General features: G+C 39.1%; 1 protein-coding gene across 4 annotated transcripts; it reads right to left on the bottom strand.

Moving 5' to 3' along the window:
• Positions 1-47,629: 47,629 nt before the first annotated feature.
• On the bottom strand, positions 47,630-130,208 carry JPH1 (junctophilin 1). Of its 4 annotated transcripts, none has more exons than XM_088520325.1 (6): positions 129,698-130,208; positions 122,600-123,356; positions 78,571-78,689; positions 58,919-59,580; positions 50,228-50,323; positions 47,630-48,319 (listed from the first exon to the last, which is right to left on the bottom strand). In XM_088520325.1, the coding sequence occupies exons 1-5, from the start codon at positions 130,074-130,076 to the stop codon at positions 50,243-50,245; spliced, it is 1,998 nt and encodes a 665-aa protein (XP_088376451.1). In that variant the 5' UTR covers positions 130,077-130,208; the 3' UTR covers positions 47,630-48,319; positions 50,228-50,242. The 4 variants fall into 4 exon arrangements, with proteins under 4 accessions (XP_088376451.1, XP_088376452.1, XP_088376453.1 ...); XM_088520326.1 differs by lacking the exon at positions 47,630-48,319 and adding an exon at positions 49,351-50,112; XM_088520327.1 differs by lacking the exon at positions 47,630-48,319 and adding an exon at positions 49,351-50,053.
• Between the last annotated feature and the right edge of the window lie 13,971 nt (positions 130,209-144,179).

The raw sequence follows: 144,179 nt of genomic DNA, 5'->3' as shown, positions 1-144,179 counted from the left end.
TGCTGAGAAAACCGGCAATTACCAAAACATTGTGTCTTGAGCCTTCCCTGCTGTGTCTAGTGTTACCTAGCATTTTTGTTATCTTCAGGAAAATCGTCACTCTTTGAAATGCAGACTCATTCACTTTGGTGTTTCTGGATGCACAGGCATTCACCTTCATGTATCACTACTGTGTTTGTACCAGAACTATCCCAGCACTGGGTTAAAGTGCAGGTTGGGGAGAGACTCATGGAACTTGGATTGCAAAAGGGATAGTAGGCTGCTTACGCAAGACTGGAAATTTAATTTAGAGGCATGGCCAGCTTGCCACTTACTTTATGTCTGGTGTATTGTTCATAAAAACATGGATGTTGAGAATAAGTTAATGTGCAACTCACTCTCTCTTTCCTCCTACATTTTTACTAGCGCCATTGTTACCTGCTCTTTTTGAACTACAGAAATTACTTGGCAGACAGCCTGGTAGTGAGAAGGAGAAGCATATCCTAAACTGAGCCCAGCCTCTTTGCTCAGGGTAAACAGCACATGTACCAAGAAACAATCTTTATTCCAGTGGAAGAACAATAATTTTGATAGACAATGAATCAAGACGAGTGGTTCTGCAGGCATGAGGTGGCAAAGCCTGCAGTAGGGAGGTCTACCAAGGCTTGACGGCCCTGGGCCTCGTGACACCAGGTTGGCCCAGCTCTGGCTGAGGCTGGGGCACAGCTCCCTTTTGCTGACTCTGCCACAGGACGGTTATCTTTGACAACGGGACAGAGCCAGCAGCTGAGGTCAGAAATCCTGGAATGGCTCGGGGAGACTTGCCAGGTCTCATCTGTCAGCACCTTCGCTTTTCCATTGCATAGGCCCGCCATTTTCGGTGAGCAACTAATGAAGGTCTTCAAGTTGCGATTAGCAGCCTGACGAGGGAAAGCGGATGTGTGGATGCAGCTATTTGCAGCTGTTTGCAAAAGAGAAATGGGGAAATGCTCTTTGGTAAGGAGTATTAGCTACTGTGGGGAGGATCTGCTCTGGCACCTGGTTCGTGTTGTTGCGAGACTTCCCTGCACATCCTTTCCCTGAGGGCTGAGATGACCTGAGGATATTCAGTGCTATAGTTTTATTTCGTCCCCAGTGGGATCTTTTAACTGACAGTTTGTTTAGGTTTTGTTGTCTGTCCTGTTGCTAGTGTCACAAATAGTTTACATAATGGTCTTCAGTGAGCAAGTGGTAGGTACAGAAGTGCAATTCATTACCCTCAGGAAAGACAGGCTAATGGCTAAGGCACCTTCCCAGGCCTCAGGAAAGAGCAGATTCAATTACTCTGCTCTATGCAAAGCTCCTGCAAGAGCGGCTCCATCTGGGCTGCTTTACACACAGAAGTTGTAGACAAAAGTCTATTGCCTGTGCATCCTGTGTGTTGCAGACTTGTGTCTGCAACATAGCGGTCATTTGTCCACTGCTTCTGAGTGCAACATGCCTCGGACACACAAACAAATGTGGTGGTCTGGGAAAGGGAAGAAAGCATCTGGGAACAAGTATTGAATGGCCTTGAGACACACACTGCTTTCTCTTGTATTCAGAAAGAAAGGACTTTTGTCTTGGGGAAGAAGTAGACCACACCAATAAAACATCATCATCATACTGAACAAAACAAACTGCCAAGTCCTGCATTTTTATCATTTAAGTGAAAATATAGCAATAAGCAAGAATTAACCATCTGCAATTAGCGTTAAGCACTAGAGATTTAATAACTCCTCCAAACACTACAGAGAGAACAGATAACCAGCTTGTCTGCAATGGACTGAGCTTCAGACTGAAGTCCCAGAACATGTGTGAATAACTGAGTATGCAGCATTGATTTTCATCACGTAACTGTTTGAGCTGAATGAATAACTTACAGTGCATGAGTCTTGTGGTAAATTTGGCTGCTTACTTGGGCCATATAACATTTTATGAGCAAGACTTCAATGTTCAGAAAGTTATTCATTATTCAGTCTGAATAAGATTAGTAGGAACTTACCTTAGGAACAAAGCTGGATCATGATGGTGAATCTGTGGGGCAGAATCTGACCATGTATTAATCTTTTATGCTCTTTTCTCCTCCAAAGATTGAATCATAAATAGATCTAAAGGATCATTGAGTACTGGGGATATAACTGTACATAATACATGTATGTTGTTTTTGGTACATGGTTTGGCTGGTAGATGTCTAGAATTCTGTCAGATAGAGGCTCAAATATTCACTTTGAATTTTTTTTAAAGAGGAGAAGGACATGCTAGGCAAAGAAGTCCGATGGTAAAATTTATGTGTTCCAGGAAATGTTAAATGTTTTTTGGGGAGTTAAGGAGATCTGGCCCCGGTGTTATTCCAAAGCAAAATTGCAAGAAGCACTGATTGTTTTCAGTTTTGGCATACTAATATAGTTTTAATTGTGAAATATTTTGTGATATTTTTGCTGGATGAATTACATTTCTTCAATGTAGGGATGCTGTTGACACCCTCTCAAACTTCTGCCTCTGCTTTGTATAAAAATACCTAAGTCACTTAGGAGCACAAATTTCACTGATTTTCCAAGAGCACTAATGGAAGGTATACGTCCCAGACCAAGTGAGAGTTTCCTGGTTATCATTGCATGCAAGGTATTTCCCTGAGGCTCATGTCTTCCTTCTACCTGAGCATCTCAAAGGCTTTATTTCTTTTCTTTTTTTTTCTGAAACAAACTATTGAAGAGATGTAAAAAAATATACATTGATGCAGAGTTGTGCCTGAGCTGTTATGTCAAAAGCCTATCTGGAGGCTGTTGGGGCAGCTAGCTCAAGTATTTGCTTTGCACTCACCGCTTCTGTTTCCAAGCTTAGAGGGGGCCTAGGGAAAGTGAGAGGGTCTTTACGCTTTTGGAAAAGACACACCCGAAGTGATCTCCTTGATGTTCATGACAGTGAAGTGGAATGAACCTAAGTGTCCCTGTTAGCACCCTCAAAGTTTTCTGTGTAGGTAAAGAGAGAACGCGATGAATCGCGATTGCGTGTTCTGGTTTCACGGCTTTCCAGTCGTGGAGCTTCCTGGTCAGAAATGGAGTATATGCACAGCTTGGGAAAAGATGCCAGCTAGCGGAAAGCTGAGACCATTTTCTGGGGCCTTCCCAAGCTGGAATGTAGATTTGAATTTTGCGCTTAATCCCTTCTTCTCCAGGAGGCATCGCGGCAGTATTTGTCACGCTTTAGGGTAACCGAGTGACTTGTTTATCTGTCGTAATGAACCCTGCTGATTCTTCACTGGAGTGGAATTACATTCTGGATGGAGACTTGGGCTGTAGCCACATTACTGAACATTTGCTAGAATTTCCCCAGGTTGTTGCCCTCAATTTAGCGGTAGCAACGTTGTGAGCAGCAACACAGAAAAATCCGTGGAAGCTGTTGGCATTTTAACCACTATGTCATCTTGCTCTCCTCAGCTAGATGACACAGCACTGTAAATATTGTTTCCTCTCCAGCTGTGTGCGTGTCCCTCTGCCTGTTGGTGTTCCTGGCATAGCTTGAGTTAATTCTCATTGCAAGCATAGGTTGGACTACAAATCCTTATTCTGCCATACAGCAGCAAGCACTGTCTTTTATTTAAAGTTTATATTAAAGAAAGAGATCAAACACGATGTCTGTATTTCTTTGTGATTTCAGCATTAGAATTCAGGAGCTAGCGAGGAAGGAGTCCGTATTATCTTTTAAATGTGCTTGTTTTCTTTGTGTAAGGCTCTATACAGATATGGAGAAATGTGCCTGTGTTGGTGAAATGCTAGATGGTTTTCAGACACAACTCTAACCAGAGTGGCTGAAATGCCAGGGTAGGCAGCTCCGAAAAGCATTTATAGAGAGCAGTTATTGCTTAAGAGAGGAGTTGCTTACATGAAGCTAAAGAAGCAGTGGATTTTCAGCCCTGTTTTCGTAACAAAAATTTGAAATCTCATATTTAGCCAGGCTTAGGGGCAGGGAATTGGATGCGCTGTCCATGAGTGAAATAATAGCCTGGCATGTCCTCACTGTGCTGTTCCTCATGATCTTCAGCAGATTACACAGTCTGATGTCTTGCCATTCATGCCATGTGTGATTTGTGTCATCAAGGGAATCGTTTGGACAGAGGAAGAGATTTTAATTAGGAGGACAAAATTCCTTTGGGGTAAAAAAAGGGCTATATATTAGTGTCAAACTATCTCTTCTCAGCACAGCAAAGGAAACAGCATGGATTGAATATTTAATGTGAAATAGTGGGGATTATTTAACCATACAGAAATAACTGCATTTCTACTGATATTTCTAAGTCAGTTCCTTCCTGGGAATTTGTGAGCCCATATCTCTCTCTCACTCGTACATGCACAAATTCCACCCCATGGCCCTCAGCGAGACCCTTCACAAGCCCTGCAGCCTGCGTGGACTATGGACCGGGGTCATGCGACTGGGGAAGATTCACTTCTGTCACTGGGCTACTGTATGACAACTGCAGGGCACAGACCTTCCTCATTGCACTGTGGCTCTGGATTCTTTAAAATGAGTGCTAAAAAAAGACACAGAGTGAGAAAGGAAACCTGATCCTGTGCGCTATCCATTCCCTTGGAGATGGCAAGAGGGGCTCGGGGGAACTAAAGCGTAAATAGAGCTTCTTTGCAATGGTCACAGTTAATGCTTCTGTATGATAAGAGGAGAGTGAAAAAGGGGAAGGAGGTATGCAAAGCTGCTGCTGATGGAAACCCTATTACTTAGGCAATGTTATTCAAGAACAATTTATCTGTGAGAAAATATGACACTTGTAACGTAGCCAAAGCCTTTGCAAGCTGTAGAGCCAGCTGCATAGACTTGCCTGAGGCACCGAGTATGCCATCTGAGTAAGTCACAAGGAAATCTCTATTTAAATAAAAATAAAAAAATAGTTCATGGTTATTAGGCACTCTGTGTCCTGCCAGAGAGTTCTCTTTCTATATCAAGGGTCTGATTCTTCAGAAGAAGCACTTTTTGTCCTCTTTCAGACTGCTGACCAATTCAGTAGAGAGATAGTATAAGAAGGAAAAATCATAGTCATCTATGAAGTATCTCTGAAGTAAGGCTTTCTGGATTGTCCTGTATTTCAAAGACTCATTCATGGGAAAAAATGTGTGTGATTCACAACAAGCAGGATGAGATTCCTCTTGTTAAACTGCAGACATCTGCAAGGACTGCATCTGAGTGAGCAGTCAACTCATAATCTACAGAAATAAGGAGCAACCAGGGCCACCACTGCTAAAGTAGTTTGGATGTCAGTGTAAGATAAGTAGATTCGTGCCTGGAAAGCGCCTATTTCTTTCCACCGCCACAAAGAGGTATATTTAGATATCCCCAGAAAAGACAGGAGCAATGAATTCCACCATGAGTGACTACATAGTTTTAAAAAGGTTGACTCAGGAAGCCAAGATTACCATAACACATCCAAATTCCATCTTTCCATGTTTTATCTTTTTCACTCTCTGTGACAGTTTCTCAGTTTTCCCATCTATTCCTTCCTTTTCATCAGAAGACAATCCCCTTTTCTGAAATGTTTCTCTTCCAGTATCCACTAACTGTAGTTGATCAGGCCACTTTAACCCAGCTGTGCACTACTCGCTGACCTGGCTTCAGGCTTTCTGCAACCTCCTCGATAGCACCCTACCTACGTTGTGGCAGCCTCTTAGATTAAACTAGCCTACTTTAAAGGTGTCTTGTGCAGCACAAGGTGAGTTCTGCTGTGATGTCGGAGTAGTGTGTTGTGCATTGATAAATTGGGCTGACAGTACAGCTGCTCAGGAATATTTTGATGAATTTTTTTTTTGTTAGAAAATGACAGTTCATTGAAGCAAAAAGCACTGGTAGGAGTACACTAGTTTCAAATAAGTCTTCCCAGTGAAGCTTTCTGTGTAAGGCTGTGAGATATACACGGTCCAGGCCTGATGATTAGAAATGTGATTAGAAATAACTTCAATTCATGTCCCAAGGATTTTCCATTTAGATTTGGGAGTTGAGCTTCTCTCTCCCATGTGTAAGGTAATCTCTCTCAGCTCCTCTGGTGAGCGTGGAAAAGAGAAGAGAAAGTCTCTTTCTTCCTTTTCATGGAGAACTTTGAGAGTTGCCAGTTTCATCCAGATGTGATTGATTGTATTCGTTGATGACAACAAACATTTCCTTTAAAAATACTTCCGAAGAGAAAACTGCTGCTGTGAAGGAGACCTCTTGAGAAAAGTTAACACCTAAAAGCACCTGACACTTTCTAATAGAAAATTGATGAGCAATGCAGCTTTATATTTGACTTAATATGAACCAATATCCTTAGAAAAGTTTATTTGTATTAATAAGGATTCATGATGAAGTCCAGATAAGCTCAGTTCTAGGTGAAACATTGTTTGCAGTGTTACTTTTCCTGCTGCAAGAAACCTGTGCTGCTGAGTTATTTCTCTGAATATCTTCATGAATGCAACAGCAATGATGCCAGAAATGTAAAAGAGATATTCTGAAATAATATTGAGGCTGTTTTATTTTTTAACATGGGAACCTGTGTTGCGTCTAACATGCACAGACCCTTGCAGTGAGTTCCTGTTTAGCTGGAGATGCATACAAATGCTGGTGATGCTTTCCCCTGCTGGAAATATGCAAACTTTAGTTGGCAGAAAAAAATGAGATGATTGTGTTTAAAACCGTGTCTTGCCCCAAACAATCCAAGGGTTGTAAATTGACTTTGGAAGTTGTGAGGTGAAATATGGGTTTTGGAGCTTGTCTCTCTCTTCTTTGTTAAACATGCTAGTGACCTTATTGTGTGCGGTAGGTCCCCAATAGCCACTTCAGTTAGCATTCAGTGCTATAACTAGCTATAAAGAGCTTTGACAGAATCAATAATTCACCCATTGATCTCATGCATCCATTATTTTGTGTCTCTGGGGTGCCTCGTATGTGGAATTAACTAGCAGATTAGTGGGGCCGTGTCCTCTGACACCACGGGCTGCTTCCTAAAAGCCAAGGGAACACGACATCTGTCATGCAGATGTGAGGGGAGTCACTTCTCACCCAAAGGCCTGCGGTAGGCAGGACACAGCACCAGGGAAATGCACGTGGACCTTGTCACTATTGATTGTAGCCGACACAGTGCTCTCTTTAGGCACCCGCTGAGCTGCATAAATCTCCAGGGTTGACCTGTGCGGTGCTCTGCTTAAAGGCTTTTGGCAAGATTACATGTGTGTTTCTGAAAGCTTTGTCTGCTGGGCAGCGCAGGAGAGCACAGGGTGCAGGGTCAGAGCATCCGCAGCCCTGCATGCTCCGATAGCCCGGTGAGGGACGCAAGGCAGGTGGCAGATAAGGACATGCCCTTTTTTTCTGCAGGAGCAGCAGCCAATTGCCCCAGAGTCCAAGCAGCAGCGCCAGAGCTAATCACGGGACATTAGTGCATATCCCACTCAAACACTCTGCGTGGCAAGCACTCACCCACGGCCTGCCTGCACTTCTGCAGGGCATCCACGCTGTTCCTTGCAGCCTGGTCTGCAACATGGTTAGGGCTGTTACGTACATAACTATTTGACAAAGGACTGGCCTCAGGGGATGCACAACAAAACCATTAGTGGGTTTGTGTCACCATGGGCAACCTAAATTCTACTTACTTTTGCCTAAACTTTACTTTCCTTGCTGCCTGCTTACTGAAAAAGGCAGCTTCCTCCACCGTATCTCCATACCTCTTCAAGCAGTACAGTAATATTTGCCAGCAGGGGAACGTAGTCATATTCATCCGCACCAGGCCTTGCTAACCAGGAAAACCCTTGTCTCCCCAGTCTCCTTCTCCAAGATTGAACTAGGAAACTAGTTGTTAAGAAAAATAAATCTGAAAGTAGGAAATAAGTAAAGGAAAAAATACTGAGTTGCAGCTGTAAAGTGTCTGCATTTCTTTGCCCCAGCTTCCTTCCAAACACCTTTGGAAATGTGCCTATTTCATGCAAGCTGGATTCATATTTCAGGGTTTGCATGTGAACTACTACTGTGCTATAAATAAGCATCTGCTATAAGAGGGCCACGAGTTGATTTCATCCAACTTCTCTGAGCTTTTCACCTTTTGCTTTGCTTTTCACTTTTGGATTTCTATTGTCCAAGTCAATAAAGAGCCTGATCAAAGCAAAACCTCCTTGCCCTGTATCCCAAAGATAGCGAAGTTAAGACTTGGTTTACTTACACTATTCCTGTTGCTTAAATAGTGCTGTAATCTCATGCCAGTTCAGCTGTTTTTGTAGTTTTCATGTATCTTAAAACTCATTCCTCTCAGTTCTGAATGTCTGAGACTTATGAAGTAATTTATTTGACACACGTTCTCAAACATATGCATTTGGCTGGCTTAAGTACTACTTTCAGTGAAGCCAGTGTGACCTCTGTGTGTAGACAAGGCCTAAGCTCTGAGGAAACATAAGCAGAGAGGAATTCCTGAGCCAAAAGCTGGCAATACCGTGTCATTTCTCCTCCCTTCCTCCTCCTCCTCCTAATTTCACATCACAGATTAACAGCATCAACATCTCATGAGTGGCATCCTGCACGTATGACTAGCAAAGCTCCTATGATTAAGCCCCCTCTGGATTTTCATAGGAATCAAATATCTGTTCTGGGGTTGATGGTGAAAAATCTCTCTTTGAGACAGATCACAGCCCACCCTGAAAAAACTTTCTGTTCCTGTTACTAAGACGAAATCAGTCTTGCTACTGCAAACATTTTCTTTTCTTTTTTTTAAAAAATGAATTTTAAAATGAGATTTAAAGGGAGTAGCACAAATAATCCTCATGAAGATTTATTTGAATTTTTATTGCATTTATGAGATTCCTGTTGTTTTCCTTTATCTTGGATATTGCTGTAACATGCTGTTACATGTACATTCTTATATTTTTAAGTAGAATTATTAATTTAGGCAGGTGCTGTTGAATTGTCAGAAATAAAGTTCACACTCATTTTGTCAACTGCCTTACAGTATACACATCAGATTAAATAATCACAAGAAATTGCACCAGAAACTCGATTCGTGAGCCACGGAAAAAGTGCTGCTTTCAATATCTTCTTTCTGAAGCTACAATTTGGGAAGAAAAGGACTTGGCTGAAGGTCAGGACAGGGTCAGCTGAGAAAGTGTTCCAGTATAAACAGTTTGTACGATCTGATTGTATGCCATAGTAAAAAGAAGATTTATGTTAATTATATATTACGTATATTTTGACCCAACAGGCAAGGTCATACATATTTTTAACTTCCTTGAATACATAAAGGAGTAATTATTTCTGTAATTCTACAGAGATAGAGCAGATCAGGCTCAGGAATATAAACCTGAAAAGACTTAGATTTTGAACCTGAATTCTATGCTTTGGACCCATCATCGTTCTACATAATTAAGAATTGCAAGAGCTCTGACTATTTCCTGGTCCTCACTACTTCATTCAAGGGAAATAACATGAGGTACTTAGCAGAAATAAAATCTCTAATATGGCTCTTGTATTGTACTAGAAGAAGTAGCCAGGGCTGCTTTTTTTTTTTTTGGAGTTCAGGTATTTTTTCCTTTCTAAATATTTGCTGCACCAACATTATTCTTTGTCTAAATTCTAGGGTAGACCTGAATGCTGCTATTCAAGGATAAGGATTTTTATCTTCTTTCTTCTGTTAGAGTTAAATTCTATCTTTTCTTTTTTCTTTTTCTATTTAAGATCAGAAATTCTGGGTTGTTGTAGCTAAACTTCCAAATTCTGCGGTAGTCCAGAGGTCATTCATGCAGGACAGAGATATTTCATCTCCATATTACATGTTGCAGCATGAATAAGAAGACTCACCAGTTTAAGCTTCTTTTTGCATGTGTATGTTGGTATACAGAACAAGCAATTTGTCAGGTAGGTGTCCTCCTCAGAGAAAGATTTTGGGAGAAGAAAGCAATTATGCTATTTTCTGCCTGATGTTTTCATTGTGGACCCCATCACAGCAAATATATGGGGGTTAACTGCCTGTACTCCTATCTACACATGCAACTTTCAGGCTTGAATAAAACCTAGCTGTTCCCCAGAAAATAACCTTTTGATATTTTTTACTTTTATAAATTTCAGTTAATTTTCAGAATAAATTTACTCACGTGCTTGTGCTTTCTGCAAAGGAAGAACGCTGTCCACTCATTAAAGGTCTGGGAACCTCTGGGAACTATCAGTTTTGGGCTAAAGTTTAGGCTCTGGAAAATGAGCCTGTAAAGACCCTAAGGAGAATGAACTATTTCCAAGTTTTCTTCCAAGTTCTGTTTAAACAGTTTATTTCAAAATGTTCCTTCTAAGCATTTAAAGCACAAGAAGTGCAGTGTAGGGTTGCTGCTTGACACCAGAACTGACTGAAATGGAGATGAAACTTAATCACTATTCAAGTAGAGTGAAATATTTTTTAGAAAAGCAAATGACATGAATGGCAAAAGGCTGGTTAGATTTTAAAGAGACTCCATTATTATCAAAGATGCTTTTAATACAGGCAGTTTAGAGCAGCTTGTATTCTCCATCTCTATGTACATTTTTGATGTCTGTTTTCTCTAAAATCCTCGTGTCGTGGATCATGTTTTTGAATTTATATAACATCCTGCACAGCTGTTTCTAGTCCATGTCTGATGCTATTAGGAGCTATAGTGACGTATCTAACAATAATAATTTGTGCAAGACATGGTGGGAAACATGTTCTCCTGTTTTTTTTTTAAAAAAAAACTATTTTATCCTCAAAACTGTTTAAGGAAGCACTTGTGGAGACCATGCAGAGATAAGAAATAAACCAAGTAAATTTGGTGATGAGTTCCTTCACAGGAAAATGTGTTTTAGGGTGGGATGTATTCAGAGAAACAGAAACATGACACAAAGGCATTGAGCTCTTCAGGCAGTGTTTGCAGCCTGATGTAGCCTGACAACTATTGTATGTACCACAGTTTGGTAGAACTTGGTGCTTTACTATTGAGAGTAGAGGGCTTAGAAGGGATTCCTTGGACGGGTTGTGAGGAGTAGTTGCAATAGCCGCTTTTCTCTGAAAATATATTTTTTGCAGCTCATCATTAGCAGCCTCTTGCAGCCTACCCCATGGGGAGCTCTGTGTGTTGTTTCTTTCCCAATCCTAAAGCTGATCCTGATGAAGTGAGTTTTGGATTAGACTTACAGACAAAAGATTGAGAGGCCAAAGACTGACTGTTAGGCATGGTGTTGGCGGAAAATTCCTCAGGGAAGAAACCTTTTTTGCAGCCTACTCTTCCATTTGCAGCCACTTCACAGTCCTACTCTAACAAGTCTCTCTTCTAGGCCTAACCGTAGACGTTGGCCTCAGGTGAGACTTAGGCCCAGACTGGTGCATATGCTCCTCTGGAAAAAGTTCTCAAGAGGTAAATCACAGTCTATCCTTTCCGGTGACAGACCCTTTGCAAATCAATCCCATCAGAGCCCTAACCTTTGGCTCATCTTCTCCCAAGCCTAGTCCCAACCATGGGGATTGCCATGGCTGAGCAGTAGATCAATAGATCTAACCCTAGACACAGACTAGGTGAAAAAAGAAATTTCTGTGAAGAAATCATTTTATCTATTTTTGCACCCTCTATGCAAAGGGGACCTTGCTTTCTTTCCCAAATTTGACCTTAGCTTATCTTTGGGTCAGACCAAGGCCCTAGGGATAAGTTCTTCAAGGATAAATCCTTTTGAGCCTGATCTTTCATTTATCAGCCCCTTGGCAGCCTGACTTCAATGGGAGATCTGTGCTTTGCTTCTTTCCTAAACCTAGCCCTCACCATGTCTGCGGTAACTACAAATGTTATGCTGACCTCAGAGTACTCAAGTTTTTAAGAAATATTTTCAAGGAACAGTTTTAAGTTAAAAGTTGAAAGTATATTCTAAAGGGATGTGCGAATTCAGTGTGCAAGAGACCGTGGAAAACATAACTAAACATCTACCTTTGCTAGGTTAGGAATGTCAGTACCTAACCCTTATTGCCTTCACCAATGCATTTGATACAGTGAAATTAGTGAAATTACTAATTCCGTTGCACAAAAGGGCTGAAGAATCAGCTACAGTGAGACAGCTACAGGTTGTGTTGGAGCCTGGCAGACCAGGAAGATCCATAAGACCTGGTCATGGTTCTAGTCCTGGCTCCAGCTCTGTTTTATGTGTTTGCTAATGACCTCATCTCAGACAGTTTGCTAATGGAATTTGCTGATGACATAATTTTAGGACAGAGGATTCCTACAGGAAAAAAATGCTTGGTTCGATAAACGACATAAAAGAAATAGGAATCAATTTAACACTACAAAGTGAAAGCTGATGTGTGTAGGGACAAATAACAGAAGTTTCTTGAAATATATCAAGTTTACCTATTGAAAATTACAATAAAAAAATGTCAGAAACAACTATAACCCAATAATGTGATAGAGTCATGGGAAAAACACTGAAATGTATTAAATATGGCATTTCCAGCAAAGATTTCCATAAGGATTAGTTGCATATCAATAAGTTCCACTATACATGTCCATTACGAAGCACAGGTGGACCTCTCCTGCAGATTGTGTATTGTCCTGATCACGCAAAATAAAGAACTATGAATTCACAGTATAATCCTTGCAGAAAACAATATCACCAGGAAAGGAATGATATTAAAACATGTTACTTGTCCTAGCAAAATTAATTACTTTCTAAGGTAGAAGAGGTAGAAAGGTACTTCACTTACTTCTAGGAGACTTAAGTGTAGAAAGGCCAGGACAGAAAAGAATATCTTAATTCTTAAGAATAACTTAATATATAAGAATAACTTAATAAAATAATGTTTTACATTGGAATAAATGCATATAATAGACCATGACCAAACTGCAGGCTGGAAATCAGAAAGAAGTTTATAACTATTAGATGAATGAGGATCCAGATCTTAAACATTGAGTAGCAGAGCCCAAAATTCTACCCCTTCCCTCCTTTCTGTCAGCATTTGATAGAGATGGAGGAAAGAGCTGTTTGAAGAACTAACTGTAGTTGCACAGAAATACAGTCATGAAACATCAAATGTGATCTTATTGCAGTTCTGTTGTAATAGGTGTGTTATCAGTTCATTTTACCACTGAATACCACCAAAATGTGTTGTCTCTAAGAGATCTAAAAAGAAGCTCTTTTTCCATACTGTCATCCACTGAAAATCATGTCAAGAATGGGGACAGGGCTTAGGCTCCTGTGCCAAAAATTCAAGCGCGATGCCCAGCTAAATCAACAAGTGATATAACTGGACACATCTCCAGTGAGTCAATGGAGTTACACATGTGTAAATCAGCTGAACATTTCTGTATATTGGATTTGAAGGACAGCGAAAAACATACATAGCATGCTGGCCTCCCAAAAATATTATTCATAGTATCTTGTTAGAAACTCAGACAGGAACTATTAGACAACATCACATTTTGAAAACGTTATATATATATTTTAATTCAGCCAACTTGTCTTCTGTTTCACTGATGGGACAAGCAGAAAGAAGCTCTTCATCATGTCCTATGCTGGACTGCTGCAGACATCCAGCCTTTCTTAAAATAACTGTTGTTGCACCCTGATTAAGGAAGTTTACCTTCTCCAGATCCTGTTACACACGCTGTTGGCGTAACCCGAAGCACAGACATACATTATCCTTTACCTTTGTTTATGTAAGCCTGTCTTCTTTACAATACTGTTTAATCTACATAGATAATGTAAGTGTTTAAGATGAATAACTTTTATTTTGATTAGCTCAGATATTAAAATGAACTTGCACAAGAGCGATGATATTATTAATTACTAGAGCAAAAGCTTTGGAGAAGAGTCATTTATGCAGCCTACTGGCACAGATTTATCAGAGGATACTTGATGTCATTTAAGATCTTTCTGCATTAATGTTCCAGTTTTTAAACATATTTTACTAAGGGAGAGATATCTTACTTGTGAGGCAATGTTTACGCGGTACTATGTGATATTTTTTTTGAATCTAGAAACCGATCTGAAAGCAAAATAATAAATCCAGTTGTAGCTCTTTGCAATAACAAGATTTCTCTTAAGGCTCACTTATTCTTGGCTTTTTTGTTTTGTTTTCTTTTCTTGTCCTTGTCTCTTCTTTTATATTTTATAGCCAAAAACAAAACAAAATGAAATGAATAGAGTGAAAGAGAAAATAAAACCAATTTCTTTGTAATTGTTATACTTTTTCCAGGACCAAAGGGTAAAAATCTGTACTGAAAAATACCATCTTTACACAAATATCAGCTCTTCTTACTTTCATGAAAATATATATTTACCTCAATTGCTAACGTATGATTATTGGAAGCGGTGACTGTTTAAATATGGTTTATCCTATCTTCCACTGTGTAACAACATTCAATCTGTTTCACAGTTCCTAGTTCAGAAGTTCCTAATAAAAAACCTGCAGCTGCCTGGAATTTTGCTGTTTGCAAGCAGTAAACTTAGATCTCAGGCTTTTTTTTTTTCCCCAAGCAAACAGCAAGCGGATCTGTTCTGAGCAAACAGACTAATGCCAAAGCCTTTGAAAACTCTTTACAGATGTAAATCTCCGTATTTGCCATTTGCTCTGCCCGGGAGGGAGCCGGGCCCCTTTCCTGGGCTGTGGTGGCCGTGTTGGTCACTCGCGATGCAGCCGCGTGGACCCGGAGCGGGACGAGCTCTGCTCCCTTTCGGTATCTCTCACTGATTTAGTCTGAAGCGACGGTCCTTACCATATGGGAGGGTGCATATGTCTAAGGTCACTTAGGGGAATTCTGTTCCTTATTAATGAGAGCAGTTTTAAAATAAACCTGCCTGTGTGTAAGAAACTGAGTCAAGCAAGGCTACAAAAATCTCAAAATAGGCACCCATTTCTATCCCTGCTTCCCTCCTCCTCCAGCAGAAAAATGTTGTAAATAGGACTTTTCTTCCTGCGACTTTGGTGCTCACATCATAACCCTCAAGTTAAGGTTGCACTTTGCGGTATAGGTGAAAAGCTGTGTCTTCAGATGACGTATATTATGAAGCAACTCAGCACTCTCCAGATTTAATTCTGACAGGCAAGAGCAGGTGGATGCCACAAAGTTTAACCTTGGAAAGATGACCCCACATGCCTATTAATTTACATTTGATAGTTGCAAGATAAAGTAAAGATTAATTAAGGAACTTTTAGAAGAGGCACGGGGTGTTCAGGTGGAGCCAGGAATGTGCTGACACAGAAAGAGGCCTCCAGGTTTATGTTATTATTTTATTTTTCCCTAAGACCTTCAAGAGATTGTAAAGCTCTGCAGTAAAAAATATGCTCTGTGATAACCTGTGTCTAATGTTTCGTTGTGATGCCAATAAATTAAAAGGCGAGTGGCTGATCCCGGTTTACTACAGGGTACTGTGAGTCTCGGCATGACTCTGTCAGAGGCCAGGGCAGTGTCACGGAGACAGAGTGCCAAGCAGGTGAACTTGGAGGTATTTTGTCTTGCGAAATTTTGAAAAGAATGTTTTCCACCACAGTCAAGCTTGAAAACATGGGCAAACCCAGCTTTTAATAACATTTTTTCTTCCATTCTTTTTGTGCCAGGGATCGCCCATGCTCATCAGCACCAGGTAAACCTCCTTGTTTTTAGCAAGACGAATGCAGCTTGTCTGTTAAGCATCCTATCTGTCTGCTCTGCTGTTTTGCTGTTAGCAATAGCAATGAGGGCAGACGAGCTATTGCATTATCTGCCAAAAAGCCTGCACTGGCAAAGGAAGACTGAGAATTTCCTTCTTTGCTCTGACTCCATATATTCTTTGGCTAATGAATTATTAGGTATGAAGAATATATATAAAAAAAACAGTAAACCCTGGTGTAGAAGAGACTTTATCTGTGTGGTCTATTTTATGGCTGGGCAATTTTATTTTTTTCTGCTAAGAATCAAAAATAAACTCAGCTTCCCAAGAAATGGGGAGTTTTTTTCTTTCCAGCCAGCGAGTCTGATGTCTCTGCTATTGAGAGCAAACCTGGGTCTGCTAGGCTGTGCCTGCTTCCTGTCTGATAACTAACTTCTTCCCTATTCCATTTGCTCTCCGGTGCTGCAACCCCCTGCCTTGCACCACCTGGACTGCACACGTGAGTCGCTTGTGTGGGCATGAGAGAGTCTCTTGCTGTTGCGAGGAGTAAGGCATGTTATGACCCTTCGGGTCACCTTTGGATTAACCTGTCGGGTGACACTTCTGCTCCCTCGTTGGGTCATAGCCCATCCATTAAGACCGACTCTGCTCAGCACATTAGTGATTTTCTAAGAGCGGTGCTTGGCGCTGGAAAGCCGCCTTCCCCCGGGGTTTGGAACGTGCCGAGAGTGACTCAGAAACACCTGAATCACAAAGGAAAGGCTATATTTATACTTCCTCTCACTGAAACCTTCATCTTTTCATGCAAATCTATTAAGTTGCAACCAGGCCTGTTATCTCAGCCTGGAGGCCTCTCACTCGTTGCTCTGCTGCATCCTGTTCTCTCTGCTCTGCTTTGCGTCCCGGACATTATGGATCCCCAACAGCTAATGTATAGGGCGAATAACATGTACTTGGTTGTTTCTGTCTTTTGGTGCTCCCCACGTTTCCTATTGTAAGGTAACTGGGACACTTTGCAGGCATGAATTGTGTAATGTGAGTGAACAAACCTACCTGCATGTCAGTAATGTGGATTTTTTTAAAAACATTTTTTTTTTCATCCCCAACTTGCAGGCAAAAATTTCATCTGTTATGAAGTGACACGGTTCTGTAAAGTTCATTAATGGGATGCCATGATAGATCTGTCTTCCCACCCATAAATCATTCCCTTATTAATAGCTCATTAAATATTAAGACTTTTGTGTTAATTCAGGGCACAAATCTGACTTATTTTAGCCTTTCCGTGAGTCATGGTACAAGGTCACATTCTTGTTGAGCTTGGTTGTTATTCAGAGATTAAGGATATCTTCCTTTCGGGGCTTCTAATTTAAAGTGAATATGATTTCCACTTAGAGAAAGAAGAATTGTTCCTCTGAGAGGCTGAAAACCATGGGAAGCAGAAGAGCTCTTTTCATCAATAGACAGAGTTAGCAAGAAATAAATAGGTGATGACAAAAATAGGCAGGAAATTAGAAGGCATCTTCTTATAGAGGTTTTTTTATATATAGGAAGATGCATTGATAGTCTGCAGCTATGTGAAGCGTCAGAATCATAGAATCATAGAATCATAGAATGGTTAAGGTTGGAAGGGACCTCTAGTCCCTAGAGATCATCTAGTCCAACCCCCCTGCACACGCAGGGTCACCTAGAGCACGTGGCACAGGACTGCATCCAAGCAGGTTTGGAAGATCTCCAGAGAAGGAGACTCCACAACCTCTCTGAGCAGTCAGTCCAAAGAAATCCATAATGCATCCCAAAGCGTTGAAGGAGAAGCAAGTTCATCTTGTAGAAGTGAATGAAACATAAAGGCATTTGGTTCATTTGCAAAATCTCTTGGCATCCAGGCTTGAAGGGCCCTGGGGCGTCTCTGTGCTATGACTCGAGGCAAAAAAAAGGCAGTTCAGAGGTCACAGGTCTTCCCTCTGTGCTTCATCCATGGGCTCTTCTCCGGGGCAGAGGGAGATGCCAGGCAGGTCTGTCACCTCGCTCTTGAGATGTGGCTCTGGGAGTTGCTTCAGCCCTGGGACGGCTGATTGTGAGGAGGGAGATGAGCCCAGGGGAGGGCTGCCATGCAGACCAGGCCAGTGTGAGTTTCCTTTCTAGCATCTAACAAAATATAATATCTGAAAGTATCTTTGTAAATTGTTGTGGCCAGTCTGGAGGAAAGCAAAAAAAAGCTTTAAAAATATATATTTTTCAAAACTTTTTCATCATAGAGTGAAGGTACTTCATGATAAATTTCTGCTTTAAAAACATCTCCAAAGTGTATAGAAGTGTATGGCATTAAATTCAGTGACATGAAGCCCTGGCATGCTCTCTGCTTAAGGAATAGCAATTGTATAAGGAAGAGGGGCAGCAACAAAAAAGTGTTTCAAGGGAAGAGAAACATTTGTCTTTGATGGGGGAAAAGTAATCTGACATGCAGCAGAGACAGCAATGCTTTTAAAAGCTGCCCGGAGAGCAAGGCAGCTCCCTTTCCCATTTTCACTGTGACTTGTGAAAGACTCGTGAAGGAAGCTTAATACTTTAAGAAGCTGAAAGTCCTGCTGCCTCCATGCTGCTGAGCCCAGGGAATTAGCGGTCACCTCCAAGCCCCTCAAGATCACAAGTGAAGGTAAACGAAGCAACCCGTTTTTATGCAGTGGAAAAAAAGTAATAAAGTAATAAAGGCAGCATTAGGTGTTGCTGCATTAGGCATGGATTCCTGCAAAATAGCTTCAGGAAGCTGGCGGGAGCTGGTGCCAGGAGTATTGATTCAGCAGGGGACATGACAAGGACGAGGCTTACCAAGGGGGAGCTGCGGTGGGGCTGCAACGCGCTCCTCCAACAGACCAAACGTTACTAACTAGGCAGGTCAGCTGTTTAGGCAGCTTTTTTTCCTGCTGAATCTTTCTGTCTGTGGCATTCTCTCCTGTAGCTATTTAACTGGCCCTAACACTCATTTTCCACGATTTGTGTGAGAAGCTAAACAGAAGAGGTCACTGTGCGAGAGACCAGATTACCTGAGTCTCTTCCATAGCATAAATGTAATCTGGCTAGCGCAGAGTAGCCTTTGCAACCTTTCATTATTTTGTACACATAGGTTTTGAAAGCCAGTTATTACTGTTACTGCCACACCTCACTAAGACATTCCAAACTGCAGCCCGTTCTGCTTTGTGGATAAAACAGAATCATGTCACAGGAGCTAGAAATCATCAGAATCCTTTCCCAAGAACATGGAAAAAGCCGAAGTAAATAGAGGATTCTCCATCTATCTCACCCATTCAAGGGACTTCATAGTGAGCTCCAGGCTGGCTTTACCAAGGCAGCACAGGTGTTTGATGCGTGGTACTGTTACAGGCAGCCCCAGGGTCATGCACCTGCAAGAGAAAGATTCCCTTTGAAGGGAATTTTGAGAGAAGTGCTCAAGAAACTCTCTGTGAAATGCCTCTCTTAGTTGCGTTTTGTCTTGCTGTTTTGTCCTGCTTAGCTCAGTGAAAATTTGCCACTGTTGGTAAATAAACTGTTCAGGAACCTCTCATCTCATAAAGTCCTTTTTCAGGAATTACAAAAGGACCTGGGAACCCTCTGAAAGGCCTGAATCTCACTTAAAAAATGTTTTGTGGGACAGACAGGAGTTCTCTTTAGCACATTGGCAAGATGAACACTTGCAAAGTTGCAACTCAACTGTGGATGGGGAACGCTGCTTGCAGAAGACCCAAGTAATAGAGTTGAGATATTATATAATCATAAAGTAATACAGTTTAGTAATACAGTCTTAGAAATTTATGGTCACACATTGCAGGAAGGCATGGAAAGGATGTCTGCATTTGGTTATTTGCCCAGCTTTCTTGTAGCAGAACAGTTGGTAGAAAGGGAAACCAGAGGAGCTAGTGGAAAAGAGCATTTGTTTTGTAGAGCTGCTCCTCAGCCCCTTCAGTACCTTCAAGGAGATATTGGTAAGAGGAGTTTTCAAACTGCAAGAGCACAGTTTTTCTGGTGCTACATTTCCCCAAAGCCCATGGAGACTCGAGTGCTGTTAGGAGTTTCAAAAACTAGACTGGATTAAGTATCCTGGGTGTACCAGGGCTCCTAAAGGTGCTGGATTAGTGTGTCAAGGTTTTCTGGTTCCACCTCTATAGAAAGCTGCTTACTTTGTTTCTAAATATTTAAGAGAAGCTATTTTTGTACAGACTAAATAGGACCATATTTCTTGACATTCTGTGAGGAAGGAGATGGGGGAAAGGCAGTAGTTTAGCTAGTATCTTAAACAGAAGAGTCCTGTGATTCCATGGGAGGTGTCCGCATAGTGTCCTCATTCATAGAATTTATTGAAATTAAAATGGAATAAAGGCAATATAATGTAATATGGCAGAATTAGCAAACAGGGCAAAATACATCAGATTAATTTAGGCCCATGTGATGCCTCTGCAGCATACATTAGAGGAAGCCTTAATGGTGAGAGGGGCTGCAGCTTGGAGAGAGATGGTTGAAAGGAACCTTCTCCTCCCTGCAGACCCTTGATGCAGTGAGGAGTGATTTACCATCCGGTCCAGAATTTGGCTGGTTTTCCTGCTGCCTAGTGCTGTCTTGCTGCCCATTCCTGTGCCTGGGGGTCCCCTCAAGGCAGGAACCTCGGTACGAGGCCCAGGGTTGACATGAGGGTCGGGGAACTTCTTCCCAGCAAAGGCAGCTCTGAGCAGTGAGTCCAGTGTCAGTAGGTTCTAATTTGTGGGATCAGAGACCATGGGGCAAATTTTTATATCATGTTATATGTATATATATAAAAAAAACCCTTCCCTCTCCTCCCCCCAAAATTGCTGATATAATGAATCTAATTCACCACTCAGGTGGAGCGCAAGGATAAGCGCTTTAGCCAGTGCTTTGGTTTTCAGATTTTGCACTCTTACGTTACCTATCAGTGGGCCTCAGTTGTTTGAGGTTGCAAATAGCCCAAACTAGAGCCTACGGTAAACACCCGTGGACTTGCTCTTCATGAGCTTCCTTTTCTCTGGTCCTCGCTCAGTGCCCTGTTCCTGACTTGGCTATGTATGTAAATGTAATCACCCTATAACAAATATACACAACAGAAATTTCTGTAACTTTGTTTCTTTTTCCCTTCATTCTTTCTTTCCCAGTACTGTTCTGAAGTTCTCTATATCCATCACATGTGTTTTCCTAGCTGTTTTTAACTCAGTTGTCCATGCTTCCTGCAAATCCAATGCAGGATGTATATCTCAAAACTTAACTGCTTTGAATTAAATCTTTCAGTGTGCCATATACTGCTTTTAAAGCAATTCCTTTGAAACACGTACACAAATATACGTGTGCTTTTGGTGCTAATAAAGTGATCCTCTCACAGAGTGGGCTGAAAAAAAGTGCTGCTGGCCTAAAAGTGACATAAGTGAAATAATTTTTCTATATCTCATTAGGAAATGAGAAGGAAAAGCACTGGATACTTACTCTGAAACCACTATTGCAGTATGCTTTCGCTTTACAGTTTAGGACTAGTGCTATGCTAAGTTCTACTTTATAGCATAGCACAGTGATTTAAATAAGATGAAGAACAAATGTTGCTATCTAGTCCACATAATAATTTACAGTTGTGTGTGGTAACTAATACCTGATCAAATTCCTCAGTATGAGCACACTGACTCTAGTGAAAGGGCTTTGCTCTTAAAAAATACAGGCTTCACCTGAAACTAAGATTGAAACTTGAAGTAGAAACAAAGGCCCCAACAAGGACTGGAACAGAAATAAGCTCTGGAAATGGCTTTAGAAGTTTTCTAGGCTAGGAAGCTCTCAAATGTTCCAGTTGCACACTTTTAAAAATAAAACTGCAAGATCTACTTTAACAGTACTTTTTGCTAAAGTAAAAGTAAAAACAAAAGAATATGCATATTAGGATGATGAAATTAATAAAAGACCTCCACTCCTTATGACTGTGCTTTTATGCTTGCCTTTCAGATTTAGAAAATGACCTATTCTGTGTCTGGGATTTGAGGGATAAAGCCACGTTTTGCTGCAGTTCCAGAAGACAAACAAAGACTCTTTTGCAAAAAAAAAAAAAAAAAAAAAGGAAAATGTCCCGAGTGCCGTCCTGCCTGCCAGTCATTTCCAATTTCTTTTCAGATTACACTATTGAGTAACCAATAGCGAGGAGAGCAAAGGAGCTGCCTCAGCCTCAGCCCAGCAATGGTTCCCAAGCCGAGGACCCTGCGAGCTGTGTATTCCGAGGAGGTTTGTTGTGACTAATGCAAACTGATAGTCCTTGCAGGGGATGTCACAGCCTGCAGGCCATGCAAGTCCTGTTGTTTCCAGGAAGCCTGTGGAAAGCAGCCTGGCTTGAGAAGATCTGCTAATATTCCCTCTCTGGAAGAGAAATACATGCCAGCAATAATTAGCGTGGAAAAATTCTGTCACAGCATCCGTATGTGTTTTAAATACATAGATCAGGGTTGAAAGCAATCTTTGCTTTTCTTTCTTTTGTGTGTGTGTATGTTTGCTAAAGCAGCTAAATATTAAATAAGTCTGCAGACCTGGTGCTTTTGTGTTAGAACATGTGCAGTGCTGTCAGCGACACTGCTTGCTGCAGCGGAGCCTGAGACGGTGTGAACTTCCCCTTTGGCCTGTGTATCTCATTTTTCAGGGTGCTTATTTATTCATCCCCATCCCTCTTACCAGTGCCTTTACCTCTCCCTTGATGTTGTTCCTCCTAAAGAACTCACACTGTGGCAAATAACCCATTACCAAATGCATAACCTCTCCGTCTGCTGCACTGCTGCCTGCACTTCTCATGCCTCTTGCCCTGTTGCTGGTGGTGGAGACCTGAGTGGCCTCACGGCTTCCCCTGCAGGTGTTGGTGGTAAGAGGATGCTGATAACAGTAAAGCTCTTGCTGTGGAGTAGTGGGGAGGTATGACGTGCTCCTCGAGGAGCCCTGCTATGGGGAAACGTTTGGATGGTGGCGTGGAGCCCAGTATTTATTAGTCTGCAGGTACCATATAGGAGAAAGGTGCGTGTTCACGGCTGAGGGACAAAGGGAAAAAAACTACAGGGAACAACTTAGGCTAAGGAGACTTTGCGGGAGTATTTACGAATAGGAATACTTAATAAAAACATAGTATCCAATATGGGGTTTTGGGTATACAGTATAATAATATGAAACACAATATTAACTCTACAATACATCAAACCAGGCTCATCTCATGTCCTCAGTTCCTTCAAGAAGTAGCCTACTCTTCAAAGGAGTTTTCTTACAAGTGTTGACAAAATGGGTGGATGAAGGAGGTACTCAATTCACTTGGAAATAGGTCTACATGGATATTATAAAAATTTAGTGAATTACTTACTAGAGGAAGAACCGGCCAGAAACTGAAGCATCAAAAGTTCCACAGGAACTTAAGGAAAAATTTCTTAACAGTGAGGGTGACAGAGCCCTGGAACAGGCTGCCCAGAGAGGTTGTGGAGTCTCCTTCTCTGGAGATCTTCAAAACCCGCTTGGACGCAGTCCTGTGCCACGTGCTCTAGGTGACCCTGTGTGTGTGCAGGGGGGTTGGACTAGATGATCTCTAGAGGTCCCTTCCAACCTTAACGATTCTGTGATTCTATGAATGTTTATGGATTTCCATTCTTGCTAGGTTTGCTCTTCAGAAGACTCCATTGTTCGTCCTGACGTGAACAACCCCAGCTCCCTGCAAGACAGGGAGAACTGAGGATTTGGAAAACCTGAAATTGCAGAAAAGTTGGAATATTAATATAAGGCTGGGGAATAACTGAATGAACTATGAAAGAAATGTACAGATGGAACACCTTAAGTTAGAATCTTTTTTTTTTTTTTTTTAAGAAAAGATTTCCTTAAAGCTCTTAGAAACAAGATTTGGCAGTTACAACTGCTGCCCAGTGGCAGATCTTGCTGATCCTTGGTGCTGTTTTGCCTTATTTCATTAATACAGCAATCTTGTTATTAGAAAGCAGGAGTTTTTAACTGGAAAAAGATTGTAGATTAAAGGATTAGGGTAGAGGAAAGTATGTTGGCGACTAATTTTGTGTTTAGCACACAGGAAAAGTGATAGCTATTTGATATAAATCTCTTCAAAACCTTTCTGTGCTAAATAGCTGTAGAGAGAAGCAATACTTTTTAGAAAGTTGTATCTGAAGCAGTCAGTGAAAAAGTCAGTCTTCTAACCAAAAAACAAAACAAAACAAAACAAAAATGTATGACTTAAGATAAAAATGTGAAATGAAGATAAAAATGTGATACTTGGTGGGAATTGCAGTAAGTGCCTCGGGTGAATGGGCTCAGCAACGGGCTGAGGTCCCTGATGGGACAGAGTCTCCTGCTCCCCAGGGACACTTTCCTGGCTGAGCTCTGTGGCTGGAGCCTTGCTCGCCAAGCACTGCAACAACATGGCAGGTAAAATAACCCTCGTTTATTGATTTATTTGCCTCATTTTCGCCCTGAAAGGAAGCACAAAAAGCAGCAGAAATTAAGTGGGCTAAAAAGACATGCATGTGTTAATGTGCAAATAGAGATCATGCAAACAGCAATGCACTCGGGCTGCAATTGCATTTTACCATTCAGCAATATTTAGTTTTCAAATTCACAGTTTCAGAGTAAGTCTTAGGTTAAGGAAAATGAACGAAACCATCACTAATTACAGAAGTGTTTTTCTTAAAAATCCAATATGAAACTACCAATTTGGCTATGATGATTATCATTTAGGTACAAAAAGAAGCTGGATTATAAATTCATCTCTATGAATAATCACTTGTATCCTGTATTTGTTTTTGAAAGCAACAGTTTGCCACTTGACTGTGAATGGCATACACTGTTCTTTTTTTCTGATAATTTGCTATTTTGGTGAAGTATTACTTACTCAGTGTTTCTCAGAAGTGTTTTGGTACGACTGTATTTGTTACAGATGCTAAGAGTAAAAGTAATTCAAGATGATTGAATTACAGAATTATTGTAAGCATACTGCAAATGTCACTGTGACGGAATAACAAACTATAAATTAATGAGCCACAGACATCTGTTAGTTTCTGAACTGTTAGCATTATTTTACTGCAGTGAAGTGATTCTCATTTTTACTGTACCATTTTTAGGTTGTTTTAGTGCCATATGAGTATCTTTAGATATTTGGGGAAAAGTTAGAATAGAGTCACTTTGATGCGCAAAATCTGAATGACTTCTTTGATCTCCCTCTCTTGCTAATGTGCTTAGGTATGGTCTGTTCATACAGCAGCAGGACAGGAACTGGGCGACACTTTTGTCTGTGTGTGATGTAAGGCACTGGTTTTGGTTGTACAGTTGTGAAAACATTTAATGTCTCCCTCAATAATTCATCTGTTTGCAAAATGTCAACACTATCAGCTTCAGGTGTATCAGAGACTGCATGTCAGGGCCAGGTTATGGTACCTTCAGGCTGGAATTGGCTCTGCTTACTCCTCCTGACTCGGATCTGTGTAAAGCAATTGAGTTTCTTGACCCCATTATATAGCTCTTTTTATGGAAATCTCCTATCAGTAGGAGTGGACCATCCATTGCCACTTTTGCTGTGACAGCGCTGGCAGTGATTGCACATGGGCTGGGCTAGGGGTGGGAGGCAGAAAGGACCTGTGACCCCGGGATGCTTTCCGTGCGTTGGAAAACATGAAGGTGCCTGTGTGGGCTGTGCCGGGTCGTGCACGAGCTGCAGCCAGGCTCAGCGGGGCCAGCCAGGCCTAGCGTTGTGCTGCGGTGATCCCTGGGGCATGAGCCACATCATCTAATGCCCAAGTTATGGTGTTCACCATGGAAATAGTGATTGCAGTCCTTGTCTTCAATAGTGATTGCAAAGCCAATTTATCTATTCTTTTAAATCCTCAGTGCAGTTCTTTGGCTAGATCTAGGTTGTTCTTGAATTTATTAGATTCTCATGGAGACATTTCCTCCTATTTCTCCTACATTTTTAGCCCGAATAGACTGCATTGACTTATGTCTCCCCCTATATCGGAGTGTACTTGTTAGAATGCTACTTTAAAATATTCAGCTTGTCAATGATTTCCAGTTCTCTGGTTCATATGGTGGAATCAAATTCCACTGAAGTAAGTGAACTGCAAAGCACTGCCTTCTTTCTGCAACAAATATCTTTAGGCATCAGAATGGTAGTGAAACACAAGCAAGTGTAAGCCCCTGTCGTGAAGGGGGAGGAAGCCAAGTATGTTTTTGCTGAACTGACAAGCTGGGGAAGTCAAGAGACAACTTAATTGGACAACCGGCTCATAGACTGGATGAAGCCCTAAGTTACGTGAATGGCAAAGCTATCAATTCTTTTTCTTTTTTTCTAAGAAGTGTGGTATTTCTTGCAGCAGAAACAGCATATTGTAATTAGGGGTTGGGTTTTCCTGCTTTCACAGCTCAAGGGAAGGACTGGACTCTAATTCCAATTGACACAGCACAAATTAATTGCACTTTCTCACAGCACAGCTTGAGAAATTCTTTGCAGCTCACATTGCACTTTGTATTTTTCATCAGCTATGAAGAACAGTTGAAAAAAAATGGCTGCCTCATATCAGGCAAATAAAATTCTTAGATTCCCCCCCCCCCCTTTTCTACTTGTAGTCGTTTTTCTCCTATTTGCTTCTCATTGGCCTCCTTTGTGGCTTGTAGGCAGGTTGCTAATGAACAGAGCAGAGAAGCCCCTGGCAGAGCTGCTGCGAAGCCGCCGTTGTCAAACGATTGGCACTGCCGCGGAAGCGGTGCCGCCGGGGCTCCCTTACACTGCCTCGAAACATACGGCTCCGAGACCCTGCAGAAGGCAGGAAAAACAGGAGGAGGAAGGCACGGAACAGGAAAATTCCCCTTTCTTTAGGAAAAAAAAAAAGAAAAGAGCTTTTGAGGATGCGAATATTTTAAATACAAGTCATTTGTCTATTCTTCAGCTCAGGAGTTTTGAAGTCAGAAGACCAAAGGAAAACATTATTGTGATGGTCCTTTGAATTGTTACTAGAAATCTGGTTTTTGTTAAAATGCTGAATCTGAAATCTCCAGATTAAAACAAACTGGTATTTAATATCTAGAGAAACTGCAAAACAAACAAACAAAAAAATTTTTAGAATAGAGTGATAGGAGATTTTAGTCATAAATGTGAGTCATAATCTTTCTCAAAGGTTTGGGGGCAGGTTTTTGTTTGTTTGTCTGCTTTTTGATCTCTATTTTTTTTTAAATGTTGAGATTGAGCTTGGAACTGCTCTGTTTTTTAGTTGTCTTACAGACTTCTGTGGGAGTTCTGCTCCAGGCCTTACAAATAATAAGGAATGGGACTAAGAAATGAATACAGCATTTGGCATTTTAATTGCTGGTAGGAAGTTATGAGACATGAATACAATACATGAGGAAGGGAAAGCTGAATTCAGAATGTTCTCCTCGTTGTTTATGTGAGAGTTAAACTGGTGTGACAGCAAAATATGAGGTGGGACACTGCTTCCATTTTCTTAGAAACAATTTAAGTGTTCTTTTTAGGTGATTAAATTAGTTTTCTTTTAGTTACATTGCCTGTGAGCTGAAATTATATTGGATTTACATTGTAGAATGACATCCCTAGACATTCAAAATACATGAGTCCATGATACTCAGAAGTAGACTAAAAACCTGGATTTTTTTTTTTTTTACTTTCAGGAATTTCTGGATCTTGAAAATGTCACTTAAAAAAAAATATTTTCTCTGCCACCACAAGAGATAAGGGGTTCTCTTTATAAAATTAAACACCACAGGAGCTGAAGACTCATTGTCTATTCCTAGCACCTATGAGTGAAATAGCTATAAATATGAAATATTCCCAAACTTATAAGAACTGTCACGTGGGAGGTTGACATTTAGTTGCTACTGAAGGAAGGGTAAAGTCCAAAGAGTTTTTACCAGGCCATGGTTGTAAGGTTGACATGGAGTTTGATGGCTGAACTGCTCCGTCAATCTCCACCCAAGGAGCGGAGTATAAACTCCCACAGTCACAGTCACTTCATTAGTAGTCATGACTCCAATATACTCTCTTGCCATTCTCCTGTAAATATCTAATTAAAAGTTCATCAGCAGCAAAAGCCATGACACATAACTACAGAAAACCATGCAAAAAATGAGATATAATAGTAGTAACCAAGGAAATGTGTCTTTCTCCTCAAAGCTGTTTATTCAGCTGCTGTGCTCAGGAGAAATCCTTGCATGTTTGATTTGCTGAAAATGGAAGTCCCAGCTATCCAGTCATCTGCAGGCACTCAAGGAAAAGAAAGACTCATCCAGAGTGTTTCAGCCATTCCAAGAGAGGCACCCCAAATATACAGATTGAGCTACTGGATGGGGATCCCTCTCTTCTCTTGCCCATGTCTCCTGAGGAGCCCTGACATCTCATTTGGCTACGACTTTGCCATAGACAGCCTGGCTGTTGCTGACAGCTGCTTTTCTTCACACCTTTCCTTAAGCCCGGGATGCTGTTCCCTGGTGTTTGGGATGCAAAGATGTGTTATCACCTTGAGAGTCTTCCTTTTGGAGTTAGCCTAAGAAAAGGCCTCTACTCCCGTTGAACGGGACCCATTAGTTCCTAGAAAGCTTGTAACAGGCAGGTACTTGTGTTTGGTCCTTTTCCTACTGAACAGAGCTTCATATCCAATTTGTGGAAGAAATGTAAATAGTCAAACTTAGCAATTTGTATTAAAAAAAAGTAATTACAAAATGAAACTCCCACTGTCCTTAGAAATTTTAGTGATGATCATCTTTCTCAATAAAGTTTAGTGATGTAAAGACTTCTGTACACACCTGACTGTGCAAACCAGAAATCAGTGTGTCTTTACTTTTCCTAACATCACTTACTTGGTAGCCTTTCTTGCTGGGTGGGCATTGCCTTCGGGATATCCCAAGAGTGTTATTAGAAGTCTTAGCGTGATAATGCCGAAGTCAGTGTAGCGGCCAGCGATCAGCTCCCAGGGCACTAAGTGACCAACCTGCTCACACTTCCGCAAAGCAGGAGCTTGCGTATAGCCTGTCCCACCCCTGCTGCTACTTTGCAAAAAACTTCCGAAATGACTTTGCAAAGGGCTGTGGGTAAAATGAGCAGCTCAGTGATTGTGTTCACAGCCATACTTCCGGCCGGAGTAATTTTGGTAGCGTTTTCACCATAAATTTCTATTCTAACGCACAGTACTTATAAAGGAAACTAAAAATGTATAGCTTTGAAGAACTTATTTTGAGAATGCACTGTATCTTAGATAAAAAAACAGTACTATAGGCCTAGAAAAAGTTTCAGTCTAAATACTCGAAGAACTCTGCCAAAGAGGCTGCTTTCCTGATGCCAATTAGCAATGCTCATGTTAGATTCATTTCTCTGGTGCTATTTTGAGCACGAAAGCATCACATTTGCATTATTGAGATTCTGAATCCACTAACTTCAGTGATTAACTACCTAAGCCCTGCGGTGTGCTGTTGCATCGGGCCTCTACATTCATGTAGGCTGACTATAAAGAGAGGAACACTGTGCTGTGCTTTATGCAAAAAATGTGTGATTTGGACACACAAAAAATAATTCACATTGTGTATTTGCTCTGAATTACTCATGAGACTGATTTATCAAATTTCTGTCTTTATCTGTCTCTTTCTTATGCCTATCACTAAATACACCCACTTCTACCGTGAAATGCATCGACAGCTTGAAAGCTCGCAGCTTCCTACATAACAGTGTATGTCAGAAAGCAAAGAATATCATATTAAGCTGAAACTTCTGAGAGAATATCACTAATGCTGCATAGAGAGAACTTTTGGCTAACTCATTTGAATTAATGCCCCTCATTTTGGAAGCAGCGTCATGAGATCTATATTGATCACAACTGTCAGACTTCAGTTAGGAATGATTAAGACTTTGTAACTTCATCACCTTCCTCCTACACAATATTTTCCTTTAAAGTAAGATGCGAGCCTCTGAAAAATTTTATGAAGTATTTGTCTTTTTGAATTGCATAGAACAACTCAAGGAATACAGAAAGAAAATGTTCAGCTTGTTAGGGGAAGGTAAATTTCTTGCAGCAAAAACCCTGAATAAATCCGGTTCAGCATTTTGTCAAACTTTATCAGGGTTCTGCCACAACAACCACAATAGTAATACGTGACCTCTCACAGAGGATTTTCTTCTTGCAGTATCATGCAAACTATTGAAAAAGTATCATCCTAAAATGGACATAATTTTACCTGTCTTTCACAGAGGCCTCCTTATTAGACTATGTTTAATCCCTCCTTAATATTAGGCTCTAATGCATTATTTTGAAATTTATATTGCTTCAGTGTTTGTTACAGTGAATTTGAAGCCATCATCTCATTTGAAATGTGAGAATGCTCATGCGTTTTAACATAACCGACATTTTTCACCCAGGACATTTTGAGTAGGCTGCCTAATGAGGTAGGGAAGTTTTTGTTATGGAGAGCTATGAGGCTAAATGGGCTGAGAGCAGCACAGGCACCACTCACACAGCACATGTGGAACCAGCAGAAACAAACAGAGACTGGGAGCTCACCCCTGGAGATCCCTTACACACTGTTTATATAAATATATTTATAAACCATGATGCCATGACTTTGCTTACCGAGCAGATCGTTGCTTTGAATTGAGCCTATCCAGGCTATCTGGAAGAAATCTCCATTTGTGTAGAGGGGAGCTAAGTGTTAAAACTCTGGAAGCTGGATTATGTTCGACTGTTTTAGGGGAGGTGTCTTGGGTGTGTATTGGGTCATGACAAAACTCATAATCCTTCAGGATAATACTGTGTGGAGTGGATAAAAGCAACACCATCAGGAGGAGTTTACCTTGGAGATGGTCATTTGTATAGCTAAAACTACTTCCTACTAAATAATTGATATGTAGAGAGACTGACTGTACTTTTTGAGCTTAGCCTGGAATATCCTAAATTGCATTCAAACTTACTCGCTAGCTCTCATTTATGAGGAGCTCAGACTGATATTAACTTGAATGTGAAGATATATTAGATGAGATGGTCATCATGAAAATGATAAGAATTTTTAAATTCCTCTGTTCTAAGGATTGACATTACAGTCAATACAGTCAGTAATAAGAAAAGATTAGGTCACTTTTGAAGGAACTAAATCTATGTATCTGTTACAGAGTGATTCTTTGAAATTTTTCTTTTTATGCCATCATTTGCTAAGTACTACTAGATTAAACCAGACTAACCTCCATTCTCTCTTATGTTGCCAGTATAAACTGAAATACACACTCCTTTCCTGCTGAATATATGTATGGAATAGTTTATGCATTTCTCTTTTTAAATTATGCTAATATATGGGAAACAAATAACCCTGAGCCACCAGAAAATAACCTGTACTTTACATACTTTTGTGGTCATTATCGGGACCATTCAAAACTGTTCAAGTGTATTTTAAAAATCCAGAATATAGAGTATGGTCTTTGAATGATAAAGCTGACACTTTAAATGACAAACCTGTCCCAGGCAGATACAGTATTTTCATGTATGAATCCTTTCCTGGTTGTTTGTAAGAAAATGTTTTAAGATCTTTTCGGATTCTGCTGTCACAGTTAATTGAGAAAAGAAACCTCATTCAATCAAAACAACTGGACCATTCGAATCAGACAGTGAGGCAATATTTCATGTCAGCAATGGAGCTGTTAACTTCCCTGAAGTCATTAATAGCCTTGAGACAAAAAGTGAGCTTAGTAGAGCTACATGGGATTTGTTCTTCTGCAGAATTATTCTAAGCCAGAACTGTGGGGTGGCTTGAAGTTAATAGGAGTGGTACTAACAAAGGAACGATATGGGAATGTACTAGTGTTTTTAGTTCATAGACTTTTTTTTCACAGTACTGGAAAATTATTTTGCTGAATGCAATCAGTCTGCATCATTTTTTTTTCTGATATACCTGTGTTGGTACTAATGAAGTCTAAGTAATAAAAACTCTATAAAAGCAAAAAAAAAGTCAGAACATAAAAGCAGATCACTCAGCAAAAAAGACTACTCACACCATACTCTAACTGTAGCTTCAGTGAGCCAGTAAAGTGTTATGATCTCCTCAACTTATTTCTTTGAAGGTTCTTATTAACTACCCAGTTAACATAAAACATAGCCCTAAGCAAATGTAGCTTTGGCTTCCAGCTCTCGAGTCAAAACTCTGCCCATAACTCCAAAAGGGCTCAGCTGTTTATATACTGTTAATTACAGTAAGATTGCCAACATGTCAGTCCTAAAATTCCTCCGTACAACATGACTAAAATTTATTATTATCAAGTCCTGTTGCAATACTAGAATAAAGATGTGTGAACAAATTATCTAAACAGGAAACTATCTCAAAGCAATGCTAACACAGCGCATTAGTAAAAGCACAGTGGGCACGCTGGTCTTTTCAGATGCCTTCCTCAGTAATTCTCTTTAGCTTGATATTAGTTATTGCACCTGGTGTGATTTTTTTGTGTGTTGATACAAAGAAGAGTGGAATAGGACTCCAAACCTGCTCCCTGCAGGGGTCAGAATGGCAGTTACTTGGGAAAAAAACCCAGAGCAGTTAGGGGGTTCTCTGGCCCCTTTGGAGGGAGCTCTAGCTCATTTCTGTAGTGTGGGGCTTGTTTATGAGCAAGTTTCTGTATTCAGAGATAAGCAAAGTGCTTGAATGAGAAGCAGTGAAACAAAGCACTCATATGGATACCTTGTCATCTTGCAGGCCTAAGGTGGATGTTGCTTTTGATGTTCTCACCATGTCTGCTTAAGAAATTATTTCAGTCAATCTACTTGCATCTGAACTAAAGACTTGGGAAGTCTTGTCTGGAAAGCTGGAGGTGGAGGTTAGCTGGAGGGCTCCATTGGCTATAGAGCATCTGCTAAACTAAACTCCAGTGAAAAATGTTGAGGAGAACCTTTTTTTTTTTTTTTTCCTTTGTGAGAGAAAGTAGAAATTTCCACACTGTCAAGTCAGAAATGCCAAATAGGTCCTGGAGTGGGAGCAGGTTGTTTTTCTGAAGTGAGTAGATCAGTTATGCTCAGCAACATTTTCCTGCCAGAAAATCTTCTGGCAAGAGTCTCCTACCAACATCACTAGTTCTGAGAGGGGAAGCTGTGTTACCAGCGAGCCTTGGGGATGCCTCAGTGCAGAGAACGGTGTGATTTCATGACACCCCTGGGTTCAGATGATCTCTGCAGCCTTTCCGGTGGCAGATGCTTGGGTTTGGAAACGACGATGCCGGTTTGCTTAGCTCGCCAGCTGTATGCTGCTCCCTGTCCCTGTCTCGTGACTCCATCTGTTTCCCAAATTTCCTGTTTGTGTGCTCTTCTGGGCCGAAGAATTCATCCTCCCCCAGCAATCCCCACTGGGCAAAGCTCCTTCACATCATGGCCTTGCTCGCTTCCCTTGCTCTGACTTTGCAAGTCATGCAGATTTTGGAACAGTTTCCTGTGAGCCTCCCATCCTTCTTGCTGTTGAGGTGCCTTCTGAAACACCGACGAACTGGCAAAGTTTGCTAGCAAAAATATGAATCCTTCATTTCGTAGCCACAAAGCAATGAAGTTACGTTTGAAAGAAAAACATGCTTCTCCAAATAGACAAAAACAAAGAAATCAATACCATTTACTTGTATGCTTTACGAGGTAGATGCTGCACAAAATAAATATGCGGGCCTTCCAATAACAACGAGTTTGCCAGTAAGGTCTCCCCAGTGTCACAGATATATAACCAAAACTCTGCACCTACAAATCCATGTTGTGGGTATGGTTTGCTAGGTTAGCCAGCAACCCTTTTTTTTTTTTTTTGTGTGTGTGTGTGTGTGTGTGCGTGTGTCTGTGTTAAATGTAAGCAGGTAGCTCATTATATTTCATAAAAAAACTATACAGCTTTTATCAAAAATTATACATTCCCATTGCAGTCATTTGTTTGCACACTTCCAAACCCAGTCTATAACGTAAAGGGAGTTAATATGCAAAATAATGGTCATTTCTACCTACATTCATCTTCCTTTCTTAAAAATTCATTAAATTTTATGAGGATAAAATTTACTGCCGTTTGAATGCTGGTTAATAGCAGCTGATAACACTTTATTTTAGGTGTCCTATCATTATTAATATATCAGATATTCACTGTAATAATAAAAAAGTCATTAATTTATTTTGATCAATGCTATCTTACATGCTCCGACGGGCTGGTGCCCTGTAGCACCACTGCTACACTGCTACTGAAATTTTTCCTTAAGTTCCTATGGAATTTTTGGCCGGAAACTGAAACATCAAAAATTCCATAGGAACTTAAGGAAAAATTTCTTAACAGTGAGGGTGACAGAGCCCTGGAACAGGCTGCCCAGAGAGGTTGTGGAGTCTCCTTCTCTGGAGATCTTCAAGACCCGCTTGGATGCAGTCCTGTGCCACGTGCTCTAGGTGACCCTGCGTATGCAGGGGGGTTGGACTAGATGATCTCTAGAGGTCCCTTCCAACCCTAAGCATTCTATGATTCTATGATTCTATGATTCTATCTTACATGCTTTTGTGATTTAGCACAACTGATGTGTTCATTTGAGCCAAAGTACTGTTAATACCAGTGTTAAAATAATTCTCTTTATGCCTGAGCTCTGGGATATTAGTTGCACTGGTTGCTTCAAAGTTGCACAGTCCTGAACTAAGTATCCCAAAATGCTGAAGAACTTCAAAGGATTCTAATGCTTGAGTAATCCAGCAAGTATTAAGTCTCCCCGCCCCGAAAAGAGAATCATTTACGTAACTAATTAATTTGCCATAGTAAATAATCCGCTGACATTTACAATAAGCAGCCCTATTGGAGGGTGAAATAAATATTATGTTGCACGTAAAACTATAAATAGTAAGAATTTTGATGCCAGGCACAGTTTCAAAATACTATGGAAAATAGATGAGTGCTGGCTACGGGAAATAAATTTGTACGTCTCCGAAACCTGAGCATGTGAGCAGCGCAGCTCCCTCCAAATGTAACCACGGACCTGTGTAACCTCATGCGCAGCCCTTACTCATGCGGCACCACAGGTCAATGTATCCTATGTCTAAATAAAATGAAGTGTCTTCTAGCGTCTGACTATTTTATTGCTATTATTATTACTTTTTAATGAGCTTTAGCTTGTCTCAGCTGGAGGGCACCTATATGTGAAATCTGAGTTGAAAGGCTGAAGCGCAGGGTGGGTGTCCAGAGCTGACCGCACTGCGGATGAGGTGGGACCGGAGGCATGGAGCAGGAGCAGCGCAGCTCGGGCCCTTCCGAGCAGGGCTGGTGTGCAGTTTTGTTTGCTGTCGCACGTGCTGATCTTAGCTGGGCAGTGCGGTTACTGCCCAACGCAGCCCATCGTGCCCTCTTCCTGGTGAAGGTGAGGAAGACCTTTGTGTGGCTCGTTGACTTACCCAGGAATAGTCTCAGACATTCTGTCCACTTGCTCTGCTTCCAAACACCAAATGTTTGAATGCTTGAGTTAACATAGCTTTGTAGATATTATAGGTACATCTACCTATCTATCTACATATATATGAATATATTTATTAGGCCATGAGCCTGTTAGCACTGATTATGCAGGTGCCTCCTACCCCACGGCAGCTCTGAGCGCGACCACAGTGTCCCATGTGGCACAAGAAGCCCCCTCGGCTGCTCTTTTGCCTCACCCTCGTGCGTAAGCGGCTATTTGCTGCCTCTGGCTCCAACTGAGACCATAAAACTATTTTTGTGCCCAGGGGAAGGTGTCGAACAAGCTGACCCAAGTCATGACTTCCATAAAACTGCTCCCGATTAGGGCAGGGGGCCTTGGCCCAGCCCTGGCAGCCCTCGTGCAGCCAGTCGGCGGTGATAGGATACTGAAGGAACAAAGGAGATGTAGGTGGATGACAATATTTGGGAGCATGGAAATTCATAGGGATAAGTGGGAAAAAATAAGACAATTTAGCATCTGGACCAAGGGAAAGGCAGAAACCTAATGGAACAATTCAAAATGCCTCTATATTCCTCTAGCTGATCTTTAATTTAACGTGAAAGCAAGCTGATGTTTCTGACAGGCAAATTTAAGCAAAGTGAGAAGCCAGAGAACATCTGAATTTGTGCAGTAGATTACGAACAGGAGCCAGATTGACGTATTGATTTAAGTCTGGTTGGTATACCTATTAAGTACATTCTGTTATGATACTTGCACTTGTTATCTTTAGTCTCTTTGATATGCTTTGCTACTCTTCAGCATTTTTTTTTCCATTTGTTGTGGTTGTGCAAGTTAAGGTAGTGGTGCTGGTATAAGGCAAGATTTGAGGATTTAGGATTATTGCTTTGATAGGCCACTCACAAATCAAGGAAACTCACAATTTATCTTGCACATCTTCATTGCTTTATTCTTTTTCAGGCTCTTATTACAGAATATACCATTTCTATAAGGTTGGTTTTACTCTGCTTGAGCAGGTAATTCATTCTGTGTTTCACTCACGGATTTAATTAACATTATCACAGTTGCACTGGTTTTGCACTATATCCACACCATCCATCCTTCCTCCTATCCAAACTTCTCTCTGTGGAAGTTCATTTTATGATTTACTCACTGTGGCTGAAAATCTCCTTCGCATAAAATCAAATTATCACTCCATGAAATCCTTTGGCACCATGCTATGAGTGGATAGTGATGAAAGGAAATGGAAGGGAATGGTTTGCTGTCTTGGTGTACACATGGGGGATTGTTTCTCTCTTACCTCTTGTGTCAAGATCACATTTCAGCTAAGCAAAGGTAGGGCAGCAGACTGTACAGGGAAGGAAATATGAATCTTGGGTAACAGGGCAATTAATAGAAACTTTGTTTCCTTTCTTCTGCAGAACTGCCTGGTACAATTTAGTGTATTGCAAGTCTAAATACCCCAGTGGAGTTTTAAAAAGAAAAAGGAATAGTCTCTATGTCAGTGGTCCCAGCCCACCATGTGGGCATGAAGATGCTCTTCCCACGCTTATTGGAGATGTTAGGTAGCCCTTTCCTCTGGGAAGAGGGTGAATCCAAGAGTTATATCTGGTCCAGCAAATTCATGGAGCGCTCATCACAGTAGGGACTCCGGGGCCTCCCCAAGGGAGCCTCCAGCATGCAGAGGGGTAGGTGGGAGAGATGCTGGGACTTGGAGACACCCCAGCCACCTCCTACAGCATGCCCAGGATTAATGAGAATATTCACTGAATTATTCAGTGGAAAAGAGACCGATGCTCTCCTCTTATGGAGCATGCATAATGATGACGGGAGTTAGAATGAATTTTTACGTTCTTGTTTTGAGTTTTTCTTTGTTATGTCTGGTTTGAATCCCTGGGTTAGCATTTCTGGCTTGCTTTGTAGCTATTATTTCAGCTGTGGTTTAAACATACAGAATGCCCACTCTTTCATGTCACTCTTTCTTTAAATGGTTAATTCCAAGGTGAATATTTATTAAAGGGGCTGCATTTCAAAGTGCCTACGCAGGAATGGAAATCTCATTGGTCTTACATATTTTTAAATGACACAAACTTGTAGAGGTTCATTGTCTTCTCCTTCCAGTGAAATATTGCAAATGTTTTGCAAATGTTATCCCACATTTGTAATCGGGACGGCTCTGGTTTCTACTTCAAAGATGAACGTTCTCCACATTCACTCTGGTGCTTGCCAGGACCAGGGATCCCACAAAGGCCTGCCTGAATCCTGTTGAATATTTAAGAGCAGATTTATTAAAGACAAATATATTCAGGCACGGATTGAAAGGTGGTGAAACAGCAACATTTGAGAAATTTCATTCCGTGTTTAATCTGGATTGCGATCCAATCTTTAAGCAAAAATGCTTAAAACATTTTGACGGATGCGCACATCATACACTCAGCCATCTGCCCCTTCGTCCCCAAAACACAGGATTCATATGAGTATTTGTTTACTCATTCATCACAGAAACCCTATGATAAAAACAATGTTAATTATATCCTTAATGCAATTGAATTAACATCATAAATGATCTTTTTTATTAGCTTTCAAGTAATTATTTACAGCTTCTCCATATTCTGATTTTGTTTAGACGTTATAAGAGCCTAAATTTCCTCCTCTTTCTGGTGAAACCAGTGAATTTAACAGGAGAACCGAAGTCACCTAATGCTTTGATCCCCATGAACTTTTCAAGTAGATGGCTTTTCATTTTGAAGTCATATGATCCTGACAAGAATAGTCCCCGTGAAGTCAAGGAGAAATAATGCCCAGCATCTCCGTGTCCTTAAACAAGCTGTACATTGCAGATTATATCAGAGATTTATGGGTGAGCAAGAGGGAGATGAAGGAAAGGCTAAGGTTAAGGCTCGCATCTGTAACTTTCAAATCACTAACGAGCAGGGTGAAAATTCAGCCCTTTGAAGCCTCCCCGGCTGAATGTGTGAGTATTTACTATCTATCTGGCCCTTCTGCTGCTTCTCTTTGGAGCTGGGCCAGTAAAGCACATCTTGCGCCGACGTCCCTGTAGTGAAAAGGAAAATTAGTGTGGAGCCTCCTGCATATATAGAGTAGTAAAATGTTATATTTTGCTTTCCTCATTCACTTTTATTTTTAAGACTGAAAGGCCAAATCTGAAAATACAGAAAAAGGAAAAAAAAAATCAAACTTCAGGAAACTGATGTGAGACAGCTGGATATTTACATGTTACACAGAAATAGGAAGCTCCTTTTTCTGATCCGGATCTTTTAGTTATGTCATTTATCCAAAAGCACTAGTCAAATTTATTTCAGAATCAAATCAGAAATAATCAGTTTGTAAAAATTCCCATCCAGCTATACAACGTATTTTATTCCACTGCAATTGCATTTTCTATAGTCTCTGTATGGTAATGACACAAAATACTAGGTTGGAATATAAATTTTATACATTTTATACAAATGTGATCTGGGTGCAACACAGGTAGCTAAAAATGGCTTTTTTTTGATGTGGATATGCCACAAGTAGCATGTAGTAACTTAGTACTGCCAAGTTCACTTTTATGTTTAAAAATTTACATCCAATAAGAGAGAACAGCACTGTTCACATTTTCTTACCTAAATATTTCTCAGCTTTTTGCAGTGATTCCACAGCAGGACTCCAAATGCATTTCAGGTCTCCACTGATATTAACATTTGGATTCATATCTCATGTGTGACTCTAATTAAGCATGTTAATAAAATGAATGCACAACATATCTGTCAATGCCCCCCTTGAAATATTTCATGTGTTCAGAGGTGGGCTTTTGTTCAGTGCCGGGTTGCAATGAGACAGTCCAGGAGAATAGGAAATAATAACGCAGCCTGAAAGCTCATGTCATGCTAGCTATTTCATGCCAAATGCTGGTCTCGAGCACCTGGCAAGTACAATTCATTCATTCTCCAAATGTCAGTGGCCAGCGAGCTCCTGGGGACATTCCCTCCCCATGGGGGGACACTTGATAGGCGCGATCGGGCAGGTTTTGGCCGCCAGCCTTGTTCCCGAGTCACGTGGGTGAACTGTGAGGACGGCAGCGCACCTTGCTTCTGCTTTGTGCCTTGCAAGTAGCTTCTTCTGATATCCTCGATGTTTGTTTTCCTGTGCCCTTAGTATTTCACGATATCTCAGTGGGGATTTGGTGGATGCATTTTTGGAATCCTGAGAGCTCTCCGTAGGTACCCAGGCACAACAACTGTCTTCTGCTGTGACATGTAAAATATTAATGGAATGCTGTAGTCACCTAGTGTGTGAGGGGCTGGCGGGAGCGCGCGAGCACGCGGCTATGCCCAGCTGTGCAGCGGTGGTGCGTGCGATGCGATACGTACGTGATGCACGTGCCCTTACTCACCACAGCACCTCCAGGGATAAACTCCTAATCTGGGCATTGGTGGAGTGAGCATCGATGTGAGGAGCGCTCCACTTGGGAGCGGATCCATGAGGAAGATGGCTCTGACTAACCGCCTCACAGGGCTGCAGCCTCCTGCGTCTGAGTTACAGGTCGCAGCTCCGCACCACACACAGCTCCACTTGTACAGTTGGCCAAGAGTTGTATTTTCGCTGGAATCAGCATCAGTACCTGAAAGAAGCCTTGTCAGCCATATAGAGGGTGTTTGATGATTTCCAGTCGATTATTTGTGTACTGCTTGGCAAGCCAGTCCTTTAGGTGAAAGCTTGGCTTCTGGGTATGTAATACGACCATCTACAAACAATCTTTGAAGTTTTCCAGTTAATAAATGCAGCCTAAGAGCTCTTGTCATTTCCACTCAAAATAAATTCAAATAACTATTCTTCATATTGCCATAAATACATTTTCTTCACTGTTTTCAACAGCTCTCATTTTAGCTTGAAAAATGTGGAGATGAGTGAACTCAGGGTTTTCATATGCCAGATGATTAGTTAATAGTTATAAGGTGAATCGAAGGCCCCCCCCCTTTTTTTTTCCTTTTTCTTTCAGTCTTTATTTTTTTGTGTTTGCTTGTTTACAATATAGCATCTCACATCTATGTATGCTAAAGAACAGTCCACATCTGTGACAGCCATGGCTTTTCTTTTTTCTTTTCTTTTCTTTTCTTTTCTTTTCTTTTCTTTTCTTTTCTTTTCTTTTCTTTTCTTTTCTTTTCTTTTCTTTTCTTTTCTTTTCTTTTCTTTTTTCTTTTTTCTTTTTTTCTTTTCCTTTCTTTTCTTTTTTCTTTTTTTCCCTTTCCTTTCCTTTCCTTTCCTTTCCTTTCCTTTCCTTTCCTTTCCTTTCCTTTCCTTTCCTTTCCTTTCCTTTCCTTTCCTTTCCTTTCCTTTCCTTTCCTTTCCTTTCCTTTCCTTTCCTTTCCTTTCCTTTCCTTTCCTTTCCTTTCCTTTCCTTTCCTTTTTCCTTTCCTTCTTTTTTTTTTTTTTTTTTGATTTGTATGAGTTGTTCTGGACTTTCAATTTAAACAGTTATTAAAAACCTCTGATGCCCAAGTGAAATGAATGTTCATAAAAGTGTCCACAAGCATTAGCAGCAGGCTTTACAGCTGGATATACGCTCTACACATCCAGTGGTTTTTACCTAGCTGCCAGCAATGACATACAGACGTGCTCAGTCTACTGGTAAAGGCAAAGCTCCCATGTCCATGCCGATTCTCTGAAGGGTCTGTGCTGCTTTCAGGGTAACCGAAATGTTCATGCTTTCTGTCAAGAAACAGAAGAATTGCAGAAGACAGGAAACTGCACAACATTGGGCATGTGTGCGTATGTATGTAAAGAAACCCGACTTCCATGGAGGGTAGTAGATGGTCTTGTCTGGTGCATTCCAAATATGTATGAGGACCACGGGATGGACATGACCCTACTCAGCTACCTCACTGGAGCAGGCTTGTGAGGAGGAGGCATCATTTTGTAGCACAGTGTGTATTTGCAGTTGACTGGATTGTGGATCTGGAAGTTGTGTTTTTCTGGCATAGCACTGTAAGTAAGTAAGTCAGAAGGAGACTTTGGCTAAGAATTGTCCTCGATCCTGAATTTCTTCATTTTTAGGGAAAAGCTCATCTTCTCTCAGCATTACCAAGCAGGAGACATGCTGAAATGTATACGGTCTGAGAAAGGAAGCTAATGTTTTGGTCAACTGTTTGTTTGGGGTGGAGGGGCAGTATTTACAATCCTGTTTTACTGATGATACAGTATGCATTTACTTTGTCTGTGTTAACATTTCTACTACCACACAGTATGCATTAGCACTCTGGATGCAAATAACAAACCCATGAAAGAGTGCTAATCCTTATTTGTCAACAATAAGGGGACCACAATGATTAGCAGTGAATATGGCCATTAGGTGTCAATGGAGCATTCGAGTTTACTCTGGCTATGAGTCATCTCCCCTGAGGAAGCTGCATGGAAATAACAAGGATGATAAAAGACAGTAGAGATAAGAGTGAAGACTGTTAGCAATATTTTTGTAGCAAGCAGATGCTAAAATGTATTTCCAAATGTTACATAATCTTTTGTGACTCACAACAACACAGTCTATAGAGCATATGCAACATTTGGTACAGGAGGGAGTAGTTGTAAATACCAACAGCATTTTTGTAGTGCTAGATGTTCACAGAGAAGTAAATCTGTAGCTTTGAGTTAATGTTCTTTCAGATAGGAATCTTGCATGATTATATGATTATTTTTGTGTGTGTTTGTGTATTTTATCATATCTCTATTGATACCATATATTTTCCTTAGAGCAGTTCTGTGCAATTAGTCAATAAAATCTACTACTACCATGTGTTTGAATTATTGACTTCTTTCTGAGTGCAACTCAAGTCAGAGCCTGCTGTCACAGCAACATGCTGTTTTCTGCAGGTTTTTATATGTTTTCCTGAATGTGCAATGAAGAGGAGCCCTCCTGACAACTTCAATTATTTTCACAATTAAAAAAAAAAAGTATCAAAGTCCATTGAATAACTTCAGTTGAGAACGTGAAGGAGATGGACACTTGAAGGCCTGGAGCTTTCTTGGTGTTGCTTCTTGTATTCTGGTCTTCTGACTGTCTTGTAAGTCATCTCTGTTGGGCTTCATTGTGCTGTTCTTCAGGACTTCCCAAAGGACTTTCTTTTGCTTACAGTCCTAGAGTCTCCTCTTATTTGTGCTACTCCCTGCACTGCACTTCTTCCATTTATTAATTGCCACTTTGGTCAATCGTGTACATTTAATCAGTCCTTATAGTCTTGCCTCTAAACTGCTCAGAATTTCTTCTTGCTTCCATCTGTCTTGTCTTAGCATACTCCTACATTCTTATTATTTTTGCTGTACGCCCTCTTTTTAGTTTCTCTCCCCTCTGTCTAATATGTCCATGTCTGTGTAAAGCGTGTGTCAGCCTACAGGCCTGTAGTTGCCTTCCCAGACACCTGCCTGAGGTCCACATCCCACCAGAGCTGTCTAGGAGTCATGGAAAACAGGTAGTATGCGACACTCAGAGACTTTTCAGACTATCATCTTGTCCTGAGCGAAAATATGTCACACCTGAAATTCTACACTTCCCTTTGACATCCATTTCAGAATAATTAACCCTACAATTGGAAAAAATTTCTTTAGCCCTAACTTGGCCCTGAGTAGTTTAAACCAGTGTGTTTTTCTTATCCCATATGGGGTTTCTAGAGCAGCTGTTTAAGTCCTGAAGGTGGTTACTTCTCAATATACTACTCTCTTGATATTCTAACTTCCCCAGTTTCTGTTAAGTGTCAGATACTGTTCATTTTCTACATATTTTTCTCTCCATAAACATTTGTTCCCCCTTCTCTTAACATGTCTAGATCCTCCTCTGTTTCTTTCCTTTTTTTTCCCTCTCCCCTCTTTCTTTCCCCTTTCTTTCCCCCTCCCTCTCTTCCCTCTCTGTCCCTTTCTTCCTCTTCCCTTCTGTTTTTAATTTCAATGTGTCCATGCTTTGTTGCCCCAAAACTCTGCTTTGTTGCCCCAAAACTCTGCTCCATTCCTTGTAGCCACTTGGAATGGCAGGAATGCATGGATGCCATCTCCCGCAAAGTAAATTTATGTGGATTGCTCTGCTCTTTACGTAAATGTCTTTTTTAGCCCTGGTCCCCGTGAAATGCCGTTGATGCTCTTCTGTCTTCACTGTTTCCATGGCAGCAGAGCCCATCCTTTTATGACTTTCTAATCAGTGGCCTAAACAAAATCCAGAACTGTCATAATTAAAATGTAAGACGGTATACAGTATTTTTGAAGACTGGGTGGTATCATATGATAAGAAAGTACTTTGCAGTTAAAAATGGGCAAGTAATTAAGCACCATTATCTTAAATTATGACACTTATGAGGTATACCGTGGAACATAGTCCTGAATATAGCAGAATGGTAGCGTCAAATACAGTTAATGACACTGTTCCAGAAGTACAGAATGTAATCATTTAATCAACCCAGAGTTACTGCAGCCTGATCTTTAACTATATATATATATACTCTTCCTTACAAGCACTTCTAGTTCAGAGATTTTAGCTGTGTGTCTTTGCAATCAGATCCAATTTGGATTCTGACAGAGATTTCACACTTGGAGATGGTACTTACGAAAGCTAATCCAAAATCCAGATCTAAATTGTCTGAAGCCTCTGGCATATTTTCAGGTCAGAATCAACATTTTAACTGGCTTAAGTTTTTCAGCATGATTCCTGAATTCCTTCTTACCTCTACCCCCCACTTCCAAATGACTTTGACTAGTAACTGTGAAGGTGTTCCCCAGCTGGAAAATGTCTGAGCTTAGGTCATTAAGTATTGACTAAGGACTAGAAATATAGACACCAGTTTTTACAAATCTTGACCAAGATCTACATTTTGAAACCTAATATAGTATCTCTGCCAAGCTGCTTTTCAGTGAATTGTGCTATCTGTAAATTGAAGAAAGATGTGCAATTTCTTTCAAATTCATGTATTCCTCTCAAAGGAATGCAGGTATTATTATGGACTATCGTACAAAATAGTATTGTGAAACAGAAGATCAGTGATAATACTCTTTGATTATCTCCTGCATTTTTTGCCAGTTTGGATAAATCAGCAAAAACAGCAGAGGTCTAACCTATAGTTTAAAGCCTAGAATTCCTTTCTTTTGAATTTATTGCTCCCTTTTTAATTAAGATTTAAATTACCTGTTATAAAAGTAAAACCTAGCTCTTGCCTACATGCACATATCTCAATTTCCATAGAGCTGATTAATCACTATAAAATACCAATGACATATCAAAGCTCACCTAAGCGAGCAAGAATGAATTTGCAGCATAGGATTTACTCCCTCCAAAAGTTCACGTTTGCATATTAAGTTCCAATAATCACATCGCATAGTCACATCAAATCAAGTCTATGAAGATGACTCCTCAGTCTTCAGTGCTCTATTCAGCTTCAGCTCTATTTCCAGTCTTTTTCACAATATTGGACATTTGCGGTGAAGTTCATAACCCAGACAATTTCACATTTTTTCCTCAAAGATGACAGGGTTGTGTTTGTTACTACCAATGGCATTAGAAACCTCAAGGCACAGAGGTCTCAGACATTTTCTTGCTCTAATTTGAAATTAGAACACAGTTGCACAAAACAGCAGCAATAATATGCCAAGAAGTGGACTACATGAAAATTGTGACATGACACATATTACAGCATAAGAACTCCAATGGAAAAATCATCAATCATCAGAGCTGTATGAAATTAAATCCATTAAAATACGCTTAAAAAGGGAAAAAACCGTGAGCAGCTGGCATAAGTGGCTAGGGGTGTGGGGACAAGTATGAGTATGCAAAAGGGTCTGAGCTGAATTTCTTGAGGGAAGTGGGTGATGGGAGATAAAATTAAAAAAGAACGGTAGTTAGAGCACAGAAAATATGCACCCAGAACCATCTCATGGGTCATTAGGATAATCCTGTTCTTTTCCAACACTAAGAAAAAAAATCAAAACCTTCTTCTTGGAGAAATGGCACTGAACATCCTGCTAGGTTCTGCCTTAAATCTCTGAGATGGCCAGTCCCGAGTTATCGTGAAACACATCAGCATCAGCTCAAACAATCCAATTTAGATAACTGGATTAAAAACACCCACCCAATCCCTTCAGCTCCCTTCCCTCTCTCTTCCCTCCCCACCAGCCCCACCTCAAAAACAAACAAATTCTGTGACAGGCTTTTTTTACATTTTTGGTTTTATTGGGAAGAGCGGTTTTTCAGCTGCTATGGTGATTGCCACAACATACGCTATTTAGATAGATACAAGGTTTTACTTTTACCTCCCCATCTACATAACAAACATCAATATTTTGGACAATTTTCCCTAAAAGTGTGGTGTATGGAAATCATATTTACCTGCTTTCTTTTGCTATACATGAACACATAAAGAATAAAAATGTCCTTCATTTTTTATAGATTCTGCAACTAGTTGAGATGGTTACTGCAGATGGCTCAGTTATAGCATGTTGGCAGACAAGTTTTAATATAATTTCTTTTTTTTTTTTCTGCTTCTTTGAATACTAAACCAGAGAATGAGGAAATGGTAGATTCAAAAAGCTTCCTTAATTTGCCTTCTTTTCCCTTCCCGTTTCCTGAATTATATTCTTACAGGAGAAGCGTATGTAGAACTGTCTCTGTTGACTACATGGTCCAGATGAGACATGATTAGAAGCCGTAATATATAATCCATAATCATATTCTATTAATGAGAAATAGTCAAGAACGTTACTGTATTTCAGTATGCACTTGTAATGCTCCAGTGACAGCAGTGACTTTCTGCAGACTTTTAATGTTGCATCCAGGTTGTCTGCCAGAATCATTTAACGTATTTTACAACTGTGCTTATTAGAGCTTTTAATGGAGATGTTACATGTAATAAAAACTTCAATAAATAAGTTTTTCAAGTTTTGTAGTCAAACACTTATAAAGAAATATTTAGTCCTTTCAAAGTCAGCACCCAATTGTACTATTAGTTTTTAAAATATGCTTATATATCTGTAAGGTAAATTGCAATCGTATGTCGCTAAATCCCTACTTTCAATCTGAATCTTCCCTTCTCATTTTGGAACCAAATTCATCAAATTCCACCTCTTTTCATTTCTTCCTTTTCTATTTGATGTGAAAGTAAAGTAAAAGACTATATATCCTAAAAACTCATGATGGCAGTCTGGCTTTTTGCAAAGTTTGGCACTTCATCATCATTCATTTCATGTGTACACTATATATATATATACCGCTTAATCAGATAAACGGAATTGCCCCCAAAAAGCAGATCTCAAATTCAAAGATGGGAAATCATTGCCTAACGACATCTGTGGGCAAGCAAAAAATTGCCCCTGGAGAATCTTCCTGGCTGGAAAACATTTTCCTTACACTGAAGTTGGCTAAACTTTTTCCATGCCAGAGCAAATCTTGGTGCAAGAAGTGGCTCTGTGTGACTGTGCTTTTAATTTTCTTAGGCATAGCAGGTACTTTCCCAGGTTAACCCATCTGCATGCTAAGCCACTGGTAAAAATATTTCAGAGGAATAATGTCCATCTGCTTTCAGAAAACACAGCAAGAAAATGTTTTTCTAAGGAAATCTTTTGAGAATTATGAACACTAGTGGGCAGGGAATGATGTCATACTTAAATGACTATGAGAACTCTTTTTTCTTCTATTTCTGGGTAAACCCTTGCTTGTTGCTTTTAAGATTTATATATGCCCGAATACATTATCACATTCATAGAACTGAAGAAATATTTCATGGTAACTTTATATTCTTCTATCTGTGAATATGAAATCCATGTGGATGAAAAAAGTCAGAGAAAAAGACGTCTCAGTGATCTCACTTTGCCTTGACGTTACAGTTATCTCCACTTGCTGTTCTTGAAAATTTATTTTTCCCTATTTGAACCACCAAAAAAAAGTCTTTAGGGAATGGGAAACAAATGTAGAAACAAAAATTCTTAGTTAAGCTTCATGCTGATAGAATTATTTAAAAAAAAAAAAAACCCTCCTAAAAACACTAACACTTCTTAAACATTGGATAGGTAGTACTGGAAACTTACTCCTTTCCAACTAGCATTGGGATTTTAGTGCAGTTGGTTGGTAATCTGAACAGCACTCACAGAAAACAAAATCCTGTAGCAATTCACGGGCTCAGCAAATGTAGCATTACCACAGAGGTAGTGGTGAATTTTCCCAGTGTAGAACACTGGCTCACAATCTTCATGTTAATTTTGAACCCATAGAGAGTTGACCAGGAGGAAGGGCTATAGAAGCTGTTGATGCACTTACAAAAGCAGCTGTCCATGGACAAGTCACCCACTGAGTGGCTGATTATAAGAAGATTGATTAAACTGCCGTTACTGTAGTGGAAATATAATTTAAGACAATTTTTTTTTTTAAAGACACAAGACCCCTATGCCAGAAAAGAAGACACATAAGAAAATTTTACGTATTTTATTTTTATACTTCTGTTGAACACAATAACTCATGATGATTTAAGAGGGGAGAGCATTTCACTGATTCTCTTGGTTTCATTTCTCATTTGTTGAACTTGGTAGCATTTTATTTCTTCCAATGGAGGGAAGAGAAACTGGAAAAACTAGTCTGAAACTCTATTAATAACCAACTTAATTTTATTAGAGCAAATACAGTTGTGAAAACTGTACATTATACATTTTGGGTTTGAGAATTATAAATAGAGAAACTTATAGATAAAGAGTTCATTCTTTGACAGCAAGAAACTTTAAATAGACAAAATGACATTAAAATTAAGTACATTGGCAGGCTTTGTTGTGCTGTCCAAAATGTAGTGTACAGTATAACAACCAATTATAAATAGCCTTTCATGTAAAATACAGCTGTGCACATTTTAGAAAAATACCAACAATTTGTTTGAGCTTTGTTTTAAAAAAGCTTATAAATCATACATATTTATAAATGGTACTAACATGCTTACTTAAATTTATAAATATTTTCATAAGCTTTGTTACCCATTATTTCCAGAGCATAAAGTATTTTAAATAAACATTTAATAGGAATTAAATATGTCAGTTAGTTACAAAATTATCCCTCCCCGTAGGGAGAAAGGGGGGTGATTTCAGTGTTGGATCGAACATTTTGTCCATTATGTCAAGGCTTACACAGTAACTTTTAATTTTTTTTTCTTATTTAAAAATCACTTTCCTAAATTTAAAACACAATGTTATTTTTTTAAAAAATAAATATACAGGTTTTATTTTCATTTGCTCTCTTTCTGCTTTCTTCTTTATCCACACTGGTCAAAACACAGGATTCTCAACATACTTCTGTAAAAAACACCACGGTGTTACTGCCCTGCTTGGAGCTGTTTGGCTACACAATATTCAGTCCACACCTATAATACTTTACTAGGCTGCATCAAGAGATAGCTAGTGTACTTTTTATTAAGAGTGTTGCCCATTAATCCATGCAAACACTTACAAAGTTTACAAACAGCTTCAAAAACTATCATCTGTATGAAATATTTTCTAATAGAGAAAAAATAAACCATAATACAAGCCCTTCGCTTTTCATAGCTTTAAATTAAAATATTTACTTTCCAAATGACCACACCACATATATTTTAAGTAAATAAGCATGCTTTTGATTAATATAGGGTACAATAATTACAGTATAATGACACATAAAAGAAACATGATCACATCATCTTAACAAAGGGCTGTGAAACTACTTAAGACAAACTTTCCAAATGAAAAAATTTGAGGCTTTTTTAAATGCTGAGGTAAAATTATAAGTGGACTTCAAAGACACTGAAGGCATCCGATTGATAAACAATCACTTAACAGTTCTAAATGCTCTACCTGAATGTATTCAACACAAAGCTAGTAGTTTAAAGTTATGATGATTTATTATGAGCATTTGCTAGCTTAGCTGTCATTGGCACTGATTTGCACTCAGACAAGACTTCATTTTAATGGCTGGCAAAATACCTCAGTGCTGAAACATAATAATTCAAATCACCAATTATCACAGCACCAGATTTTTGGAAAAAAACAAATAAACAAACAAACAAACAAAAAACCAAAAAAGCAACCAAACTCAACATGCAAACCCTGTATCTTGTCTCTCTTGGATTACTCTGATATTCCACTTCCTCTTTGTAATGTGCTGCTACTGCCTGAAGAATTTTATGTTTTTATTATGAAAAAATTGCTTGTTAACAGCACAAGCATTTGAGGGTTTTCAGGAAGATATCAGTGACTGTAAATTTTGCAGTTATGGTGTATTACTTACTAAACCTTAAATTAAAAAGACTGTTGTGATTTAGGAAAACAAACTTAAGAACTGTATCTTCGGATGAAAATCACAGAGCAACGCTTTCACTTTCTGCTCCTGCTGCGAGGCAGAAGCGGTGACTTTCTCCAGGTTGGCCTACATACTACGTTATGGCTATACATCAACTTTCATAAACAGCGAATGAACAGAATCATGCACAGGCAAATGAAATTCAATCTCCCCGAGCACGGCAGGAGATGTTAAAAGCAGCAGGTAATGGAATAAGACTGGTGACTGATGCTGCTAACTATTTCTTCTAATGAGAGAGGAGTGAACGCTGGAATCACTTCCACAGCAACAGAATCCTCTGACCACATTCCTCTGGCAGTCGCTTGCCCATCTCCCCACTAAAAACATCAGACGGCAAAATAGTAAGGCAGCTGTTAGCTTCCATCAACAAAAAGTGCAGCTCCGAACATTTCCAGTTTAGTCACACTCTGCTGGAAGAGACGGAGAAGCCAACGCGCTCGAGCGGCGGGGCTGCTTCAGCAGGTCGCTCTGCGCGTTCCCGCCGGGGCTGCTCGCTTCAGCTCTCGGAGCACCCCAAGGCCACGAGCCAGCAGCGCAGCAGCCCCTGGCTGAATTCTCCGAGTTTCATCTCTCTCGCGTCCCATCCTAATCGCAAGCCTCCTTCCCTGTGTCTGAGTGTGACTGGCGCCATTTAAAAGGCGGATGACACAACTGCAGAGAACTGTGGGCTAACACCACTAGTTGTCATGACTTCACTGAAGGGTCAAAACAGTTACATAATTAAATAACTATGTTGAATCACATTCAGGCATAGCTAAAATTAAAGTAGGAAACATTAAAAGTATGCAAATAAATCTTTATAATTTGAGGAGGGGAGTCTTAAACTAAGGTGAGATAGTGATTTTATAGGAAAATGAGACCTTTCTTACCTTTCCTAATTCCAATCAAGTTAGAAAATGGACAAAAAGAATGGCTAGACCAATATTCAACAGCATTACCAGGGCAATCATGACTGAGTTAGAGCCCTGAAAATGAAATAAAACAAAGATGTTAAATCAGTGCAATCCTCCACACAGTGCACCACAATGAACACAATCTGACCGTACCATCGTTAGTACTTTTTGATCTTGATTAGTTTTTGATCTTACTAGTTTTTGATCTGAATGATTACATAAATATCAAAGCTACAAATTCTGCTCTAGATAAACAAGAAACATAGCCACTACTCTTCATATGCCAGTGTGCTAAATATCATCTCTGCAAAAAATGAACTGGATAAATACAGGTGCGAGCATGTTCTTAAACTGTTCTTAAGCCCATTGAGATAAACTGATAAGAGACTATACAAACAAATGAAAACAAGCTATAAAGATATAAACAGTATTAGTTTAAAACAATCCAATACAGAAGAAAACCTTAACTACTTTCAGAAATGCTTCTCATTCTTGCATAGGTTCCTTCTCTGCTGCTACCATCTTCCAAAATAGAGTAAGGACTTTGCTGGACTGCATCTTGTCTGCAACCAAATTAAAAACTGAATATGCAATTTTCAGTGTATCCACTGGAAAGTCCTCTTTTGATAACCAAACGGAAATAATATATTGACAGTTTCCTCTATACTAATTTCCTCAGAAATGTTTCTGCTAAGGATTAAAAACTAATTTTGATCTACTTTGAAACTTGGTGATGAATCCTTACCTTGCAGAACTATTTGGTGAGAAAGAGCAATGAGATATTCCTTCCCTTCCCAGCTAGAGCTAAGCTTAGAACTCTTAATCACTACATAATTTTTATTCTTTCTGTGAAGCCAGAGAACAAATATTTTATATTTTTAAGCCCTTTGGCAATGTTCTTAACATGGATGCTTCCTGATGAATGACTTGAAATAATGCACAGCTACTGGTTGCATCGGTTGATGGAAATCTTCAATTCTCCAGTCCTTTTAACATCTTTGATTTATTATGAAGAATTTCCACAGGTTATGCTTATATTTTGAAGTGCCCACTTACTGTAAGTTGAAAAGAAAATCCTCGTACTTTGGCAATACTTCCCTAAATCACAAAAAAAATCCACCAAAAATCTATGCGGACAACTATATTCTGAGCTAGCTAAAGATGACTGGTTTCTGTGAAAACGAATATATTTTATTAAAAATTATTATCCATTTTTTTCACTTTCTGTAAGAGACATACCTTGTAAAATTTCATTATGCTTAATGGGATTCATAATATTAGCTATATAATTACCAGAATGACAAAAGTACAAGAACTTGCTGTTACGAACTTCCTGCAGCCGTTTAAGAGCAAAGATACTGAATAGTATTTGTGTCATTTCTACGCCACATGGTCTAATCCAGAAAGAGTCTCATTAAACACTTCCTTCCAGAACACTCAGCTAAGGTGGTGGGCGAGATACGGACCACCACTATGTTCTTGAGTAAGTCTCAAAATATGCTCTGTTCCAGAACAAGTCACAAAATACACTTCAAGCACTGCTTAAAGCTTGCGGAAGTCTAAACCCAACAGGTACCTCAATTTTAGGTCACCGAGTTTATCTGATAGTCTTCAGAGTCACCTGTAAATATGAGTGATAATGGTACTAGCAGCAACGTTTGCTTTTGCTTAGTGGCAGAATATCTAAAATCCTCACTGGGCAATTGAAGCTAGGGCTTCATGCCACCTTAGTTGTAAGGACTGTGAACACCAGTTCTCACTTACCAGTGCTATGTTTTAACCATCAGGTCACAGAAATGAGGTGAAATCATGTTTCTTCCTTCTTACTGAATGTGATCTACTAGGGACACTAAGGGAAATGAAGCACGTGGGGACACACACATAAAAGAGAGCACACCTCTCGGTTACACTCTGAACCACAGAAGGGAAAGCAGCCTGGTTGTAGCAGCGTGTAACTCTAGGTTAATTTTTTCTGTCTCTTTTTGCTACAGACACAATTTTGCTAGCTTAAAACTTCTATGCTTTTCTATTGTGAAGGAAAGCTGAATTGCCACCAAAAATTCAGAACTGATGATTCCCATCAAATGCATTTGAAAACTGTGAGATCTATGCATGAAAGCCGTACTGGAAAGCTGAGCAACAAACATGTTTTACTTAAAAAAAAAAATGGGAAATCTCTAAGTTTTTCAGTCTGGGAATGCCAGCATTAAAACCCCTCTATCTAAGCAGTTTTGCAACCCCTCTGCCCAAAACTCTCATGATAAACCTCAATAGCACATGCATATTAACGCTATCTATCTTTTAACAGGGAGACAGCATTGTGATTAGAGTATTTGCACTCAGGAGTTCTGGATCCAGCAACTGTCTCTGATCTCTGTGTGACCAAACTTTGTGACCAAAAAATCTGATCTCTGTGTGACCAATCTTTATAGTTTAGCATCCCCACTTACAAATTTTACAATTATATTGAGCCAGGATTTGCAAGGAATTGTAAAGGAGATCTGTTTAACAAGATCTTTTACTGTATTAACATACCAGTAAAATTCACCTGGATTCACCTGGATTTGCATGTCTAACGCCTTGTGTCTTTGAAAATAAGATTGACAGAAATCAAGCTGATTTACTCCTACTGAATGAAACTTTGGGCCTAATGGGAGTTACTCCATAGAGGTCAATGGAGCCAGGAACTTTCTTCTGAAATTCACCCTAAACAGCACCCTGATAGCTGCAACACAGCTTTTGCCTGCACGGGACATTGGGACTACAACTCAAATAGCCCACAGTAGAATTAAGGGATATTTGTAGAGCACAGGGTTGTTCTGCTATGATCCATTACTTATTCTGTACACACCTATGAAATGAACATTTCATACTTTAAGACAAATCACCATAAATAAGACTTCAGTGTCCTGCACAGGCTTAAAATAGCAAAAGCCAAACTTAGTCCAAACAGTTCGAGAGTGACTAGAACAGGTGCAATAAGAAGCTGTAGCAGAAAAACTCCAGTCTTAAAAACTGCCCTTCCAACTTCCAGTAAGCCAACCCCTTCTGTAGCTAAAATACATACGATTAGCTTTTAATTCTGGGAGGGAAGAAAGTTATTTCCTAGAATGTAGTGCCAGGAAATAAAATGACTAGTTTTATAATCCCCTTGCATTAGGAATGTTTATTAACTTTAGCATAAAGTTCTTGCCCAGAGGTTTTGCAGGACAGACTAATACTGATCTGTTTTTCCTAACATCATGGCAACTACATCCTAAACTCAGTGCCTTTTAGGTAACAGAGAGATGATTGTAAAAGCACACTAAATAGTATTCAATACAACGCAATGATTTCAGACACAGACAGAACACAGGCTAAAGCAGTCTATATGTGGCTTACTGCTTGACCTGCAAAAACACCCTGACCATATAATATAACACCAGTGCCTGTGTGGCACCTGACCTAGGCCAGGGCACGTATCGGTCAAGTGAAATGTGTATTCACGAACAGACACCACAATATTATTTTTTCAGCTGTGATTCCATCCTGCTTTGTGCTCTAATCCAAGATAATCTCAAGTTACCTCCCATTCACAGGGGGCTAGGAACATGCAAGTTGATAGTGGGGCTACGGGCTGCTAACTAGTAAACAGAAACAGTTCGTACTGGTTTGTGCTAAGTGTCTCTCTGAATTCCTTCTACTGCAGTAAATATAAGATAATTTGAAGTTGTCTAATGCTGAATGAAAAAGGATGATTTATCTCACATTTACTAGGGTAGCTGCCTACATGCAAACAGCTATTTTGGAGCAGCCGACAAAAACTGACTTTGTCATATTGCCTTTATGTGTGTTTTCACCTTCATGAAACTATGACAAGGTCCTAGGGTCTTTCTTATGAACCCTGAAATGATTCTAAACTTTTAATTTTTGAACAGTTGCCTGTGTATGTGCAAATAAGCACATACAGAAATACATCTTTATATTTTATGTGCAGTGTAGGCTTAAGCACTTGATGATGCTTTTCAGGTATAATGAGAAATAGGGATACTTAAGGAATGAACACTTTTCTTATTACTAATTTATTGTGTGGATACTTTTCAATTACATTCTTATGGATGTATAATATTTACAGAAAATATGAAACCTCGATTTTATTACTATAACAGCTATTGAAGACTTCTCCACAATTAAAGTTGTTCAAAGTTCCTGATACAGACTGAAGTAAATGGGTATATTTCATCCAGACATGAGAAATAGGTTTGATTTAGATAGATGGAAGGAAAAAAAAAGTTAATATGTACTGTATCTGTTTTCCTAATATATCTTCACTGGAAACCAGAAGATTTCCAGCACAATTTTATACAGCACTTTCAGATAATCTAATGAAATGCTCAATAAATGTCATGCATCATTTTTTTTTGCATTCCAAAAACATGTCCTCTCTCTTTTCATGTTTCTTCCTAACAAATATATTTTTAAATATCAATAAAACGTCAGACAGATTTGTTTTCAGAACTACAGCAAAATTATTTCTCAGAATGAATATAAGGCAATAACATTAGTGACTAAAACAATATAGTTCCCTAATATAGCCCTAGAATTCTGAAGTCTCACAACACTCACGACTGTTTGGGATAAAGAAAAACAGACTAAATTGATTTCTCTAATCAATTTCTCTAATAATTGTGCAGTCTTAGTCACTGGGTAACTCCAGCTTACTACTGAGCTCAGTCCAGGAACATGCCACTGGTTTTCTGAATTTGGAAGGTGATACTGAGGATCAAAAAGAATAACCTCCAGGCAGCATTGACAGTCATTCTGTACCAAGTCTTCCCCTCTGTGCACTAGGCCAATGGTCTATTCCTTAGTGCCTTCATTATTGTAGGATTTTAAATATGTAAGCATGTAGGAAATGCATTCTATCAGACATATACAGACATCTAGGGAAAATACATATGACACAAATATCTACATATCCCTTAAAATGCTCTCATAGTAAGAATGACTTTCTACGCTCTAATTCCTTCCTTTTTGACATGCTGATAAAAAGAGAATGCAATTAGTGGGCTCCAAAGGCAGCACAGGGACAGTTCCCAGATGACCTGTAATGTCAGTAAACAAGCCATAGCTGATGTACAGTCTCTTATTACTCTTCCACCTTTTCTGATAACAGGCTACAAGCTCATAGCCCTTATCCTGGTTGTTCTGGAAGCCCAATTTATTGCTGTGTAGGTGCCCACCTGGCTTGTTAAGATAAAGATTCCCCCACTCCCAACCACTATTTGATTTGCCTGGTAGAGAAGAAAAATAAGGAAATTTTCTCACCATTTATTTCCACCAGAGCAGAACAAAAAATGCAATTCAAACTAAAATTCTAGGTATGGTCACTTGGCATTTACAAGCCTTGCAGCTTTGTGTTACCCAGTGTAGAATTAATTTTTATCTGTGAAGATTGAAAGCTTAAAGGGTTGACATCAGCTGTAATACAGATTTTCAGATTAGAAAACTGCTGTCAACAATTAGTCTGATCTGCATACAGAACTTCTCTGAGTATATCCCTGCTGAAATATAGGCCACCATTTTGGAAACAGTATCAAACTACTCAGGGACAGCTCCTATAAAAAAAAAAACCCTGATGTTACATTAATTTATCTCATTATGCCAACCTCAGACAAGACTTAAAACCTAAAATTATCCAGTTTTAACTCTCAGTGGCTAGTTGCTCTTATACATTAGCTTGGGAAACTTACCAAGTGCTCTTACAGAATGTGATTTAAAGCATCAAGCAGATTTTGTGCACTGAACCGCTGTTGAATTTGAAGACATGCTCCAATCCTTCTTGAGATTCTTCGTGGGACTTTCTCTTAAGCTTTTTGCCCCTTTAAATCTCCTATTTATCTTTTTTTATTATTATTATTACAGAAGTAGTAGCACTGGTGCCACAAACAGATAAGACAGTCTTCTCTTGCTTAATCTCTCCTCTTGGTAAATTTAAGGGTTGTACTAACTCTTCTGGTAGCAGCAGCAGATTGGGGCTCACAGTTGTCTCCCTTGTCTCTTGATTCACCACCCTTTTCCAGTTTGCCCACTGTGCTTCAGTATATGACCTTACATTTATTTAACTGCACTGAAACATGCATAGTTAGTTATATATCCATGCTTCTTAACAGGTAACTTGGTTCAGTTTGCATTGGTGATCTGTTGCCTTCATTATGAATCCGTCTCCTGGTCTCTCTGCAAACTTCATGGTTAACACTTTTATGCTTTTTTACATGTCACCAGTAAGAACGTTAGTAATGCAGCACTACAGATTTTGTGCAAGAATAGTCTCATCACAATAATACCAAATTATCCTTTTATTTTTTGAGCACTGCCAGCCTTTAACAATGATTTTAATGTGACATCTGGCCTTTGCATTACTCCAGCTCCCTTGTCAAAATAAATAGCTATGTAAAAGCAAACCAAATAACCTCCTAATTTCCTCTGTCATCTGAAGATGTCAAGCTAGTTTGACAAAATTTATCTTTACAAAATTTATCTTTAACATGAATGGAACTTTTATACCTCTTTATTTTTAAATTCTTTTTGAATGAATTCTGACATCAGTGTTTTATTTGTTTCACCTGAGATTAGTGCTAGTGCGATCAGTACTAGTTGGATGTTACTAACCGGGTCATCTTTCTATTCCATTTAAATAATAATGCATTCTTATTTTTCTGTTAGAGTACCAAAAATGTTTCAGAGAAATAATGTTTATTTAAAAAAATAAAAAAAGAATCACTATCAATTTCTCTAGACCTAGAGGTTATCTCTAGGATCTACAACTAATGTTTTCCTGAGTTTCTGTTGGCCTGGAAGTAATTTTGACATCAGACATTCTAAGTTCAGTATCTGGCTTTTTTTTTTTTTTTTTCTAACACAGAACAGGAACGCTTATTAGTTTTTTTCTCCTTTTTTCGTAACTATTGATAATTCTGACATTTCTAAGTAGTACTGAGAATCACAGTCACAGGGATCTGAATTAATAGTTTTAAATTTCCTTCTCCGTTTCCATTAGAAAAATCAATTTTTCCCTGTTAGTGTAGCAACCTAGCTTTTTCAGAAACAAGTATTTAAAACAGTATATATTTTGCTTTCAAAGCCTATGGTTAACACAGAGAAATAAGGAAATGAAAAAAGGAGAATTTTTGGACTGGGTCACATCAAAGGCCAGTGTTCTGCCCTCAAAAGTAGTCACATGTAGACATCCAGGGAAGAAAATGAGATCAGAGCACATGTATCTAGTGATACCCCCGAAGACTCTCCAGCCTCCAACAAATTATTGCTCAAGAATGTCCAGAGTGGTAGAGGTGGTGGTATCTTTGTATTCATAGTTCTTAAAGGACTTTTTTTCTTTAAATACATCTTTTTACCACTGGAGCCCACACACACTTTTAGCATTCACAACATTTGTGGATAGGATATCCACAGTTTTTTGGCTTTTTTGTTGTTTTGTCTTTGTTTTGAGCCTGATGCTTCATTTGATGCTCCCTAGTTCTTGTAGTGGGAGAAAGAGAGAACAGTCATGCCCTGGTCTCTCTGAGCTGTTCAGTTTTACAGAATTCTACCATATGCTCGTGCAGTTGCCCCTGTTGCAGGCAGAAGGCTCTTTATAAACTTAATTATTCATTTTCCAGATTCTGCTCTTTGACTTGGCTTCACCTTCAACTGACCTTGGAAAAGGCTTTTTGTTAATTTTAACGTACATTAAAACAACCAGAAATATAAATGGTTTTAACTTGGTAGATCAAAAGATATAGAGAACAACACATTCCATTTAAATCTGATCTTTAATAAGAACTTGTAGAAGGTCTGTACTGATGTTGTCTCACAACTCCTCCCCCAATACATAACTACTGTGTAGCTCATATGTCAAGACAAGGTGTTTGGCCTGAGATGTTCACTGGTCTGAAGTTGTAAAAATGCCACACATGCTGACTGGACTAGATCATACCGTATCACTTTAACTGAATGACAAATAATTCATTGTTATGAGCAGTTTTCATGTTTTTCAAAATTATCCTTCATTAGGCACATGAATAATAATCCCTGTGTTGATGCTATTTACATTCAAGTTGCATTGCATAAGTATATACAAGTTATAAAGCTCCTCATGGCAGCTAACAGTGAATCCTTTTGGCCCTGGAAATAGTAATGGAGATAATTTTTAAATTTTATTTTTAATTGGATTTTTGGAAGAAGCTCCAAAAAAGCAGTTATTTCTGTATCATTACAACATTTCTGTATCATTACAGAAGTCTAACTGTAAAACTGCTAGTACTGCACACTTATCCATTGAAATACAATAAATATCATTTAAAGGAAAAAAAAACACATTTGTGTGTATATATACACACTAACACAATTGGGGTATATGTGTATAATACTCTTGTGCTCATGGATACATTAAGGATTTCGGAAGTCTGAGAATATCTGGCCACCCACTGGCCCTTTCCCATTTTTAAGAAAAGATAATACTGGAATGTTTGTTCTCACTCCAGTCCAGCGCAATGGGTTCTATCTCACATTCCTATGGAGCATGAAATTTTGACCTAAGTCTGAGCTTCCCTTGCCTATAGGTTGGAAGGCTTGACAACAGGAGGCAAAAAGGCAGTGAAAAGTGAAAATGTTTCTTGCAGTACTTACCGAGCTGTTTTCCACTTTGTTTTCCACTGGTGAATGAGACTCATTATTAGCTGGATTCTTTGGTGCAGCATATTCTGGTTTCTTAATTTTTGTGTCAGGTTTGTTTTCTTTGGCGTCTGGCTTACCCCCAGATCTGGCAGGACTTGGCTTCTGTGCGGGCGGTAACCGTGCGAGTGCTAATGGTGACGGATTGACATACTCGTCTTCTTCCCTGAGCTCCTGTGGAAGCACTGTTGGATTCACTTTTACATAATAACCATGGTAGTGATCATGCAGCTCCCCGTTCTCAGTGCTGATGGGATTGTGATGGGCTGAAAACTTTGGCTGATGTTTCACAGCTATTTCCTCCTTCACCGGTGCTTTTGAATATAAAGGCTTGTTAACCGTGGGTGTTATATTCTCAGTGGCTAAAAGCTTTTTTTCTTGACTGAGTCTTGCCCCAGAGGTGGAGCTTTGCCTTTTCAGCTGTTTGGAAGGGGAAGGCTCAGAAGAAAGAGGAGGACTATGCCTTGGGCTGGCTTCTGGGGTCCCGGGCGGTGTAGTACCTTTTCGATAAAAGTGAGGTGACTCTTTTGGGGTAGGTGGCTTTTCCTGAACTTTTTCTTCAGATTTTTCCTTCATCTCCACTCCCTCTTGAAATTTTTGTTTGATATAATCAGGGCCTGAAAAATAGTGTAATAAAAATAATATAATTAAAAGAAAAATAAGAAAAGTAAGATTTGATTAGGATGTCAGCCTGGACCACTCTGCTAACATAGTAACATAACTAAAATTCAGTGACTTCTATACTAGTTTATTCAAATTCACTCAGTAGTTGAGGTAACTGTACTTTTCAGTAACTGACAGGAGTTGTTATCGGTCATTTTGTCTTTCTCAGATTTGCAAAGGGTCACAATATATAAACTGCCTCTGAATGAAGTAGGAGGAAATAACTTCCTCCTACTCAATAGGAGGAAGACTGACTTAGCTTACGTATCTGTCATTTTCATTTTCTTCTGAGATGTGTGCTCTGCTTAATTACTGCATTTTTCTTTTTAACTTCCACTGTCATGACCATAATATCTGATATTTAACAATCAGACTTTGTCTCCCTGATTCAACAACTTAGCATATGAAGATCCAGATTAACCACTCACATCTATAAAACAATCCTACTTGGAATCTGGAAAGACAGACATGTTCTCTCACATTCACTAGCGAAATCATGGAAGATCACAGAATCCTGGAATCATTATGGTTGGAAAAGACCTTCAAGATCATCGAGTCCAACCATAGGCCCTTCTACACCATCCTGCTATACTTGCAGAGCAACAATATTAAGACCATCTTTCCCCAAATCCTGGCTAGACACCCATGAGCACATTCACAACTATTGAGGACTTGCGTACCAGGGTTTTAACGCTGCTGCTCACAGTGAGACAAGCTGACCATGGTGCTTTGCTCCAGGTTTTTGTTTGATTTAACAGTTCAGTGGTAAGATGTGAGAGAACTCTCTATTTAAAAGACAAAATTACTGTAAATCTGCCTGTATTGTGGATGGCATTTTCTACATTTCTTCCTAGAAGCAACATCCCAGATTCCAGGAAGAGCTTCTGTGAGAAGTCAGAAGGTGGAAACAACAAAAATGCAGCAATCTTGCTATATTTCTTTTTCAACAATAGCTTCTGCCAAATACACAGCAACAGTTTTACATTTCTAGCTTTGGTAATATTGCTATTTTCCTTTGATTTTTCATCTTCTGTAACTGAGGCTTATTTGTGTTTTATGTCATGGAGAAATTCTGTGCCCAGAGAAGAATGACTGCACTCGTTTTTCTGCTTTTGAGTTTAGGAGGCTCTAGCTGTGTTAGGCAGATACAGTGTTTTTACAGATGTCAGAAATATATGCATCACTACACAGTGCTGAGATGGGAGGAAGGAAGAAGAAGCAGCATGAAGTTTTTGGAAGCTATTGAGTCATCCAATAAGTGAGTATTGCTGAGAATGAGAATTACTTGGCATGAAATTTGTTCTGGGCAGGAAAATCACAAGGTTTTTGGTATCTTTGAAAGCCAAGAATGGAAATAGGGAGTTGCTGAGAGAAGACTGGACTTCAGACAAGTCTGGATTTGTTCTTCATGTGATGTTTGAGGAGCTAAACCTGCACAAAGGGAGTGGACTATAGTGTTGGTTCCCATGGTATTTTATAACCTTCGCAATAAAAGAGAGAAGCAAAACAACACAAATTGGAAGCTGCATTATATAAAGTTACAGTTACAGTAACAATTTTAAAAATTTTCCATCATGTAGGGAATTTCCTTCTCTCTATTCTAACATGCACGGGATAATGTTCTTTAGAAGCGGAAATATTTTTAATGTGCAGAAACTCTGGGTTCTATTTTTTTCTTTTTTTTTAAATAAAATTTCCACAGAGAATAAATTAGAGAATAAATAAACAGAAAAAGCTAGGTAAAAGAGCCCAGCCTAGCATTGAAGACTAAGCCATGAAATTCTCAAATTGAAATAATTATTTATTATGGACTCATCTACATTAATCTGTTAGAGTATTCCGTCACAGTGCTGTAGTGTTGTATTCCCGCTTTTCAGCTTTACAGTGTCCCTAGGCTGTTCCAATGGCATCCGACCTGCACGGACTCTCTGCAGCAAGGTGTTCCTGCTGTGCTTTTTGTACTTGTCCTGCTTCTGCATTACTTAGAATCCTGTGACAGCTCTCCCCTGACCAACACAGGTGAAGATCTGATATTTACTAATATCTGACAGCCCCTGTCAGCGTGATGGCACCTTGCTAAGGGATACACCTGGGCCTTGGAGATATCAGCCTTCTCTGTGCTTTCCTATGACCATCTACTCGCCTCCCAAAGGGGACAGAGGGGACTCTGCCTTCCTCCGAGATCTCCAAACTCCTCTGCAAATCCTGAAAAAATCAGGGAATCAGGTTGCAGCTGCCTATATCTCCATAAGAGACTGATAAAGACAAAAATAAATAACATAACATAAAATAGCATAGCTTTAACTGTAGCTCGCCCTAGAAATTAATTTTTAGCAGGTTAGTAGTGCCATATTTGTACTGGGTTTTTGACAGAAATCAATCCTAAGTGACACTGAGCTGTCATGGAAGGTCATAGCCATCTGCCTCCAAGTCAAGTCTTAGGGTGTCTCCTCAGACATCCAGCATTTGTCTTAATGTAGCACAGAAACTCCACCACAAAAAATACACAATATGTGGCTACTGGAGATATATCCCTTGCCTCCAACCTTGCCAGGCAGGTCTTTCCAACACTTGAATTCTTGACTCTATGCTGAAGTTAGCTTTGGAGACTGTCCAAGGCCTTTTTAAATGTCTGTTCACTGTATTCTGTACAATCCGCTTATTCACCTGCCTGAATCACTGATTCCAGGCAGAAAGAACACAGTTCCCACACCTTTCTGAGGACTAAGAATACTTGTCAGGATTTATCACGCCCCTTTCCTTAGAGGCATTGTCTAAGCATGGGAGACTTGGCAACAGACTTTCTTTTTCTTCAGCCTAAGTGTACCCTAACGCATGAGACTAAAGGAAGCAGAGCCTCAGGAATTTGCAGAAGGAGTCATTAACATTTGATCCTAGAAGATGGCCCAGCTGTCTGTTCTTAATAAGGGAAAATGGTTTGAGGATGGGAAGAAAGTAGGATCAGATAATCTCTGTAATAAATATGGAGTTCTGTTCTCTAGTTTTTAGACCAATAAATCAGCAGATACACTCCTGTACATGTTTTTTTTCTGAAGGTGCCTGAGGAGAGCCTCGTCTGGAATGCAGGACCAAAAAATGTCTTATAAACAAGTAAAGATAAGTTTTCTTTGCGTGTTCTTTAATGTTGTCGGCTGGCCTAGCTACTGAATAACCCAAAAGGATCACCTCTGTTGACTGAAAGCTACATATGGGCCAGCTGGGTCCATACACAAGACACTGCAATGTCAGTAGTTGGATGGCACCATTGAAGTATGAATTAACCAGGAGTTGAGAGGAATAGTCTCTGAAAGTCAAAGGACTGGGTACACGTTGCAGACGTATGCGTGTGGAGGTGGATACTATAGTGAACTGGTATGTCTGAGTACACTCATAGTTCTTCCAAAGCTAAAATTTCATGTGGAGTTCTTGTGCAACATGTCCTTCCTCCTGGAAGGTCTCCAGTAAACGAGCTGACAGCATGGCCAGCCCTGTAAATGAGAAGAGTGCCTTGGTTCTGCCACGGCATTTTTTGAGAGGCGACAGCTGCATGCTTTTCCCCATGGCCTACTGAGGTATATATATTGTCAGCATGGGGCCATTTCAGGATTGTGACTGAAGCAGTGTCCCAAAATGTCATCTTGCAAGGCAGTGTAAATGCAGTCTGCGTCCCTCCTGCCTTATCATCTTGGGACTGAAAGTCCAAAGCTCAAAAAGGATGGCAGAATGCATCTAGCATAGTGAGGGAGAAAGCGTGCATATACATATTTATATATACTTGCAGTAGTTGATAGTCCTGCCTATTCAAACCAGCTGGTTTCACCAATTTTGTCTTCTTCTGGAAGAAAAAAGAGTGTTGAGAATATGGGAAAAGGATGGGACTGAAGGAGCATGAATTCTGGAGGGGCCTTGCAGTAGGACTGGTAATCCTTATAGGAACAATTCTGTAATTCATAGTCAATGCAAAACTCAGTAACTCACCATAAATCTTCAGTTTAATGAGTAAAGTGATTCCTCTATTCTCAAAGTTATTGAGGTAATATTATTTTTAAGTAAAAAAAGAGGCTTGTATGATAGCATAATAAACCAAATGAAAAGTCCTGATATTTTATGGTATGTTGTATGACACTGCATTTTCATGTAATTCAAGAACACTCAAATAATCCATTTCTGTAGTTTTCTGTTTCTATTCAGTAGTTACTATACAGTAACAGTTTCTATACAGTAGTTCTATAGTAATTTACAGAACTAAAATATACCAGAATAGTGAACTGAAAATAATATTATATAAACTAAAATATACTAGAATATAGTATATTTTCAGTACTACAGTACTTTTTTCAGTTGTTCTTAAAGAATAAATCCACTGTAGACTCTTGTGACTTTCCATGCACGCCTACACAACTTTGGACAAATTATAACTTCTTACTTGCAAAAAGGTACTACATAACAGATAATCAGGTTTAAGCGTTTCTTCGATCTAAAGTTATTTAACCTGGGAATTATGTTCATATCATGAAAATATTTCCATAGGAAATTTTTTACAGTGCCAAGTGCAATCCTTCTCAGCAGAACTATTAGGAGAAACTTCTCTAGATCATGAGGTCTCAAGGTGGGAGAGGCAAAAGCTTTTTTCTGACAGTAGATTTTTTTCTGAACTAAGTTTGGGCTTAGCACAATACAAAGGAGAGGCTCTCACCTTATTATGACAAAAAATGCCTCATCTGGCAGCCCTGGGCTCCCTCTGACTGAAGTAGGTTCCTGAAAGACCCTATAGGTAAGCACAGGCTATAGCACAGCCAATTCCCTTGGTGGAAGGGCACTCTCAGTTGTTAACTTGTTGGCTCATGCACAAGAGATGAAGGTCCTTCCGCTTTACCTCCTCCCATGTGTGAAGGCCTAGTCACGATTTTTAAATCACTAAAACGTAATTTGGATGCAAGGTGGTGTGGATCTGTGCAAAAATACTAATTTTGGAATTAACTAGCATTACCTAAGAGACTTTTTGTTTAATTAGATCACAATAACTTGCATAATTATATTTAAAACTCAGAAGTGGATGTGTTCTTTACCCTAGCGACCGGCTTTGCTCTTCTTCTATTTGTTTTTCAAAGGCATGTGAAAAATATGGCAAACAAAACACACCTACTTAATACACTGAAATAGAATTTCTCTTCCTCTGTGCAATTTTATATTACACTAAAAAATTCTTTATGTAATTTTTATTATGTTAAAAAATAGCTTATCTTTAAGAAAAAAAAAAACAAAACATTTAATCAATTCATTTTAACATTTCATTTTAACTCTAAATATTCAGCAAAAACTAGCACTGCCTAATGGGACTGTTAGCAGAGTTTTGAAGGAAAAAAAAATGGCAATACTTGCCATTCTGCATTCTGCAGGCTTCAGAATACAATACACACTATACACGTATAGTCAGGGCTGAAAGCATGTGATTCAAATTCAAGGTATATTAGATGTAATTATTAGGTAAGTATGCACTTATTTCTATCTTTTAAAGTAAAGTGCGCATTATGTGACGTAACTAAGCTAACTTTAGTGCAATATAAATAGTTAACTAATAACAATAGCTGTGTCTTGACCTACCAAATTTAATTCCTAGGTAATGAATATCATTATGATTAAATGTCACGGTAACAAGAAATTTTATGTCACACCAGTAGATAAGTTCTGTCCTGAAAGCAGATACTTCGCTCCCTAACTTTGTTTCCACATTGCTGGCAGAAAAACTCCTCAGTCTTCGCTGTAAAATCTGCAAAGTTTACCTGATTACCTGGGTGTAATGGTGACAAGATCAAGACTAGTTGCTGAATCAGGACAGTGCAGTTTATAGGCAAATTCCAGTACATACCATGCTGGTATTTATGTTAACAAATGGTTGAATACTATGTCTATAAAGGAGAGAGGATTTCTGATTTGAAAAATTTATGATCTAGAAGCGCAAGGCAAAAGAGAATAAAAAGGTTACACCAATAGCCCATTTTACAGCTGGAGGAACTAAACCAAAGGGAAATCTTAGCCTAAAGCACATGCTTCGGCGTAATCCCCCTGCACTCAATGGTCAGTTGTCAATAAAGTTGTCAATGAAGGCTTAAAGCTTTGCTAAATCCTTGGTAAAGTGATAGCCTAAAGTTGCACAAGAAGTCTTTGTCAAAACTAGGAATGGAATGCAAGTTTTCTGAGTAACCAAAAGTCAACATAGTTTGGCCTTAAGTCTGTCATGTGCCTCCATAAATGTCACCTTCCTGGAGTAACTGAAAGCTGTTTGCTGCAGTAGAATTCAATCACTGGTTTCACATGGGTTTGAGAGGTGGAAAGAGTAAATAATGATTCAGGTAGCTCATGTTTTTTACTGCATGTCATATCCTTGCACAAAACTAGGGCACAACATTGTTGAACCACTGACAGAAGGCTGTACCAGAAAAAGGAAAATAATTTAGTGTTGGTACTACAGATTCCTAAATACCATTTGAGGAATAAGCCAGTAAAAAAAAGCACAGGGTTTGTTATCTTGTGATGTGATCAATGGTTTTCCTAAGTATCACAGGTGGCTATAATATCTATGCTCTCATAATAAGATTTATTTGCTACTCTGATCAACATCTTTAAAATGTGGAAAGCCTGGTGATGCATTTGAAGATTAATTAATACAGGATCTATTTTCTTGCAAGCATCCAAAAGGCTCATGCTCATTGACTTGAAAATGAGTTTCTTATGTTAGGGCTTTTCAGGATAGGGTATCTAGTAAATAATTATTCCTCAGCATTCAGGATGGTAACTGTAGGTGAAAAAAAAAAGAAAAATAATTGTTCATCTGTTGGTTAGAAGTGCTTAAATGAGTCACTATGAAAGTGTAAATAACTATGTTGAGTAAACTTTAGAAAGACAATTTTTTGTTATTGCTTCATTGTGCATGGGAGTACTCAGAGAGGGGAAGAGCTATAATTAACATCATTAGTACCTCCTTTGCTTTATTGCTTTTTCAAAGGTTACATTGGTAAGAGGACAAAAAGCTTTTAACTGCTAGACTGCTGGCTTGAATTCAGCCCAAATGAATGGCTGGCCGTGCAGTGTCATGTGTGAAACGCGCTGATGAACTCAGCGCACCACAGCTATGGTTACGGTTATAGTGACTTTTGGCAGCCCTGTCAGCCATCTTGGCAGACACAACAGGGACTGAATGGAGCTGGAGATTAATGGCGGAGGACGCAGTCATAGAAAAATTTATGAATATAATCCAACGTGATTAAAGAGGTGAGAGTTCTCAGAGATAGGTTCCGTCTGGTTTAGATACGGCAGTTTAAGATGTGATCACCCCAGATGCCTACAGTACCCTTCTGATGGACATACTGATGGGCAGCTGTTTCATGGTTGCGTCAGGGTGCAGCAAGGAGCTAAGATTTCTGGAGCCAGACAGCAAGAAATGACTTGTCAGCCAAGTTGGCAGTGGGATTCTCCCATAAAAAGACCAGTGATGCCTATATATGTTATTTAATAATTCTTTAATTCCAAATGACATATGTAGGCCACGTTGCCCTGTTTTGGCAGCCTCTAAAGTTGGTTATGCCAGCTGGAATCATGGCTCCCCTTTATGGTATTGAGAACGCTCTACAGAATTAAATCATACATTTCATGAAGTTTAAAAATAAAGCATAACACAAAAGAGAGGAGAACTGAAACCAAAGGATGGTTGAGGTGAGTTGTTGAGGTTCACAGGAAACCCAGATTTGGATGGCTGTTTCAATTTTCAGTCTCTGATGGCAACTGCATATTCGTGAGTTATGATCAGCATTTTAAATGCCAGTAGGCATTTAAAGTAGATTCCTATGTGAGTGGCAAACCAAAAAAACACATTTTAAAATTCTACTTGTCTGCCTTACAATCCACCCCCCCCCTTTTTTTGCCCTCTAGACATATGAGCACTAGCATGGAAATACTATGGTTACCTAAGAAAGCCAATTACAGGACGAAGATAAGGGAGAAGACCATGTTTTGAATAATGTAAAAAATACTCTGAAATAATGTCTACTAATTGGGATACTTTGTAATCTTTCTTGATTTCCATTCAACTGCAGCTCCTTTCCTCCCCCTCACTTAAAAACACATTCCTTCTGCCAAAAATGCCTCTAGGTTATAGGCTCTGAGGGATCTAAACCTGTTGTTAATGTTGCTGTTTCTTTAAGCACTTCTTTTGTTAGACTTTCTTCTCCTGTTGCATTGGAAGCAACAGGGAACTGTGCCAGTATCCTCTCACTGGATCCATGAACGTCATGTAGGATGATGCCTACAGGTATTTATTTTATGGGACTGTGGTCATTTGACCTGGCAGTCTGCTGTCCTTCAAACCATGTACTACTGAAGTGACCTAAAAATATAATACAAAGATAGCACATAACGTGATCTTATGCTATTGTTACAGTCTGATAAAGTCGCAACATTCAGCAGTGTAAAAGTCAGTATACACAATATTTCACCGAGGACTAAGTTTAAAAGATAGCCCCACTAAACACAAGCAGGTTTTAAGGCAGCCTTAAATGTGACCTCTCATGAAATAAAGATAAGCTCCTACAACAGTTAATCTCTGGAAGAAATTGATTACTATGTGTCTCTCATAAATTCCCCAAATATAAGAATCCCTGTGTATCAAGGCTGCCCTCTCAGGTACCTTCTTTATCTCTGCCCAGGAAATAGTTTTGTGCAGTATCATAAATAACTTTCAAGTAATTTTGCTAGTGTAACCAACATTTTTAAAATATAAAGTAGTACATTACTTTCCTTTTTGACACCGGTGTAAATGATGTGGCTGTCTGCAAACCTATATCAAACACCTGCTGTCAGGCACTAGTCGAAGAGCTACAGCACTTAGTTACTTATTTACTGGCCACACACACACACATGCACACATGCTTGACCAAACCCAAATCCAAGTCTTAAGCCTCTCTGTTTATTCTGCTCTGATGTTTATACTGTGCAAGAGGGCTCTTGGTGTGGCCTGGGAACAGGCTACTTCGTTGCTGGTCGCTTTTCAATTCACGAAGAGAACCTGATTCTAAAATTCAAGACATCTGTTGAAAGTATATGACATTAAGAACTTCTTGAAAATAGTCAAAGCACTACTCAAGCACAAGGACTTCTAAAAACAGGAGTAGTAACAAAACTGGAAATGGACTTGCACAAAATGCAATGTCAAAACCTTGCAGTTCTAAAGGTAGGAGATAATCCCCAAAATATTAATGCAATTCATATCTGCATGAAACCTAGTTTGCTTCTTTTCCTCCTTCCTATCAGTTCCTGCAAATATAAGGTTGAGTCTTCCTGTCATTATATAATATAAAAACAGCAATGTAATACATAAACAGTATTTATTTTGTATTTTCAACAATTTTGCATAAATAATGAAAAATAATTATAGGTTCAGAGAATCCCTAAAATGAAACTTTCTTCCTCAAAAGTTTCTGAAGGCATCTTTATGGAGCAGATGTACATACACTGAAAAGTGTGAAGGGAGGAAAGAACAAACTAATGAATTGTAAAAACTGTGGGCAGTCAACATTGAGAACAGGGAATTTATTCTTACTTCAAGTTCAGTCTTGCTGAATTTCTCTGACTGCTTTAGTAAGTGACTGAAGTATTCATAACTGTACTTGCATGGTAAATTAAGATATGTAGGCCCTTTAATTTTGGATTCATTACCATTAGAAAAATTAAACAGATTTATCTCATCTGAGTGACAAAACCGAGTGTGACACTCTTTAAGAAGAGCTCTTCTTAAAACTTCAGTGGGACATAAGCTTGCGGACAAAGAAATCTATATATGACCAGTGACCATAATTATTGCACTGCTCTCTTTATCTACTTTAACTCTCTACTGGTCTGCCTCTGCTTTGACAAGATTATGTGGGTTGGTTGTTGTATTTAGGATAGACTTCATTTTTCAAGCAATATACGCACATTGTACTTAATGTGAGTGTTTCCAGCTAAATAACATGCTGTAAACTACTTGAATGCTTCTGAGCCTGCAGGTTGCTTAATACAAGATACACTCAGAGAAGTTTTCAGGTTTCGCAAATGTTGAAAGCCTTTATAGGAAAAAAAGAGCTTACTTCAGTTGGTCTGCACTGGGGCATGAGGGAAACTCCCAAGCCTGGGGCCAGAGTACATTTTACTGCTCTTCTCAAGAAATGTGAACCTTTCCCTGAAGAACTGGAAAAAAATCCACTGGAAAATTTATCAAATGCTAACTGCAGCAGTGCGGTTCTTTAAGCTCCTTTGTTTGAATCGCAAAAACGATGGCAAAAGCGAAAGGCTGTAATTTCACATTCATTACCACTGTGTACTCTAAGCAGATGCGTTATATATACACCTGAAGAGTCTGTTAATATGGTGTATTAGTCAACTTTATACAGTAAAATCAGATTTCTTATCATTTCTCTCAGCATGTCCAGATCTTTCTTTTTAGAAGATGCCGCAAGTCATACACAGTATTTCAGGTTCAGTGTCACTGAGGACATGCAGACGAGGGACCACTGCCTTCCTTGTCCATGACGTGCTGCTTCTGTGCACACAGCCTGAAATAGTCTTAGCTACTTCTGCTCCCCTATCACATTTCAAGTGCCTGGTTACGAACCTGCTCGTTTGTGGCATGGGATTGTGGCAATTGACCTCAACAGGAGCCTGTTCACATCCCATCTCCAGCTGCCTGAGTTCTGCCAGCCCTAGGGCCTTCTCGTAGCTCTCCTGAGGAGCGAGGCCCTGCCTGCCATTTAAAATTCAGTCACTTTTACTCTTGTGAACTACCTCGCATTTGGTGAGCAATGACTGCTGTAAACAGTAGCACTGGCTTTCTATGTGGAACCATATGTGGTGGTTTTACTGGGAGCTTTGTTTTTCTCTAACTTCTGTTGCAACAAACCATTTCACTACTGCCCATATATATAATATGCCGTTCACCATATTATACAAACATTCAACATATCATCAATAATATTTCGTTATTGATTAGTGAAGACTCTGATGAGAACACTACTAATTTACATGTCATTTCATTAGGTTTCTCTTTCCTTGATATTTTTTACTTGACACCTTTTTTTTTTTCCTCAAAAACCTCAGATAAGAATATTGGTATACACAGGAAAGCTGTCTTTCAGGACTTCATTTCATATACCTAGTTTTTTTTACATAAAATTTCTTATACAGCTAACCCTTCTAGTCTATCTCCACATATGCAGGTTTAAATAGATATTAAATCAATGAAATTACAGTAGTGCTCTACTGTTACGGATTAATCAGTTTTGGAATAAAACTGCAAGCATTTCCACTGAGTAACTTTAAACAATCACGAAGTTACATGATTTAGAGAAAAATGTCATCATTCATAGCTGTCAGGTGCTTTTCTTGCTAAAGGCATCCTCAATAGTATCGTTCTTTAGTGAATTTAATAACCAAGTGACTTTTTTTTTTTTGCCAGAACTCTTATAATTTTTGGCTCCTTTAAAATCTTTATCAGAAAAAGAAACAGCACCTGTGCTGATTCTCCCTGGATACCTCGTGAAAAAAAGTGAAAAAGCCCAGCCTATGCTCCCAGGTGCTCTAGACCTCAGCATTTCTTCTGCATGTGCAATGCGGTTTCCTTCTTCCCCTTCAGCTTTAGAAAAACACTTCAAAATGTGAATTTTTAAAGATGCAAAAACAGGCATCAAAACAAGAAATCTAAAAGGTATTGCTTTTTAAGTATGTTGTCTAATGAGTCTACTTGGAGGGGAGAGGGTTAATTCAATATTTTTCAGTATTCATTAAGCTGCATCACACTTCTAGCTAAACTGATTCCTTATATCTAGCAGTGGAATCACTTAAGGAGATTAAAAAACTGAAGTGGGCTAACAGAACTAACGGCTGCACACGAAATACAAAAATATGACCATCAGTTTAATTTTGGTAAAAAGAGAGTATGTTACCTCCTTAATCTTCCATTCTGTTCCGTTTTTTTTCCTCATATATTCTTGATCTTTGGTATTTTAGGAGAACCCCTAACCATCAAACCATTTACCACTCTGACCTTGTACTGTATTATTTCTCCCCTTCACCTCTAAGTTTTAATCTCTAAACTCTGTTTGCAATTCCCATTTAGTGCTGCCCTTCTTCAGATCTACCTCATACTCTTCAAAATTTGTCATTTGCTCCTGATGAATACCTTTCCCTCCTCATCTGTGGAGCCTCTGCTAACTTCTTAGTCATATTTCAGTGGCAGGTGGCTGTACTTGTCTCTAGGAACACTCTTCCTCTGTTAACTTCCATGATTCATCCTCTTATTTTGCCTTAAATTCCTTTAACTTTTAACTATACTTTCAAGGAAGAGCACATTACTCTGCTCTATCATTCTCTTCTTTTTCTCATTCAATTGTAAACCTGCTTAATCTCATTGCAAAAAACAATTCAACTACCAGTGTCATGCTATGTTTTAGTTCCATATTTGACTCCTGTTCAGATTAATCAGGTGACTACCTATTACAGAACCAGTATGTAGAAATCTCTATCCCTCCAATTTCTCACCATGAGCTTCTACACCACTGTGAATAATAGTTTGCTACTTTACATATTCAGGTCTATAGCTTGAATACTATTTTTTCTAGATCTCTCGCTACATTCTCACTCCTAGGTTGGGCAGAGAAGAGCACAGACCAGCAGTAAGCATTAATTGCTGATCGAGTAGTTTGAGACACTGTAGTCAATACAGCTGTGGAAATGTGGTAGTGTAAGCAATATGAGACATTAAAAATAAGAGCACAAACGTTTTTCAACAATTCAACTTCAGTGAGATTGAGCACTTAAAAGTTTTCACGGTACAGATATGTTAGCTGAATTTCAGCATGGAGCAAATATTTGTGATAAAACTGCAAATTGGATTTATAATATTCATGTTGACATGCTGTAATAATGCTCACATTTGATAGATCTTATTTCATTCTGTCCTCAGCTAATGGACACTGCAACAGACCAACACAGAAATATACTGGAGCAGTCAGTGGTTTGGTTCTGTGTACTTCTGGAATTAATGGCTCTTTTGGGGAGTTATAGAATAATACTGATCAGAAAAAGAGGGAGCAATTAAAACTATAAAGTAGCATGGAGTTCTCTCTCTGAACTCATAATTGTAATTATTGCACCCACAACAGCAGCTTCGATGGGTACCTTTCAAAAAGCTATCTCAGAATAACGACCCAACCACATTAGCACAGATTATTTGATTGACGGCTTCGTAGTTAAATTCTGTGGCCTTAACTAGGTAACCTGAAGTTCAATCTAGATATAAATTCAGTAGCTCAAGATTTAATGCAAACCTGTGAAAATTACAGTGATTCTATCAGCTTTGTCTACAGGAGACTGGTTCTCTATTATTGGTTTCAAATGTTAATTTGTTCAAGTCTAATTACACTTTTTTTTTTTTTTTTTTCTCCCAAGCAAAGGTGTCTTCTAACACCGGAGGAGAGACTTGGAATCTCATCTTGGAGAGACTGTGGAAGGATCCTGAGGAATGAAGGACACTCCTTTGCAGCCTGTCCTTCCCTCTGCCTCCGAGCAGGCTCTCTGGTCCCGGCAGCACTCGGCAACTCTGGGCTGCTGTGTGTGACCATGGGAGGAGATGGATGGGGGCACCTGCAACCAGAGCCTGGTGAGACTGGTGATAAATTTGTGAATCTGGTTGTGAAAACTACTATGACAGGAATCATAAGAAGAAAGGGGTGAAAGAAAATAGAACTTTTTTCTTATAACCTGCCTTCTTTCTTTATCAGATACAACACAAGTGTCTTAGGATACTTCTATAGGTTACTTAAACTTATATAGAAAGAGGATGAAAGTGATAAAACAGGCATAAAAGATGCCACAGGAAGAATCCAGACAACAGTTGTGTGAAGATGAGGAAGCCGTATGCTGAAAATTTTCAGAAAAAAAAGAAACAGACTCTTGTATGACTAAGAATAACTAGTGAGCTTCCGTATGCTTTAAGGCACAAACTAATGGGCTGGGTGCAATCTCCTAACTGTCATCTGGCAAAATGCTCTGTATAATTGGCTTTTTGAATAAAAATAACTGGCCTGGTCTACATGCGTTTAGCCAGTACGTTCCAGTTAATTAGCATCAGGCAGAAATCTCTTTCCTGTCCATATGGAGTTTGGTGGACTACAGGAGGTGGAGATGGTTAAGAGGAGGAAGATGGGGAGGATGTAATTCTTTTCGAGGCTACAGACATAACCCACTGGTCAAAAGAGAGTGTAAAACACAGTTACTCTTTATGGCATGAGAGACCATTAAGGATTTCCTTATCATAAGTTTAAAATGGTTTAACTGTTTCTGAAGCTAGTGATGGTTAGGTTAGTTAGGTTAATACTGATGCTCTAACAGAATCCCATCATTATTGGAAAAAATGTTGGAAAAAAAAACCTTTACAAATTGTTATTAAAAGAATAACGGTAAAATAGTAGTAGAATATCTTTGTTCTCTGCACATCTATTTCAAATAAACAGATTTTATTCATCAGTTACAGAAAATCAGTTACTGAATGTTATATGAATTTAATTTATTAGCAGATCTCTGTTCAACTCTGTATTTTTGTGATGGATACTGTTTGGCTGCTTGGATCATAACTTGACATCTTCAGTGCCCACAACTAGATTACCTATTGCTGGAAGAACTGAAGCTCCTGTCCTAGTCTAGTAGGATACCAAATATATGTTTCCTGGCTGTTATGCCAAGCAATCTGAGTACTTCAGGTTCAACAGCAACATAAATACTTTTACTGTAAGGAAAAAAGGAAGAAGTGTAAGGAATAGCAGTGACATAATCAGCAAAAGTTAGACCCTGGTAAGTATAAAATAATTTCCCTTTTGTGCGTTTCTTCTCGTACTGGCTGAAGCAGCCTCTTTCCCAGCTGCAGGTCAAAAGCAAAGACAATCTAGCTAAAGTGGTCTGTGAGCAGCATCCCTCTCCTGCTGTTGCCTTTTTCTGGGAGTTTCCGCCCTCCTTGTGACACAAAAGTTACAAAACTGGAAAGGAACAGGCTGCTTAAACCATTCTGTTGGTCTGCAACTTGCTTCTTGATTTCTCTCATGCCTTGTTCAGCAGGTCAAAGGCTGAATGAATTGTTCTGGAAAGACACGTACGTTCTTCAGGTTGCTGCCTGGCTAACAAATAATTTGCTGTTAAGTAATTCATATTCAATAAGTAATTAAGTAATTTGAATTTCTAGATATCTGCTGCTTCATGGTAAAATGCCCAGACTGCTCTTACCCTGCGGCAAAGTTACCGTAGCCCTCTTTAATTCTATCAGATTTTCTTCATTCAAACTGAAAGAGCATTATCGATTTCCTGTAATACATATATATGCACATGGACAATTATGGCACAGCTGTCCAGCCTGTGCAAGCTCATACTTGAGACTTTCCTCATGGTAGTGGGTAAACATAAGACTATATCCTAAAGACTTCTAGAATTCAGAATTAGTATGTCAAAGCCTCCATTAATCTTTTGGGAGACTAGAGCAATCTTTCTCCTTTTTACTGAGTGTCAAAAGCCTTTCTTTAGAATTACACCTTTGATACAGTACTTCTTATATTAGTCATTCACCTTTCTCAGGGCTTTACAAAGCAGCTGCTATTGTTTTCTCTAAGCAAAGAAAATCTCAAGCTGACCTTGGATGACTACCTTCAACGAGAAAATGACTCTGTTTTCATTTGTTTCCTGCCCTAGTATGCTCTCTTTTGACATCTACAAGTTTAGTGATGCCTGGAGGAAACAACAGGTCAGAGCTGGGGTTTCTCAAAATTCATTTTATCTGATGATAAAAAATGTTCCTGTGAAGTCTGGCCTATACAAAGACTGCCAGATTTGTTGTACCTATAAAAAAAGGTATAAAAAGAGGGTACACTCTGCAAGAAATGCCATCCTCATGCTGTTAACCACTAGTTAAATCTTTCCGGTAGAGCAAAAGTAGAAGCCCGGTCTTGCCCCAGTCTAGCATGAATTAACTTACAGGTTTTAATCTTGTAAACACTTACTTACACCATGGCACTGAACTTTTCAATCATGCTTGTTTCCTTATATACAAATATTAATGCAATTAATTACTGAGAAAGCTAAATCTCAAGACTTCTATGGTATGTCAATATTCATGACTCAGACCGACATTATTATTCTTACCTGGTGAATGCTACTTTGCTTCCTACAGCTTTGTTCTCCTTTCAATCTCCTCTCAAACTATATTACAAAGACAGAACCTCTTGGCAGTTCCTGATGAATGTCTTAATGAGCAAAAAAATTAAATGTGGGAGAAAGTAATTGGGAAGTGAGAACTGCCATGGTACAGTGAGTTATGAATATTCACTGTCATTATGAATTGTTTATAATACTAGGCTATATGGCATTGGAAGAAAAAGTTCTAAGACTCTGGAATTTAAAAGCTTTATCACAAGATTGTCAAATATTTAAATGGACTGACACTTCAGGTAGTGCAGCTATGACCCACTGTGAAAGAATTGTTTAACTACTGTTTACAACGGGGTGTCTTTATTTCCTATGGTTCAGATTTTTTTCTGTCTTTAAAGAGACTTGATATGTTACATGCATTTATTCCTTGCTGACAGCATACTTACTAAGCAATTCAAGCAAAGAGAGAAAAATTACACTTTCCCTCAATAACTTATTTTCAAGACAATTTAGCACAATAGAAACCTTCTTCTTAACTATGGTTATAGAGACTGAGGTATCATGAGTACATTACCTCTCAGTAGCACTAACAGAAACCTATACAGGTGCTGCAAAAATAAAAAGCTCAGCAAGAGAAGGAAAGTGAGAAACAGCTATTATTGAGCAAAAATGGTTAGCTTATTTTCAATCAAACATGAAAATATCATGAAAAAATGGTATTTGAAGAGCAGATCTTTTCTGCTGTTTGTATGAAGGAAAATAAATATTTTTAAAAATATTTATTTATTTTTATTTTTTATCATTAATGACAAAAGTCAATGCTAACCTTCTCCAATCACGTATGGTATGACATGCTGGAAATATTAACCAAACAACATGTGAGTCTCAGGGTTAATTGGGTCCAGTAGGGAATAATTTATTTGAAAAACATGATGTGTTCACTGAGCATGAAAGCTACGTTAGACATGCTAACATTGGAAACCTTCACAATGATGTATACATTTGATGTTTTGCTACTGCTTACTGGGATAACTGAAATGTACTCAGCATTCTGGTGTCTTAAAGCACCACTCAAGCAAAGGCAGTATTTTTTTTTTCAAATATGTGCAAATCCTGTATTTGGCCACCTTAAAATAATGAGGAAATCTGAAATCTAGATTCCAAAATCTGCTCTTTTGATAGCTGGCTTCCCAACTGTCGGACATTTCCACATAAAGAATGGAGTCAGAAGACTTTTTTACTTTATGTTACATCAGTATACATACATATACCTGGATTTGTGGAAGGGATATAACATCTTCCTTCTGCAATTGGAATAAAGATTTCAAATGAGAGGAAAATGAGAATCCCACACGTTTCCTCCCCAGATCTTAGCCAGTTTGTCCGCAATGCTACTTTGTATTTAGTACCAGCAATAAATAACTGACATATTCTTTATCTGGGGGATTTCTTGATGTCAGATTTTACACTAATACATTTTCATGTTTTCTCTAGATTGGTCTCTTAGGTACTCTATATATTTCTTCATTTCAAAGATCTGGCAGCTTTGAAATTCTTTCATTCCAAATGCTTTAATTCCCTACCATTTCAATAATCAAGTTTTTCTTTGACAGGGTCATAGTTACTAGTTATTATTTAGTTGGACTTAACATGCCTTCTTAATTTAGTAATTTTTAATTTACAATTATTTCCTTTGAATAAATTCCCGCTATAAAATGGGAGTTCATCAGTTGATGAAAGAAAAATAATGGACCACAAGTATGATGACCAGACCTTAGCATATGTACTAAAACAACTGAACAGAGAAAACCCCTCTCCAGTCTCTCCAAACCTAAAATACCCTTACTGATCTATGCAACAGAATAGTTGGAACTTATGAAAAAATGAGTTTAAAAGAATGTTTGAGCTGTCATTTATTTAGCAGACAAGTGCAGATAAGTTCTTGAGAGGTATAACAAGCTATCACTCAACTCATCTGATAGGTGAAACTCAGATAGACTTATGAAATTACATTAACACTGGACATATGAAGTTCCATTTTACCTATTCAATTCTAAGCTACAAAGCAGTACACAAAAACAGTAACCTCATGGAAAGACACCAGAGAAACACGGTAAAAACTCCACTGCTGCTTTTTATAAACACTTTCCAAACCATGTGATTGGTGCAAATGGGTTGCAGTGTTGAAAGAGGTGATGCAGAGGTAATTCCGTGAGTATGGGACCAGTGCTCCCCAGAGCCTCACAGCTAGCTCTGATAGAGGAGGATCCCCTGCCTGGTGCCAGGGGATGCGATATTCAGCATGCAGGCCCTTCTCAACCAAGACTGTTGGGATTTCTCTGGCACAATAAAAAGCTAAGAATCTTTCCCCTAATTACCGTTCCATAGAAATAACCTTTTGTTTTTTGATTTATATCCTTAAAAACATATTTTGTATGTTCAAAGTCTTACTTTGACATAATTCTGAAGAAGCTACTGATTTGAGGCATACCTGCATGTTTGATATGGATTCTTCGATATTTACATGACTTTTTAGAAAGCAGTATTGTCACCAAATGATTGTAAAATGAAAACAAAATCTTGAGCAACAAACACTTTTCACATGACTATTGATTCTGTATAAATGTCCATCTTCCAAGCAGAATACACTTTTTAATTCAGCACAGAAGCTTTTCACTCCAAGAAGAAAGGAGAACAGCTCCAAAACAATAATTTACTGCATTTACCTGGTTGGTAGAAGTTTGGTGAAAGTTCTCTGGCTACCGCTCTTGCAATATCACATTCCTGGCGAGCAGACTGAGCAGCCTGATCCGCAGCGTCAGCTTTAGCTCTTGCATGTGCAGTTCTGTACAGAGCAGAAAACAGTTATATGCAGAGGAGTCTTTTATGAATAGCATTACTAAAGTGAGAGCAACATACTGCTGTCCTTAGCTACAACACACTGCACTGTATAGTGCACTCTTGTGCCCATGAATGGCTACAAATCAGGCAAAGTATTTCAGAACCAACACACTTTTGTTCCTGGTTCTTCAGTCCTGCTCATCCTTGTATTACATTTACTTTGTTACACAATTTACACTCAGCTTTGCACAAAATTTCTTATTAGAAAAAAAATGGTATGTTTGAAACCTGAGATTCTGACCATTCAGTCAAATTTTCATAGACAGTATCGGAAATCAAAGTCCATGACTGGGCCACTACAATGATTCCTACACAGTGGTTGGTGAGACCAGGACACACAGAGGACAGTGAAATTAAACTTTACAACATGTCAAAGTTAGTGTTCAATGCTGGGTACTATATAAAGGTTTTGAATGGCCAAATTTAGATACATTGGTCCAAAAATATGAGAAATATGTCTTCTACAGTTCGACAGTATTGGAAGGGAGTGGGATGGAAAATACATGCCTGATGCTTCCAAGGCCTTTGAAATGGCGACACCTTTCAATACTTGTAACTCACTGAATTTCCATTCCAAAACATTCCCAAAAGGCAACTTTTCCTAAGTCCAGACAACACACTGAGATACTTTCACAAGGTAATCTGCCCTCTGCTTCTGCTTTCTCACTTTTGCTATTGCTGAGAGACTCAAGAACAGCCTCCGCCTTGCACTGTGCAACCAGCTGTTACCGCATGGCTGCATCACTGTTTGTCCCATCTTCCCTCCTCACTTCAATTTTTTAAATAGTCATCTGCTTAAAAATTCCTGATGGCATGATCTGTGTGCGGCTGTGCAGCACCAGCACACAGCCCAGAGCTGTCAAAGGGCTAGAACTGATGAGAAGCTAAACAGGGCAAAATGGCAGGGAACTTTTCGGAGCCCCCAGAGATACTCAGAGCATTTTAAAAATACATATATTAAACTTCATGACCTCAGGAATTTTCTCATATATTACCACAGGAAACTGTCTCTTCAGTAAGAATAAATTAGGAGGACTTTAGCTGCACTTGCCTGGAAATACTAATCAACAAGGAATCAAATAAATAAAAACTAAAAACATTCAGTGATCACCATATAAAAATTCAGTCTTCTTTTCATGGAATAGAGAGATCGACATGCTTTAGAACAAGATAGAATTAAATGTTCGCATTAACCAGACTAAACACCAAGAGATTAACTGTATGGCAGACTTCACACTTCTAAAACGATTTTTAATCCCATAGGGTACCAGTGCAAACACAGACAGAAAAAAAGCCACACAGACTGGTTCATCTATGAATGAACCAGCCTGGGGAAGATTTATTTAAGTTACACCCTCCCCAAAATGTGCGTGGGGAGACATGTTCAATGTTATTTCAAAACTCGGCTCGTCATAATTTACTGGATAATCATCAGCTCATGTTGCTTTCTCATCAGTCCCTCTTGGTTTCTGAGAAAGGAGATTATGATGAACAAATACGCAGTAACACCTTCCACTTGTACTCAAGATGGGGGAAAGAAAGCGTGAAATGAAATGAATGCACTTTATTATCCCATATATGTTCTGTGTAACGTAATGTTCGTGAATGGTTGTACAATATGTGCTTGCTTAGTAGCAATAATCAAAACTGTTCTTTCTCTATAATCATTATTTTCAATTGGATGAGCTATTATTAGCTCCTGCATAATTATGTCAATGTAGCATGAGCTTAATGAAGCAATCGTAGTCCTGGGACATTGTTTTATGAGGCACTAATGTAGTCTGCACATAGATAAACTAGACGCTGATCATCCTTTTGTGATGATAGAACAACCAGACTATTCCCGTATAAAAATAGTCTAATACTATTGTCACAGCTGCAACAGACATTTTAAAAGCCAAGCAATACACTAAATGACCAGTGTCAGGAAAATGTACAGCCAGCGTTGTCCAGATATTTTGTCGATGCTCGTGAATGTTTTATATTGTTATATCCAGGAAGCAAATGACACATCCTGGCTAAACGTCCAGGATCAAAGGAGTGAAGGAATTAAATGATGCCATAAGCAATAAGCTAGTAAAACTTATCAGCGTGAGAGAGGGCCGAGAGGAGTCACAGCAGGAAGAAGCCGACAGAGCAGGAGGGAAACAAACACTTCACTTGCCTCTCTTATCTTACACCCTCTTGTATGTAATTGCCCTTCCTGCTATTCTGCCCCCTTTGTGCTTGCAGTCGGCTATTCCAACTGATCCGAAGAGGATCAGGATGCGATGGTTACCCAGCCTGCCCCGTGTCGTGATGTGCCCCAGCACTACCCTGCTGGAGGAATATCTGGGGGATGGCACAGCACGAGCCACTGAACAGGGAGAAGGGACGAAGCCACAAGACCAGTGCTCATGTTCCTGAGCCCTCCAACCAGCCACCACGAACATGTGCCTCTGGCCTCTGTTGTGAGCACCATCAGTGACGCTTGGAAGACGTAACGGGAACAGTAGGAAGCAGCAGAACCAGCACTTCTGCAGATAGCAGAGCTGTATGGGCCATCAGAAAAAAATGTGGCTCCTTATTTGCCCATCATAGCACTTGGATGCTTTATCAGCCAAGTTCTGCACTGTGTACTTTACTGCTTTGATTTGTCACTATAAATACATACATTCTTTTCATTTCTTGCACACTTAAGTTTTCAGTTATCCTGTATCCCTTTATGTTATCCTCAATTCATTCCTCTGTTGCTAGTTAATTTTCAGAGAGACGTCAAAACAGGACAGTTCCCTCAAATATAATCCATTTGCTCCATTTACTTCCAGTTATATCACTGGCAGGAATCAAGCTGTACCTCCATTGCAGAAAGAAACTGTTGCTTGAACCACAAGCACATATAGAGTGTTTGTACCAAGTGATGTAAGTGGAGTCCCTAAAATCTACCAGTGCATGTCATGAGTGAATGGGGGCTGGAAGAGCAATGGTTAACTGAGTAACTGCTGCTCAATCAGCATCTGATTTTGAAAGAAGCCTAAGCTTTCCAGACCGGGAAATGACAATTGATATCACTATGGGTATATATTTTTTGAGTGTTTGGTTCGATCTTAGCTCGGCGACCTTAGCTACACCCACATGATTATAGGCACAGAGTCAGGGGCTTCTTGCGAGAAGCCTCCCCTTCCAGCAGTTCTACAATCAGATTTCCATCTGCTTAGTTTGAAAAGTGACTTGAAGGAGGAGTACTGAGGGCTGAAGAGCTTAAACAATATATATCTTTTGCCATTCTGTAGCAACAATGCATATATATATAATACCACGTGTCTTCAATGTGTTATGTAACATTCATCTATATTTAAACCCCATTTAAAATTGTCCATTATCCTCCAGATTATTTTGTATTTCCACGATATACTTCAACTTAATTATAATGCCTACTCATTCAGAGTCATTTGAAAATGTAAGCAACATATGCTTACTTTGTTCCATTATTTTTAGTTTCTATTAAGCCCATGGATTCCAGTATTAACCTTTTCAGTAGCTTGCTTAGTGCTTTTTAAAGTAATACAAATAGTTATGCCTCCTATTTGCCAAGCATATCTAAAAACAATTATGTTCCCAACCATTAAATTACATTAAACTAATAACCTGAATGTTACTTATTAACAGCTTTCTATATTGCCAAAAAATCAGTAAAGACTAAATCTGCAAAAAATTCTCAAAAACAAATTGAATTCATAAAAACTACTGGGTTCTCAGAGTAATACTGTATATCGTAGGTTGCTACCGTATCATCCTTTTTGAAATTAGAATTCTATAAGAACAAATACCATCTTCCTAAATTCTAAAATTCACTGACTTTTCTAGAAAGCCAAAAATATTTTCTTTATTTCTTTTCCCCAGGTATGAGTTTTTCTAACAATTCTGCAGTTTAATTTTCTCCTCATTCGCTTTTTCTTTCCTGATTTTTCTGATACTACATATCTGTAATGAAGGCTCGGTAGATATCCAGCATCCATGAATTTTCTAACGTAGCATGTCAGGGACTGGCATTTGTTAAGCTTGCTAGTCATCTTGCTCATCCTCTTTGACTGATAAAACTGCCTGCAAAACAATGTGTGGTATGGTAGGGTTAAGAATACACATATGTAGAGCTTACGTAGGACCTCTAGACCTTTGTGGCTCAGTGCTGTGATTGGAAGGGAGGCCAGGCCCCTGCTGGCTGTCCACCTCTGCCTTCCAATGGGTGTCTTGGAGAGGAAGAGCAAGAGAAAAGGGGATACTTGAGGATACCACAGTATGAGACCTTCATGTCAGTGAAAATCTTGAAGTGCTTCTAAGTTACACATTGAATTGGCCAGATGAGGAATATGTCTTCAAACAAGACAGTCTGAACTTACTTAAAGCTTGAAAGCTTTAGTCTGTCAATCTTGTTGGTGCCTTTTACTTTCACTCAGCTGTTCCTTCTCCATGAATTCACTTCACTGAAGAACTGGATCAGCTTGGTAGCACCTGTACTGTCTCAGGTAATGAAGTATAAACAGAGCCATTCTGGACACATTGCTGGCACATTAATCCATGCCAGCTTGCCTAATGGATTTTATTTTCCCAAACTCCTCTTTTGAAGCTTAAATCAGAAAAAAAAATGCTAGCCTTTATTTAATAACTCATGAACAACTGAGGAATTTCCACAGAATTGTCACATAGCCAACTTTATTTCCATATTTGGAAAGATAACCTAGAGGTAATGGCTGGTCAGCCAGATGTCTTAGCATAAATAAAGTGGGTCTACATCCATAAAGATTTATAGGCTACTAGTACAGCGCCAGACATAATGCTTTCATTTAGCCAAAAACGTCATACATTTGTAAGAATTACAGGCCCTATATTGTATCAAGATTGTCTTGATTTAATATATTTGGATTTTTTTTTTGAGGTTTCTGACTTTGTAGCCCACAGCAACATAATTAAACAACAGCATAAATTACACAGAATTAATGGAGCATGTCAAAATGGGTTAAAAGCTAAATCATTGACACATCTTAAAATTTAATGTTGAAGACATCAACGAGCTGATACATGCATGTCACCTTACGAACCATTTTTTTTTCACCCAGAGCTATTTAATATTGTAAATTGATAATGTCAGGATACAGTCTAAAGCATACTATGGTTGAATTGAGAGAATATGCATCTTCTGATTCCAAAAAAGCCAAAGAGGATACTATATTGTACTGCAACCTGAAGTTCCACGATAACCAAATAAAATATTACATTCAACTGCAGTGAAACAGTAAAACAGAAACCAAAAATTCCAGCCAGTATTGGACATTGTCATAGGAAGCAGCAAAGGAGGAGCATGAGATCACCCTGGCCTGCCACTCCACACTGCAGCAACAGATAAGATTGTGGTCTTCATGTGTAAAGGGGATGAAAATAAATTATGATAGGAATTTGCTCTTGCTATACACAGAATTCACTGTATATGGTCTGGAAAGAAAAAGCCTTTTCAGTTAAACTTCTTGAGCCTCATATCTACTCAAATTATTGGAGAAACCCTGAGAAGACACACCATGGGGGTGACACAGATATCTTTGCATTGGAAAATGCAAAAGACAAAATGAGATTTCACTGTTTCAGATAAAGGCAGAACTGGTTCAATCATTGAATTTGGACATACTCAGGTTTGAAATATTTGGGGAATATTTTACAGAAAAAATGTTAGATCTTTAAATGTGAGTCTTTAAAATGTGATTATACTGTATACTAAAGGCAATCTTTAATCTACTCTCTAAGAAAAATGACATGGTCTGTACTTACAGCGAGTGAGAATAGATGAATTAGGAAACATTTACAGTAGGTATTTCAGACATGAACTGGCTGCTGACTGATGTGCTCCAACTGTCTCAATGGAGGCACCCTTTTCCGATAAAAATAGGAAACATAACACTTGCATTTTGTCTCGCTGAACCATGCGGCCTTTCAGACTCCCGCAGGGGTCATACGAACACCCGCTGTTGTGCCTACAGATATATAAGTAGCCCAAAAAAGAGGGTACTTCTGAAAACACCCTTTTAATATGGAGCCGTTAGTTCAATTTCCCTCATCTTCCCTTATCCCAATGCTCTTGCTCCCCTGCTCAGAAGAAGACCCACATGCCCATATCTGAACGTGCGAAGTGTTTGCAGGTTGCTGTGACTCAGCTCCAGACACGCTGCCTTCACCTGGAGCTTTCCCTGAGCCCAGGTTCCTCGTGCGCTGGGCCTGATTTACGCCCACCAGAGGAGCTGTCCCTGGATAAGAGAGGTGCCTGTTCACATAACGTCTCCGCTTTTACCTGTTATTCTGTCAGGAGCCAGCACAGCAGTCTCGCAGATGCCGGCGCCTTCCCTTGCAGCAGGCCTAGCCACCTCCTTCCAAGCGAAGAGCAAGCTTCGCTGTGGGGCTACTTACAACTCTGGGGGCAAAAAGCACTTTTGCGCCCTACACGCTGGCTTTTTTCCCCATTTTTGCCAATGGTGATTCACTGCTAGTAATTTCCATGCCACTGACCACCACCTAAATATAGAGAGGAGCAGAAATCTTGATAAGTCTTGTCTATCCTACCATTAACTAATTTTATTAATAACTCTCCTTAGTGAGCAATATTTTCCTCCAGCTTTCTGGCTCCCTAATGGTAACTCCAGCAGACAGATTTTTTTTCTTCTTGAAAGGCATAAAGGAATATCTGTAAACAGCAGAATATCTACACACGGTCTGCTGTTTTCTCTCACCACAAGAAATTACACTGGCACGCTGAGAAGAGCTATTCAGTCAAGGGAGAAACGTAATAAACAGCCTGAGCTTTTGTTCCTCTTGAAGAGATATTTAAGTAAAGAAAAAAAGTAGAAGATAAATATGTTTCTCTTCAGCAGGGAATATGAGGCTTCAAGGGAAAAGGATGCTATGTAATGATCCTGCCCAGAAAAGGCAAACCCACTCAAGGAATTTTTAAGTTATCCTTGAGTACACTGTTCTTTCTTCTGCCACATGTCTTGTTGCAATATCCTCTACTTTGGACAAACAATATAAAATAGCAGATATCATAAGAACACTATCATCACCACCAATATCTGACAGCTCTTCAAGGCTCTGGTCACAATAAATCATTATCCCAGGGATACAGATAGATGAAAAATGGTAAGAGTTAATAGGAAAAGGAAGATATTGGAATTAATTTTTGCTCCTCTTTTTTTTTTTTTAGTTTAAAAACATTCTCAAGTTTTTTTTTTCTTTTTAGCATTCTACTGAAGTTACTATTTCAACCATTTCATTCACTTGCTAAAAAAAAAAAAGTAGAATCAGAAAACATGAAACTAAATGTTCATCTCTGAAAAACAATGTTATGTTTTAAGTTATTTTGATTTAGAGTACTCCTAGTCAGAAAACTGTTAACGAGCCCTGCTCATCAGTAAACTCACACATGAAAACCACATCAAACCATCCTTGGCAGTGTCTGCATTTCTAAAGCTCTTCTCTACGCAGATTGGATGTTCTTTTTTAAGGATGAGCTTTTTTAAGTACAAGGACAAAAAAGCCCACAGTGTTACAGATATCTTAGCAAAGAATACCAAAGTATTTTTAGAGCAAAATGCATAATATGAAACCAATATCTGATTTCACTTCACATCAGTCTAATATAGATAACTTAGAACATGCTGACTGCATGAAAGTTGCATTACAGGAAGTTACAAGAAAAATATCTAAACTATTTAATGTCAAAATTTATTTACAATTTGGGTATTTTTGCTAGCTTAAAGAAACAGCATATAAACTCAAGAGTACTAAATACAGCTAGAGGCATGCATCACACTTTGCCTAAATGACTTTAGCAGTTTGTCGCTGCTGCTTATTAGATTATATTTCTAATACCTGAATCCAAAAACTTCATTAGTGTGCTTGATAGAGGTAAATATTGTAAGGAAATGTTACAAATAGAGATTTAGTGGCTTAGTGCTTATTTGCTTTTCTCTCCTCCCGAAGCTATAGTGCACACATTTATTTCTGCCATTTTCCCAGAATAATGTAAGTCTGTAATTGAAATCTTTACAGCAAATGAGACAAGAAAGGGTACTTTGACCCTGGAATATAATTTTAATCAAAAAGTTTTCAGAATAGTTACAAAAATCCAGAATATAATGGCAAATACATAGTTATTTGTGAGGCATAGTAGTGCAGTTTATTCATGTGCATATTTAAAACTCTAAAAAAGAACGTGTCAACTGGGATGACTGAATAACAAACATATGGTCATGAATTCAAATAAACTTCTTTTTTTTTCCCCTAAATAGTCCTTTAGTTTCTCTTAGATTTAAAATCAACTATGGAAACAAAACTATAATATTTTCATCCTTTTAAAGACATTAAACGTATGTGTTTAAATTCATTCTCTGTGCACTTAACAGTCTGCCATCCAGAAGCGAATTGGGCTTATTCTTCTGTGTGTTGTTCATTTCTGCCCCATAATCAGATGTACAATGTCTAGAAAAAAGGTATTCATTAAAAAAAAAGCCCAATAAACCATTCTGAAATTAGTTCTTCTATTTTCAGTAATTCCAACTTCTTTGATATGCCTAAAGATAACGACTCAAAAAATCAGAAAAATACTTGAATGATACAAAACATAGCTGAACAGCTTAATTAACCAAAGGCTTTCAATCTCTGTAAAAGATGTGCTCAAATATAGCGATGGTTGTATGTGATTTGCCTTTTCTCCAGGCTAGCACATTTGTATCAAACTGCTCGTATACAGAATACAGTAAACAGACTGAACAGTGTAAATGAGCAAAAGAAAGAGACTTCGATGATTCTTCCATTTGTAAACATGTAATTCCTCCTAAATGAAGAGTGCAGTTGATCAGTGCTTCGAAATAATATCAGATAATTTCAGACAGAGAGCAAATGACAGAAACTACTGTGACAGCCTTAAAATAATTTTCTAGCACATATATAACAGAAACATATGTATATATTCACATTTTTTACTACCTACAGTGTTGCCAATACACACACTGTCCCATTTCAAGAAACGACCACCGTATGTGATCTGTCAGCTACCAGAAAATTTGAAAAGGAGGAATGTTGCTCTTTGCTGGTTCCTAGGAGGGCTGATGATCTTGCCTAGATGCCCTCAAGGATTTTGTGGTGTCCAGAGACTGCGGGAAGATAGTTCACAGAACTATCTTTCCTGCTTATTATCAATCCTTATTTCTTGTTGTCTTCTCTCCACATAGGCACAGATTTATCACACTTGTCAACCCTCTCTAGGGGTTGATGACTTCTATGATGCTCACAAGTATGGTGCTGGAGCAGTTGGTAAGACTAGAATCTCCCCTAAGGCAATATATTGTCTCTCCTCCCAGCCAAAAGCCTGTCCTGTTAAGGCCTTATCTTGAAATCTGGCAACCTGTTAGGCAATTCCTGAGCCTCAAAATATATTCTCCTGGTAAGGACCTTAAATAACACTTAGGTTTCTAACTTACTGCCTACTTGCAAAACTAAATGCTGTAAACTCCATGTCTTCAAGAAATGACCCAAAAGGAGTAACTGCTGCTACTACAACAACTCATGCAGCTGGCTGCTGGTGGCAACAGCTCCAGTCAGAACACTGTCAGTGGCAGCACAATAATTTTGCCTTTTCTTGAGGATGTTAAGGGAGTCCCCTCATGTCAAGAACATGCACCATGACACAGAAAGGGCTGATAAATCTTAGGAAAGTTAGTGTTGAACAAGCTCAGGGACTGCATGAATTATCTCCACTGGCTATGGACCAAGATGGGTTGATGCTTCTTCCACCTGCCCCTGAATATGTACCTTATTTTGAGAAACCTATAGCCTATATATGAACTCCAGTAAGAGGGAACACCTTAATTTTGCCTTGCTTCTTCTAGGCTAAATTGCTGAGGGCTTACTGGAAGGACATTCTTGAAGAGGACATTCTTGAAGAGAAGAAGAAGGAAGGAAAGAGCAAAGACAGCAAACACATGCACCCCTGAAGAATCTGATCATTCACAATTATCAGTGCAAGGTAATTCAAAGATTATCCCATTTTAAGTAATTAGCCAAAAAAAAAAAAAAAAGGATAATTCAGAATCTTAGCTGTATGTATTAAATAACAAAGTGCACATCTGCTGAATATGGAGCTGACCTCACTCTTATGCCTGGTTGACAATATTCAATAAAATGTGAAGGTCTGTTCCATATAACCATCTTGCTATTGTCAGGTGCATGTGCTTGGGAGCAATTGGATGTATAGGGAGTATGTCTTCACATTTGAAAGTCACTGCATAACAAGTAGAAACTTTGTCTGCAATCCTACTAAATAAATAAAATTTCTGTGAGACAGCTGCACAGTGAAAGGCTTGATGAGATACAGAAAACTTTTGCTACTAAGTACAACATTGAAAATGTACTGGTAAATACTGTAATAGGTTAGTCTGCAAGGAATTCTGAGGCTTTCCTTCAACATAAACTGAAGTGTGCTTTTGGTTCTTACTCTTGTGAAAGTGAGTCCAGGTATAAAATCTTGCAATTTTCTCGTTTTCTTTGATAGAAAATCACACACACACACACACAAAAGTTCTGAATATTCAGATTGTTGTTGAAAATATTACATATGCTATAAAATAATCCTGGTTTTTGTGGTCAACATGGAAACTGCATTCTCACAAGCAATGAAGGTGGAATCCAGAAATACTACACAGGTTTTTGAGAGTCTTTAAGCTTCGGACTTCCATGTACTTTCATCAAAGTTCACATATGAAGAAATTCAACGCCCACGTTTGTCAAAAGAGTCAGCATTGGGGAGAAAAACTATGCCCTTTTCTCATGATTAGTAGGCCTGAAGAACAACTCTAACTACATGACTTTTCAATTCCATAATTCCTGGACAGAAAGCACACAGGTCACAACATGAATATAATTCTTTCACATCACCAAGGGATCTAAGTAAAAACCGAAGTGGATTTCCTTGTCTTTAACACATCATTCATTTTATGAAGAGTGACAGTATTATGAAAAAGTTCAAGGGGCAGCATCGTTGTGCAACTGCCAGGAGAGCTATGAATTGGTCTTATGCTTTGAACATGAAATCAAAGAATCATGTGTTAATAAACTGAAATGAGATAGCATATGGCCAACTTTACATTTCCTTAGGCTTAGGACAAGAAAGAGACAGCCACTATATTCTTACATGCTATAAGAAAATATCAGGAGTTTCCAGTCCAAGAAAAAAGAGAAGCCTCATTCATAAGTCCTAGATGAAGCAAGAAGGTCAATTTTGCTTGAAGGAAGTATACAGAAAAAAATATAGAAGGAATGAAAATAAGAGCTCTCTCTAACACCGAAGACTAAAACTGAATGGGTTAATCAGCGAAAATCGTTTTAAGGATGCAGTCCATCTGAGTTTCTAACAATTAAATTTGAGGTGATATGTCATGATAGGATCTGAAGGGCTGCATTTTCAAAAGTGAGTTTAACCAAGATCTGTGCAGTCTTGTTAAATGTATCAGGCTGTCTCAGCAGCAAGCACGTTGTCTAAGGAAAGGAAGGATGACTCCCATGGCAGTATTTCAGAAGCAGTTGGCATGAGACTGTCTGGGATCTGGGCCTCTGTACATCTCTTTGCTGGCACTGGTAAACGTACAGTCTGTGTTAGAGAGCAGATGTGTCAGTCTCCCATATGCCCAGGGTAAGAGGTCTCAATTCCTTTATCAAATACACTGCACTGTATCTATTTCCTGAACAATGATCAGTCCTCAAAGGATCCCTAGAGCTATATACACTCCAGGATGTAGGTGGTCAGGATGTCCAGGGTGTCCATTTATTCTTGCAAAGTCACTTGGCTAACACTGAACTCTCTTATTTTGTTAAAATTAAGCTCTTCTCATTGTCAAGAGAGAAAGGTACCACCCTGCTCAGCATGAAAACGTGATTCCTGGCCAGTCAGAGTCAGCAGTTAGCCCAAAAGCTTCAGTAAAGCTAAGGCATACAGGTTCCTCACAGAAAGATCAAGTCATTTGGGGTCTTTGTACTTTGTTGTGCTTTTGCTTGACAGGATCTTGATGTACAACTAATACCACTCCAGAGACTTTAGATTGGAGTTACTGTGAAAGTACTCAAGCTCTTCTCTTTGCCTCTTTCTAAATTAGTCACGTCTGCTTTTGGCTGGTGTCCACTACAATGTTTTGATTGAATTCAGCAGTCATTCATTCATGTAAAAGATGGTCCTGCCTGAATTAGAAGCTGGCATGGCATGACTTCCCAGATGTGACGCATGCCTCCGTCTTTTGAGTTTCCACACACTGACCTTTGTGGGACCTGACTCTTCCACATACATGCTCATCAGTGGTAAAGCCTCAGGTCTTAATGGGAAGAAGATTCTTCTCTCATTGGCACAGTTCAAAATCTAAACCAGTTGGATCTAAAGTCTAAAAGCCAAAATCTAGAACAGCTGAATTGTTGGATTTGCCAGATATTGGTCAATTTGAATTTTATTCCCACAAGATGCCAGATGGAAAGGTTTTGGGCAGAACTCCAAGTCTAGAGAGACAGCACTCCATGAGTAGGGCAGAGACTAGGGAACTAAACCTCTTCCAGAAAGGAAGGTGTATAGAGGAAACTTGGTACCTGTACTTTGGCTAATCACTACCTCAAAACTAGTGACAGACCAGAGTGAAGTAGTTTCAGTTCATTATCTATTACTGGGTTTAATATTACAACCAATACTGGAATAACAGTGCTTACTGATTCCATGTTGTGAGCACCAACGGTGCTGTCATCTATGAAATTTTGATCTCAACAGGGTACCAGAGCATCAGTATGCTGCTAGCTCTTGTTACTCTGTGACATCTTGTTATGACAGTTGGGCATTTGTCTGCCTAGAGGTGTATTTAATGAATGCTAATTGCTCACAATAGAGATGCTGGAGCTTGCTTCAAAGTCTGATGAGACCATGGACTTCAGCAGAAGATAAAGTTTCTACACATTAAGTATTCATTTAGAGCACACAAATTCCCTGGCAAAAGCATCATGAACCTTCTTGTCTTGTGGAAGGAAGAGTATGTTAGTTGCAAGATGGACTGAACTTGAAGGATAGAGATTCTTAGCAGCTCTGTTTATGGATCTCTGGTCAGTGATCTCTGGTCAGGGTATGGTATACTAGGACAGATCACAGAATTTTGGATAATCTGGAAATTTTGGAAATGACTGAGATAGGAACAAGGTTTTTTTAATAACTACCACATTGTTTCTGTTTCCAACAGTGAGAGGGGTAATAAGAAAGCCCCTTCCATGCCATCCCTACGCCACAACTTGGCAGTACAAGAACGCTGAGCTAAGTCAAGAAAGGATGCTTTTATTAAAATCAAGCACACTTGCCTGAGGCACATACTCACCCAGAGTGACATATACGTGAAGAAGAAATGCCATCTGGTGAGACTGGAGTGTGATGTACTGCAGTGCTGCAACTAAACGTGGTTTCTGTGTGAATGAGATTTTTGCCAGTGTATGTCAGAGCTGAATTTAGTCCTGTTGGAGATGGCGTAATTAAGCAAGGAGGTATCCACCTCCAGCTAATTACTTTTCCTCCTACAGTATCTGCACATTAAAGAATATGGATAACATCTAACAAACATTTAACATTTTGAGAACATCAAGTTCGGAATTCAGAAACTTAAATACTGTTTTAATTTTTTTTTAGGTGAAAAAGTGTCTGGTATCTTGAGGAAAAGTTATTTGGATTAATTAATAGGGTATAACATCTAATAATCAGTGTAAACTCCATTACTTATTTCCTTATAGTAATGGGGTAATGACACTGCTGAAATTATCCAGAAATATTTCTTTGCAAATTATGCCTTTTTGCACTTAGTATCCTTTACAGTAAATCAACATATTACCTCTAATGTAATGTTCTGCAACCTCTAATATTTCTCTAGCCAAATGCTACACATATAACTACAGCACTAATGCTATCCATCTATTCTCTTCAGCTATTTTTTCCTACACATTAAAAATAAATCCAGAATAAGCTTTGTTTCACATGTGAAATATTACAGTTATTTTGGAGTTAATCCATGAAAGGCCAATCTTATTCCACGCTGAGTAACTCACAATTTAGCAAAAGGCACTATGATTCTGAAATAAATGTGCATTAGAGAATATTAGAATGGTAAATCCATAAAATTTTATAAATAGAAAATCTTACATAACTAACATGGAATTTTGCATACTATGCAGAACTATCTCTACATCAGTGTCATGTGATTTACTCACTACATACCCACATAAATACATAAACTACCATACATACATAAAGTTTTTTTTCTTTTTTTTTAAGCAACCTTCTTTCTCTCTTCCCTTATTACATTGCTTTTTTGGATGGAAGAAATCACGTTTCACTCATAATTGCTTGTTGCATTTCCTGGGATGAAAGGCTACAGGACACACAAGCAGTGTCACTAATCTCAAGTGATAAAATTTATGAAAGGTCCGGTGGTTTTTCTCTCTGTTATGCTTCAGACACATTTCTTTAGAGTGAAGAGAAACAAAGCACATGCTGTTTAAGCAAGTTCCCTAAACAATACATTGCCTCTTAACAGTGGTAAGCTTCTGTCAGAGAAAAGAAATGCTAAGAGGCAAGAAGCCAAACAGGTTAGTAAGGAAATAAAATACACTCAAGCAGCAATTAAGCTGTGAAAGCAGCAGCTACACAATGGAAAGATAAAGAAGAAATGAAAGTGTTTGAGAATATCTCTAGAGAATTGAGTCCAGGTGAAGAAAATAAAAATTACAAGTAGGAAAAATGCACCTTCCTATACAATTAAGCAATATAAATCTAAAGTAGGAAAAAAAAAAAAAAAAAAAAAGCTTAGAACATGCCTCCAGACAAGGATCTAATTTTTCAAATGAGGCATTTTAATCTTCCACTTTGTGAGTTATGAAGGCAAGAAAAGCACAAAAGATGGTCCTCAAATTCACAGATGGGACTAAATTCACTCAGACGAAACATTGCAGCCTTGGTATTATGGTTGAAGCTGCAACCTTAGCCTTAGCCAATTGGTCACTGCTTGACCAATTTCAAAGGAAACCTGAGGACCACAGGAATTTTGCTTATTTTCAAGCAGTAATCATTTTGAATCACTAATATAGATTAGACTGTATTTGAAGCTATACATTTCAATCTACGGCAACAGATATTTTTTGGCAGGCAGATTGTTCGTCTGTCTTTATATAAGTGGCAACAAGCAAGCACTGTCTTCTCAGCAACATATTCATACTTAAGAAGATTAAATATGTAAATTTTAAAAAATGATTTGTACTTTTTTCCATAAATTATTGATTCAAATATGGAATGTGTGAGACTCTAGTCATATTTTCTAATCTGTTTCAGTATCATGAAGAACAGTTATGACCTGTTGTTTATTCTTGTTATTATGATTTTTTAACATAGCCTAATCACACAGTGTATTTACTATTACACACAGGAGAATTTAAAATTGTTTTGAGTTCATGATAGAATATGTACTACAGAAAAACAAATAATTTTGCAAGACTAAACCGAGCAACTTTCACAGACTTTTGAGTACTCGAGTGAGAAGAGGAACAGCTATCTTCTGGCCTATTGTGTGGCAAATCTTTTCGTTGTTGTTGTTTTGTTTTGATTTTAAACTTGTTTTCTATTGAAATAATTTTGCTTGTATAAATTTGGATATGGTTTCAGAAACAATAGCAACAGAAACATTAAAAAAGAAAGAAAACAATTACTAGAAAGGGAAATAACACAGAAAGAAACATTAGATCCCATGTGCATAGTCCTACTGTTGAGAGGATTCTCTTCTCTGGCTGGCATTTTGCCTGGATACATTTTTTCCAGGTCATCAAATTCCCAATTACACTCGTACAACAAAGGAATGTGTTAGACCCCTTTAACGGCCTGTGTAGGAGAAAAAGTCCAGACAAAGCAAGATTATAGTTTCATGCATGCTTATATCTGAAGAAGAGCACAGCTGAAAGGCACCATCTCCTCTCCTTGCCTTCTCAGCCGCTCCTTTTTGCACTCACATCATTCCCCATCTCAGATTTGCAGCTGATCCCAGTAAAAGCTGACTTGCATGTGTGTGCGCGGGGAGAACAGATACTGATTGATTTTAACTTTGATTATTTCATTGCGTGGCCTCACAAACACTGTGGCTGTACCATGGAAGTGGTAGACAGGAAAAAGAGATTGGAAGGAGAGCAAGACTCTTAATTTCTCTGCAGGTATAAAAGGTACTTGAACCTACTAATGTTTTCAGAGAAGAATATTCTACTATTACCCTGCCTGATACCAACCTCTTTGGAAGATGCAAGGTATGGACAAGGTTGAGTAATCTCCTAGAGAGCTTGGAGAAGAGGCTGTTCAGTTACTTGAATCCTTGTCACTAGTCACATGTCACTAGTGCCTACTGGCACCTGGGCCACATGCTGCCCCTGTTTGCTGCTCCTGGTTACACAGAAAATGCTAGAACAGCAATTGGTAAAATGTGACAAGAAAACATGGGACAGAACACAGCAAAGTCTGCCTTTTAGCTATTCATGTGATTGGGAGATACATGCAAGGACTTCGCACATTTGGTACAGTCTTTCATTGGGGTTCGGGTAGCACTTTTGTACAGATTTGTGATGGGAAGAGAGGCAATGAGAAGGCTCACGCAACTAAGGCAATGCAAATTATCAAGCTAAAGCACCATACTTAAAGCTGGGCAGAGGGCACAGGTCCTACAAGAGCACTCCAATGGCTCTTTGGTCTTGGATAGCTTTGCAGTATGCTTTCCCAAGAATGTCCTTCTTGTCCTCTGCAGCTGGAAGGAAGTGTGGCACCCTCCGGTTTCTCAGATTACTTTGTCTCAGGGAGGTTAGTGAGCTTTGTACTGGCCAAATGGTTTAAGCCTTCAGCAGTCAGCCTCCAAAAGATCTGTGCAACTCTAACATACCTTACTCTAGGTTTACATTGTTTAAAGATTCCTTTCTTTCTTAGAAAGGAAATCTTATGCCTAGTTTTCCTCTATAGCTACTATGCCTAATGTTTGTACTATAACTCTCAACATACCCTTATTGAGAGATGATCATTTATTCAGCATGTTATTTAGCAAAACATTTAGCAAAATGTTATTTAGCATGTTACCTAGCAAAAAACCTGACTATGGCAGCATAATATTTGACACATTTTATATACCCCTATTCACGCCTCCATATATGATAGCAAGGATGCTTCTAGAAATTACACAACCAAATACAGTCTTTGTGAACACTGATCTCTTGCCCAAGTAATACATCTGGACCATAAGAACATACAAAGCAGTTAACTTTAGACTGATATGATCTCGCTCCTTATTATCCTAACAGGCACGGTCAGGATCATAACCGAACGTTATGCAGATAAAATGGAGGGGAAGGAAGCCCCCCAAAGAAAATAAGGAATAACTGGAATCACGTGCTATACCATAGTATTCCACCTATGGCTGAAAGGCTTACCGTAACTCCATTTCCTGAGAAAGATGGTGGTGGTAAAAGAGGGTACATGGCTTCAGGGAATTATTTTTGTTGCTCACACCCTCCTTCTACTCTTTCCTGACACAAATCTGCTGTCTACATGTATAGGACCATATCCAGCAAGGGATATTTTACCCCTCCGTGACTCTACAACATGGCTTACTCTAGCCCTAGCTCGGGTGTCACTAGCTATGCATGCTGATGGGCATTGCAAGAAAATAAAGCTGTTCTACTACAACCATCGTTTTATCATCACTGTAGCTAGCAGACAACAAATCACTTAACTGAGGACTTTATCAGAGACCCGCCAGGTTTGTCGCATATTTACTTCAAGATCTTACAGACTTTCAAATAAAAAGAGAAGATTGACTCTACACACCAAAAATAAGGTTGCTTTAGAAAATGAATCCACTTAAAGTTCCTGGCAGTTAGGTTTTAACATGAAGGTTATTTTAATGAGTGCACAGATTTATGCACCACAGAATTAGAACCATCTTGCTTACAGTTACCACATCTCAATGCTTACATCCTGCTTACATCCCCAAACAATCACTATACAGTAAAACAATGTTAACTGATATAAAAAAATTAATAAAGATCATGCTTTGCTTGCAGCTATTCAGTTGATGTGGAAAACCAGGTTATAGCTGATGAGATGGAAAGAGCGATCACCATAGCAACAATTTACCACTTAACAACGAAGGGGGAAGGGAACATGGGCTCCTTGCACACGGAAACAGGAGCAGCTCAAAATCCTTAACTTCAGGTCAGTTTTTGGTCCACACAGTAAGAAATGCAATGAAAAGCAGCACCAGATATGACTGCAACATTGCATTCAGTATTGTATAATAGTCCCATTGACAATAGCAAGAACTCCAGTACTACTAAAAGAAAATAATGATGATTTAATTAAAAATCCTTGCTGGGAGCACAAGCTATCTCTAAAAAGGTTTCTTACTGAGGGATACAATATTCCATTTAAGCTGTAAGGAATCAAAGGTATAAACTGCTTGTTTTCAGCATGCTATTTTTTTACTATGAGAAAAACTTGCATAGAGAGAAATACTTATGATATTAACTTTTTTTGTTGTTGTTGTTAAAAGAAATAAAGACTACTTATGTATCATCACAACGTTATCTATTACTGCTGAGGCCAATTTCTAATTACAATTAAGTGTGCTCTTAATTTTCTCTCTTTGTCACAGAAAATACATATACTTAAAATCCACATTAAATGTTGCTAGTGTGTCTGCCTCCCTGTGCACACAAAAGCACCTCAGACATCTTAAGCTTGCATCGCCTGCTAGTTTACTTCAATTGTTTTCCTTTTTTTACCCATGCTGTTCAGACACATTAAGACGAAGACGTCACACTTGGGCACTGCTCAGCAGCCACCAAAGTAAATCGAATGACAGGGGAGACTCCAGTAGCCCTTGTGGGTGGTTAGCCCTTGAGACAGGCACTAAATTCGTCCACCCACTCATTATTTGACTCGGGTACTCTTCCCCCATCTCTGCAGCATGCGAGAGCTTTATCCTCAGTTACCCCCTGGTAACTGCTCCCAGTCATCACGAAGCTCAGCGCTGCTGTGTTTGGACAGGAAGAGCAGATTTCCTAATGCTCAGGAAACCGAGTTCCTTAGTGAATGGGGGAGAGCTTCTCCGGTGAGTCGGGGAGAATCTGATGTATAGATTAGATGATGGACAGCATGTTATGCACTGGAAAGCTCAAAGTCACCTATAGGAAACACCAACAGATTTATCGAAAATAATTCCTTTCACCTGAACTTATGTGACCCTGTGATGACGAGTTTCAGGACCTAAAGAAGCCTTCCAGAATTTAAGCATTAAACTTGTGCGTTTAAATACAGAGGAGTGGCTGCATTCAAAAAACATTGACCAAGTTTGCAGCACTATCTGTTGTGTCTTTATTAGAAATTAGAACTGTGAGCCAGAAAGTGTGAAACATGAATTGCAGTTGCCCGTTCCTGGCAGGCCCACCTCCCTGCTGGAAGAATGAGCTCAGATGCCAAACTGAGAGTTTTTCTGTGGAAATCAGGCACCACCTTTTTGGTTCAAGGTGGCTACTCTGCTGTCAGAATTGCAAAATGGGTGGGTCCAAGTAAAGAGGAAAATAAGAGAGTAACATGACTTGATTTCACATTAATGCACACATTTGGGAATAAAAACAGAAATCTCAGTCATGCAACAAAAATACCTAGGACTAACACAAAGCAAATTTGCAGAAGCACTACTCATTCTGTGAGATTCCTTAAGCTTTTTCAGTAAACATTTAGCACACAACATCCTATATATATCTAGAACACATGACTTAACTAAGAGCAGTTAAAAAAAAAACCTTTTTGCAACACTGCTCTTAGCATACGATGCTTCAATCAAATGAATGGCTTTTAGTAAATCATTGGTAAAAAATATTTCTGAAAAAAAGTGTTTAGAACACGAGATCTTACAAGAGAAGTGAAAGTAATTAGTGATGGCTACACCTAATGATGAACCCCAAAAAGCAAAAAATCTCTTAACGTTACATGTGAAATGCAAGGAGTACAAATCAAAATTCAATTACACCAGAACACAAATCTGTGCAAAGCTGGTTAATTATTTTGAATGCAGCTTTGAGAGTCAGGAAGGATGCAATCAAGTACGGCAAAAACGATAAAAAAATTTCAACATCCCTGCAGAAGAAGGAGGTGCCAGACTAGTCCCAGTGATCAAAGTGGCTTAAGAAGGAAAAAAAAAAAAAAAAAAGGCAGTTAGTAGTACTATGACAGAAACATGAAGAGGGTTTTCAAAGTACAAAGGGCCTAATCATCTTCAAAAGCTAAACAAAACACTACAAAGAAGCAGAGAGGCCCTGTAAAGCCTTCCTAAGTGTCAGTCGCATGGCTGCACAGAAACACCCCAGGGGTACTGGGATCAACGGTGCTCATGCTGTTGCATGAAAATTATACGCAAATACCAAATTATCTGCCATGATACTAGGATATTCAGAGCCCTGTCGCTAGAGATATGGCTGCAGAATAACAGCTGAAGCCGTTTTCTCTTTTGAGCCAAATCAGCCCAGGCCCATGAGAGGCCCTGTGCTGGCTGGAGAAACTGCGGCGCCTCGTCCCCTGCGTGGCAACAACCTGCTGCCGGGAGGCGCAGGGGTAAAATTGCCTCCAGCTCTTGTCCTGCTGCTATGTGACTGTCTCTGCCACACAGTAACAGTGCCTAAAGGTCCTGACGCGGCAGGGCAGAGAAGCCATCAGGCAGCACTTGGAAAAGGTGGCCCCTCACTCTGTCCCTCCATGAGATACACAAATATACAGTGTGAACTACCCACACGCTCATCTAGTGTGATGTTTCCTTGCTAAACATTTGCATTATATCTATCGAGCAAATCCCAGGCCCCTCTCAGCTGTGTCTGTGAACCCTTGGGAATCCGGAGAGGGCTGCTGTCATTGGGACGACTCTGCCGGTGTATTCCCGGGCTCTCCTGCTCAAGGACATGCAGAGCCAGCTGCAGACTGGCTGAATCGTCACCCCCACTCTGCAGTATATTCTTAACAACTTCTAACTTTTGCACCGCCAAGAGTGCAGCGCATGATCTTACAGCGACAAAGGTAAAACTTGAAGCGAAATACAACCCTGAAAGAGAAATTCCTGTGGCAGATCTTCTTTCTCTCACCCCTTCTAACCCTGCACTTTCATGAAAGGACAAGATGCAAAAGAACAGAAAGATGTAGAGGAACAGGTGCACCTTCACAGTATAAATCTTATCCAGGTCTGCAAATAAGCTAACAGAAATAGTGATAAAAATGTATGCAACAAATCTTTCTAAATGAACACATTTGTGACAGCATGAACAAGCCTCCTCAATTCTCTTGGTTACCTAAAATCTCTAGAATGGAGAGAACTTGCAAAACACCCAACGGCAGCCCACCAAGGTTGACAGGAATGGACTACAGGTGACAGATTAGGAAATAGGCTCCAAAAAGACCCATGACCCTCGAAAAGCTTCATGTGATACTACATAGAAAAGCATTGGATTGGACAAGGAAGAAATGATTAGAAAGGCTTGGATTTGTGCAAAACAACAGGAGAGAGCCCCAGAAAGCCCTACAGTAATTTGCAATACACTTAGCAGAGCCTGTCAGCAACTAACAGAGCCACAAGTACAATTACTGGATGGTGCTGCAGCTGTTTGTTTTATGTGTTTTTTTTTTTTTTTTTTTTTTTAAAAAAAAAAAGCTCAAAGATCCTGGAGAAGAATCAGAGCCAAGGGGTTGATGGATTCTAATGCTCCTGCTCAGCCGAAGCCGAAGCATCAGTATCTTTCCTTTTGGCTTATTTTGCTGGGGATGGGAGCAAGGAGGGAAGTATTGTGTTCCCATACAATTAGACAAGAAATGCGCTACTGGATAGGGGAACAGGAAGCAACTAAGCATCTTAGTTACTTAGTTATGTGCTGAGTGCTGCTGCTGACATTGCGCTGCATCTCAAAGATCTGTTAATAAATATTGCTTAGGATATTGTAACTTGAGCATAGGATAGAAAGAAGCATCTCACTGTATTAGCATGCTATAGACAGCTCTCACAAACCTAGTGTTCTTCCTAGCACGTTAAGGGACTCCTTTCTTCCTCTTTTTTTCTTAGGAGGAACAGTCTTTTCACAGGGAATACCCCTCTGCCATACGTTTAAAAGACCTACCTAAGTTTTTTTTTGTTTGTTTTTTTTAAACAAACTTCCCTGATAGCCATTATGGAAAATACCAGAAGATTGGCCTAACAGCATAAAGTACTGCGAGGAAGCAAACTATTTATGTAAGTTTATGCTTTTTATCACAAAGAGCAAAGGAATTTCTTCTAGCTAATTTAGCATACCAGAAAAAAAGGACATGTTTCAAATTAAACCAGTTTACATGAGGAAAAAAAAAAGTTTTATATTCAAGATAGGTTACTATTCAACTCCGGAACAACTTAATCTTAGAAAGAGTACAGATTTATGCAAAGAAAACAGAACTATATTACACAGCCTAAGCATTCCTTTTACACTGAATCTCAAGCACTGACCCTCTAACTTAGACAGTCCACAGTGTATGCAACAGGATATTCCAGATCAAAAGAGTTCAGGTTTCAGATCTAGTTACACAAACTAACATTTAGGCATCTGCTGGAAAAACCCTACTGTCCCAAACCAGGATTTATACACTGTGTACAACTTAAAAAGTGCACGCACCAAAAACTTAGGCTAAAACTCTGTTTCCATATGGTATGACAGTAACTGTTTCAGAGGGACAGTTGAGCAGGTGGTAAAACGTATTGAGAGATGTTTTCTGTCAAATTCCTTCATGTTTTTATGTACTCTGCCTAAAGGTTAATGAGTCTGATCTACACTTCTGAAAATATAAATTGTGTATACACATTTCAACAGATTTTAGCAGGAATGCTTCCAGCAGTTTTTACTTTAAGAAAATGAAACCACATATACACATCATACAGTTACACTTTTGGAGTTGCAGCTTTAATAGCAAACAGCAAATAGCTGGTGAAGAAAATTCTGAACAGGTAAACTATGGACACAGAAAAGCTTGAATTCAGAAATAATTAGAAGCATAAACTACATAAAAGTATAGAACAAACGTTAATGAGATGTTGAAAATGCAGCCTCTTTCAGAGCAAAGTTAACTTCTTCAATCTCAGCATAAAATGTCCTCCTATGATTAATAAATGCCCATTTTTTTCTTGTTGACACTATAATCCACCCACTCTTCCTAGCAGGAAAAAAAAAAAAACCACTGGAAGTATCCAACAATGAGTTTTTTGTTTGTTTGTTTGTTTAACTCAAAACCTTCCTTCTAATAGCCACTTCAGAATTAAATGTTGAGTATGATGGTCTAGGTGGGGGCAGGTAGATCATCTCACAAAATTTCCTTCTTGGAAGTATTGCTTTTTCAGCTACTGTTCAATACAAAACTAGAGTGACTAGATTTTTAAAACACACTGGTGTCTAAAGTTAAGCTCTTTCTATATCAGTCTTGATGTATGCCTAGCACACCTGCTATGAAATGCTTCAAGTTGAAAGTTGACACAGGATAAAAATTTCTAACCAAGTACAGTTCCTAACCCAAGATTCTACTTCATTTAAACGTCAATACAGACATGAGTACTCAGACTTTTACAAGAGCTATTTGTGGTTTTATTCAGCAATTAAAAAGACAGCAACTGGATGGAATATTCTTTAAAGTAAGTAAGATTTTTCATTTCCATGGTACTAAACAGCTTTCCAAGCTATTGCTATTATATATGAACAGATATTCACGTTATCTTTTTAAATGTCCAGAAAATGTGAAATTATGTCTACATAAGTTATGTTATGGTTATCTATATAGTTACTGCACTAATAGTCACATAAATTCAGGGCTATATATTCGCACATTGTATTGCTTCCCATGCAGGTCATGCAGATAGACATGCAGCTCAATGCTGGGGGCTTGCAGACACATTCCAGAAAGCTACCAGAATATTTTGGGCTCGGTATGGAAGTGCACCCAGGAAGAGAGCCCTTACCATTGTAAAGGTGCTCTTATACTGGAGGAATGTTGGATATAAAAGTATGTTGCAAGGGCTGTTAGGCACAAAATAGTCTTTTACGCCGTGCTTCTACTATGAACCCTTCAGACGTGCTCTCTACAAGCAAGAATTCCAATCAACAGTCAGTTCTTTTGGTACCATTATCCTAGATGTCTTTCCATCCTCTCAAATCACCTCTGTTACATACACTGCGTTCCGCAAAACTACTGAATCAGGAATTCCCACACAGGCAGCCTGGCTACTGAACTGAGGAAAACAAATCTCTTAAGAACAGCCCTGCAGTGTGAGTTTAGTTTTACTGCATTGGGTATGATGCAAAGGCACCCTAAAAGCAAGCAGCTTTGGAAAAGGCAAACAGAGCCTGCCTGGCAAAGAGGATGATATGGTCACCCCAGGTGAGACAGGCAAACAGAGCCTGCCTGGCAAAGAGGATGATATGGTCACCCCAGGTGAGACTTTGGCCCACTTTCTTCTTTTGGGAATTTATGTGGTGCAGAAGAACCTAACGCCTCAAGCAAGTGTCCAACTACAACGTACACAGGCCAGCGTTCCTCCCATCACAGCTGTCAACCTCCTCTGTCTTGACATTTGCTAGACTTATTCTTGAAGATAAGAAACCTGACTCTTCTTTGCAAGCTCAGAAAAGAGGTAAAAGGGACCAAAAAAAAAAAAAAAAAGCCTCAGCATTATTTCTAGATTTATCTGTCCACTTTCCTAAGACCATGACTATTCCAAAGCTATCAGAAAACTTTTCTCTAGGCCGCTTTAGAAGTTTTAGTCTTTTTCCTTTGTGTCACTTTGCCTATAGCATAACAAACTTGTAATTAATGTTTTAATGATGTGGGATTCCTGTATTTCGAGCTTTCTGAATGCTGTCAGAAGGATGTCAAGAGCTCTCCACTCCTCAGCCAGCTTCCTGTGTGGAAGAGGAAAAGCAGGCGACCAACTGACAATGCAGTTGTGGGAACAGGAAGACATTAATGATGGGACATGGAAGAACATATAAGCAAGATAATGATCTGACTAAGTGCCTTATTGTATGGCAGAAAGTATAGACAATATATGGTGAAAAAGCAAGAACATGCTGGGCCTGCTTTTCCACTGAGTTTATAATGCCCGATTTGCACTTACAGTGAAGTCAGAATAACTATAAATTAACCAAGACCATTTTTATTGGCATGTATATAAAAATATAGGGTTATACGTTTGCAGTAAAGAGAGATGTAAAAGGATCAATAAAAAAGTCAATGCAATGAATTCAAAAAAAAAAAGTACATCAGTCATCCACCCATCACAGACTTATGATAGAAAAGAAAGTGAGGAGGAATAGTCTTAAACTTCCACTTGGTGTAAAATGTATTTTACTCTCCGGCTAACAGAAACTTTTGCTATCAATTCCATGTGTCTGGCTTTGCAGTTTTATGACTCAAGTTTGCAAGGAAAACAGGTTCCGAAAGCATTTATTTGTCTGCAATGACAAGAAATGGTAAGAACTTGTATCTAACATTTTCTAGAAATCTCTTTAAAAAGTCCACACATGCACATGCATTTACATTAATTCACACTATTACACATATTTGCAGGTCACAAGTTTAATTGTTTTGGGACATTCTGTAGCAGCCCAGGTACCACCAGGTCTCAAAGATTATTTATTGGCCTAATAGCGCTTTCATTCTAAAACCTTCAAATCCCAAACCCTCACACGACAAAATATTGGAGCCTCACAACCAAGCACAGTTTAACAGGGAAACTGATGCTCCTGAAATACTGCTAAGGATATTTTACTGTGGATTTCTTTTTTCCACTAAATATTTAGGAATTTATATATTTGTAGGGTACTACAATTTGCATGTTATTGCCTGAAGGTCACTGAAACCTTAGGCATCGATCAGAACTGTATCAGTATCTCAGAGTACAAAAAATAAAATCAATCAAGACCTGTTTTTGTAATGTTATGGATAGTTATTACAAAGGTTTTTTTTTTTTTTTTTTAAGTGTTGTAGCATAAGGACACCAATTTGTCATTTATGTTTTCGATTTATGTAATCAAACTTAATCTAGACCTACTCTAGATTATTTAGTGGGAGAAGAGACAGAAAGTACAGTACACTTTTTTCCCTAAATTTTGAAAGCTGACTACTCCACATACATTTTCACACATGAAATTTTACCCATATTGCTTTTAAGGGATTTCAAGCTCACTTGCATGACCTTGAAATAATAATAACTAAAAAAAAAAAAAAAAAAAAAAAGCAGAGTGCTAAATTTTGAGCGTGACCAGCAGGAGAGCAGATGATAAACATACATCTGTGTGGAGCCCAGAGAGCCCATGATAGCACAGAAAAGATGGGCTACTGTATCAGCTGCTAGTGGACTATATTCCTGTCAAATGCTGATAAGCCTTACTCCCGCATTGCCTTATTTAGTCAGACTTCTCTGCTGACACACCAGTGCACAGTAACAACTGTGTAGGATGTTTCCAGGGCAGAGAGGCTCCAGCTCCTTCTTTTAGTACTACTATAACAAATACTAAGTTGCTCAAAGCCATTTCCTAAGATGTAGTGAAAAAAGTCTCCTTCGCTCATTTAAGAGGATACAGCCAGTAATGTAACTGAGTTATTAACAAAAATGAACACAGAAACACACTCTAGGCCAAAATAACTAATCATTAAAAAGTGCAGATATTTTAATTACAGAGATAGTAAGTACTGGAATTTATGACAAATATTTAAATAAACCTGTAGCTCAGGGATTACTATTTTACTGTGATCACAAGTCAGCAGTTTAGATCTCTAAAAGTAATACAACCCTCAGATACAACATTTTACATTTTATATACCTACACAATTCATCTGTGCTAGTCAGCATAACTCTTTTCCGAAGTAACTTTTGCCTATGTTACATTTATTGTTTGGAACGATAAATATGAAAAGAGAAAAAATTTACTAATACTAAAATACAGTATCTACTACCTGCAGAACCTGACGGGTTTCGCAGCACGACTGGAAGACTCACACTGTTTCTTTGAAGATATAATAGGCTGTTAAAGAGCAAAATGTCTTTTCAGGAAATCATTATTGCTTTTATTAATGACTATTGTCCATTAACTTGTATTTTGTGAACATGTATACAAGTAAGCTGCTACCGTCAAGATAAATTAGAAAAGAACATACTGTCGAAGTGTGTGTATCTATCTGAAGTTTTGTCATCACATTTCACTTACTTGCTAAGTTGTAAAATCAAGTAATCCGTGATGGGTGTCTCAGTCATTAGCATGAATTAACAAGATTCTGCTGTATATTATTTCACAGACAGTGCCAAAAGGTCAGCTCTTCAATAAAGGACATCTACAATGCCACATATTTAGCTTCCTTTGGAAGTAAGAAACGTGTAGATGAGGCACTTAGGGACATGGTTTAGCAGGTGTGGTAGTGATGGGTTTACTTGATGATCTTGAAGGTCTTTTCCAACCATAATCATAGAATCACAGAATCACAGAATCGTTAAGGTTGGAAGGGACCTCTAGAGATCATCTGGTCCAACCCCCCTGCACACGTAGGGTCACCTAGAGCACGTGGCACAGGGTGGCATCCAGGCAGGTTTTGAAGATCTCCAGAGAAGGAGACTCCACAACCTCTCTGGGCAGCCTGTTCCAGTCCTCCATCACTCTCATTGTTAAGAAATTTTTCCTTAAGTTCCTGTGGAACTTTGGGTGTTTCATGAAAATGAAACATCATGATAATGAATCATTCACAATGATTCTAGGATTCTATGATATATCATAACCATTAAAACTCACTCTATAATATATGATGCTGTTAATCAGGTTTGCTAAAGCATTCACTTCATACCCTGCTTTTCTGATAGAGGCCATGCTGTCTTCATTATTGCAGGACTACACCAGAATTCACCAAATTTTCATCTTAAGAGCAGCAGTTGGAGTGGGCAGTACTTCCCCTTGCCCACTCGGAGAGCCAGGGCACAACAGAGTTGAGTAAAGAGAATGTATGGAAACACTGGGCAAGTTTGTTCCAGAGCTGGAGGCTGTATCCGCCTGGTTCTGAGTCCGTGCTCGCAGCTTGGCTGGTTGGAGCCACGAGGCTGCACGACGCAGTGGAAGGGCAGAGGGCTCACAGAGGCACGGAGCGGGGCAGCACGGGCGCTCCCTGCACGCTCCTGCACTGCATCATACTGGGATCACGCAGCCATCCCAGCCAGCTCTCACAGCTTCAGCGCTGTGCCTCACCAGAACCAGTTTGCCCAAAGGTCACAACAGAAGTTTGTGGCATGCCTGGAAAGTAAACTCACGTAATCAATCTCTGCAGCGCACCGCATCCACTGGACTGCTCTCCAACCTCTGCCCACGGCACAGGCAGCTCACTAGGGCAATTCACCCAGCCCAGGGCAGCTTTTTGCTGGATTTTGCTGGATTAATACCCAAGGGCAGAGTGCAGGGCACAGGCAGACAGCCGACTGAATTATTCTGGAAGTAACAGCAGCCCACTGCTGATCAGCATCTTTCCCAGGGCTGCTGCCTCTGTCACACGGCTGTCTGGCTGCTGCTACCAGAATTTCACAGCACATTCCATGCCCATTCCTAAAGATCCTTTGGGAAAGGCACAGCTGGAAGCCAGCTGCCTGAATGGCTCCAACACCCTCTATTTCTTTGGAAGGCCATCCCAAGTATCCGCCTTGCATTCCCTGTCTCTAGGTAAGAGGTGCATGTGCCAAGCCGGGATAGACTGGGACCACTGTCTAGGTGGGATTCCAGAAACATGCACTGAACTAGCAGAGCTGAACAAAACACACAGTGCTCAATAGGCTGATTTTTCTAGTGCACTGCTAAGTACACTGAGGTCTTCACAAGACAAAAGCAGCTGCATTCCAGAAAGAGTTAAGAAATGGAAGCTTATAGAATCAGTGACTTCATTGCAAACCCATGCCATTTATTCATAATTTTTTCCTCATATGCATGTAAATCCAGAACAGGATTCTCTCGTAAATCAATAAAACACAAAACAATGTTCTCTATTATGCTTGTCAAAACAAAACTAAACAAAAAAAGCCTATTTCAACAAATATGGACTTCCTCAGCACCCACACTAACCTCTTTCCAGGATAAATTCTGTCACCTCTACTTATATTGAGTATTATCATACTTAAATCTCTGAATTTTGGGGGACTGCCTGCAGAACAGCATACCTAAGCATCAGTGACAGTAGGCCTAATGTGACATTCTGATTCATTACAGAAGCTTCATTGTTTGGAAAGAAAAAGGAGGAAGTATCAGAAAGTTTTATTAGTTGTTTTGCACTCCACAAAATAAGCCCGGAATTTTAGTCTTTCTGGGAGAGATGAAGAACTGAGCCTACGACACCATCCTGGGAACTCAAAGTTTTCTTCGCTGGTAACTTGCCCGTCTCTGTACTTCATCAACCCTTGTGGCCCAGCTGGAAACTTCTAATATCTTGTCTTTGGCCTTTCTAACTGCCTGTAACTCCCACAAAACACACAACTCACAGAGAACACTGTTTCCTCCATGATATCACAGTACCACTGAAATCAGTGGGAGTTTTGCTATTGATGTCAGCAGGGCCAGCATTTAATATTTTCTCAGTGGAATATATGGAGAATAAAATAAAGCTCTGCCAGGTTCAGCTCACTCTCTCCTTCAAAGTCACACATAAAAGGACTATATGCCATTTGTCTGTACTTTTTTTTTTGATTACGACTTCAAAAAATTTTATTTTGTTCTCTCTTGAAGTTAGCATCATAGGAAAGCGAATTCTTTAAAATTCTTTTGACCATTTTTTTCTTACATCTCATGAACAGGTACTGATCTTTGCTGCCTTCCAGCTTCTGTTCACCCCAGAATTAACTGAGTAACAACAATGATGAGCCCTTCAAAATAAAAAGTACCATAAAATCAGCAAAACAAATGTATGTAACTACCACAGTCTACCAATTTCTTGCATAAATAACATCTAGAATTATCAAAGGGCACTTCAGGTGTCCTAAGTTTATAAAAGGATGCATTATTTTGAGTTAAAATATAGAAACTTTTTAGTCTTTTCATACTAAAATTTCAAGGTTTTTGAAGTTTACTCTGTTCTGATGGTATTTTTAATTACAGATTAATTTAGTAACAGGCGAATTTTCTCATATTAATGCATTCTTATGCATCCCCTATTGAGAAAGGTCATCTACATTCTCTTACAGATACTACAGTCTGAATCATCCTGATTGTCCCATATACTTGTTTTTAAAGAATGCATGGCTTGTTCAAACTGCTAGCACTTGAATTCTCTATTTTAGTTCAGCAATCAGGTCCAACATCATGCTTATATCTGTAGTTTTTATTAAATTATAAAACCTATAAGCCACTAAGTCTTGATAATATTCTCTCTAGTGGCAACCAGCATAACCCCCCAACATCCACAGACAGAACCTATTTCCTTGTGAGAAAGAAAATAGAGACCTGAGTACTAAAAGCCAGTCATTTACTTTCTGGTAGACAAGAAAAACCGTGTCAGAGAAAATGCTATGTCCATTCTTATCATGATAGTGCTTTTCAAGACTATGTTCTTGGATTTCAACAAAATGACAAAGACCTAAAAATCTAAAGACAAACAGACGAACAAAACCTGAGGATATCTCATTGTTCCTGTTATCAACGGTCATGTTACGCTATCACTTGTAAGATGATAATCAGACTAGGCTACATCATTTTATTTGTTTTACACATATAGAGTAAATGGGTCCCAAAGACTGTACAACTTCAAAGATGGAATATAAGGTGTTGAGAAAAATATGGCAGACAGCATTGAGAGCAGTTGACCCATGACAGGATGTTCAATTGGGAACAAACAGTAGGACCTGCAGCTCTCTGCTCCTCACTTGGCACATGACTGCAGAGATGGGCTAGGAGAAGGGTGTAAAGGAGGAACCGGCTTCTCCCACTCCCTTGTAAGGAGCCACCTGGGCAAAAGGACAAAAAATGTTGAGGAAAGTTTGCGCTCTTAGTGTGCATCCTCTTCCAGAAGCAGCATGTAAACAGCACTAGCTAAAAGACGATGCTATCTGCTACGATGAGAGCATTTTGGGGGGGGCACTGACAAAAGGGAGGAAGCTCTGTTATGCCCTTCTCTGTAGGCATTTCTCTCATTATTTCTGAGCAATGCCAAACAAGCTAATAGGATATATCAGAGTAGTCAACGAAAGGGCCCCAATTACTTTTCAGGATGTTCTCATGCCCTTTAACCATCTGCATGTAAACTCTTTTCCCTTACTTGTAAAGGGATTGCTCTGATTGCATCATTTCCTTTCTCTCGCTCTCGCGCTCTCTCTCATTTTTTTTTAACTTTCAAGTTTTTCTTTTACCTTTCAGCTGCACAAAAATAATAAAAACCCCACAAATAGCAGGAAAGGATGCAACTGCAGACTGAGGTGACACTTCATTGACCTTAGGATGTGAGCTGAGTTGTCTTGTCACACTCAAAGAAAAAAATCTTGCAGCCTTATCTTAGGCGATCTGATTAGAGGCCACAACTGCACTGCACACAAAACAATATTTTTGCAGAGGAAAAAAAACACAGCATGTGATAAACTCATCACAAACATTTCTGATTCAGTCAATCATCTCTCTGTTCAAATGGAGCCCCTGCTTTTTTCTTCCTTCACCAATACAAAAAGGATCTTTTGAGCTATAGCATCAACTTTCTGCTTGTCCTGTTCATGGAGTGACAGACTGGGAGAGAAGCCTGACAGATAAATCCTCGTTGCCGCAGATCTTAAAGACTAATTTAGAGAAATATTTTAGAGAAACATCTTGAAATGTCAAAGATTTAAATAATCCTGGGGAAGATGAATTATTTTCTTCTTGTGCTCGCCTTCCAGGTCTCTGGAGAAGATTAACTCTGGAAAATCCTTCAATTCATGTAATACAGAAACTGTGAAAGCTCTATAGCTGGTCACTGTGATCAAATCTTCCTTGAATATACAGAGGCCTTTCCAGAAAAACGTTTTGTGTTATTTCAAACTTCTGTGGCCCTCAGCCACAAATCTGATCTAAATAATAACTATTTTAAAAAAGTATCCTCCCTCTCCACCCAAACTAAACCATACACCCAAAGTAAAGATCAGAAATACTGCTCCAGGATAGCTAAATAAGAAGGATATATTGCATGAAAGCAGCAGCATTTGCAAATTTGAAATGATAATGTTCATCAGTAAATTCGATGTTTAACCTTTCTGGATGAAAAATTAAAAACATTTTTGAAAATCTGGAAGAAGATTTGACATAAACTACAAATCTTTTTTTTGTCTGATGTGATATGAAATGCAGATTTCTAAGATGTACCATAGCATGTACCATAGCCAACAGAAAACGGATGGTTATATAATTTGGTGGTTAAGCAAAGATATTTTTAGTGCTTCGCTAATCCATGTTATGCATTTCTTTCCAAGAGAAGAAAACACATTACACTGATAGCAATAACAGAGTCAAAATAAAGGGCTATTGACCACAAATTTATATTTTATAGAAAATAATGAAACAAACATGTCTGAAATTCCTCGTAACAATATCCCTTTCTAGGAAAGGCTAAACAGCAATTGGGAAGTGGATGAGTTGTATACATAAAAGAATTAATAAAGAGTTTGGGAGCCCAAAGATGGAAAACTTTCACAAAAAATCTTCAAACAAACAATTTCATGGAATAAGACATCTCAAGATATAAATCAAATAGTAAATAAACTGTACAGACAATTTCAGAGTGGCATTTGAATTCCATGGCACATGGAAGTCATGAATCAATTTCTACTTTTTCTGGAAAACAGTATGTTTTGGAAGTACCGACAGTAAAACAACCCTAAGGAGATACCAGTACAATTGAAAAATACCTCTAAAATCTAAGTCTAAAAAGACTAAAAGTCTAAAAGACTTTTTTTTCCTCTAGGCTCAATTTTACTTCACAATAACTGCACTAACATTAACATGTTTATTATACTAAATAATACATATGCTCTTAAAATCTTTCATAGAACAATATGTTCATGAAAACTTAGTAAAGGTAAGTTGCTAATGCTTAATATTGATGATATGCTGTTTATTTTCCTTTATATTCTCCCATATATTCATTTTATAAGGAAGACAAAAAAAATAAAATTATAATTAGCAGAGCAAGCAAAAAGAGCAAATCACAATGAAAATACTGTTGTTAGCAGTAAATATTCTTGAAAATAATGACATTACTCATGTAATGTCTGTGAAACAATTATCTGAACTGAAATGAAATACAGTGGACTTCAGTCCTAAACGTCTTATTTAATCTATTTCAAGGTTTTATTTTTGCAATGGAAACGTGGAAGTTACGTAGGAATTGCTTGTTTCCTCAACTCAGCCTAATTATATTCAGTCACCTTCCCCTTTTAAGCTTCTGCTTGTAAAATGAGATGACCTAGTGTCAAAGAATAGAGGAAAGGCAGATCAAAACATCTTGAATACACAAGTTACTTTTACTCAGGAAGAGACAGTAAAAAGTTTCAAGGTCAAGCAGATAATATCAAGTGGCTTTAAGTTTAACAGTGAGTGTGTAGATAATCCAAGAGGAAATTGTCACTCTAATTCTGACAAAATGAATTTTTATTCAGAACCAGAAGTAGCTTGCCAAAAAATTTAGTGCTAAGTTATACAACAACTTGGATATGCAACTTGCATAGGCTAAAAATGCTTACACTGGTATAAACAGATGATTGACTGTGTTGTGGACATCAAATAACTGGAAAAAACTTCTGTTGTGAAGAAGCTAGCTCACAGGTTTAGTCAGACCAACACTTGGACAATCCCTACTCAAACACAAGGGCATTTCTGAGGTCTCTCTCTCCTTTTTTTTTTTAAATACTTGTCCAAAATTTAACAGTGTGTTCTATATCCAAAAAGATTACATTTGGCTCTGTCTTTGCTGAAGGCAGAGAATATCTAGGTATACAAGAAAGTCTCAGAAATTTCTGATATCTAATCTATATTCTGAGCTTCTTGAAAGATATTACCTCTTTTCTTCCTCACCCTAAGGTCCATGGCCAAAAATCATCTTGTCATATAGGGACTACATCTGTCAGCAGTTATTAACTCTCAACATAACTACTATACAGACCTCAAGGCCACTTTTGCAGCTTTTCCATCATTATAAGCACAAGGAGCAGTTGAATATTACATGAAGTATTTATTATACCTCAAAGACGAAACTTGAGAGTGAATTGTTCACATATAATCTGATCCACTAAAATTTGGAGAAAATATCAAATCAAATTTAGGACAAACTCCTTGGTGAACTTATTCAGAACTATCATTTTGACTAATCACCATCTGCATTTGTTGTCCAGAGACCCAGAAAGCCTAAAAGCTAAATGCTAGTTGCTTTTCTAATCCTTCTGCTAACAAAGGTTGACCCCAGGAGCACCACTAAGCATTTTTTTCCATATGAAATGCATAACATCTGGGCCTAAAACAGATACGGATTTTGGAAATAAAATGTTCAGTGTCTTAACAACAGAAACTAGAATAGCAGTTGATATTTTTAAAGTTAAATTATAAACAAATAATATGACCATATCTACTTACAATGTAAGGTAGTAAGCAATCTATATGTTACATTTAGAATAATCTAAACTGTGAGCGTATAAAGCACCAGTCTTACTCTGTCTCCTTTCAATCTTTAAACCAAACCTGCTCCTGAAACAGACATGAACCATATATTAGAAAAAAAAAGCAAAAAGCAAAAAACAAATAATGATTAAAAAACCTTCTCCACTGATGTTGCTTACCTTACTAAAAATGAGTTTTTAACTAGCAGGGTGTGAAACATCCAGGATTTTTTTTTTTGATATTTCCATGTTGATTCTCAATTTCAGCTGATAAAACAATCGATGTTCCTATTGGCACACTGCACTTTCAAGAAATTCCAGGCACCAGCTACTTTAGACACTCCCAACAGTTTTGCACAAGCAGTTGAGACACGGGAAGAAAAGGAAAAGATCTCATCTTCAATGAGAACTGCTATTGCTGCAGCAGAGCAGTACAAATCAGACATTTCTGAATATCACAAAAGGCAACCAGCTTATCAGTTCTGTTGAAAGTTACAGATATGACAAATGCCATTCCCACTTTCTTTGCTAATTTATATCTTTCAGAAAGATACACTTTTCTGAATCACAAAACAAAACTATGAATGGCATTCCCTATATGAATAGAACGTACACTAGAGTTTCAGTACAACCGCAGTGAAGCCCCGGCCCAAGGTTAAGGTAAAAGCAGGCCTCCAGCAGAGGTTAGAGGAAGCAGAAATCCCAATGCTTCAGGGCAGCTCCCCACTGTATCTTCACAAAGCACTCTGACAACTGGCATTGACATCAACTCGGATTCCTCACAACTTCTGGCTTGCGTACTATTCCTGATACGTATTTTGTATCATATGGCTGGACAATATTCAACGCACTTTGTCATCTTCAAGATATTCCTAAGGCGTTTGTACAACTGACATTAAAAAATCCTGCACGTGACAGAGCCTGAAATGTCAACTTGTGCAGAATACACAGAGTTCATATGAAGGTACATCAGCTTGCGCCATAACTAAGGTTTACTGGGCTTGTTTCTTTTTTCCTATGGAACTTGCTTCTAACCATTACAGTTATGAAAGCTCAGCTCCACGTAACAGCCAAGAGTGAATCAGTGCAATGATGCACGTCTGCATCTGCTAAGAGACCACTTGGAGCCTTGTCGGTTTTCACGTTGGCGTTTTCAGTTCTTCTGAACAGCTGTAAAACTGACTTAATGCATTCAAAGATGATCTGAGAAAGGGCACGAGCAGCTAAGTGACATAATGTGCGAATGCCGCTGTGCTGTGGAATAGAAATGCGAGGGACAACTGCAAAGAAGGGCTGAACAGAACTCACTAACTACTGTTAAATGGCAACTGAAAGTCAATGTAAATAATTGTAGAGGGATCGACACAGCAAAACAGCCCTACCTTCATCATACATAGTGATGGGTTTGAGGTGAGCTCAGGAACAAGCTCTTGGGAAACTACATCTATATAGTAGAACTGGAGAGACATCTCAAGAGGACAACTGCCATATGCATGTAATTCCCAAGAATTAATTTGGAAATTTAATTTCCAAGAATAATCGATAGGTTGTTGCAGATGTTAGAAGTCCACATGAGTTTGAGGCAAGACAAGCTCACATAAAGAAAAAAGTCTGCTGCTGGCTTCTATCCACAGAGAAGCAACCTCTGCCTCCCTGGACTTTGCCAAAGGAGAGCAGAGAACAGAAGAACAAAGAAGCAGAAAACATGACAAGGTACCCGGAGCTCAGAAACAAATGGGGAAAAATAATAGTTAGGTAGGCAAAGCAGAGGAAATTAATGTAGGAAAATATATTCCAATATTTATTAGATATATACAACAGGAAAAAGAAATAAGGACCAGCAAAAAATAATAATAAAAAAGGATTAAAGTCATAAAATGTATCACCGATCAGCTGGGGTTTAAAAAAAAAAGAAAAAAACCCCACAACATTACTCATCTAACTACACTAATTTTCCTGAAATTAATTATTTGGGAAATATTATTAGATCAACATAAGAGGCACTAACTATATCATCGAAATGACTTTCTCTGCTGTAATTGTTTATTGGAAAACATGCCACTGTAAAATACTGAGTAAGAGTGTTACAGTGAGATGCCAGCACTTTTCTTTAAGGCAAGAAGCTGGGAAGGTTCTATACTAAGTGGCTTAGACTTTGAGCAAAACATCAAGCAAATTTGATCTCTTAGGCTCTGATCAGTTTTACCAGCCATACATAGCTGCACCTGAAAAACTAAGTTATATTTTGATACTTATGAGGACATTTTAAATGACGAATTAATCAGCAATATAATAGCTTTTCATTCAGGTTTGTATGTGACTGATCATTACAGATCATACAGTGGTTTTGTTTTTTAAAAAATTAAGATTTCTTTCCATCGCAGAAATTCTCCTCAGAGCCAGAAGAGGCAGATGCCATTTGAGGCTTGTCTTTGGGACAACTGTTCAAAACTGTTCAAAACTTGTCTCCCTGCAACTTTTTTTTTTTTTTTTTAATATCCCCATACAGAATTACAGATATATTGGGTATAGATAATTTGGTCAAAAAGTTAGACACTTGAGACTTTCTTAAATATATAACTGAGGAAGAGCAGAGGAGTAATTTTGCTTATTTTCAGCTTTGTGATCTTATTATATAAAACACTAAAAAGAAATCAAATCTGTGTAGTAGCTTGTGACGTCTACACAACTGGTCACTATTTCAATAGATGCATTATTCATACCCCAGCAAACCACAGAAGCATGGGCCAAGGCTGCATTCTTTTACCAATTATTTATTTGGGGAATGTGAGTGAAAGTGTGGCCCTTGAAGTCACTGATATAGTTCCCACCAGCCTCAACAAACTATGGTTTCCTCCACAGAATGCAGAATAAACATTAACACTGCTATCCATAGTAGATGAACACTTACATTTTGCCACAATAATATTTATTGCTTCTAAATACACTGTGGAGTGAAATGATTAAAACTGATTTTGTTTTGAATCCAAAGTAGTTTTGTACTAAAGCAAGCAGACTTATATAAATACCTTTGGTATTTGTTGGATCCTATTCCTAAACACAATGTTCATATTTCAGCTATAATAAGCAAAGCATCTCAAAGATGTGCGAGGCATCAGTCTTGCAAGTGTCCAGTTTAGTTTCTTGAGTAAAGTGAGATTGGTAGAGTCAGCGTAATCCGTCATGGAAAGCCATGAGCAGTGCTCATAATTCACCACAGTTTGGAATGATTGGCAGCTGCCATCTAGTGTGGACACAAACTGTGCTGCCACATGCACTTAACTCCAGCTCTCCCCAGAAATCACAGAGTGTTCAGGTCAAGCTGAGAGCACTACTCACACAAAGTATCGAACACGACGCAGAAACTGGCTAGTAGGCAAATCGGTCCTCATGCCAGACAGTTCCATACACTTCAAAATAAACCCACCATACACAACGTCGTATGCTGAAACTTGCTCTATATTAAGTTTATGAAAAACATTGATTTCTTGTGCAACTGCTCTACAGTAGGCACTAGGGCTCTGAGGAGCGCGTTGAGGAGCAGGTGCTGCACAGCAACTTTAAGCCAACACGAAACTGCCAGGCCCAGGCTGGTGCAGTGCCAGGCCAGGCCCTGGCTGGATTGGAGCTCTCAAAACCAGCCGAGCACCCTGAACTACACCTGGCAGCTACAGGCTCCAGCAGGCAGCTACAGCCAGGGAAAGCAAGGCTCGAGAGCGCTTGGACATGAGGGGGCTCATTCTCAAATGGAAATGGAATAGAAATTACTATATTGGGTCTGCTACCAAAGCAACCTTCCAGCGTGATCCTCCACCAGCTGGAGGCACAAGCCAGAGCAGACCACACATCACGCAGCATCAGAACCAGAGCTTTAATGGGTGCATGACTCAGTTTACACAGGAAAGTAAGTGATGAAAGTAAGCTAGCACATCTGTTAGCTCAGATACAAACACGTTAAAAATAAAACTGAGTAATCCAAAAAAGCTACTTTGAAAAAGAAATCACTGAAGACAAGGCACCTCTTGATGTTTCTTCCCTTAAAAGCTCCCCTTAAAAGCTGTTACTGACTAGATGCTTGCAAGTCACTGCCAGCTACGTATAGCCAGTCAGTTAATAAGGAGGAACTGCTGTATATTATTAGTTGCAAGAAATTAAGCTTACTGTCCTCTCACAGTCTTGTGCCAGTTTCTTTCCACCTGTAGGGCTTTGCCATTCACCCAGAATACAAGGTCTCCAAGAGCAGGTAATTAATTTGCACAGTGCCTAACACAACGGCACCATTATTCCTGGTTGAATACATGAGCCTCGGGTGCTTATGTAATGAAGTGGCATTACCATGGATCTTGAAAGGTGGTCAGAAAGTCTCACAGCACCTTTTGACAGCACACTTCAAACTTATCCACAATTTTAAGATAATTAAAAGAATATTTAACTTCTCTGGAATACAGAATACAAGAGACAATTGTTTAACCTGCTTGTTCTATGGCCTAAAATACCAGTGGAGTATAAAAAAAAATCACCAGGTAAATATTTTATTTACCTTGTTTTCTTTCTCCCTTTTCCACCAAGCTCTATCCCTATCCATATTTCTTACTCTTTCTATCATTTTAGCTTGTCGCTCTGTGTTCTTATAAAGCTCCTTTTTCTTCAGAGAGTCATCAATTAAAGCAGAATTTGTATTTGAGTATTAATTAGAAAAAAATGTGAAGGAGAAAAAAAAAATGGCCTGGCTCAGAGAGCTCATTTCTCAAGTTTTTAATAGACTTTTCTAGAAAGAATCTAGTATATGAAATGTCACATATAAGCAAGATTCATAACTTCTGCCGGCAGTGCTATGTATTTACTTACAGCCCAATTAGTTTTAGAACAGCTGAAATATTAAGCAGTACAAAATAGATTTTTTAAAATATTTAAAGTACTGATTATTAGAAAATAAGTTTATATACAACCCCCCAAGAGATTCCAAAAATGCTACCATTTACACCATCATAAGTAGTGGAGAAGGCAAACATAATATACTAAACAGCTAATGAGAATTTATCCTAGTATGAAAATCACTTGAAAGTACTCTAACAAAATTCCAATAAGCTTAATAAACAGCACAAAAAAGACCCAAACCACTTTGATATTGACCTGCAGATGCAGGTCTTCCTTCAAGGCCATATTACAGCAACGAAAAGAAAGTTCACACCCCTACAGAGAGAAGCATTTGGTATCTCCAGCACTAATTTCTGCTTGATTCTTGCTTCAGGGGATTTTGAATCTTTTTAGCACCCCCTAAAAAGCAATCTACACATTTCAGCATTTGACCTGTATTTTGCTTTTTGTTTCAGAAACAGAGCCTCAAAACAGGCACGTAGAATAAACTTGTCTGCTTTGACCACCGAAGGGTTAAAGATGAATTTGACCTAATTACTATCTATAGTGGCAAAAAAACCCTAAACTTTTATTATTATAAAAGAGGGAATATCCAACATATTTTTGAAATTCTTAAACTCATGAGATCTTTTTATATTTATGCTTTCATATTTTGTCAGAAAAACAGTTAATAAAAGTACAACATGCAAGACTTTAAGCTGTGCTACTATTTTAAAAACATTCTTATTCATTGATAACATATAACCCGTGTTGGATATAGATCTGTCTGGCAAAGACCAGTAACTGTTTTCATGGTGTGCTGCTTTCTATATATCATACAATTTGTAAAGTTTCCTCTAACTGCAATGCTAAAGTCATGTCTAAAACACCTCACTACGAATTCCTCAGAAGCCCAAAGGCTGAGTCCAGGCAGCCAATGCAAATTCGGGCACAGAGAAGCTACGCTTAGCCCAACCGATCTATTTTCCTTTGTACTGTCACATACACAAGTGAAGACTACGTAGATTATTAAGGAGGATTTTTGAGACATCTTTCCCCTAATAGATATAAATGAATAAAGGGTTACCAAGAATAGAAAGCAAAACAGTGGTTGGTTTTGTTGATGACTGTGTGGACATCTGTCGCAGGTCAAACCATCAGCCAAACCTGTCATAACCAGCAGGGAGCTACAAAGAGGAGTATGGGCTGCTTCCACTTGGCTCAGCTTATATTTTGGGAACAAACAGGACAGGAGGAACAGCATACAAATCATATCGCATGGAGAAGGAGGATATCTGACTGTAAGCTAGGGTTTCCAGCTCTTTGCAACAGAAACATGGACGTGTGACCGTTTCCTTTGTTAAAAAAAGAAGTCTATCTACAGAGGCTTTCCACTCATACAATACAAATCTACAGCAAGCCTGGGTTGCTGCTGATATCTGTCAGGTCTGAAGAGAAGGTGGTTTTACAGGTTATGCCAGAAGTAGAACCATCTTCGTACCTTTATTATATACCAGAGAAATGAAGAAGAGGCACTCAGGCTGGATCTTTTTCCTGTGGTAGTGGTTATAAACAAATAGATAAAACCACCATGCCCACATCATCTAGGCCATGGCAAGAACTCTACTCTCTAAAGGATTAAAAAATTTGGTTCCTTAACTCGGTCAACACAGAGGGTGCAGTTCAAGTCGGTCCAAAGGTCCTAAGAGAGTATGAATGCACTATTCCTGTCATTAGTACCAGCATAGTGAAATTTTTCAGTAGTTGTGTGCAGGATTAAGTCCCACAGACACTATTCTACACTACCAATTAGTTAATTCCACTAAAAATTAAAGCTACTTTGTAAAACCTCTGAGTCTGGTAACTAGTACTCACCAACTGACACAGAACTCAAGTCACAGCATGACAGATGCAAATTCTTTCATCCTGAAATAGCACCAATCCAGTCAGCCTAGAATTTGGGAAGTGGTAGAAGGGTTTTTTCCCCCCTTAATTCCACAGAGAGTCTCCCTAGACGATCTAGCTGTTAAGATGGTCTATAGAAGATCACAGACAGTCACCAATCTCTTTACAAAAAACAAACAAACAAAACCTCACAAAACACATTCCAAAATGGACAGACCAAATTAAAAACAGCAACAAAAAACTGATTTATGTGTACATGGGAATCTGAAATCAATGGTGATCTCTATGTCTACTAGAAGAGGACAGGACAATCAGCTCTGAAATTGTTCTGGGATGTTCTTAATTCCTGTAAGAAACTTCCTGCTGTTGACAAGAAGCCTTGGAAACAAAGGTGCATTCAAGGAGAAATGTATCATGAGCGCTGCAAGCGCCATGTCAGCCCTGCTAGGAGACATCAGGCGCTCACCAGTGAATTGGGTGTAGTCTGGATGCCTGAGGCTGCCTGATTAGCTCTAAGGTCTCTCAGCCTTTAACTCAGTGACAGCATAATTAATGCAAAGGCTACTAAAAGGCTGGAAATTTGATACTGGCAGTCATGGCACTCTTTTTGAAAGATTCCCAGCTGAAAATACCTGAGGAATGACCCATGGGTACAGGTGCACTAACCACAGATACTTTGTGTTTCAATTTCAAAAACATCTTTTCCAGGAATAAACACTCTCACGGATCTCCAAACGGGAATAATTTGAACTTTGCCCTTCACCCAAGATTTAAGACGAGAAGGAACAGCAAGCAAATAACCTCAGAGTTGAATACACTGAGCCTTGTAACTTAAGGGTCTTCATTCAACTGTAGTTTTTATTAGCTTTAAAGTTACTTAAATGCAGTTAAAGTTACTTAAATCCCAATGCAGACATCCCATCACCCTCGCCAAACAGAACCAGGGCTCACTTTGTCAGTACAAAGCTCAAATGGGATAGAGGAACTTACAAGTTAGCTGTTACTGTTTGCTTTGCTGATTTGTTATACTATCAAATAATACTTCAGTTATTTATAGAAATAATCAGGAATAAGTCACCCTCTAACTACCTGGGTGATCAGGGCTCACAAGAGCTCTTCAACATCAAACTCTTCACATTTGCTCTTCAACTATTTTTGCTAGGAGTTGTTCTGGCATTCCCATGCATTCAGTTCTCAGTCTTTGCAGCATGATGGCTATCACAAGCATGGAACACACACTAGTGACTACACTGTGCAAAGTGTCAGCCCTTCTGTGTCAAGTGCAAGTGCACAGACAGGCATAAGCATTTTCTTTTGCGCATGTTTCTGGGCATTTTTTTGGTCTACAACATATTTCAAGAAAAGTCTGCCTGAAGAAACCAAAAGGAACAGAGGAACTGCCACAAAAACTTATTTGAAGACATTAAAAAAAAAAGTTTTAAAAGTAGCTCCAGACTTTATAGTGAAACCTGTTAAATTGTATACATTGATTTGATTTCTAAGAATTCCACCTCAGACAACTGTGGTTGCTGGTCAGGAGTTAAAAGTGGAAATAACCTTTCTCTCTCCACTATTTATACCCTAGTACTTCTCCCTTCCATCTCAAACACTTGGTAGTGGGTTAGGGAGGAAATGACTGCTGCTCTCTGCAATGGATTCCCATACAAATTTGTCTGGGACCCAAACAAATTCAGATAAAGCCAAAGATGAAGCATGGTCCAAGCCACAAGACCCCTCAGAGAGACACTTTCTGCAGGCACCGTCTTTGGCAAATCAGGCAAGATTCTCAAAGCCTCAAACCAATTTTCTTATACCACCACTCTCAGATAAACAGATACATCTCTAAGTGCTCAGTGTCAAACGGGCAGTATTGAAGAGTCTCAGGTGCTACCCAAATAATCATCAACAAATAAGCAAAGCTAGAGATTGTTTAGGAAAGTTATTTCAACTTCATGTCCCCCCAGCAATTCTACAGATTTCTTCGGCAGTTTTAATTTCCAAATAGTTTAAAGGAATAATGCAGCAGTTCTTGAGCTTAGGCAAACACCTGGGCTGGAGAAATTTACCTTCACAGTATATTATGAAACACATAAATCTGTTCACTTAAATCAAGGGCTCAGTAATTTCAAGTTGTGAATGTTTGATTTCAGTGAAGTCAGTAAGACACATGTGGGAAATTGAAAAGGGAGCAAGTACTCACTGAAGACAGCATTTACGCTCTTGCATTTTTGAGTCATTGTCAACAGTAAGAGCCCACATATGTTTTTGTTTCTGAAAATTCAGAATGTATTTGCCAATTACGTACCTTGAAGTTGCAATTTCCACTTTGGTTCTTGCCATAGCAGCTGCTCGCTGTGCTCCCTCTATTGCTCTGTCCACCTTTTCTCTAGTTTTTGTGTTTCGTATTGGTATAAGTTGCTTTCTTATTCCACGGACCAAAACATTATTTTTATATTTTCCCTCTTCTTTGGTGCCATCCGGAAACATGGTACATCCATATCCATGCCTCCTGTTATTTAGCCATTCTCCTTCATATTTCATACCATTTGAACGCTCACTAATACCAAAACCACTGCGCTTGTCATTCTTCCATTCACCCATATAGGCTTCTGTGGTGGTGGCATCAACATGGTCTTCCACAGGGCAGTAATCACAGTCACCATCTCCAAAGCTAATTGTAGAGTTGGCATCACTAGAACTAATCCTGCTCATAGCAGCATCACTCCTGACAGAGCTCCGTTTGCTAGATATTGATGATCTAGATTCAGATTTTCTAAGTTTTATACTACCAAGAAGGGATCCTCTTCTGAACAAGCCTCCTTTTTTCTTAATGCCCATGGCTTCTGCATCACTGTGAAAATTCAGCACAAAACCTCCTCTTGTTCCAGCGGGGCTGTCTGCAGTGATGTCGTGCAGGACGGTGCCATTGCTCTGCTCGCTCCGAAGCGAGGCTAGAGACGTGCGGAGCGGGGAACGGATCACAGTCGCCATGCCATAGGGTACACTCTGACGAACACCGTATCCATGTCGCATCCCTCCTGTCCACTGCCCCTGGTAGGTACCTTTTAAAGTAATAAGGAGAATTTTAATTTTGTGGGCTGTAGAAGACCTGCTAAGCTACACACAGCATATTACTGGCAACATTACATTATCAACTCTTCTTCTGACAAGCAGAAATGTGGAAAAAAAACAGCATGTGACACAGTGTATGAAATATTTTGTTACCCATTTTGCTTGTAACATATTTGTCCACTGCAAAAAGCTTTTGCCTTGAAGCTGCAACAATGCCTTTTGGCAACTAAAATACAGTGACTATCAAAAGTGAGTTTTAAATGGGTATATCCATGGAAGAAATTTCTAAAGAGGGACTCCAAAACTTTTTAAAGGTGGTCAGACAGGGAAAGGATAAGCAAAAGCAAAACGGTGTTACATGTGCTCCGATGGAGAAGGACAAGGCATTGCAGGAAAGGTAGAGAGTGAGTTACTGATGACTGCTGCCTCCAGGCACCCACCCATCCTGCTGTGTGTGTGTGTGCAAGAGTTGAAGGAGCAGCAAACATCCCGCTGCGCGGGGGTAAGATGACTGTAGACTTCTCTACCACTAAGATGCTTGATCTACAGGCCAATCTGAAGACAATTATCATGTAGAATTATTTCAAAGGTTTTCTTTTTTTTAAATATACTTGAATAGAAGTATAAAATATTAAGACCACAACCTTACTTTATATCAACTCATGATATTACTATTTCTTGCTGTATCAATATCATAATCAAGGTATATTGGCTTCACAAAACATTGGTTGTATACACAAGTTCTCTTTTATTCTAGCTATAACTTCTGAAGCGAATATTACAGGAAAGGAGCATACTATCTTTACTGCTATCTTACCCTATGAAAAACTCCCAGGGGAGTAAGTGCCTTTCTTGAGAAACAGTTGAGCTCAGATTTAAAGAACAAGATATTCAAGCTATTTGACAGTCATCAAAAATTTGGAAGGCTGGCAAGACACAAAAATACAATAAGTGATACTATTTTTCTATTTACACACTACAGTGTGTTGTGACAAAAAGATCAGAAGCATGAAGCATTAGCACTGCTGCTCTTAAATCTAAAGTTGTCTTTCATTTGTGCTGCTGTACGCAAGATAGACAAGGCAATGATAAACAGAATAATATATTCCATTCTTCTTCTAGCTACATTTCATTATTTACATTGCTATCATAGGTGCTTCTGTGGTCCTGCTACAGCAACGTGTAGAAGAGCAACATGGTATTTGATGTCACAGATACCCAAGTAATGGACTTCAGGCAAAGCTGCATCAGTGCCAAGAAAGCGCATTACCTGACTACCACTGTGGGCAGTTCTTTTCTTCCCTTCTTAAAAGGCACTGCCAGTTCAGGTCAGCATAAGGTCCCTAAAGCCAGAGGATCCAAAGAAGGGTGCCAGGAACCTCACAACTGGCAAATGCAGGATAACTTGCTTTCTGAGATCATTTCCTACCTACCTGCACTAAATTGTTTTAAGCACCCCCAAACAATCCCATCTTTTTTTTTTTTTAAAGACTATTCTGACTGTGAATGCTCTTACAGAAATAATAATAAATGATATTTAAAATATCTTTCTTTGATTTTATTCTGATTTATTTGGATTACCTATTAAAAAAACTGTTCTTCAGAGAACTATGTATCAAATGCCAAGCACAGCGATTGACTAAAAAATGTTCACATTTGTCAAATACCTGAAGATTTAGATGTAGCTTGAAGCTTCCTTTGCTTTGAAATTGTATCATTTCCTTTGTATAAGCATGCAATTTCAGTTATGTACATGTCAATTATCTATCAATTACAGCTATACTGTATTATCTCTTCTGCTAAGTTATATTTTAGTGTTAGCAGGCAGTTCAATTTGTCAAGTGTTCTTTATTATATAACACTAAACAGGTTCAACAATACAACTATTTCATGTTGGTAGAAAATTCTACCAAGTGGAAGGTTTTTGTTCTAACAGATGGCTGCTGACATCAACAACAAACAACTTTCTTGGTTCCTCTCTCATTCTCTGTATCCTGGATACCTGCTGATGCACTGGTTGTAAGGGTGCTGAATGTAGAAACATGATTATTATAACAAAGTCAGCATATGGAGAAGAACAAATAGAAACATAAGCATAAAACACTGACACAGCATATTCTGTAAATACTGTAAAAATACTGCCATCTTGTAATTTTTCTTTATTAAACAAATTTCCCAATAATGCATTAATATTTTATAAGCATAAACGACTACATTTTGTCCCCACTTGCATCTGGGATTGCCCTAGTATCATAATGATATACCATAACTAAGAACCTACTTGTGTGTTTTTTGCTGTTACATATTATGATCTAACATTCTGCAAAAGTTAATCTTTTCAAATAATGCATAATTCTAATTTTGATTATACCACAGTCTTACATTGCTATTCTAGTATCAGATAAAGTAAAATAAAACTATTTCAGTATAGATTTTCATAAAGCTACCAAGAGTCAACAGAGACTGCCTTTTTTTTTTCTTGATAATATTCTGTTTTCGTGACTGAATTAGAAAATTGAAAATATTTAATCCAGTATGACTGCTGTTTTTCAAGGTTCCCTAGACAGGAATGGAAGTGACTATTGTTCTGGTTTTAATGCTCTCATGGGCAACAATTAATGTGCTGCTATTTACTTACCAGATTTTTTTTCTATTGGGGCAATAAAATCAAGGCCAGTTTATTTTAAAGAGAAAATAGCTAATGCAGAAATGAAAGATTCATATTGAAAAATAGTACTTAAGTACCAAAAGTGTTTGGCCAGAATTTTGCGCAGTCTCTCAGGTAACAATTGTCTCTTTTATAATTAGAAATCCATTAAAGGGAAGTTCTCCAATACTAGTGCTCAAAAGCTACCTCATTATCCTTGATTTCTCAACTTGCATTTTAAAGGTAAAATATTTTTAAGACATATGGAGGGCAGTTCGCAGAAAGGAGATGCAATGGCCTTACAGAATAGAGATGTCAGTAATTTGATTTGATTTACTAGAGCTGTATTACCACCTTCAATGGAAGATATTTTAAAAGAGAAAAAAAAGTATAATATTATATAATGAAATGCTGCTGCTTATGATACAAGACTTTATTAAAAAACTTTTCCAATGTGTGTATAAACACATATGTGATATATCATATATCATTCATATTTTTATTATTTATGATAGTTATGATGGATAACACCAAACATACATGACCCTTTTCAGCTTACTTGATGGTTCCAGTAAGGGTCACTTTGAAACTACCACTGTTACCAAGCTATTTGAAAAGTGTATTTGGCCATAAACCAGCAACATAGGTCACCTTTTTTAAACTAGGCTTGCTATACTTTTTAATGAGGAAACATGCAGCCACGACTTTACTGACTATCCACCTAGTGCTTCACTGGTTGCCCTGAAAGGTTGAATACTATGGGCCTAAAAACTCTTAGAAAGTATATTTTTCTTTTGTTTTTTGTTGGCAAAGTGCTGTAAGGTGTAATTTCACAGCCTGTCTCCTTAGGGTTATGCTGTGCCATCCCTCACACCTTTAAAAACAAAGCAAAAAAAAAAAAACAGTTTTATTTATAGTGCATTTACAGCTATAAATGCTATTGTCTGTTTGTGAATAAAATTTCAAAGTATGCAGTGTGAAAAAATTGGGAAGCCAATGCTGTAATAACTTTTCCACTTACTCTTGTCGTTTACTTGTATCACCCAGGAGTCTAACAGATTAGTAAGGACGTGAAGGCTTTTGCATGCTCTTCAGACTTAAACTCTAAATAAGCAGGTATCTAGAAGTACTTAGAAACCTATGAACATACGTGCTACTGATGACCTTTTCTTAGCATGTATTCCTCATTGATCTCTATAGAGGGACAGTGCAAATTCTTGCCGCAAAACTTACTGCTATTCTTGGTAGGGCCATGCACTACTGACCAATTTATTTGTACATACTTAAGTTTGAAATTAGGATTTGAATCTTCTTTAAAGACTTCTCAGGCAGAGTCGTGGACTCACACAAGGTGTAAATAGAGTTCCAAGGAGGTACGAAAGTCTAGATCACTGCAGGAAACAACCTGATGGGCCACCTGAAGGCCTAACATTAGCATGTACAATGAATGGGGGCCATGAATTATAATTCATAATGTTTTCCTTAAAGATTTGTCTAAGCAGCAATCCAAAAGCATTTAGATACAGCAGGCTACGTGCTAATGATGCTGCACAGTCTTACGTGCAGAAATGTTGAGAGTTGTCAATAATTGTTAGCTATGTGTTCCATTTACCTCCCTCAGATGCATCTCCTACTGTTGTTTAAAACAATATATTGAGAAAAAAAAGACAGCATAAAGGCCTAGATTTTAACGAGTTTTGAAATAAATTGTCAAGTGGCAGAGTCTAAACAGTATTTTCTCACACTAGAATTCTCAGATCATAATAAGGAGCGAGCTTTACCGCAAGTATTTGACAGTAGGTTTTTAAAGACATGTATCCAAGTCTGATTGCCCTGTAAAAAACGTTTCAGGTGTTCCTGTAGACGTACAAAAATGGCAATTGCTCCCAGAGAGTGAAAACAAAAGCTCTCGCCTGTAAACATCTATGACGTATTGCTCAACTTCATTCATGAACGCTTGCACCAGAAATCAATGGCACTTCCCACCCTGTGCTCATACGAACTGAAGCATGTAAGAGACCAGGGCTTTGGGAACAGACTGAAGTTAATCAAAATAAAAGTCGTATGATTTAAAGTGCATGTTTCATATGTTGTTTTGGTCAATAGATTTGTTGTTGGGTTGAAGTCTAAAAAAAAAAAAAAAAAAAGGGAATTTACCTCTGAATTATCATTACTATACATTAAAAAAAAAGACAAGCCTAAAGGAAAAATAAAGCATACATTAGTTATCAAAAAATTCTCTCCTATTAAAAAAAAAAAAAAGATCCTGCAATTTTGGCTCTTTGACTTCTAATTTGCCTGCTAAAATAATAAGAGCCTACTGTGCAGTGAAAGTGAAACAAAAACTCCGATTTATGCTTCATGTTTTCTTTTGAAACCTCCAAGCACATATCTAGGCTGGCTGTGAGTTTCTTCACCAGGAATCAATTTCAGATTGTTAGACAAGTGTAAACAAGAAGATTGAAAAGGTCCAAGTTCCAGAAACCACAGTACATTTCTTGGTATTTATGAAATGAATCTTACACCATTTACTACATTTTATATTAAAAAAAAAAGTGTCTCCTCTACTTGATACAAAACTATCTATTTTCTGATGCAATCCTTTACAACTTCTTATCAAAATCCTTCATGAATCGAGCAACGGCACAAGTCAAGAGGTCTCAAAAAGGTTGCTCTTTTAGCCAGGCAAAAAGAAGTGATAATTTTGTTATTTTGTGCATGTTACTTGAGCAGTTTGCTCATTGCTGAACTGAGCAATATTCCTGTCAAAAAAAGCCCTCATCCGAAAATGGAGGCCAGTTCCCCCCCCCCCCCCCTTTTATACAGGGACAAGTCAAAGCCAAGAGCAGGCGAAGCCCCAGGTGGCACTTCCCCTGATGGCACTAACATTAAAGATGTCGTGCAAATGATAAGTTTTAAATGACCGGCTTATTTGCCTGTCATACAGTGCACCTGTGTTGTTTCAAGCAACAAGATTAAGTGAAACTAGCTCTTCAGGTAAGCTTTGCTCCTCAGGGACCTTACCAAACCTTGCCTTCAGGCCACTGAAGTCAAATAAAACGGCACCGTTTCCTAGGACTTTCCTGGGAATTATGGTACCCACTTGTGGAGCGGATTGCAATCTTTCAGCACATTTATGGCGCGCTGGCTCTAGGAATATTTCTCTTTGTGTGTGTGTGTGGTGCAGGTACCCGGAGGAGACCAGCCTGCCTAATTTCCCAGCATAGCTTGTACTTAGGACAGCGCGCTGAAGTCGCACGGCATTTTGGTGAAATACGAGCTATTAAGCCAAGGCGGAGCCAAGCTGCGGCGGCTCTACCGGGGCTCGCCCGCTCTCCCCCGATACAGGCGATATCCTCCTTATCGCCCAGCAGCTGCCGCCCCACGGAAAGCGGGGGGCGGGCGAAAACCGCCGCGCTCCGCGGCGGCGCAACCCGCTCCTGCAGCGCGGGGCGCTCGGCGCGTCCCCCGGGCGGGACGCGGGGCAGCGACGCGCCCGGGAGCGCGGCCCGCGGCACCTGTGGCGCTGCCGGCGCCGCGCGGGCAGCGGCGCTCGCCGGGAAGCGCCCCCGGCCCCGCGCGTGCCCGGGCGGCCGAGGGCTCCGCCGGGGCTGCCCGCGGCGCCGCTCCCCGCGCTCCGCGCCGCTCCCGCCGGGGCCGGGGCGCCCCCCGCAGGGCACCCACCTCCGTCGCCGTAGGTCTCGACGCCGTAGCCGTCCTGCAGCCCGTTGCTCCAGGTGCCCTCGTAGCGGGCGGGCGTGCTGAGGCTCTGCCGCACGCCGTAGCGCCCCTTGAAGCCGTGCGACCACTCGCCGCGGTACATCCACCTGCCCTTCGTCTCCACGCCCAGCCCGTGCCGCTTGCCCTGCGCCCAGTAGCCCAGGTAGGTGTTGCCGCTGGGCCAGGTGTAGCCGCCCGCCACCTCGAAGCCGTGCGACCAGGAGCCGGCGTACTCGCCCTGCCCCTTGGGCCCCGTGCAGATGCCGTGCCCGTGGGCTTTGCCGTCCTCCCAGCCGCCGCAGTAGGTGCCGCCATCGTCGAAGTCGAACCGGCCGCCCGTCATCCAGGGCAGCGGGGCGAGCGCGGCGCCGCCGCCGCTACTGCTGCTGCCGCCGCCCGCGTCGCCTCCGTCTCCCTCCCGCCGTCCCCCGGCCGCACCGCCGCCCAGCGCAGCCCCGCGGCGGCCGCGAGCGGCGCCCGCCCCGCTCCGCTCCGCTCCGCCCCGGCCCCGCGCTCCGCCCCGGCTCCCCCTGCGCGGCCCCCGGGGCAGGTGCGCGCGCCCGCCCCCCGCGCCGCCCTCGGGGCTCCGGCCGTAGGTACCTGGGGAGCGGGTGAAAATGCAACGGCTAATGGCGGGGGAGAGAAACAAGCGGAGAAATAAGCAGAGAGGACGTATCGGAGAAGGCACTCCGAGCCCGCGGGTGTCTCCCCGGGCATCTCTTCTGAGGCCAATGTTTGGTTCACAGAATCACAGAATGGCTGAGCTTGGGACCTCTGGAGATCATCTAGTCCAACCCCCTGCTCCAGCAGGGACATCTAGAGCACGTGGCACAGGGCGACATCCAGGAGAGTTCTGAAGATCTCCAGAGAAGGAGACTCCACAAGGAGCCTCTCTGGGCAGCCTGTTCCAGGGCTCTGTCACCCCCACAGTAAAGAAGTTCTTCCTCACATGGAGGTGGAACTGCCTGTGTTTCAACTTGTACCCTTTACACCTTGTCCCCTCACTGGTCGCCACTGAGAAGAGTTTTGCCCCATCTTCTTTACATTCTCCCCTTGGTTCTTCTGCAGTTATGCAGCACTGGAAGAACATCTGAAGCAAGTGTTTCTCTTCAACAGGATTTTGTAAAAAAAAAAAAAAAAAAAAAAAAAAGCATGAATCTTAAATTATGGGAGACGGCACTGTCTGGATGTGGAAGACTTGGAAAAGTGGGGAAACAGCAACAGCAATTGAGTAGTGTTGATAGGAGCCGTGATAGGAACCACTGGGGAAGACAAGCAGAAACTTAATTGCAAGCCAAAGAATTGAACATAAAACACTTGAAGTTAAAACAGTTAAGGCTCAGAAATTTTAGGCCAATTTCAGTCTAATAACAAGCAATTTTGACTTAAACATCAACTAAAGGAAATACTTGCACATATTAAGTGTAGCCATTTAACATGAAGAAGTTTACAGCCTTTGGGCTTGACAGCACTGTTTTTTTGACAACACCGTGTTTTTATGGCCTACTTGTTACAGCTGGTGACAAAGTATCCCAGCTCTTTCAAGTAGTGCCTCTAGTACTGTGACTGACATGCCCCAAGTCTCTCATCCCCTTAGAGGTGCCATGAAGCACTGTTTCTGTTTCAGTATGGGACTTTGGGATTTCTTCTGCTTAAAAATATTTATAGGCAGAAGTCTGTGTGCACACACATGTTTGCGCACATACCCACAAAGAGAAAAAGACAAGATCAAAGGAAAGCACCATGTTTTTGAGAAGGTGGGGAGATTTTGATGCTCCTTTCTGCCTTGGGAATCTTGTTCCATAGTTTTGAAACACGGAAAGTGAAAATAGCACTGGTTCTCTAGCACAGACATTAGGCAAGCTTTCACGTGCCTTTGGACAAGGCTGTCAAGTGTGCTGAAGTTAAGGGACTTCTGTGGAGGAGAAATCTGAAAAGGTTGCAGTGCGTGGTGTTATTGAAGAAGGTGCAGTTCAGTATCCTCAGTATTACTTTAGCTCATGGGGTTTTGTGCCCTGCGTATCCTGCACTTGCCTAGTCAGGAACAAGGTGGTCATTTGTGATTTATGGAGTTTATTACTTTCTTTCTTTCTGTATCAGTCTCTTCTATTTTCAACCCCAACACAAGAGAAAGCCTGTTGAGTTTCAACATAGATCAGAAGACTGAAATGATTCAGGTGGGAGAGAGGGACTACCTGTAGTCAGTGTGCTTGTAGCCAGTGTTGGTATGCCATTAAAGTGTTAACTGAGGTCCTCGGTTGGTAACTGTGAATTATTCTTTAAGTAGGTTTTGGATTTATGAATGAAGATCATTAGTTGTCATGGTTGGTTTGGAATTGTATTTGAATTGGAGTTTTTTCTTCACTGAAAAACTGGAGATGTTAGACCATTGCATAAATGAAATGAGAATCTTCCCAAGGCTCCATAGTCCCTCACTTAACTTCCTTGATTTACATTATGTAGCTTTAATATCAGAAGCAGATGTAATCAACAAGACTGGATAGGCCAGAGGTAACCTGTCAGTATGGTAAGAAGGAATTTTATCTATTCTTCTGTTTCCACAGATGTGTCAGTGGGTGTCTTCTTATTGACCTGCAAATGAGCCTAAAATGTATGGCAATTTTGCATGTGGTATATATTTCTAGGTCTATTTAAATTAAGTTATCTTAGATTTGACGCTTGATGACAAGATGAATTCATTACTGCCAGTCTTCTCTTATTAGATTTTCCATAAGGGATACAGTTTAATAAATTTGAGAATAAAGATGGTTCTCATGCATACAGCTTACAGCATCACTCAGGCAGTTCTTGATGATGAAGGAAGTCTTAAGTGTTTCATTGCTGGTAAGGTTATAGATTGTTTTCCTGACAGACTGTACACAGTCAGGAGCCTCAACTTGAGTTCATGCCTTTTTATGTTTGTTTTCTCCAGTATGCCTGTATGCAGTGTATAGATTATGTACATTAAGTCGCTTAGATCTGCCTCTACTTTCCTTGGACACTTCCTCCCGGTATCAAGTTGCCAAATAGTTTTAAAACTCCATAGCATGCAGGTAGCAAGCAGTAATAGGTAGACAAATATATTCACCTTTTGTGTCCAAAATAAATATAGTTGCTTCTGCTCGGCTCTTTAATCTTCCTTTCAAGAGTTCTTTTCTGGGAACTTTAATAAACAAAACATCCAGAAAATACAAAGTCCAGGTACAGTTTATTTATCTCTTACAAAGAAGAACTGGTTTTGTCTTATATTGATCAAATAGAGGAAGTTTGTGTAGCTCTGTTGCAATGTAAATCTCACCACATTTGGTCTAATGACCCTGTGTGTCTACAAAAAAACCAAAACAAAACAGAAAACCCACAAACTGCTGCAGGTTTGTATTTAAAGGTCTTTGGTGTAGGAAGGGTAGATGCAGCAGGTAGAGATACTAAACTCTAGTGATTTAATATTAACTAGATACAAAACTGCTGAGTTTAAACTATTAATCTGATAGATATCTGGTGCATGAATAAAAATTAGGCACATTTATTCTTACCCTTAAAAGCCTGATTCAACAGGGAATTACTTTAAGTACTTAAGTAATCCCATTTACTTCAGTGGGACTACACATGAGCTTTAAATTAAAATCTGCAAGATATCTGTGCTCAAATAAAGCAAAGCTCTGAAGAACGTTTCTGAGGCAGGATGTTTAGCTGACGGTGTTTGACATGAGCAGCGCACGTCGTTCCTGAGGAGCTCGCGCACAGGACTGTAGCGCGTGTGGCAGAAAGGTAGCGCAAAAGCCACAGTGCAGAAATTTCAAAGGCAAGCAGAAAATTCTTTCTTGGTTCCATTTGAACAGTGAAGTTTAGGCCAACTTTTATGCCAACAGATTCATAAATGACTGTATTTTGACACAAAATATGTTGCCTTACCTATATAGAGGAACGTTTCACTTTTTCTTACTGAACTGCTGGTTCAAAGAACTTGCTGTGAATACTGTAACTCTACAGGATTTTTTGCAAAAGAAGAAATTCTTACCATTATTTTGAAAAACACTGTGTCATGAAAGTAGTGCTCCAAGCTGCACAGGCAAATGTGAGCTTTACCTTGGACTTGAAAGTGGGATCTAACCAGAAAGATTTAATTCGAAACATACTATGCTTGCTCAGTGAATACAAAGTTATTTGCTTGGTAAAAGTGCTGATAAGGCTTAGAAAAACAAAAACACCAATTCTTTTCTATCTTTAAAACAAGGTATGTTCTGTACCCAGACTTCTGTTTTCTTCAGTGTTTTAAGTGAATTACATTTTAAATGAAGATGAGATTTTAAAGAAGTGCATCTACATTGGTCGCCTTAGTTTCTGAAGTGATTTTAAAAGCGACAGAACTCTCCATACAAATAAGTTGCATTGTGGTGATTTTTTAAATGTACAAAGATATGATGTTGTCTTATGATATGTAAGTGTTTATTTTTTATATTTATAAATTTATGAGAAAATATGAAATCTTATTTCTGGTTCTCGTTAAGATTTAGTTTTTTAAAAATCTTTGTAGGAATAAAAAGAGTACCACACTATTTCTTAATCCACTCTTCATTTAACTTCAAATATGTATGGGTTATAAACCTTATTTGAGGAAAAGCAGACCATCACTGCAGTGGGTTTTACCCTAATTTACCATCCAGAGAATGGCATAGGTGGAAAAGACTGTCAGAAATCAGGTTTTGTCACTAACAAGTATTTTCTAAATGCTCATTTGGGTCCTGCAACTGCTGCAGCTTAAGTCTATTGCTTCCTTAGGGAACACAGCAAACAGTTGATTGCTCTTTCCAACCAACTCAGGAGTGTTTGAAGATTTTACATGATCCTTTCTCCTTAGACTAAGCAGCGGAGAGCATTCATTTTTCCTCCCAGGCATCTAACTGCCCATGTTGCTATTCTATGGACCTTCTCCAGTTACTTTATGGATTTGTTTGGGGTATGATTTCAAAAACAAAATATGCTTGCTAATATATGACCGTATTAGAGTAACATAATTCCACGTGCCTCTCAAATGACTCTATTCGTTTACTTCTCTGGTCATCAAGTCATTTTGAATTCTAATATTCTATATGGCAGATCCTCCCTATTTTATACAGGTAGCGAACTTTTTTTTTTTTTCAAAATCAAGGATGTTTAAGAAAGTGTTGAATGTCATAGGATTCAGTACAGATTTAACATTTGATATATCCTCCAGGTGTGGTAACTAATAATTAGTAAGTACTGTTTAGCAGCTGCAAACAAAGTGTACTATCTCACCACAGATTTACCTAGACCACATTTAACTAACATCAAAAGCTTTACTGAGGTCAAAATACAGGCCATCTCTTTTCCCTGTGCACAGTTCCTGGTAAACGTGCCAGCTGTGTAATCACAGTTAACTTTCCAGTGAAGGCTGAAATGAAACAAACAAGAAAAGCCATTTAACGTTTTGGGTTGTCTCAGTGTCACACGGATCACCCTCCCTCCCCACAGAATAGTGGGACGACTCCTTCCTTGACCCTTCCCTGCTACGACTAGCCTGGCGCGTTTCCTTCTCTGACCGTTACTGGCCCTGTTTCATTCTGTGCTTTGGCCTTTCTGATTTTGTTCCTACATACTTGAGCTATTCTCTAATATTCTTCCTTTAGCAATTTGACCTAGTTTCTACTTGCATATACTTCCTTCTAGTGTTTCAGGATCATTGAAGAGCTCTTAATTTAGTCAAGTTTGTCTCATGCTACATGCCTTATTTTTCAAGCGCATTGAGATACTTTGTTTTTATTTTTTATTTTTATTTCTTTGGGAACACTGATCACTGTGGAATTTAGTATAAAATAAAATGTAGTGGAGAGCACCTCTAAGATTGTGGTTTTCACGAGGCAGTCTTGGCTGACACTGGCTCGAGGTATTCTCGTGCCCCCCAGCCCTCCATGCTGCCAGCACAACTGTTTCTTCAGTGAGCTGTGATTTGGATCAGGGAACAAATCCAGTTTAAAAATAATCCAAAATTTTTTTTTTTTTTTGGTTCTTAAAGCTGAATCATTTTTATTATACTCTTCACAGAGCAGTTATACAAACAGTTTCCCTGATGCAATTGAAAGAGTATAGAAAAGCTGGCAGCTTTATGGTTCACCTCTTCTCTTAATTCTTTTTTCTCTTTCCTAGGAATTGCAAATGGTATTTTTTTATAACCTGCCACCTGACATGCAAAGCGTCTCTCTCGTCTACCTGAATGTACGTTTTCGCAAAAATTGTGTAACATTTTTGAGATAGTTTTGGTGTAAACAAGTTAAATAATTTTCAGAGTTGTTGCTTTAATACTCTGATGCATAAAGAAATGTTTAGCAGTCTGGCACACTACTTGCATCTTGTCATTCTTCTATCTCTACTGAGATCCCCTTAGATCTTCCCCAAAATCATCCTCCCTGTTGCTGGGTCTTAGGCCACCCATTGATTCAAGCTTGAAAACTGCCCCTGTTTGCTAGCCATTTTGCAAGCAATAATTGCAGATCTTCTCACAAGTTTTGGTAAGAAGAATTTGCTCATTTAGACAGACAGTCTCTGCTCTGTAGTTTCTATTTCCTGCAACTTGACTCTGTGGTGGAGGAAACCAGAACTCTCCTGATCTCGCCATCTGTGCAGCAACGAGCGCATCTCCAGAAAGCAGCTGTCCCAGCATCCTGAAACTGCAGGGATTGAGGTTCTCTACATTGCCCTGATCTGCTCTGGTTTTCCCTGGCAATATTGTTGGCGACCAGTTGGATGAGACCCTCTGTCTATCTGTAGTCATTCCTAACTCCGCCTTAATGGTGATTTTTTTTTCCTTTTGAAAATCGAAGGGTCTTCTTTCTTTCTCTTTCTCTTTTTTATTTTTTACATAGCAAGTTAATGTTAAGATAGTGAATGCTGTTAAAATATTTTATGTCCGCAGCCATGTATATTGCCATGCAGTTGGGTTTATGCCATCCTGGAGCAGATCTGAACAGCTATTGCATGCTCCCAGGGAACTGGTGTTCGTGCTTCCCATTCCTTTGCTGGTTGATAGCTGTATGGAAAAAGCCATTCTTTTGCTTTTGAATAAATCCATTTGTGAAATCATCATCATTTTGGAGATGAGTTATAGGTATAGGCATGGGCATTTTTAAAAATGTTAGTGGAGAAAAAAGAATGCAAATGCTATTAGAGAGGCAAGAACTGAGCATTTTTTTTCTGTTTGGTGGATATTAAATGGATATTTCTATACATTGTGTAGCTGATTTTAAGGGTTATTTCTGCTAACAAAATCTTCAATAAGAGAACTGAGCTTCAGTACTCCAAGGGTCTGAACAGCAGTTTTACCAGAAAACCACTCTCTTAATCTGCTTAAATTTTGATGAGGATAATATAGCACCCTTCTCCCCTTATTTTATTTTACTTTATTTTATTTTATTTTGTTTTGTTTTGTTTTGTTTTGTTTTAATTAAAATACTCAAAAGTATTCCTGTTAGGCCTCAATTTGTAAATGCATCCTCCTGGTGTTTTTCTGGACTTTATCCAGTAATGTTTCTCTTGGAAAAATAAAAGTTCTCAGAGCAGCTAACATGTAAATTAGATACTTAAACATATTCTGATGTTTAACTTCATATGAAAAAAATATATCAAGGACTTTTATACATACACATGTGTATGTATGTATGTGTATATATCATTATAGTCAGTCTAACCAGTGAATCAAAAATGCTAGCTGAGATTGAATTTATTTTTGGTTTCCTTCTAATCTGCTAGGTTTTTTATTGCTGCTGGTTATATTATAGTGTCATGATGTTTTGTATGCCGAAGAAACCTGCTAACCTTGTGAATGATACCAGCAGCCCATTTTGCACTTCAGAAAACACCTCATGCTAAGCGCACAGTCTAAAACAAGATTCCTCATGTTTCCTCATGAAAGCAGCATCCTTTCTTAGCTGAAGTTGTCACAGTAAATACGGTAAACCTTTTAAGGTTATAATCTCACAGTCATGAGAAAGAATCCATTATTTGAAATTCTGTAACCCAGCTATGAGCTATTTTCTGTATATGGAGAGAAATCTAATCTAAGTTTCATATAAAAATACCGCTTCTCTGATAATGTCTCTTCTAATAATGGAATTCATGTTTTTGCTATGCTACAGTATGTTTGAGAAACAATTGTATGCCAGTCTCTGTTTCAAAGTGGTCTAAAAGCATACAAATACGTAATTGGCTTATAAAACTATTAGATGGTTTAAATTAGGCAGGTATTGCCATTAAGTCTGTCACTCAGGGTATGCCTGCAACCAATTTTGTTATCTAGTCTGTGGAAGGAATCACCTTAATTCATGTTTTCATTTATTAATTCTCAGATTTGCCAGTGTCATTGAGCTGCATGGTATTTGGGCATGCTAGGTATGAAGTTTAAATCCCTGACTTTGTTAAAAGATGTGGCAAATGAAAAACAAAGAGCCACTGGCTTGAGAACTAAAGTTAAATTTGAAATTCACTTACTCTGCATGGAAACTTCATGAAGTGTTAAGTTAATTTTGCTCCCATTTAACCATGTGTTATTTTTGCTTACATGTGGGTCTGCCACAAAACCCACAAATCTAATGGGTATGGGGACTGGGATTCTGAGATCAGCGCCAGAAGCGTGCCAAGGTTAGGAGTAGGAAGATACATTTTTCTTTTAATGTGTAAAGGTTGAGAGTACAATTTTTGCTTGAAGAAATGAAATAAACTTTATGAGTTTTGAAACTATAAGAAACTTAATAAGATTTGATTTTTAGCAGCTGGGTGCTCACCATATTTGAAAAATAAGGCGAAATGTCAGATTTTTAAAATGCTAGTCATTTTTGAAAATCTTGTCAGTAATTTCCTATGCAAAATTTTACTTTCTCCAGCAAGTGGATGAATTAGGCACTGAATAATTCTGTGATTCTTTAGTTTTGGTGGTGAAAATGTATTTGGATGGGCTTAAGAAAAAAAAATGCTATACTTAATCTGCCATATAGTGTCAGTGACATGTTTTTATTGTTTTGTTTCCGTATTTTAACACTGGCAAAATGATAATATCGAAAACTTGAAAAGTGTGGGTATCATTTTAATGCTTTGCATAGTTGTTTTTTTCTCCATTACAAGTGCAGTGTAGATCCTATGCTGTGCTGGGCTGAATCACTCACTGGAAGAGCCTGGCTCTGTTGGCTACGATTTGACTCATAGGACTAAAATCTACTTGTCACAAGCTGGGAGAGAGAATCCTACCTGCGTTATCACTTCCAGGAATGCCGTATTTCTTTTTCCCTGTGTTCTCACAATTTCTGGGAGACCCAGCTGCTCTCCAGGGTTGGAGATGTTATGCAGAGCTGGAGCTGTTCCTGCCAAGCAGACCTTGGTAAAATTACTCAGTGGAGTCTCTGGTAACAGCTGACTAGCTTCACATAGTATGTCAATAATTTGTAGTTGCCACCAACCTGTGTTAAGTTTAAATTTGCGGTGCCCCAATACTGATCTGAACTATTTTATACAGTTGTGCTGAATTGGGATTCTTTTAATGATTTATTTTATCTTTTTAATGTTACCTACGTGTTGAATCTACTTACACAAAAAAAGTATTTGACATTGTTATGGAAATAAATATATGTGTGAATGTATAATGAAATTGCTAAAATACAAGTCTTTAACATGCAAGTAACTTTGCTACCAGTAAAATTTGTTTGTTTTATTTCAACCTGTCATGGTTGGAGTGAGTGTTGAAGGATGAACGGGCAAGCATTGCTCAGCCAGAGGGGAGAAGAACGACATGCGGCCCCCAGAATAGCATCAGCAATAAATATGGTCATGCTTTTCTTCCCCTGAGACAGACCAAGATCGTATTTGTAGCACCCACCAGGTCTGCTGCTTACCAGGCATCCAGGGCCTTTGATGAAATGTCCACAAACGCAGCTGCAGCTGGGAGAGATCTTGTTCCAGCAGTGCCAAAGCTGACATCAAGAAAAAGAGAGGAAACAGAATCCCAAGCTAGGCGGTTTAAACAATGTAGGACTTATGGGGAACGCACGCTCACTCACAGCATGAAATACTGCTGCAAGATATGGACTGTGTTCTTGTTAGACTCCCTTTTCATGCAAACTCGCTTGTGTTTGCAGGTCACTTAGACCCGCTGAAGCATGAAGCCTTTGTAGAGGAGGAAAGGTGGACTGAAAAATAGCCCTTTGTTTAGCAGTCCTAGGTCATACGCAATGTCAAATTGGGTACTAAAATGTGCTACAAAGTGAAGTCAGAAAAAAAAAAATGCTGAGATTAAGAAGTTGTTTTAACCCTCAATGTGTTCTGGTATGTTTCCTCCCCAGGTACGCTCACTTTGCAATATAATTAAGTAAAGTAAGATAGCCCTCAAGGTCTGTGCCCTATATGACATATTACACAGAGAATTTTAATTATTCAGGCCCAAGAGAGAACACTGTTAATTTCTTCATTTTAAAAAAGACAGATTATGCCCTCTGGACCAAATGGATGTTCTTACTTCAGTGTCTCTAAGTTCTGTCCATATAGACTCTTCTCTTAACTTAGAGAAATTTAATTTCTCCATTTTGCAATGAGGGCTGTTACCAAGCAAATTGAATTGTGCTTTGTGTTCATGCCACTGCTCTTGACAAGATTTTACAGAAATGAAATCTAGGCTTTGGCTCTTTCCTCTCCCTCAACCCCCCAGTTTATCTGTCTCTAATATTTGAGAAGCTACCTCAGCTTTTGTAGCTTCTTTGCTCTCCCGGCTTTGCGTGCCCACCCTCTATATTAGCTGGGGTGTTAGTGGAAAGGGTTTGTTATTTCAGACACATACCATCACCTGCTGCACTCTCTTCTGCCCTACGCTTGCACAGGGCATGGAGACAACTTCATACTTTCATTTGTATCAGTTACACAGGGTTTAAATTCATCCCTTTCTCTATATAGCTTTTTTTTTTTTTTTTTTCTGTGAGATAACTCAGTAAATGCTAAACAGCAAGTGTGTTTTAGTACACATTCCTCTAGCTTGCTTCTACATCTATTTTTCTTATGAAAATCTCATTGAGATAAACACGGCGAAGGAAGTGCTCTGGTGTAGCTCTGGTGTTTGTTCTCTGTTCCAGAGTGACGTTATGCAGTTAAGAAAAACTCATGCCAACATGTTTCAGTCGGTGCCAAAAGAACATAGGCAGCTATTCAGTGCCCAGAAACTACTGCTGCCCAAAACTATATCTTGTCCTGTTTATACTTTTGCAAATAAGGATCTTGCTTTCAAGAAGATTAAGGTGAATAACGTGTTTGTGTGCTATTTGGTAATGAATTTGTTCATCTCTGTTTTAAATTCCACCTTTTCTTGCTTGTTTGATTCTTCGTTGACCATGGGAAGTTTGAATTTTAAGTGACATAGGCAGTTTGGAACAGTCAAGTCACAGAAGCCTAATTTTTTAAATTATCATTAGTCACATTGGAATTCCTTGGAAATACTTGTGTGCCTATCTCTCCGCAAAGCAAAAAGAGCAGGCCATTCCTGGCTATGCAGTGTGTCTAAAATGCAGATACCGAGCAGTAAACGCAGATATTTGAGATATACAACTCATCCACAGACTAAAAGCATAATTTAGCTAAAACAGAATGGTGGCAGCTATCGATCTGATTCGTTTATGCTTGTTACACCAACGCTTGCAGGTGGGGCAGAGGCAAATGAAAAACTTCAAGAATGCTTATCAATCAAATAGGGACTTTCAGTGAAAACCAGGAGAAAAAATGCAATTCCGTGTGATTGCCTAACAAAACAGGATCTAGTTGAACAGAATGGAACTTGTGTAATAGGATTTTGAATCTCGTCTTGTCAAACACAGAAATGAGAGCTGATATTTTAGTTATGCATGTATAGGGCCCCCCACTGGGAGATATCAGGAATAAAGCTTCTAGTTGGCTAAAATAAGTGTAGTGAAAAACGAGACATAATGCAAATTTATTCAGCTTTCAAAACAGATAGAAAAGATGTATTTTAGTTGATCATTATGATTTCCTTTCAGTTTTTCTTCTGTTATAGTAGTGAAAGGACATCATCCTTGCAATACTGGGGCATAATTTATGTGATATAGATAGAAAATAAATATGTTAGTGTGATAAAAACATTATATCCATGCTTATGGTTCCTGTATTACAGTCCAAATCATGAGCCAGATTACCCAGCTAGCCTGCTGTAGTGAGGAACCCATGGGTGACACAGAGCTGCTCTTGGAGCAGAATCACCTTCATCCCTGTGCTGCACTGCTGTAGGCTGGTTTAGGGTGACCTAAGCATTTAGAAGCACTTTTCTCCCCTCTAACTTCCATCCAATGTGGTTACCAAATTGTCTCCTGAAGTGGGAACTGAAGTAACACTAATAGAACTACATTTTGTATTGCCTTCATAGTTGATGTTATCCTGAGTGATGGCTCTTCCTCTGTGGAAGTTATGCTTTTACTTGTCAGTGAAAATGCTTGGAAGTATAATTTAAAAAGTATTTTTAAAGTATTTTAAAATCATTTTAGTGGATGGATGTTTGAAAAAGATCACATGTTTGGTTTAAACTTATTCTATAAAGTAGTTTATAATAGTTTTGCCAGCATTTTCAATTAAAAGTCTAACCAAGATTTTCAAAAGTTTTTGACAGTGCTAAATATATTGGGCATGTTTCAGGAATGGAAACAACCCAATTTCTACCATTTACAGGAAAGATCTTTTAAAATTATTTTCCAGTTGGAGAATACATTTCATGAGATTTCAAATGACATTTCACAAAATTGTACTTAATCTCTCTAATTTTCTGAAATCTTTCTGTGTTTGACTGTCATCATGGCTACCGGATCTTTACATTTCACAGTGTAATTGCAGTGGAATTTGAACATAAGACCATTTTAAGTCAATACAAGTCTAACTAACCTTAGTGGACTTCAGTTTCAGAATCCAAATAATGCAAATAATCCAAATATTGGCTGAAAGTTGCATACTCTTTTTCTGACCCTAAACTGGAAGATATTATTTTTAAATATATTATTTGTGGTGTGGTAGCTTCTTGAATTTTTTAATGGCAACCAAAACCAAATGAGCTGGACAGTGCTGTACAAGCATGTAACACAATGGCTGGCTTTGCTCAAAAAATTGTCATCACTGTGGTATCAAAAAACAGTAGATAAATCAACACCTGCTAGCTGCCTATAGAAGTACAGGCATAAGATAGCTTTTTAATAGAATTTCTATTCGTGTGAGTCATCATGGTTACTCAAATGAGTCGTCACATTTAAGTTAATGTAACTGAAGATGAGCAAGTGAAGTGGAACTGTTCCTAATATCTCAGTAATCATCAAGTTTCTTAGCCAGCACAGAGAATCAGCAAACACTGGCAAGTAGGTAAAAACACATTTTAGATCTTTTGAATTTGGCTGATATGTTAGATTTCCTAATTTGAAGATGCTGTTTGTATAAAAGCTTGATGAGTGATAGGTTGGATAAAGCTGGAATGAGAATTTCTACATTTTCAGGACTATAGCTAAAAATCTGCCCTTTTCGAACTCATGCAAAAGTGTTAAATTTATTTCCATGACAAAAAGTCTGGTATTTCCAGAAATTAGATTCCAATACTAAAACAGTTGAAGGTTTTAAAACACTGGAAGAATTAATGTTTTTATTATATCTCAAGAACTAGGAATACATGTTATCCCTAGAAATTATTTTAAAGAAAGCTTACTATAAAATTACTAAGAGTAATTTTATGAAGAAAAATCATTACTAAGGAGGAGCTCTGAGGTATCGATATCTGAGTTTCCATCTACATGAAACAGGATGAACTATGGTATTTAGAAAAATAGGGCGGAACTTTGCGGCAAAATCTCTGAAGAAAACCTGCTGTGGTGGGGGTAAGTAAGTTTGAAAGTGAGTATATAAGTTCTATTAATATATGTTGGGTGTAAAATGGTAACTCAGTAACTATATTTCTTCAGAAAAACATAGTAGCCTTCTGGAATTACTGAGGTGAGTGCTCCTCCATGCTTTTAAACGCAGTTACGTAAGAGCACAGAGAGTCTGAATTGTGACCATTGATACATAACTTTGCTGGTGGTCTCATTCCTAAATAGTTGCACATCTAATTCATCAGTCATATTAAATTATTTAATCATGTCAATATTTAATCTCACCTATGTATATGAACTCCATGCTATGATCTTTTTGACTCATATGACATCGCCAGTAATACAGAGTTCGCAATGGGAATTCAGCCAGTAACTACTGATGACAGAAGGTCTGGAATAGAATCTGTCTTATTTTCCCAAGCAACATTATCTCCTCCATCACAGTCAGTTATGCCATGTCAGCACCTAGAACTAAACTAATAATTCTGCTAATGATGCACGGGTGGAATACAGCTAATTTTCACTGCTAGCTGCATAGAAAACAGTCA

Source organism: Tinamus guttatus, unplaced genomic scaffold, assembly GCF_059628265.1.
Source record: "Tinamus guttatus ecotype Peru unplaced genomic scaffold, ASM5962826v1 Tinamus_guttatus_pri_ptg000086l, whole genome shotgun sequence".
Lineage (NCBI taxonomy): Eukaryota > Metazoa > Chordata > Aves > Tinamiformes > Tinamidae > Tinamus > Tinamus guttatus.
This window is presented reverse-complemented; position numbering and strand designations above follow the sequence as displayed.

What these genes read in the sequence shown, in the direction of transcription:
- JPH1 (XM_088520325.1), bottom strand. Translation starts at nt 130,076, where the DNA reads ATGACGGGCGGCCGGTTCGACTTCGACGATGGCGGCACCTACTGCGGC. An exon ending in CGAGACCTACGGCGACGGAG is followed by an intron (nt 123,357 to 129,697) that starts GTGGGTGCCCTG and finishes TTACTTTAAAAG; the next exon opens with GTACCTACCAGGGGCAGTGG. An exon ending in ACAAAGTGGAAAACAGCTCG is followed by an intron (nt 50,324 to 58,918) that starts GTAAGTACTGCA and finishes TTTCATTTTCAG; the next exon opens with GGCTCTAACTCAGTCATGAT.